General features: G+C 42.0%; 3 protein-coding genes across 7 annotated transcripts in view; all 3 read right to left on the bottom strand.

The window, feature by feature from the left end:
* LOC138597439 (cGMP-dependent 3',5'-cyclic phosphodiesterase) overlaps window positions 1–14895 on the bottom strand; it is a 127161-nt gene extending 112266 nt beyond the window's left edge. The window contains exon 1 of the mRNA XM_069669039.1: window positions 14757–14895. Coding sequence (XP_069525140.1) covers window positions 14757–14895 — 139 coding nt within the window. The remainder of the gene's footprint in view (window positions 1–14756) is intronic.
* A 56409-nt stretch (window positions 14896–71304) lies between these two features.
* On the bottom strand, window positions 71305–118366 carry LOC138596793 (arf-GAP with Rho-GAP domain, ANK repeat and PH domain-containing protein 1). 5 transcript variants are annotated; one of them, XM_069668153.1, is made up of 34 exons: window positions 118281–118366; window positions 107994–109124; window positions 103576–103751; window positions 100957–101045; window positions 100791–100873; window positions 99090–99242; window positions 98755–98824; window positions 98063–98183; window positions 97722–97906; window positions 97208–97314; window positions 96212–96411; window positions 95809–95894; window positions 95494–95676; window positions 87097–87271; window positions 86571–86705; window positions 86288–86423; window positions 86038–86140; window positions 84836–85028; window positions 84597–84642; window positions 84315–84478; window positions 82335–82547; window positions 81990–82095; window positions 81753–81900; window positions 81371–81454; window positions 81036–81113; window positions 80786–80903; window positions 79292–79405; window positions 79054–79199; window positions 78881–78963; window positions 77668–77727; window positions 75641–75704; window positions 75195–75359; window positions 73600–73637; window positions 71305–72241 (listed from the first exon to the last, which is right to left on the bottom strand). In XM_069668153.1, the coding sequence occupies exons 2-33, from the start codon at window positions 109046–109048 to the stop codon at window positions 73617–73619; spliced, it is 4860 nt and encodes a 1619-aa protein (XP_069524254.1). In that variant the 5' UTR covers window positions 109049–109124; window positions 118281–118366; the 3' UTR covers window positions 71305–72241; window positions 73600–73616. The 5 variants fall into 5 exon arrangements, 3 of the variants coding, with proteins under 3 accessions (XP_069524254.1, XP_069524255.1, XP_069524253.1); XM_069668154.1 differs by having other exon boundaries at window positions 75278–75359; XR_011308586.1 differs by having other exon boundaries at window positions 73600–75359.
* Window positions 118367–121467: 3101 nt separating this feature from the next.
* Window positions 121468–134831, bottom strand: stard10 (StAR related lipid transfer domain containing 10). The gene is made up of 6 exons (XM_069668447.1): window positions 134029–134831; window positions 127098–127245; window positions 126862–126965; window positions 123532–123649; window positions 122922–122974; window positions 121468–122508 (listed from the first exon to the last, which is right to left on the bottom strand). The coding sequence occupies exons 1-6, from the start codon at window positions 134185–134187 to the stop codon at window positions 122302–122304; spliced, it is 789 nt and encodes a 262-aa protein (XP_069524548.1). The 5' UTR covers window positions 134188–134831; the 3' UTR covers window positions 121468–122301.
* Window positions 134832–137538: the final 2707 nt, after the last annotated feature.

Below are 137538 nucleotides of genomic sequence, written 5' to 3'. Positions count from 1 at the left end.
TCCATCTATCTATCTATCCATCAATTCATCCATCCATCCATCCATTCATCCACCCATCCATTCCATCAATCTATTCATTCATCTGCCCATCCATCCATCCATCCATCAATCCATCATCCATCCATCCATCCATCCATCTATCTATCTATCTATCTATCTATCTATCTATCTATCCATCCATCCATCTATCCATCCATCTAGCTATCTATCTATCTATCTATCTATCTATCTATCTACCCATCCATCCATCCATCCATCATCCATCCATCCATCCATCCATCCATCTTCCATCCATCCAACCATCCATCCAACCATCCATCCATCCATCCATCTAGCTATCTAGCTATCTAGCTATCTATCTATCTATCTATCTATCTATCCATCCATCCATCAATCATACAGATCAGTGTATTTCTGTGTGGAGATTTCATCTGTCATTAAATCAATCTGTGTTTCTGAACTTGTATTCAACAGGTCTGCATGGAGCTGCCAAAAACACAGTGTGCGTCTCCTGCTGAGGCCGGTAATGCAAGAATCGTTAAAAATCTTTGCACTCACAAACGTGTAAAGTGTCTTTGATAAGAGCGTTCACCACATGGTGTATGACTAACATCTAAGGGAGAAGTGTGTGTGCACAAATATTACTTCACCTTATTGTTACTCATAACTGAATTTCCTTAAACAACTTGAGCTGTAAAACAACAGCAGGAAAGCGACAATGACACGCCCTACTTTGAAGAGTCACGCAGACATACGCAATCACACACACACACACTTAACAGCAGGCTGCACTGTTTGTATTGATAACCTGTTTCAACAGTGCAATGTGTTGGCTAAGCTGACTCCACTCTGTGAGGGAGAGCACTGTGAAACAATGTGTCTGAATGCAACACGCATCAATAACACAGCCGACGGGAGGCAGAAAAAAAGAGACAGTGTGTAGCAGGCAAGATAGAAGCCATTTAAAAGCCATTTTTACCCACTTAAAAAAACCTCACATACTCGCACTGTTTTTACAGTATATATTGGCAACTTCATATAGTAAAGTAACACACCATGCAGTTATACCTCACTGAAAATTGAAACTTTTTTCTTTGTGTTGGGAAAACGGTTTGAACACACTGAAGGACACTGCAGCCCGGACCTTAGTGCTGTGTATTTGCTCCGACAACTTAAGGCGTTTAGTCTGAAGTGGCAGCAATCTACTTAGTGTTTGGAAATTCATCAGTTGATCAAATGATCTGAAAAGCATAAATGTTTCATAAGCAAAGGTCTCAAGATGACTCATAACTTTTCATGCGCTGCAAAATGTGCCTCATTTCCATACCAGGAAATTTCAAGGTAGGTGCGTGGGCTTCGTTTCATTCAGTTCGTCGGTATGTCACCTTAACGCATCCATTCCTCTCTGTACAAATCCATAACCTTCTGCACTCCACTGCTACAGCAGCCATATAGTGGGTCATCATGACGAGCTGAATATCCACATACCAGATATAATGAACCTTTCTGCCTTCTATTCATCAGGAAATCACAAAACTGCTGCACATCAACACTTTGAGAGGCTGGTTGGTGGTTGCTATGTGAGTGAGGACGTTGGCAACCTGAACAGTTTATAAGCCAGTTTCCATACCAACATGCACCGTCTCCGAACAAGAGTCCATCTCGGAAGAGTTGACAATTGAGTAGAGGCAGATGAGAGGATGAGGACCATGACCCCATGCTCTATAAACATCTCTACACTGTATGGTCTTCTGCTATATAGAAAGCTCTATTTGTTCTACTGTTATATAGACATCTCTACGTAGTCTACTGCCATATAGAACTATCCATATGGTCTACACTATATTGATCTTCATATAGTGTACTGCTACATAGAAATCTATGGTCTACTGCTTTATAGAAACCTTTATATAGAAATCTAAATACGGTCCACTGCTCTGTCCACTGCTAAAAATGTATTTGTCCACATTTTTGTTGCTCAAGTGACACACACACACACACATATTTATCTGGGAACCAGCATAATTTCTTTCATTTTAGTGATTTTCTTATTAGTGCTTCAGCGCTGATTGGAGGCTGTCTGAAAGTCCATTTACCCTTTTAAAGTATTAAGTGAGCAAAGTGGAAAAACTGCTTTTGCTATGTAAGTAAGTGCTTAAACACTCACAAGAAGGTACAAAATGTGGAGTGGATCTGTGTTGCTACAGAAAACTGCCAGGGAGCCTCAGAGAGATTATGTGTTTCTTGAAGAAAGGGGACATGGTGAGTCTTCTTGCTGGCTTTGTTCTTTGATCAGTATTATGACTTGAGGGACCTCTGTGTTAGTGCATGAGTGACCCTGGACTGGGTGAGGTCCGACTCTGAAACTGTAATTGTTTGTAAGGACATCGTAACTGATCCTTTGATCCATGTGAGGGTCACTGTCACTCAGTGCTAATGCGGGGAGGCTCTGAATGGATTTACAGCAACAGCTCTGAACTGAACTTAGTAGAAAAACACTGTCCTGTGTATCTGTCTTTGTCTTTGGCCTCATGACAGGTTCATGTCGGCTTTCAAGATCTCTTACTGTTGCATATAGTGAGTGGGTGCTGAATATATTACACTGTTGGTTTAGGCCTTATGGTTATACTTTAAACCTGTATCGCCGAACATTCCTCGGTCATACCTTCAGCGTTCGGTGAAACAACCCCACACCAGCTGCTGAGAACAGCAGTCAAATGTCTGTAGTTAATGAGGACTCACGAAGGTTACACAGTCTGTATCCAAATCTATCTGGTTCTCATCCATTGGTTATAAGTGGTTCTGGTGTGGTTTGCACTTATGGTACCACTTTGTAAAAGGGCACATACAACAAGGGTACACACCCCTCAGCCATATTAGGACAGGTCGAGTGAATAACATTGATTATCTCATTACAACCGGATATGTTAGGCAGCATCTTTTGTCCTCCAAGTTGATGTGTTGGATACAGAAAAAATTCACAAGCGCAAGGATGTGATTGACTTTGACAAGGGCCAAATTGTGATGACTAGACTACTGGGTCAGAGCATCTCCAAAACTGTAACTCTTGTGGGGTGTTCCCGGTCTGCAGAGGTCAGTACCGACCAAAAGTTGTCCAAGGAAGGAAAACCGGTGAACTGATGACAGGGTTATGGGCTCATTGATGTGCGTGGAGAGTGAAGGCGGCCCAGCAGAAGAGCTACTGTAGGTCAGATTACTGAAACAGTTCATGCTGGTTCTGATATAAAGGTGTCAGAACACACAGCACATCGTAGTTTGTATGGGGCTGCGTAGCCGCAGACCGGTCAGGGTGCCCATGCTGACCCCTGTCCACCGCCGAAAGTGCCTACAATGGGTACGTGAGCATCAGAACTGGACCACGAAGCAAAGGAAGAGGGTGACCTGGTCTGATGAATCACATTTTCTTTTACATCGCCCTGCCACAAAAATGGTTCAGGAATGGTTTGAGGAACACAACAACGAGTTCAAGGTGTTCCCCAGATCTCAATCCAACCGAGCATCTGTGGGATCTGCTGCTAACGTCTTGATGCCAGACACCACAGCACGCCTTCAGAGGTCCGGTGGAGTCTATGTGTCAATGGGTCAGTGCTGTAAATGTAATGTAACTTTTAGTTATAGCTACTCTAAAAAGCCTTTTTTGTCACTGGGCACAAAACTCTATGGGCAATGGGTGTAACAAAAGTTAGACCCATTGCCAATTACACGACTAAATAGGTTTCTTTCTATCTATAAAGCAGTCGTGTCCAGAGTAATACATGTTACTAGTTCATTAATAAAATGTTTTGTTTATAAAGTGGCCATGGGAGTTGTTGGTCAGTTGTTAATAAATGGAATTTTCCTCTGCACATTTTATCAGGAGGTAAGACTAATAAACCAAATAAGAGCCAAAGACAAAGAGCGTCTTTTTACAACCTGGCAACCCAAGACTTGTTCATACTAATGGCTTTAAGAGTCTATAAAGCATTAGTAAATGATTTATCAGCCCTAATAATGTCATATACTGTATTTACACCCTGCAAACACTTCATGAGAAGCATCTACCTAATGAAGAAAGTGGAAACACCCAGTTTAGGGGTACCTCCGGGAAAAAGAGCCAAACTACGTGCAAGTCCCTAACTGCACTCTAACCAGTCTGACCTCCCAAAAAACATTGTAATCATGAACGCAGGTATTATTATCAAATGTGTGTATGCGTACGTGTTTACGTGTTAAGGAAAGCTCTTCTCTTGTCATAGTCTGCCGCTTCCTTCCTCATGTGCTGCTACACAATGTCCAGGCACACACACAGGCGCACTGACTCACACACACATTTCCTTCCTTTAGCGTTTGGTTCAGTGCTGTTCATGTCAGAGGTGATTGGGAAACAGTGGGCAGCCTGCGGAGGAACGGGGGGAGAGGGAGAGAGATAGTGAGATGAAGAAGGAGACAGGGAGATGGGAGGAAGGCGGCTAATGGAAAGTTGAAGGTTGAGGGGGAGGAACCTGACCCTGTCAATCATCGTCAGCGTGGCAAAGCTGAAAAGCTTAAAGGTGTCAAAGCTAGCATGTATGCACATGCAAAGAGTAAAAAACCAAACAGAGGTCAGATGGAAAGTGAGTGAGTGATGCAGAAAACCTCGAAACAGAGAAGAAGTTGGAGCAAAGTTTAAAGACGGAGAGGCAGAAAACAGAGAGAGAGAGAGCAGTAGAAAACGAAACGCTGCAGCAACAACAGCAGCCGAAGAGAAAAATAGATTAATAGACGGAGAGAAGTCATTTAGGGGCAGCGAGAGAAAAAGATGAAGGAACACAGCAAAACTTCCTCTCCCTCCCTCTCTCACTTCTGTTTCTCTCTATTTTACCAAACAGCTAATGATGTGTGGGCGCCAGAGCCCAGCAGTGCCCCCTGCGCTGCGACTGTGTGTTGGGGAATGCAAACGTAACATTTGTGTAACATTTGTGTGTTTGCATGTGTTTGCATGTGTTTGCATGTGTTTGCTGGTAGTAAGCAGTCAGATCAGAGGGAGGCTGTCTGGCTTTATTATTACCTCCGCGCTCTCTTTATCTCTTCATTTCTCTAATCTAATTGGTTCCTCGCTCCGACCAATCTGCGCGCACCAGTGAGGCGATCTGCTGCGAGCCAGCGTTGAGCAGGCTGAATAGATGCTACAAGTGGTAATGACGATGACAGAGTGCGTGTGTGTGTGTGTGAGTGTGTGCGCATGAAATAACCACACTGACTCCGATTTGTTGCTATGGCACCCCATCTTCCTGAGGTGCAAAAATCACAGAACAATTTATACCCACAATTTCCTCTCTATAATGAAGCAGTGAATGCACTGACCCTGGCGTGCACACACACACACGCACACACTTGTGCAGCTTTATCCTCTCAAAGCGCAGCCTCGACCCTCTGCTACAGATGGTGGATCTGAACTAACGTCAGGGACTAAATGGAGTTATAAAAGAGAATAATGTTTTTCCAGAAGGGAGATATTTCTCAGCTATGGGCGATATAAAAAAACACACACTACAGCGCAGCTTTCATTATAAAAAGAGTCACTTTTGCACTCTCCAAACTCTGTCGCCCTTTGTTTTTGTTAGAGAGCAGAAGTCAGATTTTATTCTCTCTAACAGGAGAATTATTCACATCCGCAAATCTGAGAGTTTCGTGCAAGACTGCAGCAACATCAGACGGTGAATTCTGTCTCGCTGCATGTAAAATAATGATGCAAGAGGTTTAACAGCACAGACAGAAGCAGAGGAAAGTGAAGACAGAGACCAGGATGTTGTTAGAGTGTGTAAGTAACAGTTTATGGCAGCTCATGATAAAACAGATCTATAGCAAACAGTCGAAGTGTTAGGAAATGTCCTGGAGCTTTTGATCTTCCTCGGCTCATAGAAATTGCTCAGCTTTTGTTGCGTACAGTGATGTTTGGTTTCAGGGCAGTTAATTGGCTTTCATTTTTAGTCCTTAAATGACAAATACAATTAAAGTTTCGTAATGACAAACAAAAGTGTTACTCACGCAGGTATGACCTCGTCATCATTTGTGTTTATTCACATGAGTAAAACACCACCCACTAAATTTTCACCCTTCCAGATATTTCAGAAAAACAAACGCCGTGTCACTGTTCCTATCATCACCCGCAGGCGACCACATCTAGGTTTATTTAAAAAGCTTCTCAAGGGACTGTGTCTGCGTTAACTTAACTCATGCTTGGCATTCAGTTTCAGCTGCAGATTGCCTGTTTTTTCTCTGCTGAGCGGCAGTTTCACTCTGTCAAGCAAGTCAGCTGCCATTTGGCTTAGTACAGCGGTATGAATCCAATGTAAGCAGATTTTGCTGTTATTTAATTGCAATAAATGGACTGCAATGATGCGGAATTAACTAGAACATGATTTTGGATTTGTTAAAAGTAAGAATGAATGCTTTGTCAGGTCTGTGCGCAAGACGACAATAAAACAACTTTTAAAAAGAGTTTTTTTTAATAGAGTGCAGATGGGCAGTTTATGATGCATCCAAGGACGACACGGAAATCTCTGTGGTTTTAATGACTGAGTGTTACCCGAATTGATTTAATTTGTTCTAATGTTTTGTTCTCTTTATATGCGTCAAGTGATTCCAGATTTGTTTTCATCAAATAAGGAGTCCTGTATGGTGATATGACATTAAAAATACATGCTCCATGTAATCGAAGCATTTTGGCGATTACCAGAAAGCGTTTTGAGATTTTGCCACTTAATAACTGACAAACAGAACCGGTTGATTTATGCCTGAATGTTAAATACATCGATTAGTCAATCCCATAGACTGTATAAAAGGATGAACGACATGACAGCTCCCTAAAAGTGAAGCCAAAACATACCGGACGCCCCCTGCTGACTGGCTGCAGTATAGGTCATAAAGCCCGCCTCCTCCATGTTGACAGATGGGACATGGGTCAAACTATAAAATCAAAATACACGCCCGATACATTTTTCTCAAACATGTTTTCTGTCATTATAGTTAGTTATTATCATGCTGATTCACATCCAAGTGTTCATTATTCTGACAAGTGTAGTTTTAATTAGTTATTTGATGCTGTCAAAAGGATGATTGACAGCTCTGTTGACAAATTCGGCTCCTGCAGCCAATCAGTTCCGGGTGAGCAGAGTTGAGGACGATCCGCGAGTGGAAACGTAACTAAAACAATCACTACAGTCATTGAAGTTTCCATACCTGTGAACGTTAACCTCAGACCAACACAGAGAAGCTGTTCTGCTGTTAAACAGGCCGGTGTGCGGGATCCTTGCTGTTTCTTTCGGTAAGTTAAGTGTGTGTTTGGGTTAGCGGAAGTGGCTATGGCCGCTTCACTCACCGATCTCTACTGCTCAGTCTCTGGCTCCATATGACTTCACCATCGCAAGATGGCAGCGCCTATCACAGGGGCTATTTTGGCATCAATTACCTACAAGGGGAGCACATAGAGACGCGTTGTCCATCTATATATATATATCTATATATACAGTCACTGGTCAATCCCACAAAGTTTTTCATTGTTTAATTTTTCTTAGTCTTTTATGATGCTCCTTCAGTTTTCATCCGTCCCGTTGCGTTCTGGGAAATGGTAAATTTAGATTTAGAAAATGAAAACGAAGTGTATTTTAATCATCAGAATTATGATCAATTCGTCTTCTGTTGGTTATGTAACCATTTGCTCCGGCGCAGATGGGTGCCCTGGCTGCGGAGCAAAGACAGCAGAGTGAGGCGGACAGTGACGACAGCAACATATAGGCGGTCTCTGACAGAGAAAGACGACTTCATTAGTTTGAGTGTCACAGAAGTGGAACAGGTTCTCTGAAGCTGTGACGCAGACAGACAGTCAACAGGTCAACACAAAGACACACTGAATACACAACACACACATTCTGCCTCGACATGTCATGTTATGAACAGGTATTACGACACACATCCACGCCTAAGCAAACACACCTCAGTCACACATGTTTGACCTTGACCCTCTCTGGCCTCTTCCTTCCTCCTGCCTCAGAGTTTCCCACTTTCCCTCTTCCTTCCTTCCTTCCTTCACTTGCTTTTCCCCCCTTTTTTTTCTTGCTGCAGGTTTGCCATGTCAAACAAATCAGTGCTGCTGCCAGAGTGCCCCCCAGTGTACAAATACTTAAACTACACACAGCATACAGAGTAGTTGGACCTCCTGCGGCAAATCCAATCTGTTGCACAGCTGACTTACAACATTCTGGGTACTTTGAGCAGCATTTAAATTTAATGTTAAACAGCTTTAAACACTCTAATATGCAAGAAAAACTATCTAGTGTAAGCTCAAATTCCCACTGCACCTGAACACATCATGCATTAGTGGTCTTATTCGCATTTGGATTTTTGTTGGTTCTGTAATCATACAGCAGCAACTTCAGCACTGACTTCCTCTGAATGCCCCACATCAATTACAACATCAGTCCACTTTCCAACACACACATTTCAAAGCGTTTCAATCCTTCTCTCCTACACGCACGCTTACACGTCTCTGTAAGGAATACCAATCAGCTCATTGTTTATATTTCAAAGGAAAGCGGCGGCCTAAAGAGAGTAACAATCAAACATCACGTCTGTCCCCCAAAAAAACAGGATAAATAAGACAAAGAAAGGAAAACAAGAAAAGTGAGGAGGAAGTGTGATCCATTGAGAGGCTGCACAGCCAAGTAGGGCAGGTTTACAGTACAGTATGTTGGCACTGCCAGTATGTGTGTGTGTGTGTGTGTGTGTGTGTGTGTGTGCAGACTTTCTGTCTTTCTTTCTAATCTCATCTTCTTCAATCTTCCTCTCCGTTCATGTTACAGTCGATCACAGTGGCATTTTCTCTCGGGTGATTCTGATTGACTATGACATAAGTAGTCTAGCGTAACATCTTGTGTATGTGCAGCAAGTGTGTACGGGAACGACTAACACATACAATTGTGAATGTATTTATGCTATGTGTGTGTGTGTGTGTGTGTGTTACAAAGGATCAGCAGTCTCTCAGCAGGGACTCGCTCCAGCAGGGAATCTGCTGAGGCTGGTATCAAGGCCGAAAGATAGGCCGCGCTGTGTGTAATGCATGTGTGTATATGTGTACACCCCTGGGTTTAAGTCAGGGCTGGATAATACAGGCCCTCCAGGATTCTTTTCTTTTGTCGATGAATGTGACAGGATGCTAAATAAAATGTGTAAAAGGTAAATGAAAAGTAAATTGCTATGAAATATCCATTCCTCACTGCTCAGCCCCATTACAATGCTATAAACGGCCAAAAGGAGATTCTACGTGTTATTAACATTTAAACAACAGTTGGTTCCCACCAAGAAATCTGATCGGATAAGAGGCATTGAGTGCTGATATAGAGAACAACATCACTGTGTATTTTTACTCTGTGTATCACTCTGCCTCAGCCAGATGTTCTGAACATTGTGAATTAACATTACAGCAGACCGCGTACGTCTACATTGATCAAGCTGGCGCGTCCGAATCACACAGCAGACTCTTATTGCACTGGTTGATGATAAATGTACGTGATAAAAAACAGCTGATCTGTGGTAACCCGTAGACACAGAGTGCAGGAGAATGTTTGGGTTGCTTGGCAACAACAGTCCAGTTTCAGTTAAAGGAGCAATTCGCCCCTGGAAAAAGCCACTGTCAGTCAAAGCTGTTGTTCTCTGTAATCGATAGAAGCAATTATATTTGAAATTGGCGGCATAGCCGTGGAGAAAGTTGTACAAACAGCTCGTGGTTTCGACCATTCTACATTCCTACAACATCCAGCGTGCATTGCGCCCCTCCCTCTGAAAGGAACGGCCCAGCAAGAGATGCTGGAGTCAAATACTACCGTTTTCCAGTCAAGGACATTGATCGCTGCAGGCCATGGGTCAGAGCAGTACAGAATCCAAAATACGACGAGAATATACCTGTGGATCGTCTAAAAAATCTTAAGGTCTGCAGTCTACATTTCAAATCTGACGATTTTGAACGAGACACAACATCAGAGGCGGGCGTCCTAGATTGAGGAAGTGTAGTTTAGCTAGCTCCCTGGCCTCCTGGTCTGGTGGAGTTTTTCCAGGGCCCATTGGAAGCAGAAGCAGATAGCGTCCTCCAAAGGCACAGAGCGAAATTGCATTTTTTTTTTTCCATAATGGCATTAGCTCCCCATAGTAGCATGATATGAATGAGGTTGAAAGTTGGCGAACTGGCCCTTTAAGTTGTGGAACTAATTGATTTGGTGGAAAAAATTAATAAAAATAATAATAAAAATAATATGTTGTTGATTATTAGTTCACTACTATTTGCTGCTGGTGTAACTATTGTATAAATACTGTTGTATTATCTGCAGCACGAGGCCGTACGACCGAATCACAGCCGTGATGATATTCAGTTTATGGGTAAAGTGTAAATGACATGCCTATAAAGTACTCTGATATGAATGCAAGACATTTTCCATCATTGATTTGCAACACTGTCCTGAACCGTTTGAAGGCTAAATTATTTTGTAACTTCCATGATGAAAGTAAAAAGAAGTGTTTGAACAGATCATGCTTGAACTGGTCCTCAGGAGTCACAAGATTAGATTTTGAGAATACGCGTCCCGATCCGGCACATCACAGAGATTAAAGGATGAGAGAAGTGATTCTGCTCCACGATTAAAACACTTTATCTGTTGATTACTGCAGCCGGGCCGCGCTCATGGCACTCAACAACATTAAAGTACTGACAAAGTGCGGGAGTGAGAGCGGATGAGCGCGTGTGCGTGAGTGTGTGTGCGCGGCACTCCATCCAAGCAGCTGTCCAATCTCATCACCGCTGCTCAGGAAATCAGAAATCATTTTCTCTCCAATTTTCCTCACCTGTCATCCTCCTCTCTCTCCTCTCTGCACCTCTCGCTCGTACTCTCTCTCTCTTTCCTCCTCACCTTTTAAGATGTTACCGGAGCCAAATCTATTTTCTGTTGTTAACATTTTCCACGTTAATGCCTTTTTCCGTCCTTGATGGGATTGTTTGGGAAAATGATTTGTCTCTGCCTTTTGTCGCCCTCCTCAATACCTCCCTCCTACCACACCTGTTTTTCAGGGGGAGACAATTGCTCAATTACACACACACACACACACACACACACACACACACATAAATGCACATATATAACAAACCACACAGGTCCTATGCACTTGCACACACTGCCATTATCAGGCCAGCAAACGTGCATTTAAAGTGACAGTATGATTGAACATACGGACACACAAATGCAAACACCTTCTTCTTTATCACAGTCGGTGATCAAGGCGATGAGGAAAGCTGTGCTAGAAACCTGCTGTCGCCATGGTAACCTGATCATAACAACCTCCCTGGGTCCTCCCGGTAAAAACAGACCTGATTCTCCCCTGATTTCTCCCCTTTACCTCCCCTCTCTACTTCCTCCCATCTTACCCATCTCTCTCCCTGCTTCTCTGCACTTCTGTCACAGCTCTGCGCTGTTCCAACTTTCCCACTTAGCACCTTTTCCGCCTGCCTTTCTCTTGTTCTTTTTCCCCTTACTTCTTCTTCTAAAGGACTTTCAAGTCAAGATGTGGAAACAAACACAACACTGAGGCAAACAAAAAGGCAGCTGGGAGGACTGAGATCGGAGACGATGCAAGGAAACAATCGGGGAAGGACAGAATCAGAAGTCGAAAGGAGGTTTTTAGAGCGCTCAGTTTAAAATCCGCTTTCACTGTGATGCATTTAAAGCACGTCCTGCCAAAATGCAATACAATTCAGTGTGATACAACACTATGCAATACACTATGATGCAATATTTTGACCATTTTCTCTCTATGATACATCACTGCTTTTAAGATTGAATCAGAATAAGAATGTGAGAGAAGGAAGGTTTAAATGTTCCTCATTAAAACATGAAAATAAGTCAGAAACATTTTATCAAAATTTTGCAGCTCTGAAAGGATTAGCCTTCATAAAAGAGGGCAAACTGATAGACATGACTCCACTTGTGCTACTGTACTCTACATGAAGATAGCGCACAGGGCTGTAAATAGAGATATGACTGTGTTGAAACAGTTCCAGCCGCTCTCAGTCTGCTACTCAGAGGTAAAGTCGGTCTGCTCTTTGATTTGGGGCCAGAGACGCGTGAGACGTACGAGCCTTTGTTCTCCTGAAGGAGGTCTGACAGGTAGAGAGGAAAAACACGAGAGAGAAAAAGAGGGGCAAAGGCATCGCTCAGATGAAAGTTACACGCGTCTAACACGCTGAGGTCTGCATGTTTAGTCCTGTGATAGAAGTCAACGTGGCCGTTTACTGAACACGTCTGCTCGCGGGTGAGGATCAGTGTAACACCCAGTGACAGAAGTAGCCTGACAGGAGGCAGCGTACACAGGATGACATTTTGAGGCATGTCAAATCCAATGGATTTTGCTCGGCTCTCAGTTTGATTTGCATACAACTGATTAGAGCGTCACATTTGAGGCTGTGCGACTTTGCAGACAGAAAGACAGGAAGCTGCTCACTCACAGTTCACAGGTTCAAACCGTCACAGTTCTGGGACAGACTGTAGGTTCGTCACAAAACTGGTTGTTTTCGAGATAATTTTTGTTGTGATTTGGCTTTTTTTTGCTTTAAGCCAAGTTTCCCTGTTTACCATATTTTTTCTGAATGAAACTCTTGTTTATATTATAGGTACTGACTTCCACAGTCTCAAGGGAGGGAAAATCTTGGTATTGTTGCCTACGTAAAGGCTTCAGCAAGAAGGAATTTCAACCGCAAGATGAACTCTTCAGAGGGTCAAATTTAGGTACTCCTCACTCAAAACATAGGGGAGTATTTTTTTGCTTTACCAAAGTTGCATCTGCGCCATCAAACGCTCAACTCGCCTCTTATAAAGTAGCAAAGTTTTCCCACACTTTAAGTAGTCACAAGTTAATGTGATGAAGGTAAAACAGCAACACTTTCCTCAGGTGAGCTAAGAAGCCTGGTTGAACTATTTGAGCACCTTCAAATGCAAACCAAACTCTACATGAAGGTTATTAATTTAACTTTGCATTACCTCCATAACACTTTTGGCAATTTTTGCAGGTTGAATATTAAAAAAAAAGTGGGTGACAGACGGCCGTTTGACGCCTCTGAGCTCTCGGGGCCTTTTCAATTAACTTGGTGAGAGGAGGGAAACGCGGAGCGGCAGACACGAGAGGGTGACGGGGAGGAATGATTGAACTGTCACTCTGCTAAAAACTCAGTTGTGGATGCAAATGAGTTGAAATCAGTCTTGAAAGGGGAGTCTATGTGTTAAATGTGCAAATGTGACTGTATGTTTGTTTGTGTGTGAGTGAGTGTGAACGGGCTGATAAACTCCCTCTCAAAGATACTTCCTCTCTTTCTTTCCCTCTGTGCTTATCTTCCCTCCTTTTCTACCCCCTTTTCCTCACCCGCCTCTCTCTCGTATGTATATTGACTGTTTAATTATTTAGCTGACAGTCTTATTGAGAGCAACGTACACTCATGCAAACAGTGAAAAAAAGTGAGAGCTCATCTGCAAACATCTGGCGGCAGCTTCGACACGCTCCTGTACACATTGCTCACTTCAGTACAGTTACATGAAGGCTCAAACACAGAACGTGGCTGGACTCTAAATGTTTAACCTTCACTGTATAGACACCTCTTAATTAGGATGAATTACCATTTTCGTCAATACATTAATAATGACTTCATGCTGGGCTTAATGCCAAGCGGCAGCTCACGTCCTCATGTGGACAACAGAGAGGGCCTAAAATTTAGCTCTAGGCCATGCATGGACAGCTGTATGTATGTGTGAGCCATGTCAGTGTCAGCTGTAGTATATGATGTCTGCCACCGCTCCAAAAGTGACTCATGAATATTTTTCCCTCTTAGTGAATACTTTGGGTGACTAAAAGTATTTGGTTAAGGCTGAGGAAAGGTCATGGTCATTAGGAAAAGATCATCATTGCTACATTGTCTCTGCTGTGTGCTGAAGTCACACACTTTGTATGCACAACAGTCCATCTAGCCCTCCTCTATGGAGGTTTTTTTTATGCTCTCTGTCTTTAAGAGGAATATATGATATCACCAAAATACATGTATTAATAATAATAAGTAAAAAGCTGTAAGTAGTCCCTGACAAGGGCACCATAACTGCCAGGAGAGTGAAGGAGCCGTCAGTCAGCACAGTCTCTACATAAACTTTAGAGTGCACTACATTTTATTTGAGGGTCTGATTTACTATAAGGGCTCTCAAAGAATCCCAGAATGGGTTGAAAAAGTAAAGTATAGTGTGTAGTAGTGTATGTATGACATCATCTGTTCACTATCCTGCAAATCAATATAATTGTTGATGCTGACTGGACTCCATCCATCCATCCGGTATCTTCCGCTTATCGCGGTGGCAGCAGGCTAAGCAAGGTGACTTAGACGTCCCTCTTCCCAGTAACGTTTCCCAGCTCCTCCTGGGGGATTCCAAGTCAGAGGATGTAATTCCTCCAGGGAGCTCTGGGTCTACCCTGGGGTTTCCTCCCAGTTGGACATGCCCGGAAAAACCTCCAAAGGGAGGCTCCCAGGAGGCATCATAATCAGATGCCCGAACCACCTCAACTGGCTCCTTTCGATGCGAAGGAGAAGCGTCTCTACTCTGAGCTTCCTCCCCGGATATCTGAGCTCCTTAGCCTGTCTCTAAGGCTGAGCCCTCGCATCCGCGATCTCATTCTTTCGGTCACTACCCAAAGCTCATGACTATAGGTGAGGGTTGGAACGTAGATGGACTTGTAAATCTTTGCCTTCAGGCTCAGCTCCCTCTTCATCACCACGGTCCGGTGCAACACCCGCATTACTGCGGATGCTGCACCGATCCGTCCGTCAATCTCATGGTCCATGTTCACCTCACTCGTGACCAAGACCCCGAGATACTTGAACTCCTTCAATTGAGGCAAAGACTTACTCTCCACCCAGAGGGGCCAATCCACCGTTTTCCAGCAGAGAACCACGGCCTCAGACTCTCATCCCAACCGCTTCCCACTCAAACTGCAAACCGCCCCAGCGCCTGCTGGAGGTCCCAGTTTGATGAAGCCAACAGGAAAACATCATCTGCAAAAAGCAACTTCATTTACTTTATTAACGCAGGATTCACCTGTGGGACTGCAGGTCAACAAAAGGCCCAGTGTAGCTGTGCACTTACATTTATCTTTGTAATGTTGCACAAACATCCATAACTTCTGTATGTTGATTCAAAGTCACAGTGGTACACTTAACACACATGTTTTTTGTACTGATGATTCATATGTTTAAGTCTTATTTAGTCACTTCCTGGTAGCTCACTATGTTGAACAGCAGCCTGGCAATGTTTGTTTTAGCTGCAGGCAGATTGTAAACACATCTTTAATACTTTAAATCCCCTCCACCCTCAGAGACATCATGTTTCTGCTGTTTATAACTATGGTGAAAAACATTAACACGATTAGTATCAGTGACTGGGCAATCTGTCTCTGAGATAACAACGCAATCTTATATGACCCAGACTGTCTGCCTTCACCTGAGAAAGCTGAGAAACAGCTGCAACATAGACGTAACATCATGACCTACTGCAGCATTTTATTAGACTTGTTCAGGTACTTAAGCCAGTATTGGAAATATGTCCAGGTGTCAGCGAGTATGCCCTTCTATGCACCTATCCGAAACTACAAATTAATAGCCCCATATTTCACCGCTCTAAAGCAGTTGCACGACACAGCAAGTTGTGCAATGGTGCTACCATTAATATGGCTACTGCTCGGACCACTGGCAACTGCTGCTTTAGATCCAGGAAGAAGTGATTTTAGGTATTCTATCTAGATATTAGACTAGAAAAGAAACTTCTATGGCATTTATTCCATATTGTATTTTTTAAAGGGTTTAACTTGAGTCATACATCAATGATAGCAATCATATCAGATTCATGTAGAATATCTTTTATTGCACTACATTTGGATTGGTACTCGGTATTTTCTGATTAGGAAGATCACGAATCGGACTCAATAGTGGAAAGACAGACCACCTCTCTATGTTGTGAGCTACATTCACCATAAGATGCTTCTGTGGATGTGTGCATCACAGGTCAGATAATATCAGTGTTAAACCAGGCTAATGCACAGCAATGGAAAGGGTCTCACAGACAGTATCATCCACCAACAGGCTACAGACTTCACAGTAATGCTTCAGTATGTCACTGCAAAGAAGGTGGCTACAGGGCACATGAAAAGAGCGTACATAGAAATAATGGGAAATTGTCTGCTCACTGAAATTTGCAATGTTCTGAATGTTTAGGGATTTTATTTTGCTTGCAACGCTTATTTTTGTCAAAGCTGCAGATTTGCAGCAAAGTGATTCTGTGTTTTTCTATTATAGCAAATACATTCAGTACTTTCCATTTTCACTGACGTTGCTCTGTATCAGTGGTTCCCAACCTTTTTGGGCTTTTTGTCTTGTGTACCCCCTGAGCCTTTTTGTCAAACCATGAGTACCCCCTCACTCATACGTGTCGATGATTCTTCAAAAGTAGAATGTGACACAACTGATTATTAAATGAAAATCATTTTATTTTATCACCTTAAATTGAACATTTAATTCTCAGGCATTTTCTTCTTTTTAACTCAAATTAAACATAACAATAAATAATATGTTGCCTTGAAAATAAATGAGTAATATAAATAAATAAATACGAAATCAAAATGATCAACCTGCCTTTGTTATATATAACTCTTGTAACATTTACCACAAAAAAAACCTGGAGCAGGCATTTCAACTTTAAAAATCAGGAACAAAACACTTAACACTTCAACAATTGAGTGAGGCTTTTTAGATTTATCCACAAGCAGAGAAATGGGGTAAGACGCCTCCAGTGCTTTGCTTGACACACTCGTGGCTTTCATCATTTCAGTCTGACCGGACTTAAATTCCGAGTGTTTGGTGCTCTGGTGTCGCTGTAAATGGGCTGGCTTCATTGAGTTATTAATATAGTTTTCACTGTACTGCCTTTGTTTAGGTTTGGCCTCTTTCTTGCGTGTCTCGGCGGACTCCTCTGAACCCTCTCCTGAATCCAGAGCAACTGGACGTTTCAGCCATTTATGCATATTTGCCTGGCTGCAGGTGAGCAGCTGTTTTGATTTTTTGTGCCACGGGTTATTGTCTCCCCTGGGAAACTAGTTGTAGCGGACACGTACCATTTTATTGACGGGCTTATCTCAGTACTTCCAAGTAGGAAATAAATTATTAAATGTTTCCACGTACGCCCTGCAATGTGCTCGCATACCCCCCTGGTTTGGAATCACTGCTCTATATCATTTTTGCACAACTTCTATAAGCAGAAATTAAGCCCATCAGATATTTATTCATATGTAAACACACGCGCCGCCCATGTAATCTCGCTCAAAGCTGCAATTACGTCTTCACACATTGAATCTGACCTTAAACCAATTACATGCATGATTTACCCTCATACACTATACTGCACTATTATTACTAAGCCTGTGTCACATCGTTGACAATACAGGCACATAAACCCATGCATACACACGCAAACACACACGTACACATCATACAGTAAACACCGCTTTTCCTCTTATATGCAGAATGAATACACCAGAGAAGAAAGTCAAGGTGTGTGCATGTGTGTGCGTGTGTGTGTGTGTGTGTGTCCGTGCTCGTTTGAGTAAACAGTGTGCTGGTGTTGGGAGCGATAAGGCTTCCGGTCGTCTGTTGGTTCAGTTCCTGTGTGACGCTGGAGATAAGAGAGCGACACCTGTGTGCCAACAAACATACATAAATTTACACACATGATGTATCACGCTCACAGGCATCAACACACAAACCCACATAAACAAAACACAGTGTAAAACCTAAACCTGTGTGTAGCTTGCATCGCTCTCTGACACACACACACACACACACACACACAAACAAGGGATAACGCTGTATCCTCTGATGTTCACACACTAACATTCACACATGAGTGAATGTGTGTGTGTTTTATCCCGACGGGAAGCTGCTCAGGACACAAATCCAGTATGTCGGAAGAGAAGAGACAAAAAGACTCCATGTAACATTAAATGATACATATAACACTTTAACTCAAGATCTAGCATGATATTAATACTCTACAACACTTATATTAGTCTGTAGCATCTTTTAAGTCTTACTACATGATTTAATCAAAGTCTGAGCTTCAGGCTAAAAGCTTCACTACTTTCATGCTACTTCTGCTACAAGGAGGTTAATACTCGGATACCATTTTTACACCTGATTGAAATGATGAAAGTGTAAAAGGTCAAAAGGTCCTGGTAAAATTCACTGATGGGTCATGATGTTTTGTTTCCTTCGTTAACATATCAGCCTAACTTAACATCTAAACCTTACACTATATGCTTTTAATGCTGAGAAATGCAATCAAACATTAAATTGCTAATCAGCTCATAGCTGGAATATACATTCTTATTATTTGATTGCTTCCGAAATCATGCTGCATCTTTACAAATTATAATAATGTGTATTTATCTTTTAGTTAATCTATTGGATATTCTGGGCTGCACAGTGGCACAGTGGTTAGCGCTGTCGCCTCACAGCTGGAAGGCTCCTGGTTTGATTCTCGGTTCAGATGTGGGGGGCCTTTCTGTGTGATGTTTGCATGTTCTCCCCATGGCAAATGGTAAATGGACTGCACGTATATAGCGCTTTTCTAGTCTTCTGACCACTCAAAGCGCTTTTACACCACTTTACATCTCTGATTGGAGATTGGCACATCAGTGTGTTTAAATGGGTGAACATGACATGTAGTGTAGAAGCGCTTTGAGTGGTCACAAGACTAGTGTATACAAGTACAGTCCATTTACCATTTGATGGCAAAGGTTTCTATCCAAACAGGAAACATACTCGGTGTATGAATGTTGTTAGTTCCTGATTGGAGATTGGCACCTCTGGGGTTCAGTGTCTTGCCCAAGGACACTTCGACATGTAGACTGTAGCAGTCAGGGATCGAACCGCCAACTTTCCAACTGACTGACTCTACCACTGAGCCACAGCCACCTCGTGCACGCGTGGGTTCTCTCCAGGTAACCAGGCTTCCTCCCACAGTCCAAAGAAATGCTCGTTATGTTCATTGGCGACTCTAAACTGCCCGTAGGTGTGAGTGTGAGCGTGAAAGGTTGTCTGTTTCTATGTGTCAGCCCTGTGATTGACTTGGCGTACCCTGCCTGTCGCCCAATGACAACTGGGATAGACTCCAGCCCCCCCACGACCCTGAACAGGATACATGGTATACATAGTGGATGGGGACAAAATAAAGTTGCTGTGGCTTTAACATCCTTACATGAAGTTTTCAGATTCAATTCTTTTCAGCCTTTTGGAAATCTTGTTGATGGAACATCTGAGACCAGCCTTTTTTGCTTCATAAGAAAACAGCTGACTGGAATCAGGTCACTTATAATAATCCGTATTGTACATTAGAACATCATGACCTCCAATTTAATAGAGAGGAATTATGCAATGTTTGCTAATGAGTCAGACAGAGCCAGACAAAGAGGGGCAGACAGGGACACGGAAAATATGATGAACGAGAGAGTTGATGAACAAGACAGGATTATAAGGAAGAGACAAAGAGATGCTGCAGCCGGACAAATTAAAGAAAGAAATGAGAAAGAAAAGGGAGGTGAGGAGGAGAGAGGAAGAGGAGGGGAGGAGGAGGAGACGAAACAAACAGAAGGAGACCATCAGGGGAGGGAGGGGAAGAAAGAAGAGGTCACAAGAAGGTTTAATAAGCAACTGCAGAACGATAAAGCACGGCAGATAACACCCACACAATGATCTAACACACACACACACACACACACACACACACAAACACATACACACACGATACAGCGTAGTGAAGTAAATGGAGCAGTGAGGAGGACTCCCAAAGAGACAGGAGGAGAGGAGAGGAGAGTGTGAGATGATGGCTACCGGAATTGACAGAGTGCATCCATAAAATCGCACACAAACTTTACAACACACGCACACACACGCACACAAAAGATACACCTCAGTGTTTACACACACACCTTTATTCGCACACACACACACACATGTGCTGTGCGGATATGCTGACATTTAATCTGGCACCTCTTACAGTGCTAACATGATTTTCCATGGCAAGGTAATTAAGCTGCTCAGCGACCTGTAATCTCTCTCTCTCTCTCTCTCATACACACACTCACACGCAGTCTCTCTCTCTCACACACACACACTCACACACAGTCTCTCTCTCTCACACACACACTCACACACTCACGCACTCAGATAAAACACACTCTTGAACACACAGGCACGATTTAATGAGTCCAGTTTAGCTTTATCTCTTTAACACTGTACTATTCATTAACAATGACAAAAGACTAAACCTGCCTGAGGGCACCATTTGTATGTGTGTGCGTGTGTGTGTGTGTGTGTGTGTGTGTGTGTGTGTGTGCATTTTGGTGTGTGTATGTGTAATAAAATATCTAGTTAAGCAGCCAATTAGATCCCTCGTCCTTAGACAGAGAGCAGCCGCTTACTCCTCTTATCTTTCAGTTTAACTCAATGCACAGAAACATATGGGAGCGTGTGTGTGCGTGTGTGTGTGTGTGTGTGTTTGTGTGTGAGCCACAGCATCTGACATTATCGCACTGATATGTGACGGCATTTGAAGAAAAAGCCACTAAAATGACAAGACAGAAATATAATGAAGGTCAATGAAGGTTCATGGCGCCGCACAAAGCCCCTAATAACGTTAAAGACAGACAGGCACACACTCTTTGTTCAATGCACGCTCGCAGACACACACACACACACATGCGAAATGTCCGTGCTCACGCACACAAACACAATGACATTTCAGAGGTTAATAGTGTGTTCAAATGCCGTATGCTCCCAGTCATTTGTCAACATTAGCTTTCTAAACGGGGCAGTTCACTGATATGCAAAAGGACTGACATTTTACACAGTCACTGCCATTCATTATTAATAGCTGTCATGGACGGAGAGGGGGGGAGTAAAGGGAGGAGGAGGAGGGAGACAGGGAGAGTCATAAATCAGTGATGGCATCAGGAAAAAACTCAAACCTGTCATTAAATTAAAATTCACTTATCAGTAGTATTCAATGCAATATTCATGATGACGTCCATGAAGCTTATTTCATGTTTTCCGCCATCAGGAGGCGCTGTGGAAACAAAGCAGCAACCTGCTGGTCGAGGGTCAGTTATTTAGACTGATCTTTATTAAGCTGTATGCCACTCATTGTAGTCAGGGCACACAGATCCAGCTTTGTATTTAACATATTTACCAAGGACTTCCTGGGAAGCAGACTTATATACTGAGTGGATTATGAGTTGATGATGCTGTCTGCATTTGAATTTTGCGGTGTGGCTCCGCACATGTGATGCTCTACACAATCCCATCTTGAGGTCAGTATAGGAGCCGTTCTGGAGCTGTTAATCTCTGTCACAGAATTGTCCTAGTTTTCATGAAGCTACGTCTGGGCAAAACTGGGCAAATATAGAGTTGAATTTCTGTATTTTCTTAAGTCGTCAATTAATAACTGCTTTATGAAGCCACAGGACATACTGAGAAATGACTTCCCAAGGTGACATTTCCAAGTTCCAGCTGAAATGACAGTCCAGCCAAGTAGTTTCACTATGATGAAGGACAAGAACAAGACACAAGTCTTTTGAAAGCTTTAAATGCGGCGACGCCTGCGAGCTAGTTCAGGCAGGCAACATGGCATGCATCACTCTGTCGCCACAGTCACCTGACAAACACTTCCTCCCAATTTGGCGGTCTATTTAAGCTGCAAGATTTCATTGCCATCGCTGCCCTGCACCCGTACTGCGCTCATACTTTCAGCCCAAACCACCACCCCAGCATCCACCTGCAGGCTCCGGCTGGGGGGGGGTTTAAGATATTACCTCATCACTCCTCAAATGTCTGCATGTGAAATAAATCTGTGCGGAGTTATGAGGTCGGAGCCGAGACGCCAAACACAAGCTGTGTTCTGCTGCTGCAAAAGACACTTCAAACGATCACAAACGTAACTTGCCTGACTGATGTGTTTTTCATTTTTGCTTTGAAATTGATTAAAAAGGTAATTTGTCAAAACAAAAGAGAAAAATCTAAGTCAAAAGTGATTTCAATAATGATGCTGGAGTAGGCTGGGGAAGTGGAGGGAGTTAATTGCAAAGCAGCAGGTGGTGCAGGAGCAGTTTGGGCTTTGCAGAATAAATGAGCATGAACCTAGTAATGAGGTAAGAGGGGTTGTATATATGACTGGAACATGTCACAATAAAACCGTCCATGCCTGAACTACTGCAGCGGTCCATATCAAGTCATCTATGTTGACAAAGATCATCTATATAACAGCAGTGCAGGATGGACAGGTGACTGATCGAGGGTGGAAACAACTGTGTGTCCACTCTGATGTCCTGCTGTTGGTCAATTAGGTTTCTCCCCCCTCCTCTCTAATGGCTCCGTGCATCCTTCCTGTTGGGAAGCTGATGGAAGACACACCTCGCAGATGCACACACACGCACCCACACACACACTGACAGGAAACAATTTGGCAGCTCTCCGGGCAAAATGGGGGTTATTGGACAATATACTGTAATGGTCATCTAACAATGCCATCAGCTACTACAAACACCAGCCTTTCACATCACATCTACTGCAACCATTAAGGAACAATGAAGCATGACCGCAGAAGATAGCGCTGTCTGATTGGCTGCCAATTGAATCACTTCACACACAGTGGTGGTGAGCAGTTTGACCATGATTGAAAATCACTTTCACAATAGCAACAACTGCTTTGTGCTACGGCAGCTAACTGGAGCGAAGCATGAGCCAAAATAACCACAAACAAACTCTTTTCATTAAGCTGGGTTTCAACAAAAATACGTCCTCATTCTTTTAATATGCATCTTAAAGAACGCATAAATGGGTCAGTGCTACATTTCACAGCATTTATAGCCTTGGTGAGTTTATAAGACCCGTCCCTCAGTGGGCTTATATAAAGGAATACAGCAATTCAATAAACATGCCATAAAAACTTAATGACTAGATACATAACTACAGCTCGATCGCTCAGAGGAGCGCCACATATTGATGCCCTGAGAAGAGAAAAAACAGTCTTTCCAAACAAGGTTTTACAAAAGGGCACCTCACAACTCCCCATAAATGCCCCCCCAGGTTAGAGGTTTGTTTATATTTTGACCTTTAAACACAGAGTACAAATATTCATTATCCTCCAGTGTCCTTTCCCCCCAGCCAGCGATTCCTTATCGCAGGTAAAAATAACTTATTAGGGTTTATTGCAAGCTCTCCATCACCTGGTCACATCTGACCAATAGCCCTCATTGTTAGCCTCTCACATTGTTGCTGTCATTTTAAATATGGCTTTTCTCTGCCTCCAGTTCATTCAGGCCGTCCTTATGCCCATCGCCCAGTCTTCGCAGTTTCATCAGCTTCATCAGCTTCATCAGCTTCATCATCTTCGTCTTCTCATCAGCCAACACCTCCACCACCAGTGTCTGGACTCCATGGGGGGGATATATCTTGCAGCTGCTCAGCGCTGACACCCTTCGATCACCACATCTCCCTGTAGAGTCCAAGTGCCAAAGACTTTTGCCCATGATTCATGACCACATCGTCATAATAGATAAATGTTCTTCCTCACTTTATTTACTTGTCTCTCCTGATTGAAATGCATCTATGTGTCTCCTACAGAATAAGAGTGTGACTGTGGCGAGGACAGGGTTTGTATTGTACTTACAGTGTATTGCATATTGATGGCATCTTTCCATTGGATGAATAAAACAATAATAATGCAAGGGCTGTGATAAAATTACCTCGGCGCCTCTGAGATATGCCGCACAGGAGAATAAGAGCAGTGCGAAGTCAGAGTGACCTTGAAATTTGACCTTTGACCACCAAAATCTGGACAATTCATCCTCAAAGTGAACAATATGTGAAATATTTCTTCCAGGGTTTATTGAGTTAGTAGTTTCTCAAGAATGGGATTGATTGATAGGCAGAAAAATGTTTTTCCAAGGACATTATGATGTCACAGTGAAGTTGACCTTTGACCTTCTGGGTTAGAATTGTAATCACTTCATCATTCTATCCATCCATCCATTATCTATACCACTTATCCTGTTAAGGGTCGTGGGGAGGCTGGAGCCTATCCCAGCTGTCATTGGACCAGAGGCGGGGGACTGATCGGCAGCCAATCACATGGCTGACAGACAACCTTTCATGGTCGCACTCACAGGCAATTTAAGAGTCACCAATGAACCTAGGATGCCTAGGATGAGGATGTCTTTGGACTGTTGGAGGACGCCAGAGTACCCTGAGAGAGAACATGCAAACTCCACACAGAAAGGCCCCCTACGGACCTAATGGACTTTCAGGCCAGGGTTGATGTGAGCCGATGAACCCAAACCTGCACAGTGAACTTCGATCATCCAAGAGAGACAACAACAAGAAAAACACATCATTGAGTAGAGGGTAACTTTAAACAAAAAGGGCACCAAGGACACGAATATATCACATAAAAAAGAGAAGCTATAATGCAAAATTAATGATACAAAAATGTCTCCCAGAACAAAAGTCACAGTGGCTACATCTGATATTAATAAATGACCACTAAAGTGAATGTGTTATTTAATATTTAACTGTGGAGCAAAGCCAGAATACATCATCCCCAAACTCTCATCTCTCAGACAGTTTGGTTTTATGTCTTAGCACTTTCCAGCGACTGACAATTGAACAAACATGTGACTTTGTAGACACTTCCTCTGAGGTTAGCGCAAACAACATTCATTAAAAGGTGTGATCTCTTTTCGTTCACAGCCTCAGACCTCAGAGGATCAAATCCGACGTGTCCGTCATCCATCACATCCCTCGCCATAACTTAATGTTTTCTCACAACTGTTGCCTGCTCCCTGTCGGCCACCATCCCTCCTTCCATTTTAAGAAAGGACAGCCACTGTTCCTCTATGAATAAATTAGGGCTCGGACCTAAGAATAAAAGACAAACACATAACAAGCTGGAGAGAGATGATGAGGGACATAGGATGGAGGGGGGAGGAGAGAGGACAAGATCATTGCTGGGACTAAAAGTAGGTGAGGAGGGAGAAAGTGGGATGAAGAGAAAGACAGAGAGAGAGAGAGAGAGAGAGGAAGCCCACTCGGTCTCTGTTGTAATGTATTATGTATCAAAATGGGCAGACCAGCAGGAGAAAACATATGAAGTGTATTCTCACAAGCTCCAGTGTGTGTGCATACGTGTGTGTTTTTATGTTACATGAACAAAGGATGCTATAAAAAGCATCCAACAGGCCTTTGCATAATTATTATTGGAGCTTATTATTTCAGTTTTAATCAGTCAATCACTCAATGTTTATCTAATCAATGTTGACTTTATGTTACCCATCTCTCTCTTTATGTTTTCTCCCAAATAATATGTTAATATTCTTATCCAGAAACAGATTCTGATCTATGGATGTCGAAGCTATGGCCCCGCAGACAATGTGCGGCCCTTAACCTGCCCTGAGAAGGATTTAGGATTAACCTAAGCTCAAGCCCTGTCTGTGGATGTTAAAGGACTGAGGGAGGACGTAAAGTGGGAGCTTATAGTAATTCAAAGTGATAAAACTCTCTCAAGGCTCAACCCAGAGCTCACACTGTTGGAATCAAGGGATTTGGAATAGTCCAGATTTACCTGATGAGGCCCCATGCACAAGGATATTCAGTATATTTGTCTCCTTATACATAGGAGAGGATATTTTTTATATTACAATACAGAATAGAGAGCAGACAGAGGAAGATCTTTAGTATAGTAATAACCTGTGTGATGTACTTTCAATCTTTACTAGAAGACTTACACCTGACCTGAAAGCACTTCCTCAGTCCAAGCCTGAGCATCACTGTGGCCATTACGAGTGATATTAACAGGGGAATGAAATTTAACAAAACCTCTTAGAGGACATTTGCAACGAGGGACGATTGTGAGTCTCATTCCTACGATCATAAATAGAGATGGCAGTCATGCTGCACATGCTCAGCTTGACCTTCAGTCACCAGGAAGACAGAAGACACATTGGACATTTTTCATGTGTTAAAGACTATAGAGCAGATCTTCATGTTACATACGTACCACCTAATCGCTATTCTCAAGCGAGGGTTAGCATCACAGTGAAGCAAGTTTAACAGTTTTCACTAACTTCCCAACCCAGTCTTGCTGCAATGCACTTTTTCTTTCCTTTCCACCCTAGACTTCTGATTAGGTTCTGCCACAGCATCTATGCAGCATCGTTCCCTTCCACATAAAACCTTTAATTACACTTTAGAGTCAAACACAACACTCAGACTTGTCTCTTTTCACTGCAACTCTGCGTGATTCAGCGGCAGTAAAATGTTTCTTTAACAACGTACTGTTAAACTCGGTCATGCGTGCGGATCATAGATCACTTGTTGCACCTCGAGAAAAACGGGTTGAAAGTTACGTTTTATGAGCTGTATTTTGGTCCTAAACTTTGTATGAATTTATCAAACCTTACTTTGTTTGTTGTCTTGTTTTGTCAGTGCCATTGTAAGCATGGGTCAAAGTCAGTGTGTGTCAGATGATGTTTCGTCATGCCTGATAGGATGGGCACAGTTGCAACAAGGGTTTTGTCTGTCCCTAACATACAGTTATTGAATAGATACATGTTTACAAGATTGTTGAATTGCAATCTTCCTATCTCACACTGAAATACAGAGTAGTTAAACAGCATCTGCGACATCTGGACATTGACTTTAGGTAGGCCTTTATCCTATGCATAAACAACTTTGTTGCAACTGTCCCCCGGGGTTGGGGTCAGTGGCAACATTTGACTTCTAATCCCTGTCGTCATCTACAGTATAACCCAATCTTTGATGGTGTAGTTTTTTAGCAGACAAAAGTTTAATAGAAATAATCTGCTCCATTTAGTCCAAGTAATTTTAGAGAAATGGAAAAAGTATTGCAACTGTCCCCGGTCTCCCCTAAAACAGATTTAAGTTTACAAAGTGCTTAAAACCCGCTCATTAAGATCTTTTGGATCAAAAGGCTCGAGGCCCAGAACTAAATAATATTTTCTCCATGTGGCCCGCGGCATGAAAAGTTTAGACATCCTGTTTGAAGCTCCTCTCTTCATGTTCTGTAAACTGCAGTAAATTGTGTCTTCTGGCAGCAGAAAAACAACAAATTTGGATTTAGGGAGAGAAAATCTGGGTGAAGGTCTGCTTAGCTGCTTTTAAATAACAATCCAGGTCATGGTTAAAATAAAAAGTGATAACTTTCATCCCCCGCAATCATAAAAGTGAAGTTATGACTAAAAGAGGAGGCGTAAAGAACAAAGAAACAGGAGGTGAAAGAAGAGAGAGAGAAAATAGCAGGAGACAGAGATACTATAGAGATGGAGGAGTGCGGAACACAGAAGGAAAACGCACTTCATTTTTGCGTTCCTTATGGTTGTATTTATCATCAAACAACAGAAAAAGAATTAAAAAAAGGAGCCTTAAATATAACCTGCCACCACTACCCTTGTCTCCCACTCGACAAAGACGCAGCAGCAAATTCAGCAAAACAGCATCTTGACCAGAAACAGAAAGAGAGAGATGCAGAATGACATACAGCAACAGACAAATATAAGTGTTTTTGACAGGATGGAAAAGAAAAGGAAGTTGACAGAGTTTTCTTGACCATCCTTTTCTTCTTTCTGCTTGTTGTGCTCCTTTCACAGTAAAAGCACAAACAGCTATAAGATATCATTAGAGCCTTTTTAAGTCTGAGATCAACAGTAACAGTAAACGGTCACTTACACATCAGAGCTATTCTGAGTCACTCTTAGTTTTGCAGTGAACACCCACAACTTATTTATTGAACTCTTGGTTTCAAATGTTTTCATTACTGTACAACAGCAATTACAGTGATTTGTTTTTTTAATTTACTGCCTAATTAATTGGGTATTGTAGTAAATATCGTTTGATAAATGTGTCAATGTTCCAACGGACCAAGAAGTCAACCATTAATTATGTCTTGCTCTCACTGAGGGCGGAGTCTGATTGTACTTTAACTGTCTGCATTAGGGCAGCACACTTAATCGAACATTAGTCCCGATCATGATTTTGGCTTACCCACGATCAAAAAATTGTTTGATAGCGATATTGATGTTTACAAAACTCTGCTGCGCATCAAATCAAGCGCCTCCTAAAGTAACAGCCGCTCCCCCAGGGGGCGATCGAGAGGTTTTGGCCTCACTTTTGAGGGATTTGGCATGTTATGTCATGAGTTGCCTACCTTGCAGCGGCAGTTTAGAGTGGAAGAGTAAACAACAGAAACCGGTGTTTCGGTTCAACGAGCGACCATGTTAACTGGCGACTTTCAGCCGAATGCGTCTGTGGTTGTCATAGTTACAGCAGCTGATGAAAACGGGAAGAATGTAGCTGTCCTTATGAATGCCTTTTTGTCTCAAAATATACTCATCTGTTACGTCTTTGAAGTGTTGTTTGTGCAGATATGTCATGTAGGCTACTAATGCTGCTTGTTGTTACGCTTAAACAGGAAGAGAGCAACAAAATGGCTCGTCATCGGTTGTTTGGAGGTATTATGGGTTTAGGGCAAGTGCATATGCATGAAACCTGTGACTGCGCCACAAAGCAACACAACTAACTTGTTCAACCCCCTGAAAAAACAGTACAAAGTGTAGTATGATGAGAGTTTGAAGGCCAAGAGGAATAGCGGTGCTACTCCCGTCCTTGTCAAGTCAGACATCCATAAGAGCGACGCTGTACAGCTCGACACCCTATACACCCAACTCCCAAAAGACACACTGAAATTACCAATGCAATTTGCATTGCATTTTGCCTCTGAAAGCTTTACCAGGTAAATAACCGAGTCTCAGTTTGGTGCAAACTGTACATGAGCCAGAACGTAGCACAAAATAACTTTAAAGTGTTGCTTTGTTTATTTAAATGTGAAGCCACATGAAAATAAATAGTCTCAATAATTAATAAATAATCGTGATTAATAATCGTGATCTCAATATTGATCAAAATAATCGTGATTATAATTTTGGACACAATCGTGCAGCCCTAGTCTGCATACAGATGTGCATGAGGTAAGAGCATCGTACGGTGTGCTCCCTTTTTAGATTTGTTGAAGTGCAGCTGTTCTTAAAATGTTCCCAGAAACACAGGAGAGGAAAAGGTTTTATACATGCAACTGTCTTGTGTCTTACTTCCCCTACAGAGAAGAAAGGCAACCTCTCTGACAACCAGCATGTCAGCCATCCTAAGCAGGTTGTATGATTAACTGGGCAGGAGAAAATAAGAAGACATCGCACAAGCACAATCAACAAACATGAGGCTGAACTATAATTCAAAGAAGGCCGGCTCCAATCAGAACTAAATCCACCTCCTCATTAGTGGCCTCAAATAGTTGGTGACATCAAAGTAGCTTCCCAGGCTGCCTAGTTAGCTGTGCCCCGATGCAATCTCACTAAAACAGGCGGCGGTACGGCACACAACCTCTCTCCCGTATCCAGCAGGCAAAAGACGAGGATGAAAGAGGGAGGCAGTCAAGAAGAGAGAGGGAGAGCGATGAGGGATACACAGACTGATGCAGATGCAAAATAAAAAACAGATTACGGCAGAGGCAGTTTTAAAAGAGATGGAAAAAGACAAAAGAGATGAAAGCAAGTGTGCCCCCTATTAGACATCAATCCACTCGAGCATGAGGCAGCTTCTCAAAGAAGACTTTAAAAAGGTGCAATGGGCCCATCAAAGACTTAAACTCTCCCTCCTCTCCTGAGAACACAGAGGTTAGACCTTTCAAAGATCCACAAACTCTCTCCATATTGACTTTGATGTTGCGAGGGAGGCTGTACCTGAAGCCATCAGAAAAGCTATGACACACGTGTACACCCGTAAGCTGCATGCAGATGAAAACAAACGAGAGCTAGCAGCACACGCCTGGAGACGCACAGCGTCCCCCAGTAGTAACACAAACACAACAAAGAGAGCAGCAGGCAATCTTCTGCAATGACTGGTATTTGTTTTAATGTGCTCATGTACAGCTGTGTGCACATGGATGTACATTTACAGAGGGTTTGTGCAGCCACGCATAAACACATGCATGAAAAACTGCACATACATCCCTGCTAGACACACTAATGGCGGTAAAAATTGTTCATTTTTTGCTCGAGTTGACTTGAAAGGGAAATTTCTCAAAAGAAAATAGAGGAGAGAGAGATACAAGCTTGAACAAAATGAAAGAGAAAAAGTACTCCCTCTGGGCAATTATGAGCGTGCATGTGTTTGTATGTGTGTGGGGGGGTAGACTTGATGGGACAAGTGTGAAAGGTGACTAGTCGGGGTCATGGATGACAAAGGAAATGAGGAGAGAAACAGTGACAGGTGCATCTACCTTAAAAAAAAAGTATGTAGCAGAAAGACAGCTCTACACACGAACATGAACTGAGAATAAACACACACACACAGTGTTATTGGTCGTGACAGAAGGGCAACAAAATGAGAATAAAGTCTAATTAAGAACTTCAGATTCCCTCTGCAGAGCAGTGTTTGTCTGTGTATGTGTGTGTGGGTGTGTGTTTACTGTCTGTCTTATCATTTAGAGGTTAGCAGAGCTTCCCAGACAGAGCTGGTTGGTGGGTTTGCTCCTCAGCATGCTATTAGCATATCACAGGGCTGCTCCGCTAACAGCCAATCAAAGCGAGGAAATACTGTCTGAATGCAAATGAATCACCGGCCCGTCATTCCACACTGCTACAGAGCACTTCTGAAAGACTTTCGAACAGTCTCAAACAATTAGAGCCTGTGTGAGTTTGCGTGTGTGTGTGTGTGTGTGTGTGTGTGTGTGTGATTTCACACATATGTGGCCCAGGGCAGAGTGTGTTCCCTTTGGAAAACAAGCAAGCATGGGTCAAGGACAGCCTTTGTGTGTTTGTCTGGGAGCAGTTCATGGTCCACTGTATTACATGCCTGTGTACTTAAATGTGACACAATAGGTCAAAAAAGCAAGGCACTGTCCAAACCTAAAAGAGCATTTTTACCATCAATATTTGAGAGTTAACAAACTTCAAAACACAACAGATGAAGCACTGATGTGGTAAAAAAAAAAAAATTGTAAAAATGAAGGTCAACAAATATAGAATGTCTTGTATGTCTAAAATGTGCTGGTTACCTGAGGGGCTGTGATGAAGGTAGGATGGAAAATACTTGGTATCTATTATTAGTTATAACCAAGGCTGGATTGCCTGTGGGGAAATGCAGACCAACAGGCCTCAGAACGTCAGGGGACCCAAAAGCCCTGGCAATCTGACAATTAGTTTGGGGTGGTTTAATTTTAATATGCACTTTAAAGCACAACATCTACTGATGATGATGGCGGCCTTAGGTTGCCTTTGTTACATAATCTTGAAGCCCTTTCTTCAAATAAGAGTCTCTGTGTAAAGATGTAGTTCGAACACCCTCATTACTGCAGCTGAAACAGCTTATATGGATCATTTTCGTAAATTAATTTGTGTCAAAGCGATAGGGTCTAGATTCACTCTAGAGCTTCAACGATTAGTCGATGGATGAGTCAATGGTCAGTAAAATATTCTAATAATTTAATAACACAAGTATTTTTCAGGCGGAACATTTGACATGTACAGGTTCTTAAAGGAATAGGACGCACTCAGTGAAATCCACTTTGTTTTTAATCGACGTACATGTCTGTCATGGATTTGTTTGAGTGCATAATTAGACATTTGATGACATCAATCTGGGCTCTTCTTCATGTTCTCTGCTTTTTATGGACCCAGTCATGAACCAATTAATTTAGAAAAGAACCATCAGATTTATTGATGATGAAAAGATTTATTGATGATCAAACTAACTGTTGATTGCAGCTAATCTCATTCAGAGACAGTGGGAGGGAGGGAGGTTATTAGGAGCTCAGCAGCTCATTTCGGTCCTGGGGTCTCCAAAGCAAATTAAACCAGCTCTGGGTGTAACCTTGTGGGAAATTGTCATTACTGAATATTGAAAGCATTCATTGGGCCTTTAGAATTATCTTCCACCACATACTGTGTGTGGTGGAACATGTTTGATGTTTTCTTTCCTCCATACAAAATACTTTTTAATTATTCATTTTAAAACAGAGGCCCACTGTTGCTCAGAGTAGAAGATCACCATCTATTGCTGGCATCTGTATACAGACGTTCTGTTGTTAAGTGTTGATTTCAGGCTGCTTAGAAAGTACATTTTTCACAAGTCTTGTGCTGTAAGTAAATGCAACCAGACCTCTGCCCCAGTTCAATTCATGTGACTTGATTTATACTATTCTATTACACATTTTAAAAGCCTCTGGTACAAGCACTTAACTGTTCCGCCATCTGTATGTGGGTCTTGTTGAGTAAAGGACTACAGTAAACAGCACTTAGTGATAGTGTGGTAAACAACGTTGGGTTAGAGTGTGTATCGTGTCCATTTAATGTTTTTCAACCCACTAGTTTTCTCTTGAGAGGACTCTGACGTCTACAACCATTGTGATACTCACTCATGTGCGGACTGTGTTTATATTTATCTTAAAGGGGTTGGATCACACCTAACCAAAGCACTTGATCTACTTGTGGTGTTCCTCAGGGATCAATACTGGGCCTCATAATCTTTTTAGTTGTAGTTGTTGATGATATGGACTTAAGACTGATCAAGATATAAACTTCACATATACCTCAAAAACTCAATAAAATCAGCTCCTAAAGCTGCATCCTAGCCTTGGAAACTCGCACTCCACCTCTACCATCAAGAGCATTCTGGGATACCTCACTGCAATAACTAGGGCCACTTTTAAGAAAAATTTTGTGACACACATTTCTCCTATTTTTTGACCTTAACAAGGCTATTCACATTTCTTTATGTCTTGATTGTTGCAATTGCTTGTATTCTCACACCAATCAAAAGGCTGAAACCCATCTGCCATCTTCAACTTGTTCAAACACTGCTGTCAGGCTGCAAGAGCACACCAGCTTCCCTACACCGGTTGAATGTAAAGTTCAGCTCAGATTTAAAGAGCTGACTGCTTAAATTCAAAGCCTTACATGGATATGTTAACTCCATTTGAGCCAGAGCTGTGGATCTCCATGCTTCATGAGCTCAGGTGTGCTTAGTCTGCTTCTTATTTTAAAGGTATTTTTACAAATGTATGGGTTCACATTTTGTTATCCTCCAAACCAGGGGTTGTCAACCTGGGCCACATGCCACCATTGGCAATCTTCTTGAACGCATGAAAGCTAAAGTACAGGTTCGGGCATTCCAGCCCTTGTGGATAGAAAAGTTGGGGTTTGTGTTTCAGAAGGAACGTGCTGTGAAGTTGTAGGACGTGATGGTGCTGCATCGGCCACTGCCACTTTGTTGTTTACCTGTCGCTTCCAGGTCGCTGTCTTGCATGCGCAACTCTCAGCAGATACAGTAAAGATGCAAGATGGCTCAGCAATTCAGCTCCGGAAAACTATGTTATGACCGCCCACAGCATGAAGACCAAGCACGGCGGTCTTCAGGTCAACATCTCTGTGAGCAGATATTCTCACACATGAAGAGCGAGCTCAGCCCCTTCGCAGTCGTTTGACAAGTGACCACTCCAAAGCTTGCGTGCAACTTAAAGTGACTAAGTACGGCCCGCAGATAATGGAGCTCAGCAAGAACATCTCAGGTGTGGATGTTTTCATGAGGACGGCAGCATTGTTGTATTGTGCTTTTATTTCCATTTGCTTCACCGAATTCTCCCTTTTTGACATTTGCTGCCATTGCAACACTTTGTAAAACTTTAAGTCTGAAGTGGTGATTTGAATTTTGTTGTGGTGTCATAATTCAACTTGATGTTAACCTTAATGCTGATATGGCACACCGAGTAACTGGAAAATGTAAAAAAGAAATGGCACTTTATATCAAAAAGATTGCCGACCCCAGCTCTACATTGTTTATTATTTGATCGTCTCTCGGTTGACTTTTCTTTGTTTTATCTTTTGTCCCAAAGTTAAACTGTATTTAGAGTGCTGTCTGAAATAACCCAGTTGTAAAGTACGTTGTACTTCTTTAAAGGGATCATAAAAAGGAAAACAAATATCAGTGGTACAAGTATTAAAAGTATACAGTATATATATTCTAATTAGTAACAACACAGTCAAACAAGACTTGATGGTAAGATTGTTTCATGTTGTTTCATGATTTAATTGCGAAATTGACTGCAGACTGGTTCTGCTCTCTAATGTACCTGCCATGTCCTTTGGCAGCAGTAGAAAGCAGCAGGGTGCACAATGGTCCTGCTGACTTTCTATTCAAGCAGCAGTCGAAAGCAATCACCTGGTGTCCAGGTGAAAATGAGTCTGCATTAAAGAGTGAGAATGAAAAGCAGCATGACTCCGGGGGAGCTGAGAAGCAGCACAGACAACCACTAGTCTAGACGGTAATAGTAGGAAGGGCTTTGGAACTCAGAAATCATCACTATTACATTTTTTGTTCAGTGATTGATGAAAGTGAATTTTGTCATTTCATGTTTCTGATTATTACATTTATTTTTTGCATATCGTGGCTTTAAAAAAACATGAGTAAAACAATTGATCCCAAAATGTGACATCTGTTTGGGTTGGTTTGGTTGACGCCTAAAGCTGTTGTTGGTTCGATGTGCGACGGTGTTCCTTGAAAAACCTGCAGAAAAATGTGCCAATGCAGTCTCACCTAGGCCACCAAATGTCACAAAAACCAACACACACATTCACACGCTCAGTCATGTAAACTGAAGTACAGATGAAAACGTGCTAGACTGTAAAAAAAGCAAATACTCGGACAGATTAAAGAGGAAAATACGACATCCAGGGCTGACTGAATATAATACCCCTATATGTTGGGTAACCTGTGACACCATTAGTTGCCAGGCAACCCAGCCCACTCTTTGGATGAAACACCTGCCCTTCCTCTATCAAACCATCTTGACAGCCTCTTCCTCACTCTGTCACACCTGTCTCCCTCTCTCAGTCTCTGTCCGGCGGGTGAGATTACAGGGGTGGAGAGGTGGAAAGTCGGGGCAGAGGAGTGAAGAAATGGAAAAAGAAGGAAAGATGGAGACGATGACACGCAAATCTGGTGAAAATAAATAATAACAACCACCAACAGAGAGGCAGCGAGCATGGGTGGATGCACAAACAGTCAATAGTTTATCGTCCATGTGATCAGATAATCATCACCATGTTTCCATTTGGCAATCAGCATAAAAATAGCCGCTGAGTGCTAATGCAGTTTATGTCAAAATAGTGGCTGCACAGTCCTGCCGACAGAAACACAATCAGCCTTTTGTAAGAATTATTAGTCTTTTAGAAACAGAGTGTGCATGTGTGTCCACCGTAGTGTCTGTGCATGTGTGTGTCTGCTTTTGCATACATAGCGTATGTTTCTACAGTCTGTGTGTAACGAGCCGTTTCATTGGGCCCTACAAGCATCACAAAACCCCTGAATGTCTCAAATGCCACACTTATAGCCTGTCAGTGGCTTTATCTCTGTGTGAGTCAATCAATAGAGCCGATCGATACGAAAAAGGCCTGCAGCTCAGGGCAAGAGGAGCAGGAGCATGGGAACACATTATGCTACTCTACTGTAGACACGGAGCATGACAATGCCGAATATAATGACTAGTGTACAACACTCATGTAGCTTTGGCCGACAAGCTGCTACATCTGTGGCACAAACAATGACGCACACATCTGCAGCGACCAACAGCTTAAACACCTGCAAAATCAACAGCAGCAACACATGATGAATGTCAGCAATAAAAACTATAAAAAAGATAATAAATACAGCAAAACAAAAGACACGCTGCAAACGAAATCAGTTCAGCTAAAAGGAGTCTGGGGATTCACTGACCAAAATGAACAGAGAAGCCACAGAAGGGAAAAAGAAACAGGATGTATGAGGAGTAATCTCTCTCCGCTTACTGTGAACTGAGTGTGAGAGGGGTTTTTTGTGTCTGTGAATTTGGGATTCATAAATAATTCACTTCACTCATCTTGTGTCATTTTTTATCTCCCACTTCTTTTCATCACTGGCTTCCAATTGTCACTTTTATTTCGCATACAGTATGCATGCCACTGGAGAAGTACCATTTTGGTATGTGTGAAAGATTTTACAAGAGAGCAGATGTTCAGCTTAACCTCAACCCCACATATACAGCCTGAAATACCTATTATACAGTACATGTATATAACTAACTCCAAGATCCTTTAACCCTCTCTTCTTTTCATATTTAAACAATGACCCTGAGTCATCACATATGCACTGTCACATGTTACACTGTCACATGCAATGTCACTACATTGCCCAGGTGAGCTACATGTGTGAACGCAGACAGCTGAATTTTTCATCCCAACTTTATGCAGACTTTTTTTTCCTGACAGCCTCCGAAATAAGTCAGGAGGCTTTGAGGGCCGATGCCAAAATTGTTCACCAGTAGCAGGGTACAGCAATGCACTCGATAGTGTATGACCAAATGACTACGCTGCTGCTACTCGGCATACCATCCTCCCGCTGTGAGGGACAGGGCTGTAACCACTGCAAGGTGGTCCCTGTTGGAGAAGCCATCAGGGACGTAGCTAAGCACTGCTGCAGAAGGGGTCAGGAGTATCACGTACTTTAGCCACTTGAAAGAGTGCTTATGAACAAACATTTCAGTTTAAGTGTACGCTGTATTTTATTCTTTTGTCACTACATTGACGTCAGACAGCCCTTTCCCTCTACCTGTCTTGCTACCTATGCATACAGCGCACAATATCAGATCAGCTGTTTGGGTGAGCGGTTTGTTATCTACCGTACGTAGCACACTTACTATTGATAAGTGCCTCATACAACCCCGCTTAAAAAAATCCGAACTATCCCTTTAAGAGACAGGCGCACAGGTTACCTGCAAAAACAAATTAAACTGATCAAAGCTCAAATAGATGAAACTGTTCACACTGAAATAGAAATAACCTTCAAACTAAAGAAGTCAATGGTGTCACATGGGATAAACAAGCTTAAATACAATCTTCACCGCGACTGCAGTTGCTGAAGCCGGATGTCAAACTAAATATGCTGTATGGTATCTCTTCAGCAGATTACAGCAGGTTTATTTAACATTATTTACTCCTCAGGCTCAGAGTGAAGAGTTATCACACACACACCTCGGCTGCCTATCAATTATGGTCTGGTCACGCACATGGAGGTACCTGATACTGTTTTATAATTAAACCGAAGCTCTGTGTCCCAAACACAGCTGTCTCACCTTCCACCTTAATCTGTCCAGGGAGGACACACGCGCACACGCACGCACACACACACACACACTAGCTGAAAAAAGACCATCAAAAAAGCTGTCCATTGGCTTACTGACAGCAACACGACTTATACACATGAACTCATACATACATACACACACACACTTCCACTTGTATACGCAGACACACTTGTAAACACAGTCACACTATTATACACGCCTGCACAAACACACATACACACAGAAACACCTGTCTGTGGCAACAGTCCATAGAGATAAGAAGGCTGACAGGAGCTGCTGGAGCTGAAGCTGGGAACCATGGGAGCTGTCAGGCTCATTTCCCCGTGACACCTCCAGGCTCTCTCACACACACACACACACACACACACACAAACACGCACGCACACACACACATCGGATGACATTGTATCGACTTAAATTCACCACCTGGAGCCATACTCGGAGCACTACTGTCATAAACTGAATCCAAACTTTAAATTAGCCTCAACCCGACTCTTAACTCTTTTTAACTCTTAAACCTGCAACATATGAAACCTAAAGCTCGACGTGACTAATTCTAGCCTCCGTCTCTAAAATAACACCTCCTAATAAGGTGTGAGAGACCAGTCATAACAAGACTCCAGCTGGTCAGGTTTTCTATTCTTGTAGAACCCACAATAGAAACAGCAGAGACGACATGCCAACTTACAAACACAATCACACTTTACGTGCCGTGGACATAAGCAGAAAGATAAGGTGCTATAAACAAATGAGGAGAGAAAAAAAGAGAAATACTCTGTTAGAATTGACCAGTATGGGGATGTATTAACAACTTACTCTTCATTATATTTTTGCACTAAGGTTGTTCATGAACAGGGCGCTGGTTTAGCTCTGGGGTTAAATCGAGCATCCCATATTAGGGGTTGGAATCACAGGGTAACTCATGATACACGAAACGCGACCACCGATAACGATAATATCACGACACAGCGATTCTGCGATAATTGATATATTGCAACACGATCATATAATGATACATCACGATTTCTAATTAACTTCTTCGTTCAGTTAATTTCCGTTCACATTTTGTCATGTCATAAGCGCCACCGCAAGGAGTCATTAGTGATGCAGGGAGGAGGATATATTGCCATGTCGATATATTGTCTCACCTCTTTCCCATGTAGAGAGGCTACAGTCCTGGATGTGGCAGTCCTAGGTTCGTCTCCCACCCCATGTTTCGGACACTATCCACTGTCGTCTCTCTCAAAAAAGGCATAAAGCCCCAATAATAAAATGTAAAAAGGATTAGATATAGTAAATTTCAACCACGGCTGCAGATATGCAATTTATAAAAGGATCCAGGTTTCAGATATTATTGTTTCCGATTTCTTCACCTTGCTTCAGTTTGTCAGAGTTGAAATGATTCAATTCTTTTTAATGATGCCAAAGATGCACCACTTTGTACCGACTATATGTCCACATTAGTGAATCTGGAAAAGGACTTGCATAATTTGCCAGAAGCTGCTTCTTAGTAGACACATTTAAAAATGTTTGGAGGCTGCCAATAGCGACATATCTTCATGCAAATGATCAGATTATCAGCTTTGGTCTCATTTCTTAATTATTCTGACTCTCAGTTAAACACATTTTTCTCAATGTTGATTCAGATTATCTCATTTATATGTAAAATCCAACAGCCTACACACCCTGTCAACAATCTGACTGAGTCTCTGTTGTGTCTGAAGTCGTTCCAGGGTAACAACTCTTTCCCTCTGCACAGCGTCTCCTTCACTCGACCTTGAAGACTTGGTGCCGTTTACGTCTCAATTAGGTTGCACTGAGTATGCATGGCGATATGCACAGATCCCATTTTTCACTATAAACAGCTATTAGTGTTGTGATTCAATTAGGATAAAAGGAAATTGCTTGTAGATAACAAGACAAATCAGGGAGAACCAAACGACAATTAACTCAAACTAATGATGGAAAAGGGATTCCACTCTGTCACTGATAGGGACGGCTGTATTACATCTAATTACATAGATAACCCTTGGTTTAAGATTAATGTTTAACAGCTTGTTTGCATTTCTAAATTCATGCATCCATCTTCTTCTCTCTCCATTAAATCCACACGAGTCAAAGACAGGCCTTGGTATGGTTGTAAATGAGTGCAGACGGGAATCATTTTGGTGCTGTGATGTAGCTGAAGTCCACTTTTTTGATACTGTATAACCATTTAATAATAAAATTGCATAAGAGTATTTTTGAGGTACTCTGACTTACTCCTGCAGTCTGAAGACATGCAGCTTAGACTTATTTATGTATCAGTCTAGATTGTAATTTAAGTACCACTTTACAAATGCTGCTTAGACTTCATTCTATGCAGGGGAACAAATAGATAAGTGCGCATGAAACTGAAACTAACTTGGCCTCGCAATAAATTTGCACTTATAGCAAAGAAAACGTTTACACATTTTACTGCACTGTGTCTGTGTATCTTTTTATTGCACATCTTCAAATGTTGGTGTTTAAGTGTGTGTTGTATGTACGCCTGCGTGCATGTGACCTCCACAACTGTCTATACTGGTTCTGTTTAAGCTGAAGTGCACGGAGCAGGGTTGCAGATATCTGAAAGCAGTGTTCTCCACTCTATATTTGCATTAAAGGTTATCTTTCACTGATAACCTCAGCACTATTCAGAGCCAGGAAAGACTCCTGTATTATACAGTGATAGCAGCTTTCTCCTTTAGTGGGTGGTTGTCATCTTTTTAGCTCCTTCTCTGAGCAATAGCGATTATTCCCTTAGTTTGTTATGGTCAGAGGAAAAAGCCATTATAAGACAGAACACAGTCAAGTAATATGATCAGTCGAGGAATCTGACAACTTTGAAACAAAATACATTGAAACTGCTTTATGTGACTGGATGTTTGTTAACTCAAAAGACCTTTGGAGCCTTAGTTAACTTCTCTTTTCTCCAATTGTCCTGACCTTTGACCTTTTATTTCTTTTACAATTGCTGTCGGCCACAAGTGATTTGCATGCTACAGAGACATCACAGTAAACCGAAACCTTCCACTTATTAAATAAAAACAAACACAGCATGAGACACTGAACAAAAAATAACAACCAACTTGAAATAAACAACAGCAGAAGAATGCAAGTCCAACTAGAAAGCAGAGGAAGAAACAACAGACATTTCATTAGTACAAGAAACGACTGACCAAACACTCAATACCAAAACTGGCAACACTCTCTTAGTTCAATTATGGACCTACTTTTCCTTCCACCAGTGTTTCAGAAAATAATCTACATCCCAGCTGCTTTAACTCAGTCCCCTGCAGAGGAAGCTGTGTTACCCCTGAGCTAGCTCTGCATGTTGTCACAAACTGTTTGAGAGGTTGTTGCACAAGACTGAGAAGGCTCTTATATAATAAAGCAACATTGGCCATAAACAGAATATTTTTTAAATGTCAAAAGATTAACAATGAGAGGTTAGTGTTTAATCTTTGATTTTCAAGGCCTGCTAATAGAGACAATATCTGTGCATTATGTATTCAAATAGGAGATTAATTTGAGCATGCAACTGGAAGACAAGATTTTTTTGCTAGTGATGTGAAGGGCTCCCATTTGTTAGGGCTCAATTCTCTTTACTTTGTGCAGAGATTTATTTGACTGTGATCTCTATTTACAGATTCTGAATCTGTAGGCAAGGATGTGGATTTCCAGGATGGCAAGTGTTCTGGTTTCCATTTGTAGTAAACTTGTAGTCCGAGTAGTACTGACCAATCACTTATCAGCAGGCTGTGGGGTATGCAGGAAAAATAGTCCGTGTGGAGAGCTTGAGATAAATTCCCTGACGCCGTGTCACGAAAGCGTTTAGATTTCCTGACTTCCTCGAATGCATCAGAAATGATCGATCAACAAACGAGCATTGTAAAAGTAGTTTTCTTGACCTGACAAAGCTTCACTTTTACTTTTTACTAATCTGCATCAGGATGTTGAAATTTCAGCAAAGGTAAGACTCGTTCAAAGTCAATCACAAGAAAAACGTTTTCTTTTTCTGTAAACAATGCAGCACGCGGGAAAGGAAGTCGTAGTCGTATATATCACTAACCGCCGGCTACATGCCCCGGCATGTTCACCGTTGACCCCAGAGGCTATGTCGTCGTAAGACTATAGCCAATGGGATCCCGAGATTGATTTTATTGTAAAACTGTTAATGATCTTAAACGCTGTACATATCAATACTTCTGGATTTCAAAATAAAACATCAATCAGCAGTTTACATAAAATTCTGGACTCAGAAACACGTGATTAAATTAGTAAACTTAGTCTAATTTAACTATGTTTTGCTGATGCACACACATCCTTTAGCTGTACTAACACATATGATCACTGCAAAAGCATGCAAACTCACAACCCACAATGCTTTCCCTCTGCTTTCCCTCCCTCACTGTCTCTATCCCTCCCTCTGAATATTTTAGTATTGATGAGCCCATTACTGATGATAACACAATGCATCGTCAGCATCCTCTCGCCCTCACACACACATATATGCACACACACACACACACATCCTCACTCATCAGGAGTCGAGTTACAACTGTGCTGCTGCTGTGTACTTCTGCGCGTTTGTGTGTTTGAGTGTGTGTGTTCAGCAGGAGGCTGCGGGGATCTGACTTCCTGGCGTCAGTCCAGTAAATTGCTATATTTTTCAGGCTGAAGACTTCTCACGTGCACGCCCAGTGGCACACAAACACACAAAAACAGACTACATGGGTGATGCAACTTAAATGATGCAGGAACAGCAGACACATTGAAAATGAACGCGTCCACTTTTTTAAAATGCACATGCAGCAACATAAATACACAACATTGGAAACACGTATGTGGCTCCTGAAACTGTAGAGCCATGCAGGTCAATACTTCTGATGATGAATTACTGGCTCTCAAAGCGGCAGTCCAGGGATGTAAGACTCAAGGAAACGATCCCAAAGACAATAATAGGAAAGGTTGTGATTGTTCCTGTTGCTCATTTTTCAGCCTTAATGGTTTCATGTGATAACAATGCTCAATCACAAAAGGGGTCATATCCCGATGGGTACAGGCATCCCATCTGCTCTTGTGTATTTTCTGACAGCATCACACTTCATGACCTAAACTTGTGACTTGCGATGCTCAGCCTCTGAGTCAGGCCGACTCCAGCTCAGGGCAAGCAAGTGAGAGCGGCTACTGAGACTAATTGTGTGTCAGAGATCACCGACGTCCACCTGGCAGATTCATTATTCCTCCACAAGTCGGGGTTATTTTCTCCTGCACTGGCCGAGAAATGTAAGGATGTAAGGAGCTTATTCTTCTCCGACAAGCTCTGGTGAGGTGAACCAAAGCTATTATTTATCCATTGATTTTTTCCTTATTGGATTTAAACGAGTAATGAAGGAGGAGGTAGAGACAATCAGGAGCATTAGATGAGGATTTCGAGAAGAAAAGAGGATGAAAATTGAGGGAATGATGTCTCTGATATTGTACAATCAGAATATAATAGCACCACAATGTTACAATACACAAAAGCTAAGAGAGAGAGGGAGGGGAACTAACAGCATTAAAAAAAACACAGTTAAGGCCAAGATGTGTCCCAAGGGAAGCTATCACCATATTTACTGTATGTGCATGCTGTTTGATCAGACACGCAATTACATCACAAACCTGCAACCATCAGCAGCAGATGTGTCACATATTTTGCTATCAGCATCATGAGGCAAACTTTAGGAGGAACCTGGTTAAATATCAGGACTGCTCTATTTTACTAACTAACATTTTCAGTGTGGCCCTGACATTTAAAAGGTTTTTTTTCCCCTGCTGAGATAAGTCCTGACACCAGCATAGCTAATCGTGCTAGAGTCTAATAAACACCTCTATGAGACACTCTCAACTCAATATTAAACACTGTATAAAGACAGGATGAAGCACTGGGCTGCTTTAGGCTATTATATTAAAGGAGCAATTCACCCCTGGAAAAAGCCACTGTCAGTCAAAGTTGGTGTTCTCTGTAATCGATAGAAGCAATAATATTCGAAATTGGCGCCATAGCTGTGGAGAAAGTTGTACAAACAGCTCGTGGTTGCGCCCATTCTATATTTCTACAACAGCCAGCGTGCATTGCGCCAATCCCTCTGACATGAACGGCCCAGCGAGAGACGCTGAAGTGAAATACTACTGTTTCCCAGCCAAAGACATTGATCGGCTCAGAGCGGTATAGAATCCGAAATATGGCGAGAATACACCGGTGGATTATCTAAAAAAACTTCAGGTCTGCAGTCTACATTTCAAACCTGACGATTTTGAACAAGAAATGACAGAAGAGGCGGGTGTCCTAGACTGAGGAAGTGTAGTTTAGCAAGCTCCCTGGCCTCCGCCAGATGACACGTTTTATGTAGTATGGCAGAGGTTTTCCAGCGCTCATTGGAGAAGTGGATAGCGTCCTCCAAAGGCACAGAGCGAAAGTGCATTTTTTTTCCCGACCATAATAGGGTTAGGGTTAGGTTAGTAGCATGATAAGACTGAGGTTGAAAATCGGCCCTTTAAATTTGTTAAAATGATCGAGTCTCAGCCTCCTTTGATCCATGCTGATTTCTTTGCTGTCCAGTAAACACCACAAAATGTCAACCTTTCATGAACGAGGCTTCAGGGTCTAGAATGAACAGGCTGGATTTAAGCTCTGTGACGATGTATTTTTGTTTTGTTATTTAAAGAAAACACGAAACAGAATTAATTCTCGATAAAGTCAAAGTCTTGATAAGATAAAGTTTATCCTAAAAATCACAAAATGATATTAAGTTATAATAAGTTGTAGCTTATAGCTTTGAAAAAAGTGAATACATCTCGTAATAATCTTTTATAGATCAGTCATAAATAATTAATAATACATTTGGGGTTACCAGATTGTGAACTATCTCTAAGGCTATTTACTTTATATCAGGCAGTCGTGTTTGTTGGTTCCTGTGTGCAGCCTTGTTACATAAGGTAAGTCTTCTACAACCTGGCAACCCTAAATTTGATCTGATATAGGCCTAAGGCTAATAACTGATCTATAAAGCACTAATTCACGATTGATTTAACATTAATACAGGTAATATTTGCACCTCTAATCAACTCTTTTAAAGGGTGCAATATAAGAAAGAAGTTCAATACAAGGTCTGTGCTTGACAGTGAGGCTACAACACAGCAGACCAAACAGTGATAAGGAGGTTTGCTCAAAGTCAGCCCTTTAGAATCATTTTAGCATAACTTCTGTCATGGAAAGAATCGAATTAGCATGGCTATCACAACAAATGTATCTGTCTCAGTAGGAATAAATGTATGAGCAGCCTATCAGAGTGCTGTTATGATTCCCTGGAAGATACAAAGGCATGATAAGGTCACTAAACTGTCTGTGGAGCAGACTAGACTCACTGTGGGAACATTTTAGTGATAGAGTGTGATGGAGGTGAGCTCGAGCACAGGGCTTTTAACCGCCGCTTTAAAGCCCAACTGACAGCCGCGTGCACAGCTCACATGGGGTGTTCAGTGTCAGGGGGAATAATGACAGCCAGCAGGTCACACTCACACTACTACCACTCTGTGTTTGGCTCAATAGGCGCCATGTGTCTCAGAACCGCTCAGTTTGTACAAGAGACAAGAAGCTTGAAGGTAAAAACACAACATACATAGTTAATTAGACACACTTACATCTCGGAGGACGGCGGTTGGCTACGGCAGAGGAGCGCGTGTCCGCACGCTTGTCCCATCGCGCATCCTGCCTCGCGCCTCTCCGGTTGACCCAAACAGCTGCAGTCAGGAGGACCTGGCGGGTGAGGGGAGGAGAAGAGGAGGGAGGGAGTTGTTGCCTGTGTGCTGGGAGGGGAGTGACGGAGGATAGACGATGGATGGAGAGTTAGAGAGACGGTTGGGTGTGTGCTCCTCTCGCTTTCTCCCCCCTCTGTCTGCCTCTCTCCACTCTGCTCTCCGCTGCTGTCTCCTCTCGAGCTCTGACAGCGCGCGGGGATTGGTCGAGACCCGGTAACTGATACTAGAGCCGTGGCGCGCGAGGATATAACAGCTGAGCTGGGGAGAAAGAGATAGAGAGAGAAGGAGAGAGAGAGAGCGCGAGCTCAGCCGGTGTTTTCACGTTCAACGCCACATGGACCCATCAACAGTCAAAGAAGCGTCTGTCAGACTGGAGCAGAGATGAAGTACGTCACTCCGTCGCGTGCGCTGTTAAACAATCTTCCCTCAGGTCATGCCCGGTCTTCCATGAGCACCGGCTAATCCATCCGTGAAAATGAAAGTTGTGCTGTCGTGAAAATCCAACTTTCACGGTGTGTCTTCACACCTCAGCTGCGCATTTTCACACAACTCCCACCATGCTCACTCCTCTTCTCCACCATGAATCCTGCTCACTGAAGATCTCCTCACACGACTCAGTTCCTCTACCATGTGAAACAGAGGAGATATTATCTTCTCCTTCTACTGTAAACTGTTGCACTCCTCTGTGTCTAGCACGGGACACAGGTCTCAAGGTCCAGCACAGATCTCCTGCCATATATGGCCTTTCCAGTACATACAAGGAAGCAGCATGGATTCACTACAAGAGCAACACATAGTGAAACAGGATCCTTTGAAATGTTTGTTGACATTCAAGGCCTTAAAATATCCTCCAATTGGCTTCAGATGTCAGGTGTTTTACATTCTGAAGACCTACTACAGATTTGTAGACAATATTCACACAAGACTAATAGAAAATCAGTAGCTTAATTTATGTAAACAAATCTTAGTCGGCATCCAAAAGTATGAAACTTCCCTTTAGCCTACAGACATTTTCACCCACACAGGTGTTTTCAATTATTTTGTCTGATTAGTCCTCTACTCAAAGCTGTGTGAGCATGCACAGGCTGTGATTGATTGACACCTTTGACAGTTGCCTAACATTAATCTGATTAGTTGCACCTGTTCATTATCACCATCATCATCATTATCATCTCTATCATTATGATCGGTTAATGAGTTTGGTGACCTCAGGAAATTTCTAACATAGTTTGACGCAACTCAAATTTAACTGGAGGACTAATCAGCCATAACTGCAAACACCTGTGGGAATGAGCAGCTAAAGGTTAATCCATGGAGTACTGTAAAACAATAAGACTTTTTTTCAGAGTGGCTTATACACTTGCTTTCAGTTTTGGTGGTAGGATTACTCTTGTGTTAACATTTAGATTACAGATTGCACCTTTATATTTTCCTCCAACCTTTTGACACGGAGTAACATATCCCTGTGTCTGTGTCTACACTGCTACTCTTTCATGATCTCTTTAGTGATGAGACCAGGGTTGAAAAATGGATGACTGTAGTAACTTTCATTTCAAACATGATTCCTTGTCAGTGCAAGAAAAACACTTGTGTATCGATTGACAATAATAGTGTGTCAATTACATTACATTTGGCAATCTATTAGGGGAGCTAAGCACAACAGCAGGACCCTTGAACTGGCACACCGTACTGAAAATCACTCACACCTTTCTGCTGTGACATGTTAATCTGTCTGCAATGCAAAAGGCCCATTTATAACACAAATGTTGTGCTGCACAGCTAACAGTCAAGGGCAGCAGATCATCTGACATCATCATCATAAACAACATTTACATGCAAGCAGGCTTGTAAGTAAGAAGCTCTAGCACCAACCGCTTGGTGGAAGGATGGTATCAGATATACTGTCTGTTATTCACTGTGTTAAATTCCCAATATCTAAAGATTTAAGGGCATTCTGTTGTAGTGTGCTATTATAGGCAAGGCAAGTTTATTTATAAAGCACCATTCAAACATAGGGCAATTCAGAGTGCTTTACACAGTTAAAAACGGAGCATTATGACAGCATTATGTAGTCTTCCATTATATTCTGAAAATGTTTAAAAGGAAATAGATTAAAATCTAAGGTCAATTAAAAATAATTAAACATTGATTATAAAGGTAATATATTATAATATCAGGTCAGTTAAAAAAAAAAAAGAAAAAAGAAAAAGTGCAGACAAGGGGTGCATACTTCAAGAAATAATTCAGCCATTAGAAAGTAAAGTAGGCAGTGTGAAAAAGGAACGTTTTTAGCTTTGACTTAAATGTGGTCAGAGTCAGGGCTTGTCTAACATCATCTGGGAGATTATTCCAGGTCTGTGCTGCTGCTTGATAACAAAACGCTGCTTAACCATGTTTTGTTCCAACTCTTGGGACGGCCAAAACTTTGCAAGTTTTGGGACCGTGGTGATTCATTTAAAATTTTAAATCTTTGTCGCCTTTGCTGTAGCTGTGTTCCTGAGGCTCGTCGGCGTCACTGATCTTCTGAATCCTGCTTTTACAAAGATAGAAACCCCAGAGGAAACGCTATCTCTATCAAAAATTTCAGTCCGAGTGATTTGTAAATGTCCATTACTTGTAGTCAAAAACGAAGAAGGATATCTGTAAAAGACTGTAAGCAATGTGGAGAGCAAGCAGCAAAGTGTCTGCACTGTAGAAAACCAGGAAGCCAAAAAAAATTATCGATGAAAAGTTTAATGGCAACAGAGATTACTTACTGTACGACATTTCAAAAGGCGCAAAAACTTAAAGGGCCAGTTCGCCAATTTTCAACCTCAGTCCTATCATGCTATTATGGGGAGCTATTGCCATTATGGTAGAAAAAAAAATGCAATTTCGCTCTGTACCTTTGGAGGTCGTTATCTGCTTTTCCAATGGGCCCTGGAAAACCTGTGGCAGACTACGCAAAATGTGTCATCTGGAGGAGGCCAGGGAGCTCGCTAAACTACACTTGCTCAATCTAGGACGCCCGCCTCCGATGTCTCGTTCAAAATTGTCAGGTTCGAAATGTAGACTGCAGACCCCAAGATCGGATTCTGTATCACTCTGAGCCATTGCCTGCAGCAAAAACGGTAGTATTTCACTCCAGCGTCTCTCGCTGGGCCGTTCCTTTCAGAGGGAGGGGTGCAATGCACGCTGGGTGCTGTAGGAATGTAGAATGGGCGAAACCACAAGCTGTTTTTACAACTTTCTCCACAGCTATGGCGCCAATTTCAAATATTGCTTCTACTGATTACAGAGAACAACAGCTTTAACTAACAGTGACTTTTTCCAGTAAAAAATAAATAAATAAATACAATTTGACAATCAGAACTATGTTTTACTTCTCTCTTTTTTCTCCATCACGTTAATCACCTGCCGTGGCCCTGACAGCCATGCTGGGAATCACTAAGTTTAAATATACAACACAACTGGTGCAGGTTTAAACTGAGGTATTCTTTATATCCTGTAATATGGGTATTAAATGATGTTGTCTTACATCCTGTAGGCCTCTACTTAGGGGTTATATTCAAACACAATCATTTTATAAATGGTGTCCTTTGTGGTACATACAAACACATTACCTCCATATTCATCCTCCTCTAGTTACTGGCCAGCTTTGGCTTTGGCCTCTAACAGTTTATATATAATTTGTTGCATGTGGATGATCTCCATATCGCTGTCTAAAGAGATAAAGTCTGATTTAAACCAGACGATGTCACTGTAATAGAGGAAGACCAGAGGGAGTCCAAAATAAGGTTTGTTGTGCCTGCTAAAATATATGCTAGAATCACAGTCCATCCTTATTGTTCTTTAGGTAACTAGCAACGTAGTTAATGAAGATTCAAACATCCTATTCAAACATGTATAAAAAAAAAGGAAATGTAGGACAATAAATTCTTTATTTTCTATTCTGTTGTTTTCTTGTCACACAGGAAGCCACCAGCCAGAGGCATGTGTCAACTTAATCTATTAAACACTAAATGAAAAAACACAAAGGGACAAGGCAATGTGTCTGAGGAGTTATTTCAACAGAGGTATCTGAGGTCACATAGTGCGAGCTGTCAATCACAAGGAAGGACAAGACAAAGGGACAAAGATGCATCGAGGGAAGAAGACAGAGAACAAGAGAGGGTGAAGGACCGGTGTGAAGAAGGATTATGCAGAAGTGTGAGCAAAGGGTCAGGAGAGGAGAGCTGCAGCAGGATGAAGAAGACTGTGAACCATATTACTGACATGTCAAGTTTGCCAGTGTGTGTGTATGTGACTGAATGGATGTGTGCGTACATGTCACATCTGGTGTGTTGGCAAACAGATCTGTGGTGCTCAGCTGTGTCTCAACATGTATTTGTGTGTGTGTTTGTCCAGCAGAACTCGTGCGCCTGAGGCTTCCTGGTTTCACATCAGTCAGTGTGGGCACTAACAGATCCTCCGCCGGGACCCGGGTCAAAGAAATGTCTGCAATGGACACTCAACACCAGCTGGAGAAAGTATTTACAGTGTTTTTCAAAAGTGCCCCTCTTAGCATCAATAAATGACGGGCAGCAGCTGTTTGAATTTTTGAATTGACTCTGGAGAAAAGGATATGACCCCAACTTTATTTAACTTCAACTTCAACTTTTCTCATACCTTAATGCAGCAAAAATCCATCAATCATCTAAACTGCTTACCCTGTAGAGGGGCTGGAGCGGACCTCACTTGGTACACCATGGACTGATCGCCAGTCAATCACAGGGCTTACACAAAGAGACAGACAACTATACAAACTCAAACGCACACTTAAGGGCAATTTAGAGTCTTTGGACTGTGAGAGGAAACTGGAGACATGGAGAACATGCAGCTCCTGCCGGCTGAACTGGCATTTGAACCAGGAATCTTCTTGCTGTAAAGCGATAATCACCACAATACCACTTGTAGTAAAAACTAATATTAATATAAAATAATATTATCCAATTTGGGATCTTCAACACATGATAAAAATACTTAGGTTTACATTTTTATTTGCATGTGTTTCAAGCTTAAAGTTATACTCTCAAAGATCTCAGTTTCATTGTCTTTAGCGGGTAATTGCAGGAGCACACTTTACAGACACAGTCGCTTTCCTTTTTAGACTGCTCAGCCTTCATCTGAGCATTGAATTTGTTTCTTTTTCTTTGGATTTTCACTTATTTTTGAAGTTGTATCTGTAGTCATCGATCATTTCTGTGCTTGTTCAGCCACAGTAGATTACTGTTTACTTGCAATGCTTACAGAAACCGGAAAAACAGAGGCTTTACACACAAGTGTGTCTGTTCGTTAGCTCCGCCTACCCTCTCTGGCAGACCAACCACTGCTGGCTGATGGAAAACGCGTCACTAACTGGGCGCCACTTGAGATTTTTATCAGCGAAAGTTACCACTGACACCCAGTCTGTAATTCTGCAAATGCAAAGGCTCATCAGTGGGCCATAGGCTCAATCAACATTGTGTTACCTCATTGGCGATAACAGATATTTATTTAAAGGAAAATCTTTGAGATTATTACCTAAAGTGTGTACTGCCAGCCATGCCTTGTAAGACTGTTAGCTAAATGTTATCATGCTAACATGCTCACAATGACAATGCTAGCATGCTAACATTAAGCATGTTTAAGTGTACTGTGCACATTTGAGCTCTTAGTTTGGAGTGTTAGCATGCTTTTGTATTTATATATAGCAAGTATTTGGCTAAAAATGAAAAGTTAATGTGGTCAGAGTTATTAGAATGAATTCGCTAGCCTTGGATGTCAGCTGAAGAGTTTGTGGCAGTCCATCTGTTAACAGTTCAAATGGACATTGTCGTCCATAGAGCTATGCAGTTGCAAATGTTGTCATTTTGTAAGTAAGATATTTAATTGAACCTGCACTTTAAAATGTCAGTACTCAGAAAAAGAAAAGTAGGCGACAGTACAGAGAGTGCTAGTAAGAGGCAGCAGCTGTAATGTGACAGCGTCTGACCCGTGCTCTACAATAAAGTGCAGTGAAGCTTATTTTTATTAGAGGGGAAGTTCCCGTTGTTCCAGTCTGTACTCAAACACACCGAGCAGAGCTGCTGCTGTAAATAGGATGAGGCTGATGAGCGCAGCAGCAGCCACAGCTCCGTTTGTATTAAAATTCTCATGTCACTGAAACCAAAGGGACACAGCATTGTGACCCTAAACAGTCTTCCCCTCATTAAAAACTGATTTATTTGTTGCATAAGATGTAAATTAGAGATGTTTCATCTTCACTGCGACCCAATGAAATGTGTTTATAGCGCAAAGCTGTGAAATATAATGTGTGTAATCTGGCAATAAAAAGCCAGACGGAGTGTGAGATGTGCTTCAGTTTATGGCCCAGCAGGATCAATATCACTACCAGACTGTATGCTCGTCTTCAGCGTTCCTTGGCAAGGTCTGTGAGTGAGATAAGAGAGCGGCAAGACACGACAGCTCCCCTGGCATCAGTATGAAAGGTTAGGGACCATGAAGCTAAAATCCTCTTGTTGTGATCCGACAAAGCAAGAGAAGAAACCGTGTCACGCTTCGGCTGATTGAGCTCCCCAGAGTGCCGCACACCCATATCAGCTCCTTGAGTTGATTACAGCAGAACCTGATTAGACCTTCAGTCCTCAAACGTGGAGTGTTTACTGACATTTATGGGCCGCCATATCTACTGTTCCAATCGTTAATACTTCCTGGAATTTCAAAGTGCCGACTGAAGGCACACTTAATTATTTATGGTCCTCTCTGTGTCCGTGGCCTGATTGGTAAATAGCTCTCTGTCGAGCCATAATATCAGCGATAATGTTATCTTCCAACAGGCTGTGATACATGGTGTTTGGAGACGTTGCTTTGAGCTATAGTGCCTGCAGCAGACATATGGAGTGACAGTATGGTTGTAAATAACAATAAGGACAACAAGGAGAGGGCTAATTAAAGAGTCTTGAAAGATGATGGTGTAATGCAGCCTGGTTATCTCCTGTCCTTACCTGTCCTTCACACTACAAGATTTATCTGCTCTCTCTGTTGGAGTGGGTTTAAATCACACACTGTGGGTCAGACTGGGCAAGGCTGCAGCTGGGGTTGTTTTTTTCACTGTATTTATTGCTTGAATCACTTCTGCTGGATTCTGTCTGCTTTCCTTACTAAACAAATACACACAGATATCTCCCTCTCTGTAACTTTGACAGGTTTACTGCTTGATTTTGGCAAGACAACAAGCCTACCGCAGCTGCTTTACTTTAGCCAAACAGCTTTAACTTGTTCTCCACCTTGTTCTGTAAAACAGTGTCAGGTCGGTAACAAGCGAACAGGTTCAGCGATGTAGAGCAGACACAATTCTCAACATGCAAAATATGCTTGCAAAAATGCAAGCAAAAAACGACAAGTAGTGTAACATTTTTATTCTGTACAATAGACTGTATAAAAAGATGGACGACATGACAGCTCCCTAAAAGTGAAGCCAAAACTTTTCAAGCACCCATTGCTGACTGGCTGCAGTATAGCTCATAAAGCCCGCCTCCTCCATGCTAACAGATGGGACATGAGTCAAACTCTAAAATCAAAATACACACTAAATAAATGTTTCTCAAACATGGTTTTTGTCATTATATGTGTTTCTTATCATGCTGATTGGGAATTTTAGTTTTAAGTTATTTGATGCTGCAAAAAGGTCTGTAGCGCCATGATTGACAGCTCTATTGACAAATACGGCTCCTGCAGCCGATCTGCTCTGGAGTAAATAAGGAGCAGCGAGAGGAAACGTAACTGAATCAATCACAACAGTGGTCCATAACCTTTAATATCTGCTTTAGACCAACACGAGAAGCTGTTCCGCTGTTAAATACGCCATCTTTGCTGTTTGCTCCTAAAGTTAAATGTTTTTGTTAGCAGGAGGGGCGGGAGGTCAATACTGAGGCTCCAGCAGCCAATCTCTTCTGCACAGTCTCTAGCTCCAAATGTGCAAGTAACAGTACCTGCTGCAGGGTTATTTCTTTATATACAGTCATTGTTCTGTACAAGGAGTTATTGAGTTATTGAGTAGGTTGATGGTTGGGCAGACAAAGTCTGTATTTTAGTCTGGAGAATGCAGTTTGCGTCCCTTCTTCTAGGGTGTTTGTTTCTTTTAACCATAAAGGCAATCTTTTCCATTGCTTGATGCTGCATTTACTTGTTTCTGGGGGGCAGTGAACAAATCCTGTTAACATAACACTGACAAATGATTACCTTTCTGTATGGCACACAATCTACCTGTTGGCTGTCCTTTACAGCTGTCAGACCTACCTAGTTGCACGACCAGTATTGTGAACTGTGAGTGCCGTCACGGAGAAACAGACAGTTTCCTCCTTTTTTTCCTTTGTTACCGAGTTTTGTTCCAAGTTGGTTTCCACATCCAGTATGTTATAAATTAACCATCAATGGAGCCCGAGAGCAAAGAAGTGTCGGTGCAGAGAGAGAGCTGGCCTGGTGAAGAGCTTCGAAGAGGCGCCGTGCAACGAGTCAACAACAGGTAGGCCCATCCACCTTACCTTTAGCCAGGCCGCCCAATGCTTAACCCAAGGGATACATATGCACGGGCAGCAGGCCCCTGGAAGCCCTACATGAGAACTGTACATATTTTCCCATGGTTGTGTTTGCTGTGACATGGCGAACATGTTGACAAGCGGTAAAACACTAAAATGTCCCGGTTTTAAACATTCATTACCAAATTGTCCCAGTTTTCCCCACAATTAAAATAATAATAATATCCTTGTTTTCAGCGCTTACATAGGCGTTTATCATGTTCTGTTCCACTCATTATTACCTAACCCAATCAAAAAACACCCTTCGTCTGAATTCAACACGGATTTGTCTGTAGGCCTATGTGTGTCAATCAATCACTGATACACTGTTGTTGTCAGGTTGTCAGTTGCTATGATGCTTGTGGCTGGATGTTTGCGTGGGAGTGTGAGATGAGATGATGACAGTGTGTGCATACAGTTGATCGGGCAGCGAATGTGTGTACAATTTAGGTTATTTGTCAGATGATTTAAATTGTTTACAAGAACACAAAGTTCTTTAAAATATCTAGGCTCTGAATTTTGCTCTCAAAGTGCACCAGATTGATGCATTTAACACGGCAACCGCTCCCAGAAAATAGTTCCGACATCCCTGATGTCTACCCTCCTTCTGTTCTGGGTCTCCACCAACTCCTCTGGGAAATATCTGACTCTTCAAGTGCTTAATGCTTCAGTATAGACTTTCTGTCTACCTGGGTTTATCATCACCGATTCATTAAAAACGGCTGCCTACTGCGTTTGTGAACCACTCGGAATAGAGCCGTGAACCAAGACAACGCAGTGTGATAGCTGTAAAAAAAAAAGCACCAATAATGAGCTGATTTATATGTTTTTGCGGGGTCATCGCCGATAGCAACCCTTGTCATGTATGAGTGCATTTATATGCATATAGATGTTAATAATAGCTGTTATAATCAAGTAGTTTCAGTTGTTTAAACCTCAAGACCAGGAAACTTGAATAAAGTGTTTTGGGTAACAGTCACTGGAGTCGTTTCTGAGGCCCTGACAAACCGTTCAGTTGTGAGGAATTGTGGGAAGTAAATCGACTGCTAGCATGAAAAACACTTCATGTTGAGCTAACATGCTTTTCAGACATTTCTCACTCCTCCTATCTATCCTCTATCTTAATCCCCTCCTTTCTCCGCCTGCGCTCCCCTCCCTCTTCCCCTCCCTCCCTCTATCCCTGCTGTGCCAACTTTAATACCGTCCTGTATCCCACAATCCCTGCTTCTTCTTTCCCTCTCCTTCCTCCTTTACTTCCTTCCACTCGCTTCTTCTTTCCATCCTGCCATTTCCCACACATAAGCTTCTTCTCACAGCATTAAACCCTCTGGGCGCTGCCATCTTCAATTGATCTTGAGCGGTTATATCGCTGCGAGTTCTTGCCCTGTGTTATCCTCGGCCCAGGGCTGAGTTTTCCCAAAACTAATTAAACCCCTTTTTAAAGTGTTCATCCGCCACATTTGGACTCCGTTTCTCAAGTTCAAGGCCGGCCAGCTCAGGGCTAGAAGCAGAGTTAGTCCACTTAAACGTGAAAGTAGTCAAAAGAAGTGTGCTAAGTCGCTTTCACATTACATTAAAGTTAAGCTAATTTCTTTAGCTTTAACGACTTTTATTCTAATGTGTACAGTATGTTTATACTCACATAACCAGTGCAAATGCTTACAGTATGTTCTGCATACAGTAACCCTGCATGTTTCACTATGATCTTAAGCACTGCTGACATTACTATGCCCCCTCTAACTACGCCAGAGAACATCCAGTTAATTACATTAAATCAGCAGAAAGAGAAAAAAAAATACTCTGTGAAAAGTGATGCTGGGCGAATATTATACAGCTCCACTCTGAGAAGCGTTTTCTGTGTGCATATTTTAATATTTCCAACAGCCAGGCCTCTTTTGATGCATAACTTATCATAGGAGCATAAGTGCTTACAGAGTTTCATAGCAAATCAAGCCTCAGAGCCTGTAAAGTGTGCTAAATTTAAGCACAAAGCGGGTCACTGGGACTGCAGACTGTAGCTGCTGACTGGTTGCTTTTTGCACAAAGGAGTTGGAGTGTTTTTTTTTTTTCAAACAGCTAACCTAAAATCTGAAGTAACAGGTCACACATTCATCGAATAGCGACACTCCTACCTGGTCAGGATCATTTCTCACTCTGGACTTAAGAGTCCCCTTTAATGTAAACTGTTGACTGACTTGGTTTGTGTTGGAGCCGGGGACCTCAGGCAACATAAACCGATGCAGTGTCACGCAGTACTCTGTTTGAAATGGAAACTTTTCTGAGGCTGTGTTGTGGAAAATCCGCCAACATTATTCAACAAAAAGCTCCACTGTTTGAGTTTCATGTCAGCGCAGAGCCGGCTGACCACAGTCGGTCATGTGTCAGGCCTGTCATTTCCACACTTTCTTATTTTCGCCTCATCCTTCTCATATCCTCTTCACTTGTGTCACATGAGCAGCTTGAACTGCATTTATTTGGGTCTCAGCCAGAGGCGCAACACTACCACATATAGTGCAGGGCTTCAGCATATTATCAGTGAGATCTTTTGAACCCTGCAGGGGGGAAACACAACAGCCCAGCTATTACCAGAAACACGCAGTCCTGCTTCTCAGTTGATTTGATTGTGCCTCTAAAGTACATCGTCCTCGATTTACAGAGCAGGTTTAGTAGACTCGCTGCCCCTGAGAGCCAATCAGGAGCTCCGAATGGTTTCAAAAAACAATGATAAACAGGGAGAGAGAGAGAGAGGGTATGAACTGTCTGAATGCCGCATAAGCCGGGAGTTATGGTCACTCTGGCCTGTCATAATATCCTCTCTCTGGCTGCATGCCCTCGATTGTCATTCCCGCTGAGTTTAGTGTGTGTGTGTGTGTGTGTATGCGTGTGTGCGTGTGTGTGTGTGTGTTTCAGGGGGAGCCAGATGGCTGCTGGCTGACTTGGAATTAAAGGAAATCATATGAGACAGTTGTGCTTATTTTTCCATTAATACACTTCAAAAAGAGTGCCTGATACACACACCGCCCCTCTTTATTCACACACACACGTTGTTGGCTGCATGTTTGGGTGTTTTTTCCACTCAACATGTCAATACTCAGGTTCCTTAAAGGATTGTAACACCGTACCATAGAGACACAGCGTATAGTGTCTCTCTCTAAGACCCATGGCCACAGGGGAGGAAAACAATCATTTTAGCCCTGGTTATGATGAAAAAGGAAATGTGTTAATAAAGTAACCTGGACACTTGTTGTCCAGAAATAAACATCTATCGTCTCCGTGTTACTGCTGCAGCCTCTCTGCTCTGCTTCTCGTCAAGGCCAGCCACACTTGGAAGGTCTCCATCTTCAGTCAGCACCTCCTCTACCTCTTTGGCCGCCACCGTGACAGGCACGGACCACCTTCTGGCTGCAAATTGTTGCAGCTGCTTCCTTGATAGAGGTTTTGAAAAGGGTCCATTCAGGCTCCATGTCATGAAGTTTACCGAGAGATGAAAGACACAGTCCTCTAGGTGTTCCAGCTAAACCCACAATATGTTTGGGCCTTCTGGGCCTGTCAGACCGCCACCCCAAAATCTGATCCAAACAATCTATTGACAGCCCAGCTGTTTGACCTGAATGTCCAGAGCAATCAGTGAGGCTCTTTCTGATCAAACTAAGGTATTCATGGAGCTTTGCCTCAGTCTAGCCTGGTACATGAAAGTGTGAAAGCAGTCTTGGTTTTCCAGCCTGTTAAACTGAGAGACCTCGCTGCTTCAAACCTGTTAACCCTGCAGAAACACTTTCAAAGAACAGGTCGACATTATTACAATCACACTTGATTCACCTTCTTTCAACAGTTACATGAAAGGATCAATACCACTCTTGTATGTGCACAGTAAGTTTGGAGAGGGAGGTGATTAGCTGATTCGCTTAGCATTTTACTGAAGGCAGGGAGAATCAGGGAGTTTCATGAATGCTGCAACTATTTCTTGGACAACTGGACGTGTTAACCCTGAAAAATGGGACATAAACTGGTATATCTTTAATACATTATAAGGGGATGATCATGTTTTTAAAGAAATATTAAAACTTTTTACAAATAAGAACATATAAAGGGACCAAGTGGTTTTGTGGAGAGGACATAGCCAATTTAAGTTGCAAAAAAACAGATTTTTCCTGCGATTCACTTTCGAAACTAAAACTGTGAAACACAAAACAGCCTTAATTCAAACAATTTTCACATTTCTCTATCGGGACACTGCTGACATATAAGCTTTTTTTCCTCAAATTAATATTATATATTAAAGTAATGATCTTGAAGATTTTCATTCAAATAAATGTCTGTTAAGTCACTATCTCCGAATGAGGTAACACAATGTGTTAAGTAAGTGACGCGTTTTCCATCACCCAACAGTGGTTGGTCTGACAGAGAGGGTAGGCGGAGTTAAACGGCTGCTTTTCTGGTCTCAGCAAGTGTTGCTAGTAAACAGTAATCTACTATGGCTGAACAATGAAAGAAAAGATCGATGACTACAGATACAACTTCAAAAATAAGTGAAAATCCAAAGAAAAGAAACAAATTCGACACTCAGATGAAGGCAAACAGTGTAAAAAGGAAAGCGACCGTCAGCAGGGAAAATTAAGAGTTACAGCCGGAGCCAACCGTGGACGTCACACACGCGACACTGTCTGGATATCTGGGAAGTATGCTCCCAAAATGATCATTTATTGTCATAGGTGCTGCCAAAGACAATGAAACTGAGATCTTCAAGATTACCACTTTAACTTATCAATGTAGCTACTTTCTCAGACAAAGAGTTTAGAGATAGTCACCCTCTGCATTTATGCTGCTATTGTAGTCATAGCAGTAATCATAATAATCAGCTTCAGAAAGTACAGCACTGGTCATGAAATATAACAAACCTTTCAATTATGGTCAAAACTAACAGACTAATACAAAATGACATTAAACTTATTACACTTATTACCAACAGTACATGTTAATGTTAACATTAACATGTTCAACGCACATACAAAAACTAAACAAACTAGACATTCAGTCCAGCACAAGCATGATGGGAAACGAGGCATGATGTGTCATCCATTGTGGCGCGTTCCCCTACTGTGGATAATTGGAGACAGACGCAATCAATCCCAGATGTCAGATTAAAAGGCACTTTGCACTTTAAATTAAACAGCACAGAATCACGACAACAGCTTCTTATTATTCCAACCATTTATAAACATGATGGATTCTAACTGTGTGTAATGATTTTAGTCACTCTTTCTGAATTGATACTCGTTTTAAAACGTTTTTTGAACTTGGAACTAAGGGATTTATATCACACAACTCAGGCTTCTTTAGGCCTGGGCCTACCATCAAATCTTTTGACGTTTACACTTGTGACTATACTTTGAAACTACAATTTATTCTCTGCTATATTTTACACTTGTCTTAATCCCATGTATCATCTGTATCAAATAATAAAAGAGGGGATAATCCCTTAAGTGCAAAGCGACATGCATGAGTACACAACTCTCAGTCCCAAACAGATGGTGGCATTTGCTGGGTAAAAAAAAAGCTGATGTGTTTCTTCAGCTTAGCAGCAGCCTGGTGCGTCACACAGGGGCATACTGTACAGCACTGTATGTGTGCGCATGCAGCCGAGACACGCACAGTGAAAGCAATAATGAAGTTGGAAGTGAGAGGGAGCAGGACGGTGATTTTGCAGAAAAGAGAGAACTGAAGAGAGAAGAGGATTATGCTATGTCGTCAAAAGTTCTGCACACATTAAGAAAACTGGCGGAGGAGTTTGAGGAATCATAATGGGATTAGAGTGAGGAATTACTGCAGCTTGTATGTGTGTGTGTAATTTAGGATGCAATCTGGGTTATTTCCAGCCAATGTAAATTGTATTTTTGATACCATTCCCCCATCCCATCATTTTACTGTGTGCAGAGTTTAGCCCTTTTCCCAAACAGCTTACATAACACACTGAGCATAACGGAGGAGTACATGCACACACACACAAACACACACGCGCGGGCGCGCACAGGAGAAGGCCCTGTGGCTACATCATCTGCACAGTCTCTCTATTTTCTCTCCCGTTCCCTGAACAGCTCCCATGCTGCTTTGTGCTGGGAGGGCTGATCCTAACTGCAGACATATGATGCAAGAGGGCCTCCCGTGTCTGCATGCTGTCCATCTTCATGTCTTATTTTTCAGCTGAATCAGTGTTACACTATTGTCACTGGCAGGTCCACACAGATGCTGAAGAGCATTCAAATCATGATAGATGCCGACAGATGAGGCCACTACTCGCTCACAATCTTTGAGAGTCTTTATTAAAGCAGGAATTATAGAAATATAAAAAGATTTGTAAATACTCAACGCACTTGAATTGTTTTGTCATCATATTTTTGACCCACAGGTGATGAGAAATTCCTGTCTTTTTCTTTACCATCAGACCCCCAATCACCATTTTCTTGCACCGCTACTGGTTTCATTTAACCCACATGTTAGAAAGGACAAAACAGAACTGGATATAGAATTAAAATGCAAGTTGCTAAATGTACAACTGAGCCCCGTTAACTCTCATTATGAATGAAGAAATCAAATGCATCCATAAAGTAAACAACAACAACCACAAACAATCAAAATCCAAGTCATAGCCACCACAAAAAACGGTGGATATATAAAATATTTTGGTTGACACTTATATAGTAAAGCAGATTCATCTAACCAACGCTCTATAGAAACAGTAACACACATCTACTGCTAGCTAGCAGCTGCCTGCTTGCTGTAGCCTAGCGTTAGCCTAAGTCACACAGCACACAACAGAAGTAGCTTACTTTTAGCTAACAATGCTACAGTATTGACGCAGCTGATGAAAAAAGTCCTGTCTTTCACCCTCCTCTTTGTCACCATATCTTCAGTGTTTGGCATTACTATGTCCTCTGTTAGCAATTAGCATCCTCATGCTTGAGTCAGCAGTCTATGACTGTGCAGCTAACATCATCCATTCCCATTGTCTCTTATTGATAACAAAAGTAACATGGTCCGTAATCAGGTGATTAGCACAAACGTAGTGTATTTCAGCAATATTTAACATTTCTATCTCTCAGATTACAAACCTTGTAGAGTAACATACGCCGACCAGCCATAACATTATGACCACTGACAGGTGACGTGAAAAACATTGATTATCTCGTTACAACGGCACCTATCCGTGGGGGGGATATGTTAGGTAGCAAGTGATAGGATGTGAGCGACTTTGACAAGAGCCAAATTGTGATGACTAGATGACTGGGTCAGAGCATCTCCAAAGCTGCAGCTCTTGTCAGCTACTGTGGCTCAAACTGCTGAAAAAGTTGATGCTGGTTCTGATAGAAAGGTGTCAGAACACAGCGCATCACAGTTTTTCACACATGGGGCTGCGTACCCACAGACCGGTCAGGGTGCCCACGCTGACCCCTGTCCACCGCTGAAAGCACTAAAAATGAGCACATGAGCATCAGAACTGGACCACGGAGCGATGGAAGAAGGAGGCCTGCTCTGATGAATCATGTTTTCTCTAATTCATGTGGATGGCCGGGTGCATGTGCATTGCTTACCTGGGGAAGACATGGCACCAGGACCACCTACCTAATATTGTTGCTGACCAAGTACATACCTTCATGGAAACGGTATTCCCTAATGACAGTGGCCTCTTTCAGCAGGATAATGCGCCCTGCCACACTGCAAGAAGGGTTCAGGAATGGTTTGAGGAACATGACAACAAGTTCAAGGTGTTGACTTGGCCTCTAAAATCCCCAGATCTCGATTCAATCGAGCATCTGTGGGATGTGTTGGACAAACAAGTCCGATCCATGGAGGCCCCACCTCGCAACTTACAGATCTTAAAGGATCTGCTGCTAATGTCTTGGTGCCAGATACCACAGCACACCTTCAGAGGTCTAGTGGAGTCCATGTGTTGAAGGGTAAGGGATGTTTTTCACAGCAAAAGGGGACCTTAGGCAGGTGGTGATGTTCCACACATTCAATCAGACAATACAAGCCCACTAATCAAATTGCACAACAAACAGCAAAGGTCAAAGGTCGTCAACACTGGCATTACTGGAACATCAATACGTAAATTAAAATGTGGTAATATATATTTTTAGAGATGATATAAGCAAGACTATGAATGATCTATTTACTGAGGCAGCACCATCACTCCAGAGTGAAATATTCTAGATGCTTCCTATAATACACATTGCTGGAAAAATTCTGCCTGATGTGGTGAGTATCTTAAACCTGTGTGCACACAACAAGAGTTTGTAATGACAGTCGCTGTCCTGGCGTGTGGACAGCCACAGAGGGGATGCAGACATCAGTGAAATACACAAACACAGCACTGTAACGTGTCGCCTGTGCACCCAAGGGAGAGACAACGAGGAAAAAGAGGAAGGAGATAAAACAGACGAGAAAAAAGATTCACTGTCAAGATGTTGAAATAGATACGCTTTATTTATGCCACTGTGTCAGGGGAGGGATGTGTTCTCCGGCATACAGATGACGCCACTACTGCTCCGGCTGCCTTCACAATGTAGTACTGTGACATCATCTAGCCCGCGGCGCTCTGTCTGTGTGTGTGTGTGTGTGTGTGTGTGTGTGTGTGTGTGCTCTTTAATCAAGTCAATCAGATTTAATTAAACAGTACAATGATAAAGGGGAAAATTCCTCAGTCTGTCAGCATGTGCACATCCTGTTTCAGCCTCACTCGTAAATTCACACACGCGCGCACACACACACACACACACACACACCCTCTGACTAGTGGTGCACTCGCCCAGAGCATCTTTAGAGTGACTAATCTACTATTAGCACTTGTCTCCCAGGCCCTCCCCTCCTCCTCCTCCTCCTCCTCCCTCCATCCTTCTCAGCGCTCCCCGACTCTTCCTCTGCTCCGTCTCCTCCTTCATCGATTTCAGCTCTGGGGGGTTCCTGATTGGTTTAGCATCTCTAAAAAAATTTAATGAAAACATTCATTTTAAAGGTTTTACCAATTTTACAATGTCTTCTCTTTATTAACTCCTCACTGTTTCCTCTTTCTCTGCCTCTCTTCTTATCAACATGTATTTTGTTCCATCCTCCTCTCTCACCTGTGCCATCTCTCCTCCATAGTGATGGTATCAGTGAGATAAGCTGGGTGTCAGACCCAAAATGTTCTCTAATTTCTCTTAGTCTGCAGGTGAGGAATGGGCAGAATGAAAGATGAAGTCACAAAAAGACGACGAGGGTCAGAGGGGTGGGAAGCAGTAAAGACACAGGGAGACGGGCTTCGGGAGGAAACAGACAGAAAGGCATTCATATTTAATGAATTTGCACCGTCATCCAGATCTGCTTGTGATCGAAGGTAAAGCTGGAAATTTCATGTGTAGACAACCGATACCACGACCACGTCTATAAGGTTCATCTCTATTGTCGGTTAGCTTAGCTTTGCATAAGGCCGAGAAATATTCTTACGTATTACTCCTCATGAAAAAAATCATTCAGTCATTTTTACATATTGGTTTTGGTACAGATTTGAAAAAGGAGATTGAGGGCCCTATCGTACACTTGCGCTTCAGTGGCTTCAACATCAATCCATGCACCGTTATGTAGCCTATGTCGTACAGTGACCTGTGTGTGTTCTGCGTGTACAGGGGCACAGAGGAAAGTGAAAAATGCCGTCCAGAGTTCAGTTTTTATAAGAAGAATGACTGAAATCCGTCGTGTAACTAGCAACACACCTGCCTGGCTCTTAAAGGGAATAAGAGCTGACACTCTGATTGGTTTAATTCATGTTATGCCGAAAACACGCCTTTAAAAAATCCAGGGATTTAAACCAACCTCTTTGCGCCTTGCGCCTCACCTTGCGCCCAGATTGTGCGCTTTAGATTAGTGGTTCTCAACTGGTCTCGCCTCAGGACCCACCACCACCTCCTTAATGACATATCATGATCCAAATTTCTTTCAATTCGTAATTTTTCAACCACTTACATTTTTTTATTGATAGATAGCGCAGTTTGGATCTGAGATGGACGAAACATCACAGTATGTCAACTTCACAAAACACAACAGTATAATAGTCAAGCAAAATGCAAGTAAAATATTTGCTCTACAATTAATTCAATTAGCAGCCATTTTTCGACATAAATTAACTAAAAAAGTGCAAAAAAAAAATGCAACTACTGTAGGGCTCATCAAGTTTCAAGATTGTAACTGTAGCTGGGATTACCCAATCAGTGCACGGAGTGTGAAGACCCACTTTTGGGTCCCGACCCACCAGTTGAGAACCACGGCTTTAACAAATTAGATTTAGAGTCAGGAGTCGGAGCCAGGCTAGCTGTTTCCAGTCTCTGTGCTAAGCTAAGCTAACTGGCTGCTGGCTGAAATTGGCTGTAGGACTCAGAGAGCGGTCAATCTTTTCATCTAATTCTCAGCAGGAAGTAAATTATTTATCATTTTCTAAAATGTCGAAACCACCTCTTAAATTTTTAATAGTGCAAGATGCAACAGTCAAAACACGAGTACGCAGTAGGGGTAAGTGAATATCTCTGAATATTCACATCTCATTGGGAGGAGAGAAAAAAGTATAAGCATTGAAGTCTTGTTTTGGTCTGTGTAGAACATGTTCAGGATGTGTAAATGCAGCGAAGGAACAACAAAAAAGAAAGAAAGCATACGAAGGAAAAGATGGACACGCAGAGACACTGGGGCTGAAAGGGACCAACAATAGTGCACAAACAAAACCTCTGCAAGTGATATCTGAATCTGTTACCTCTCCTCTTTAACCAGGCCGGGGCAGGACAGCCACAGAGTCGATGTCTGATTGATTGGGAGAGAGAGGAGAAAGGTTGCCATGGGGACCAGGAGAGGGAACTTTTGAGGGCCAGTAATTGGTGATAAACTTGAAGGGAGGGCGACAATCAGACGCAGTGGAGCACGGCAGCTTTTGCAGAAATGAGGAAGTGCTGCAGGACTCAAGAAGCGTACGTGTGCGTGTGGCATAAAAGTCAGCTTGTGTTGTTAAAGGTGAAGAGAAAGTGGGAGAGAATAATGTGTAAGAGTTTATGTGTTCTCCAGTCAGCTCGAGGTAATTGGAGATGAGGTGTTAATGTAATGTATGGAAGAAAACAGACCATCGAACCGTCTTAAGATCACACTCCAACTCCATTATCATTTGCATTCACAGTCTGCAAGATGGGCTTCAGGGAAAACACACACATTCACACACACTTATGGACTGGTAAAGGATGAAGAGTGGAATTAAGAGAACAGCATTTATTTACGTTATTTGCTGTCAGAAGTAGAACATATCTGCTGCATAGAAGATATAACTGCAGGCCTCAAGTCTGCGTGTTGTTTTAAAGGTTTTGTTGCCCTCAGAGAAGCTGAACACGGAAGGTCAGAGAGCAGATACACCCAGCAGTGTGTGTCTTTATTGTATTCAGGGGTTCAGTGTTGTTGCTATGAAAGACTGCACAATACTTTGGTGTCTCTGAGACTTTAAATGGTCCTGTAAGCAGTGTTGGGCAGTAACAGCACTACAAACAGCAACAAAAGTAGCTTAACTATATTTCGACGTAGCTTGGTGGTAGCGTTGCTTTTTTCCGAAGCGAATAGCTTTACAGGAGCTTCACCCTTTCATTGATCAAGTAGAGCAGTAGCGTCCGCAAAAGCTAACTTTTTCCCACAACAAAATTCCAGTGAAGTGGAGATAACTGCTTCCAGGGTGCTGTGGGGTACAGTGAGCCAGTTGTTCAACACACACTATCACACGGCAACAAAGTTACGACTATTTCTTTGGCCAGAATTATTTGCTTGAATTAAATGTAGCTATAGCTGCTAATTAGCTAATTTTAGCTAATTTTAGCTAATTTTAGCTAATTAGCTAATTTTAGCTAATTAGTATAGAGCAGCAGTAATGATAATACCATAATAACAGCAGTGACTTGGAATAACATGGTTCACTGTATAAGAAAGAAGCCTTAAAGTAACAAGCTACTTTTGCGCTGTTGCTGTAGCTTAGCTTGCTACATTTCTCTGAGGGGTAGCTTCAGTGTACTGAAGCTAAATGTAATGTAGAGTAGCTTAGCTCACTACATTTTACAAGTAGCTTGGCCAACACTGCCTGCAAGACACCAAAACATTAGATGCTGTAAACCTTCAGTCAGAGTCACTCACAGGTCATTCTTGTTGATGCAGTTTACAGTTTGAACAAAACAATCTCGCCTCATGGTCGATGTAGTAGCTGTTTTGGAACTTTTGATCATTTCATAAGCAAGTGACATGGAAGTGTAAATTTTAAAATTCCCATTCTTCACGACACATCATATTCTAGGTCATGTCCTTTTTAAAAAAAATGGAAACAGTGATGTTTTTCTGTTTAATTATTGACAAAACACAGGCGTCAAAATCCTGGTATTTGCAATATTCCTTTGTCATTTTTAATTCAATTAAGGTCAAGCCGGGGGCCCTGGTGGCCTGGTCTCTATACTGAACACCAGTTACTGCAATGTCCCTGTTTCACTTCCAAATTAGGAAGTTTAGCTGCATTTTCCTGTCTGTATCTCTAGTCTTTAACTATCCAAATGCATTTCTTTGAAGTAAACTCAAATTGTTTTGATATTGTAGCGTCACAGGTCACCCTGAACAGGATAAGCAGTATAGGTAATGGATGGGTTAATAGTATTTTGTGTTGACATTTTGAAATACAGTGTAACCATTGTTCCTCCAATTCACCAGTTCAATTCATTTTGTGTTAGGCCTCTTTACACTGTTAGCATTGTGGTGTGTAGAGTACGTTTGGAGACACATTCAGTAGTTGAGTACTTTGATGGCCTGTTTCTACTCTGTTGCTGTGCTCTGAAAGTGGAACCACATAGTTTTATTTTCAAAGGAAAACCCTAAATTACAACAGTGTCATTCAATTGGGAGCACCTTACATGTAACAAATCACTTTTGCTGCTGAAGTTTTGATGGCAACATTCATCCTGAGTCTTAGCTCTAACAGTGCAGTCCAGATTGGCTGCAGGCCCGCTGTATGTCCGACATGTTAAATTCAGATTGCGCATCTGGCAGCAGACCTGAAGGAGCCGATGAATGATCTACTGCATTAATTAACGGAGGTCTTATGTAAACATGAATTGGCATCATTATTTGGCGTGCGAGCTACAAAGTCTCCTGGGATGAACTCCCTCCTCTCTCATCCCTCACATCTCTCCTTGTAAAGACGTTCTCTTCGGTACTGACAGCGATGGTGACATGAAAGCTGCTCCAACTTTTGTTTTAGATCTGAAAAATGCTTTTAGTGAGGTGAAAGTGATGTTCAGCTCAATCCCACTATAAAGAACAAAAGGCTTGGCAGAAGGTTGATGTATGTTCCCTCTCACCTAAATACGTCTCTTCCAGCGAACAGATGATTCACACCAGTTTTGCTACTGAAACCAGAGTAGAAAGAAAAGAAACATAACTCATACCTTCAGATCAAGAGTATAACATTGAATAAAAATACAGTATGACCTCTTCCTGTTTGGCTTTTTATAGTGAAAATGCTACAAGACTCAGCCTTTGATGTGATTCATGCATGCTCACCCGTTTTCCTTGACAACAAAGGTTTTTGAGGCTGAAATGTTTTTGTCTCGGACCAGAAAGGAGAAACTGTGTAACTGAACAAACAGATCCAATCGATCCTATCTGCAGAACTTGTTTAAAGCTCATCAGTGGTGGATTAGAAAGTTGTACATTGGGGGGGACAGCGGGTTCTGGCAGAGCGCAGAGTAATTATCCAAACCTGGACTGACGCCTCATGCAGCTTAACACTGCAGGTGGATGCAGAAGGTGCAATGAAGGACATACGGTGTGACATATAAATGTGGTTTATAGATTAAGATCTGTGCGAGGCCATGATTAATGATGATGTTAGACAAACCGTTAAAGTCGTAGAGCAGGTCAGGGTTTTATTTGCTTTAAAAGGCCTCTTCAGTGAACTACTGCAGGCGTATAGCCAGTACTGCTATCAGTCTATCAGTCAAAACAGACCATTTCTCACAGCCGACTCTCCTCTTAGAACGTCCTGTAGTTTCATCTAAATAAATCTTAAATGACTTGTTGAACCCGAAGACTGTTTTCAAATAGCTTAAGATCAGCTGTGTGGGTTTGATATCAACAATGGGGAGGGTGGCACATGTAACGCAGGTGTATTATGCTGTTTCACATTTTAAGACATAATGTTACAATGTTAGATGTTCATACTAAAGGTGGGTGAAGTTTCATATCTGTAGGTAAAAGTATGTCGGAGTAATCCCCAGGCTTCTCTGCTCAGTCTGCAGGCTGCTGTGATCGCCAGGTTTCACACAGTTTTTTTTACACACTACACTTTGAGACGTCACCGCAGGCTTCAGAGAGCTGGCCAATCAGAAGAAGGTTGGGCTTGTAAGGGGCGGGGTTTCTTAAAGAGACAGAGCTGACTGAGTCGTTTCAAGCAGAGGCTGTATGAGGGCCTGCACAGAGCACCAGTGTGAGAAAAATTCAATGTGTCGTGCCCTAGCAGTTTGTCAAACTAAAAGCCCCCTGTTGTAAATATGGAGGGGTACATGTCCCCTGTACAGCCTGGGAAATCTACATTTATGCTTTTTATAAATAAACCACTATCTAATGAAACAAGTCCTCCACTGTAACAAAGATTTGCACCCTGATTCAATGAATGCAACAGAAGTGCAGACCCCTCAAGTTCACACCTAAATACTGTTTTAAAAAGGAACACATTACACTGCCGAGTTTTCAAACACAAAGACTGTATCTGATGCTCTACAGTCCAGTTTGAATTCTAATCTTTAGTGAAATAAGAAAAATATTTAAAACTTTAAAATGTATTACAATGCCTTAGTATAGAACAGGAATAAATCCTCATTAATGTCCAGTCCTTGTGAACAGTCCTGCATTGACTAAGTCATGTAAAAAAAGGTCGTTTTTTCCCCACCTGGTAAGATTCCAAACCCCAGTAATAAAATGCTATAGAATTTATCTGACTCTGTAAATAATCATTAAATATGTATGTGAAGGGTTTTCCGCATTCTTTATGACACCCTTGCAGAGAGTGACAGGGGCGGAATAGGTTGGTGTATCTCGAGTGTAGATAAAAGGTGACGATCAGGTCTTTATGGTGAACTAAATCAGGTGAAGTGTACCTCTGAGCAAACAACAACAGCAGTCTGTCATTACGCTCTCAAACCCACACAGGCTTTTTGTTGTTGTCTCGGTTCAGGAGGTACAGAAGCGTCCTCGTCTGCTGATGCGCCGCAGCATGCACAGAAAGCCAATTTAAGTGTCACTCACTCACGCTGCTCTCGCTGCCGTGTGCTCCGAGTGGAAATGAAGGAAATTGGCTCTCACAGGTGGATGTCCAGATTTCTGCGGGAGGCGGGTGGGTGGGTGGCTGTGTCTGTCCTTCCTATTGTGTTCTGTTTCAGGAGCTGTGACACACCGAGCTCCAGGAGAATTTACATTTTGTTTTTGTGAGCCGGCAGGTTGGCCGGCAGTTCCTGGCGGTCGGCCCGCTCTGCCCACCTGTAGGTCCGCCCCTGAAGCTCCTCTCCCTCCGTCTTAACTTTATCTTCCTCTTCCATTCGTGGCCTTTCTCTGAACCGCACTCGCTCATCTCCATCCTTCTGCTTTATGGAACTGCTTCTGTGACCTATGTCGTAAAGGCCATATTAGCACGTGCGTGTAGGTTCTTCCCCGATGGGTCTCCTGTGCGTGTGTGTGGGAATCTTATTGTGGAGGCCTCCTGTGTGAGTCCCTCGCGGGGCTCTCCTGTGTGTGTCTCGAGGTACAGAGTGACCCCGATGTGTCAAATCTGCTTAGAAGAATGAACAGAGAGCTGGTGGACCACTATGACTCATACACACACACACAGAGGAAATCTCCGCAGGGCTCTCCCTATGATCACTGTACCCCACCCACACACACACTCCTGACATTTTTCCTCGAAGCACGTCTATAGGCTTCCACATCATGGCTGTAGCATGACATTGTCAGGAAACCCACAGGCCCCCAAAACTTACTGTCTCTATACATTTGTATTTACTGTACACATATGTAGTGTATGCGTTAGCCAAGCTAAGTCACCCTGTAGGGCAGGTTAGTGTTGTGCAAGTGTGTTTGTACATTAACATAAACCGAGGAAGAACAAGTGGATTACCATGCGGACAAAGCAGAGCTGGAGGGCAGCAACCTTTTGGAAAATCACTTCTTTTTCAGAGAGTAACAGGAGTTGTGTGACTTCATATGTATGTTCACAAAGAGACAACACACACATCTAGCGGAGTGTGTTTATTAGAGTTTCAGAGATGAAAAATCAGTAAAAGACAGAAAAACAAAAAAGAGGCTGCATATAAAAAGGGTTCACTGCCCCCTGTTGGCTCTTTATACTTTATTGTTTACCAATATGAAATCATAGATGTATGTAAGGGGGTAATCTTTGAGTAATGCAGGTGTGAAAAGTAAATTTAAAATACCTGTATTTGAAACATCTCAATTTCCTAAAAAAGAATACAAACAAAAGTCTGAAAACAAATCTGTGGGGCAAGACTTAAAAAAACTAAAGAACCCTTAAGAGTGCAGTATATTCCATGATAAAAGCGCACAATTGGAAATCTGCCTAGAATAACCGTGTCTCTTAGGAGGCTACCAGGACGCCTCTGCATGCTGCATGATGGGAGGCATAGTCGGCAGAACTGCTGCACTGAGCTTCCCCAGCCGCTGCTTTATGGCTGTCCGCAGAACTCCTGCTTTGAATATGTTTGCCAGAAGACACATAAGAGACCCCAAAACAAGGATTATGATGCTTCTGCTTATAGATCTGACATGGGTTCATATCTACACAATTATTTTGTTTCGAATGTGCTTCCTGATGATCAGTGTCTTGAGAAATCTTGTTACATCCTCCGTAAGTCAGTGGTGGAAACAATAAAACGAGAATAAAAAGCACTTGGAGGAAATAAAAACTGTCCAGAGTGTAATTATGATCCTACACAGAGTCTTCTCTCCGCTCCTGCTGAGGTCGGGGCTGGAGGGCAGCTAATAACACACACACACACACTCGTACACACACTGCATGTACACATTATTCACAAAAACTTGTTTAACTAAAGTAACATTAAGCTGAAAATAAGGATGTCTCAGCAGCAGAGGTGGAGCTACATCGTAGCAGCTAGCGTCCTCTGCTGTCTGAATAAATAAGGAAACTTTACAACATGTAACACCTCGAGGTGGCACGTCGGCAACACGGTTGTGAGGATGGGCAGATCAATGCAGCACGCAAGGCAGCTGTTGACAGGTTTTTACAGTTCATATAGATTGTTTCACGGCTTCAAGGAACTTTTGTGAACTTTTGTGGGTTTTGATGAACAAAATACAACAATGAACTGCGGGCGGACAGGGGTCAGGCTGGGGCAAAAATATATATTTTTAAATATGTGATAATGGTTTGAAATGTGACCTATTTATGTATTAGGTTTATTTCATTCAGAAAGAGGGACAATAGTAACTTATTTTATCACATATTAGAACAAATGTGGCCCTCAACTGTGACTTCTTTCCTTCTAAAGAAAAATTATTCTGCACATACCTCCCCTTCCTTCACTCCCCTATAGAGACAATATCACAATAAGACTTTTCATACAATTATCCATTCACTAACAAACAAACACACATACTGGCGCACATATGCAGACAAATTAAAACAAGGAACACATAGAAGGAAAGAAAGAGGTTTTGCAGAGTTCTGGTCAATGTCCTGCAGAGTAACAAGGATCCGTCACTTCTCAGTTTCTCTCGTTCGTCCTGTTCTTGGTCCGTGTGAAAAAATCTGGGCAAAATCAGGTCGCAGTCTTCTACGACATCAGCTTCTTCCAAGAGAAATTCGGCAGGATTATCCAGAGAAACAGTATGCAAAGTGTGCTAAAAAGAATGACATTATAATAACTGCAAAACTTCTATTAAAAAACATCACTCAGCACTAAACACTCGTGCCTAGAATAAGAAGTCTTGAAACAAATACATTAAAGAAATAAACGTTTCTCTCAGCATGTCCTTCATGCCTGTGTCCCATGATGCAATGCAGTGATTGAGTCAAATGCCACTGACTGATGATCTGTACTTTCTGAGCACCATGCCAGTCAGGAAATGTTCAGCGTGATTCCATCAAACCGTTGAGTTCTGTACATAAAGTCAAGTTAAATTCTTCTGTGCAGGGAAACCAGAGGAGGTTATATATTACATGTGATCCTGCTGTCTGTTTGCTGCTGGTCCAGTTCATGTTCAGAGGATCAGACAGCTGTGAGGCCCTGATCCATATACAGTAAGAGTGTCTGCCATTCTGGTCCTGACAGTCGCAGAATGATGATGTCACTGGAATGTTGAGGTCGCCCGTCAGCCCTTAAAAGAGACAAGAAATGAAATTAAACTTCTTATTAATTCATATTTGTATGTTTTTTTAAATCCATATCAGCAGACTTAAATATGCAGCTTTCATGCCTAAAACTTGAAGCCAGTTCCACAGCAAATAACCGGAGAGGTCAAGCTAAAAATTTCACCCAGACTATGAGTGTCTGGGAGCCATGGCAACCAGATATGAGACGGCTGAGAAGAAATGGATTCAATAAGCAGGGGTCAGGACAGCAAATAAATGCAGATACACAACCTGACAGACGAATCAACAAAACTCGTCAAACTGAGAGATGGAGTTTTATCTCTCACACAAACTTTCTGCTGCGTCAATCTGAAGTGGAACAATCTGTCGTACAATCTTTGCAATAAATTTTTTTAATTTATCCATTATTATTTGTCTGTATATATTTAAAAATATGTCTGTTAATTCACTATCTATCGCCGAATGAGGTAACACAATGGTGATTGAGCCTATGGCCCGTTGAGGAAAGCCTTTACATTTTCATTATATAGTATTGTTATGGACTGGCTGTCTGTGGCGACATTTGCAGAATCACAAGAATCACAAGTGGCGCCCAGTTAGTGACGCGTTTTCCATCAGTCAGCAGTGGTTGGTCTGTGAGAGAGGCTAGGCGGAGCTAAGCGGCTGCTTTTCTGGTCTCTGCAAGTGTTACGAGTAAACAGTAATCTACTATGGCTGAACAAACAAAGAAAAGATGGATGACTACAGATATGACTTCAAAAAATAAAAATCCAATAAAATCCAAAGAAAAAGAAACAAATTTGACGCTCAGATGAAGGCAAACAGTCTAAAAAGGTATGCGACCGTCAGCGAGGAAAATCAAGAGTTACAACCGGAGCCAACCGTGGACGTCTGGATCTGGGACGTATGCGTCCATAGTTGCCTTTTATCGCCATAAGGTGCCGCCAAAGAGAACGAAACTGAGAACTTTGAGATAAGTACTTTAAAGTTTAAACGATAGATTAATTACCAAAAATGGTAGTTTTTCTGATGATCGACTTATTCCCTTCAGATTTTAGCAAAATATCCTGTTCACACTGTCACTCATGAAGAGCTACGATACAATGCACATGACTGATAGCATGAGAACTTCTGTTCTATAAAGAAATAAGCTTCCAATATACTGACTTAATTTTGTCACTAATCATTATAATAATGTCATCATTATTATGATTTTAGAGAGGCAGTTTTTGGATGAAATATACTAATATCACCAGTATATTACTCTTACACTGCTGATATACAAAAACAGTTAAATTTGAAACAGCAAATCTAGAACGTGTTTGTTATTCACCTTGAAAACTAGAATGTGAAATCATCTTACCTTTGTTTTTGCGACCATTACCGAACATCTCTAAAGAGCTGAAAGATAAACAACAGAGGGGGTTATGGCAGGGAGGGAGATGTACACATGGAGAGGGTGTGGGATGAGTAAAAATAGAGGGAGGTGAAGACAGTGATGGTCTGAAGACGGGGGGATGTAGGGAGAAAGACATAAGAGGAGTGTGAAGAAAACTTGTTTGAGTATGAGAGAAAAAGGAAAGAGATGTAGTAAACATCGGGACATTAAGATTCTACAGTCGTAGCAAACATCATTGGATTCACCTTGAGATAAAAACTGGAGTTATACACCATCCTCCCTCTCATGCACACATAAATCTCAGACACACTAACACACATGGTCAGCATCCAACATCTTTCTCCTCCACCCTCACATACAAAAACGTCCTGCAAAAGAACCAAGCTTCTGCTGCTGCCCCGTCACCAAAGCAATCACACCTCCTCTCTCTACCACTAAAATTGCTCCAATCGATACACTTAAAAGACGAGGATCAATGGAAAATTATCTGGAAGGCAACAACGGGCTTCGTGTTAGCGCCAACGAAAGTAACGTCAGGCTGAGTTGAATTCTTATGTGCTGCTGGAGTGTGCAGCAAAGTAATGAGAGGCATGTGATGGCTGAAACAGTAGGAGGAGACAAGTGCATCATCAGGTTGTGGACATTTGGTCCCATTTGGGCAGAGTGAGTATTTTGCATGGCTGACAACAGACACTGATGCTGCTGAACAGGTCTGGTTTAATGTCAGTGCACTTGAAATATCATCCAGAAAAACCAACGGTGATGTTTGTCAAATTCTTGCTAACTACACAAGTGTGTGAGCCGATAAGGCAGCAGTGCTGTGAAACGCAGTGTTAACCAAAGTTTGCCTACAGGCATGAGTTCACTTCAGATGTGTTAGACTTTGTTTATGCTGCCTCCTCAGTGTTTTACAGCGAGATTTGGCAGAGCCTAGCCAGAATATCTCTTCTTCTAATTCAGTTTTGTTGGTGCTCGGTCCAAACCTCCTACAAAATGAAGATGCAGCTGTCTCCTCCTCTTCGATCGTCTGGATTCTTAAACATCTTTAGACCAAGACATAAATTAGTTATTTCTTCTCTTGTGCTGGAATCCGGGCTCATGAAAACACACTCCAGCTTCCAGTGAAGAGCCTCTATTTTTGGTCAAGACCCCTCAGTTTAAGAACCCAGATCCTGTCATGATAATCAAATCGAAGATGAATCATGGAACAGAGATGATTGATTCTGCTCAGGTGCAACCCTCAGCCCCTCTCCTCTATTTGTGGGGAGTAAATTCTAAAAGAAAAGGAGCAATGAACGTGCGTGTTTTGACACGTTTTTCATGCACAATCGTACATCTCAAATATTTAAACTAAGTAGAATTCTGAATGAGAGTTCTGTGCTACAAATATAAAGTACATATTGCACAACCAGTGCAAATTTGTTCTCCTCTTCAGGGAGGATTAAGGTTGAGGGTCTGGACCACCTGAACAGCATGAATGTCTCTGATTAGCCAGGAGCGTTCAATTGAGCTTCCTGGTTTGTCTGAGATTAGTCCCAGTGATTGGTAGGTTCACTCACAGCAAGCGGGTCTTGGCTGAAAGCTGCTACGCTGTTCCGCATCTCATTCTCACTGCCACGCAGCGGAATCAGTGACACGTTACCATGACGCGTGTCCGTCGGCGCAACCGCCCGGCTCGCTCGTGTCTGCTTGAGTCCGTCCTGAGGCCACACGTCTCCGTCGTACTTTAATGAGGAGTGGGTATGGACAGGGGGAGAGATGGAGAGAGGTAGCAGGGAGAGATTTTATAAAAGTGCAATACTGTAGGCAGGTTTAGGGAAAGATTTTAAAGCATGTATGGTTAAAGGTTGTTGATCACTGGAAACATGCAGCAAAATATCAAGATTCATCATTTTGAACACTTTCAAATAACAGTTACTGCAAGTTTGTGAATCATTTGTTAGAGCCTGTCAACTGCTGCTTTTTATGTGTGTGTGTGTGTGCGTGAGAGGCAGTGAGATCACACCTGGATGCTGAGAAAAGTAGCATACCACTCCCTCATCTCTGACTGCGTGTCACAGCAGAGATACCTGCAAACAAAAAGAGGGTGACAAAGTGAGGCAGACAGCGTGATAAAAATCAGGAGTTGGTGTGTGCGCGCGCGTGTGAATACAGTGTGTGCGTGTTTGTGGACTTGAGAGATAAGACGCAGAGGCTTTCTGAGACTGTATGAAGTACCAGAAGAAGCACACATCCTCTCTTATGACGCCCGCTGGTAGCGCTACAAGCGTAAACACAGAGTCTGATTCCTTATTTAAACTCCTACAAAGAGACACACTGATTAGCACCTGCAGCGTTCAAGCGTGTGCGCCTGTGTCCAGGGAAAGGTTATGTGTCTCTGTAATGTCTGTGTGTGCATATTTTATGCCACTCAGGTTGCTGTCACGTAGCCCTGTGAGCCATCAGCCACGTGTGGTGCTGAATAAATAGGTTTGATTTATACAATTATTGTATAACAGCACTTAGACTGCAACAGTTATTCCAGTTCTCTCCACTGAGATGCAACAAAACTCAGAGAGCTAAACAGAGTACAGTACAGTGTACACAACAGACATAAATTTAGCTACAGCCAAGAGATTTGGCACACATGCTAACACACCTCACACACAAACACACACACACAGCTCCTCCTTTCCCCAGTTTACATCATTAAGGCCAACAGAGCTCATTAGTGCTTGTTGGGATACCACAGGACAGGACAGTGACTCTATTCTAGCGTGCAAACCTACAGCTCAGTATTCTGTAATGTTCTACAACACATTTACTTTTTATGCAATTAACTGGGTCGCTAATCTCGAACATTATCAGCTGCGGAGGAGAAAATGGTGCTCATTAATCACTGCAGATTTTCATAAAGACATTGAAAGAAATTAACATAATATTCTGGAGATGTAACAGCGTCTGCGTGAGCTTAAGGACCGTGAGTGAGAGCGTGTGCTGATAAAAAATGTGCTACAAAGGAGGGAAAATGAACAAGTGTTAATAAGTTGAAGCAGTAACAGGATGAAACTGAGAGACATTTAGTGCAGGTGGGTAAGATTGGAAGAGAAAGGTTCAGTCAGTTCTTATCTCTCACCACTCTTTTCCTTTTAATGCTTCATTTCTTGCTTAGTCTACATTTCCTCCCCTTCAACATGACATTTTGCCTCTCTACTCTCCTTTGCATGCCTTTCTTTATCTTTCTTCCACATCCCTCCCCTCTCTCCGTTTCTCCCTCTCAGGTGTGTTTTTTTTGTTTGCTGTGAGCGATACGGCGATGGAGCGTAACCGCGAGACGATGCTGCCTACAGCGTGACGGAAACAGCGCTCCCATTACGACGGCGCTGATGTCTACTGCTGCTGACAGCGTAGAGCCCGCCGCAACATGAACACACGGACACACACAGAGCATGCACATGGATGTACACACATATGCAACTAATGTACACACACACATATACAGAAGGGTGTTTATGTGAAGAGACCCCCGGTTAGAACAGAGGCATGGTTACAGGTGTACTCATGTGTGTTTCCCTCCTGGGTGGAGACGACCTTTCATATGCCTCCTCTTCCAAACTCACACGCAGGGATCTGACCCGTTTTCTCTGCCTACAGAGAAACAGCCAGCTATTTCTAACATTGGTCATGTTTACATGAGCATTAAGAATGTGATTACGCTGCCACTAAGGGAAAATAAGACAGCCTTAACAGCAGACGTGTAAGGAGGACTGAATACCTGTGCAGAGAGGGCTTTAGTTGTAGGATTAGGATGGGAATGTAGACAACAATGGTGCCTGACTGTATGTAACTATAAGGCTCATATCAACGCATCAACACTGTCTTGGGTTGGGGTGAAACACAGATAATTGAAAAGCTTGGAATAAACTGTGTCTGCTTGTCAAAACTGACAAAATGAGCAGGACAGGCCCGAGCTGTGGGCGCTCTGCTCTGACAGGTATGTATTATATATAAAAGGTCTACATGCTGCACGTGTCGCACTGGACAGCTACTCACCACTGCTGCTTCTCTGGCTTCTCTGGCTTCTTACTCTCATACACCACTGTGAGCCCCCAACTGGAAGCACAGAAACAGACAGAAAGATTCATTTTACAGCAGCACAGATCTGAATGTGTAAACACTCGTGTCATTCTTAGGCTCAGTGTGCCCCCTAGTGGTAAAGCTGTTCTCAAGTCTCCATGAGCGAATTAAGATAAAGCAAATAATTCAATCTAAAATTGGAAAATGAATTATTGAAGACAATTATTCATTATTCCTTAAGATTATTATGCTGAGGAGCATCTGGGGTTACAGAATTTTCTCGTCTATGAACATTTTAAAACGATTCATTTTAAAGTCAGCTCAGGGCACTAACACATTTGGGTCAAATACACAACAGTTGAATGAAAATGTGCAAGTACATTAAATATACATCAAGTTTTCTAAAAGTTCTGAAAATATTGTCTTTAAAAATGTTCTTCAGAGCCTTTCTGTCATTTGATTCATTATTTTTTCTGTGCTTGATTAATGCATGTGTCAGCAGAGGTTTTATTTTGTACATACACAGACAAACTAGTCAAACAGCTAAAGGCTTCAGATTGCACAGAGGCTAATTATCTCATTTTAAATTAATGATGTTGCATTTTGCTTAGTGGTGTATTAATACTCCCTCATAGCAGTGGTACGGAGGTGCAAAGTTGTTGCACTCTTGCATACAAAAGCCATAGTGTGGTCTACACTTAGCATCCGCTGTCAAATAATAAGGGGGGCACTTGGCCCTTGAAAAAAGCCACTGTCAGTCAAAGCTGGTGTTCTCTGTAATTTATAGTAGCAACAATATTTGAAATTGGCCCCATAGCTAGGCGCTAGGAGAAAAGAGAATGTTGTACAAACAGCTCGTGGTTTCGCCCATCCTACATTCCTACAACACCCAGCGTGCATTGCGCCCCTCCGTCTGAAAGGAACGGCCCAGTGAGAGACGCTGGAGTGAAATACTACTGTTTTCCAGTCAAGGACATTGATTGCTGCAGACAATGGCCCAGAGCGGTATAGGATCTGAAATTCACTGAGAATATATCCGTGGATGGTCTAAAAAATCTTCAGATCTGCGGTCTACATTTCAAACCTGACGGTTTTGAACGAGACAGGACATCGAAGGCGGTCGTCCTAGTTTGAGGAAGCCTTTCCATCTGTGGGTATGACATGAGGTGACATCAATGCAGGAGCTCACCATGTGGGAGGACGTAGTTTCTTCTTCATACCCAGGTAGACCTTTAGGTTTTTCACCGGCCATTCACGCTCTGCACGGTTACTCTGACAGACAGAAGGAAAGAAATACAGTGAATGAGTCTCAAAAGGAAGAGAAAAGGGGGAATTTGTACAGATTAACTCTGTGAATCTTACTCTTATTTCCTTGTACATTCTGAGAGAGTTCGAATTGAGGATAAAATATCGGTCGTGGAAACTTCCAGAGGACAGTCCCAATCCCAAGATGCTTCGCTCCTCTCTGAATTTCATATTCCCATGTTTGGATGCGTCCATTTTACTGGCTGAAGAGTAGAATGAGAGATTATTAAGAATAAAGTGATGTTGAAGACCTTTAATTCAGCGATCTTTTTGTTGTTATTCTGTCTGTGTTTACCCAGGTAGACGACCATCATATCCATGGCGAGGTGCTTCTTGATGAGCAGATGGGAGTCTGTGCCAAAGGAGTGAAGGATGGGTAAGACTCGCTCCTGATAGTGCAGAGGACGCTCTGAGGGAAGAACAGTGACACACAACACAGTGATATAAACAATGTGAGAGACATTCTCAGACAAGACGGCTGAGCTCTTGACACCATGATTGACACTTTATATTTAAGAGCTATGAAATAACTTATTGTGTTTCTATTCGAGCAAACAATTGACACTTTATGTCCCTGCAATTTGTGATTTCCCTCCTACCTACCAAACTCAAAAATAGCTTTTGTTTTTGCAAATCTTAAACAAGTGACTGGCAGAATTCCCTCCAGCACTCATCCTCTTTCTAATTCTCCCCTTCTTTCCTCGGTATCATTCCTCCGTCTCCTCCTCCTACCAGCAGGAAGAGTTTTCTGGGCAGTGATGGGAAATCTGCCAGATGAGTTGAGCGTTTTTGGCATATGATAAGCCACCTACAGGCTTCCCGGTAGGGAACCAGATGGCCCACATACCAGGCTCAAAACAAACCACGATGCACCGTCAGATTGCTGAGAATGATCTCTTTGCCTGTGGAGATTGTGTGTCACTTTGGGTAGGTCAGGCTACAGGATGAGTGGAGAGCTACATAAGCTTTGAGCCATTGCTTTTGTTTCGCTTTTGGCCTGGTCATCTCTCCTGTTAATTTTACATGCGAGCTCATATTGCTTTCGAAATAAAGAGTTGTACTCTGAGGAGAAAATGCAAGATTTAAAGGGCCATATATTTTAAATATATATCCACATATGTTGCATGGGTTTCACATTTTTGAGTGTTTATTGTTCACAGTGAAAAAGTGAAAACTGCATAACTCCGTGTTTTTCCAGAATCTTATGTTTAAAAAGGTCGCCTCTGAAATGGGCTGTTCAGAACAGCTGCAGGTTTCTACATAGAACCTTGCTTTTGCTGAAACCGACCAATCGTCATCCACCTCAGGCTGCCTTCTTGCACAAGCTTGTAGTCAAGATTTTCGCTTACCATTCCAATACCTCCTGGCGATTAACATAAATATAAGGCCGAATAACCGATCCTAGAGCAGCCATGTTTTCTACAACTTTGGAGTGACAGTGCAGTGCGGCCGCTCTCCCACAGGGGATCGCACATGTAGGGGAGGGGCTACGCGGTCACTCCAAATACTGTCAGCCAATCGTGGCTGAGGTCAGACCTTTGAATGGCAAAACAGCTTGTTTGTTTCAGGAAGGAGAGGCTCAGAAAAATTATGAATTTAAAATATGTATACAATTTTTAAAACGAAACAAACTTAGAATACACACTTAGAACCCTTTAAGACAATGATTGAAGGATATAACAGAAAAATTAAGACATGTTTATAATAAAAAACAATCTGCATCAACAATATGATCGGTAAGGTAGTGTCAACTATGTCGCATCTCCCTGAGTCTTTCCATCCTTCTCACCCATTTCCTCTTTGTCGCTGACCTCCCAGCAGCTCCAGTACTCTTTGTCTTTAACCGGGATATTACGCCTGTCCAAAACTTCACAGCTCAGCTCTGCTGCTGTCATTGACCCGGGGATCTGAAACAGGAAGTCACACAGTTTTTTTCAAAAAAAGGGGCGAAAGTGTGGCTGCATCGCAGAATGAAACTGGGTGCAAAAAAATTTAAAACGTAAAGTAATATTGTGTCAATGTGGTGAAGTCCAGATCACCTTGACATGTTGCTCTGCTGTGTCCTTCTTCTCCTCCAGGTACACTGTACAGATAAAGTGCCCTCCAGGTTCAGTACTCTGAAGTCCGTCGCATACAAACAAACAAAAATTACACACTGTGCTTCATATTGGAAATGCATTCATATGTATTAAACTGATGAAATTAACAATGATTTTAAATGCTGAACACTGTCATGTCACGCTAATGCATAAGTTGAAACACTGAACAAACATGATTATCTACTAAGACCAATGTTATCTAAACATTCTTTATCTTAAGTAAATCAGATTGCTTGAGTGATTTGAGTGTGTGTGTGTGTTTGTGTGCGACTCACAGGAAACTTCGTGTTGAGTTTCTCTCGCACTTGGATGATAACAGTAATCTCCTCTAGCTGCTTCTTTAGCTGCTGCTCATCCACCTGCACACAATGAATCAATCCTCAACATGCATAATGCTTTAATTACCCATCATGCCGATCTTTAGATTCCTGGCAGAAATACCCAGCGGCATTTAAACCTCATTATTCGCTCCTTGTTGCTGCTGAACCAGCAGGGACGAGAGATTTATAATTGATGTTGTTTGAGTTAATGCCGCTATTATGACACTGCATTTTAATCTCATCAACACAAAATAGTGTGGTGACAATAAGGCTTTCTGTGCGAGTGGTTTTCTTTCATGATAAGTCACTCAACAACGCAGTGAGCAGTGAGTCTGACCTCAAAGATAAGCGTGTAGTGCTGTATGAGGTCCTCTATGGCGCGGCCGGCAGTGAAGTCCTTCCCGTCGGCCTGGAACAGTGTGGGACCGAATACTATGGCCAAGTTATGGAGGTTCATCTGGTTCAGCTCAGAGAAGCGCTGCACGCTGCAGGAATGACACACATGGGCATGAACAGACATGACGCAGACTTACAAGAAGATTTCAATGCGTGATGATGTGTGTTTGTGTCTCACCAATAGAGGTGGTTGATAAGGGCTTGTAGTGTGGCCTTGTTGACACGAGGAAGTTTCTTTAACAGCAGCTGGTACTGGGAGATCTTCATACTTTCATCATGAATCCCTGGAGAAGGAGATAGAGAGAGAGGAAGGAAAATTGTGAATACAGAGAAAGAAGGGACAGAGAGGCAGACAGTGACAAATCCAGCATCTCCAAACCTCATAAAATAAATATAAATGTCGGGGGACCGCGAGGTGTAAGTGGAAAAATGTGTTTTACGTTGTGATGTGGATGAACTGACCTGTCCTAAAATCACAGTTTGACTGCACTTAAGAGAACAAGGACATTGTGGTGAGTCTTACCGGCAGCACTGAGCCAGGCTTTGCCGTCCTCTGACGTGAACAGTCCCTCCTCCAACTCCCTGAAGAAGCGTTTGAGCGTATTGGAGACGTCGTCCACCTGGTGCTCTCCTTCCCTCAGACGGACGCTGCGAGCATCCTGACGGAATTTCTCGCACAGAGCGGCTACGCGGGAGTTCACGCCGCTCTTACGATAGATCCCCTCTGATGTCAAGCCTTGATAGAAACATATAATGTTACAAACAGAGGCAATGTGGGAGGAAATGCATTACTGAGATGGGGTTTTAAAATGACCTTTGATGTACATTATTGCAACATGAAAGGTTATAGGGACATAATATGTGGATTTACAATTTTGGGTGACAAATTCTATAATTATGTTCTTATAGATATAGAAAGAAATAGATATGTAAGTAGGGCTGGGTTAAAAAAAAAAAAAGATTTTTCCGATTCGAATCCATTCTCATGTCAATGACCCAATATTGACTAATAAATCCAGAGATTAATCTTTAAAAATATGTGTAGAAACCAATGACTGTATATATGGTAGAAATGTGTCTGATCACTTCCTGAGCGCACCTGAACGCATCACAGTGCATCCCCCCCGAAACATGGCAGTAAGGGAGAAATGCTCGGACTTGCTTACTGCACCTACTACTGAGACTTCAGTGATTGCCGACGGACTCTTTTTATCGCGTGTGCGCTGATGTTTACGTCGCTCTCTTTTAGCGTCAGCTTAGCCGCGAGTGTATTTGCGGCATGTTGTTATACGGTATGCCTTTCCCCACATCTCTTAGTCTTGTGTGGTTTTTATTCTTCGCGCTATGAGATCTCGTGGCCAAATCTCGCACAAGTTGAAGCCCAGTTTATTTAATGAAAACCATGAGCCAGATGTACAGACTAAAAATCTGAAACTGGAAAAAGCTGTCTAATGACTGCTGTGTGTCTGTCATGTTAAATGAAAAGTACATGATGTAACTAACTGATATTGTAACTGAAATACCCCTAACAAAAATCGATATTGAATTCGATCGGAAAGCGAATCGAATCGGGAACTTGTGAGTTGGAATCAAATTGAGAAATCCTTATCGATACCCAGCCCTATATGTCAGTGTTAAGCACATGAAAAACTGCTGAAATGACTCATTGCAAATGATGTCCACTAGAGGGCTTCTGCTCATTAAAAAAGTCATTTGTAGGGACAAGAAACTCCAGGTCAATGCCCTGCAGTGCCTCATATGACTCCAGACTTTAGAAGTCCAGAAGACATTCCTATAGTATTAGTATCACAACATAAAGAATGATTACATCAGTTGTTGTGTCATGGTAAATGACCACTAACAGTACATTAAGGCAAACAGAAGGGCAGTTCCGCCCTGGTTTCCCAGAACGCTGACAAGATAGATTAACATTCCTGACAGGAAATGGAGAAAACAACATAATAAGGCCTCCCACAAACAGAGAGACATGCACACTTCTGCACTGATGGAAACACAAGTGCATACAGAAAACACAGGGAAATGTAGGAGGGTGAGGAGGAAAAGATCAGAGTGAAGGAGACAACGACTCAGAGTGAAAGAAGTCAGGTCAGCTGTCGGAGGTGGGAGGATGAGGAACGGGGGATAAAGAAAAGAAAACAAAAGAGAGGGAAAGAAAAGCAGCAAGGAGGTGGAACAGAGTTGTTTTGTTGTCTTGCAGTCTGCTGGTCTCTGGCAGAGCCAGGAATCCTGCCATTAAAGTCACACAAGGACACACACACAAACGCAGAAAGTGCCAAGTGTGCACACACACAGCTACAGCAAGAAAGCAAATGTAGCGTTTGTAGACACCTGGGATGTAAATGCGGGCGTATATGAGTGGCAGAGATAAGGAGAATGGCTTTAAGCATGTTTGTGTGTGTAAATCCACAGTGTGTGTGTGTGTGATGAAGGAAATGCTCTGTAAATGCATTGGTGTCGCTGTTGGTGTACATCGCTCTCTCACCGCACTGTGTGATGTAGCCGATGCAGCTGTGTACTATGACAGGGATGTCTGTCTCTGTCAGCTGCTGCTGGCTCAGTGTGTCTCCTCCACTCCCCGCGGCCGCCTGGATGGCTGTGCACCAGCCGGCAAAGTCCAACTTCCTCTCCCCCTCGATGTACAGAGTTCTAAATAAAGAAGGATGGAGACAGAGAAGGGACGGGGTTAAAGGGACGATAACATTCAACAAGTGAAGAAGAGACGGAGGAAGAGATTATAGATAAGAAATATCATCTCCCCTCTCACCTGCCTCTCTCCACCAGCACCAGCACCTCATTGTCTTGTTGAATCGCTGTAAAACACAAAAACAGAGTGAGATCCATTGTATGTCTGGGCTTCAAACTCATACGTCTATATCTGGTTTGTTTCCAAATGACTGTCAACCATTAATGTGAGCACTACCACTCTGTCACAATGTGTGTACAGATGAGCGTGTGACTCTTTGACTTTGTATCCATGCGTTTGTGTTTATGTGTCCCACTCACAGAGTTCATTCAGCTTGCGGAGGTGGATCTCCTCTCCCTGGTTGTCTGCCAGGTAGGCGTGAAGCGTGGAGCCCACCAAAGCGAACCAGCCGACCTTGGATGTTTGTAGGTTCAAGCCGTCTTTACACTTTAGGCGCCCGATCCGCTCGAAGCCCAACCTCAGCAAAGGCTCTGCAGTGGCTGGAATGAAGCTCTACAAATAAAAGGAGGACATTGTGGCTTTGTAATTTATATGTTATTGTTTTTCTGCTCTTCTGTTGAGGATTTAACCAAATATTGTTTGTTACTTGAGCCCTGTGAAACAAATACAAATTCAGTTGTTAGAAGAAAAGTTAAAGGGGGAAGCTCATTTCAAGCTTGATATCTGTAGAGTAGCTTAGCATAATTTCCACTTTTAAAAAAAACCTCACATTTTTCTCACACTGGTGCTCTGTGCAGGCCCTCATACAGCCTCTGCCTGAAAAGACTCAGCTCTGTCTCTTTAAGAAACCCCGCCCCTTACAAGCCTACCTTCTTCTGATTGGCCAGCTCTCTGAAGCCTGCTGAGGCTGCACTATGTGACGTCACAAATTGCAGCTTGTAGAAAAAACTGTGTGAAACCTGGCGTTCACAGAGCGGCTGAGAAGCCTGGGGATTACTCCAACATACTTTTACCTACAGATTTGAAACTTCACTGACGTTTAGTCTGGACATCCAACATTGTAAAATTACATATATAAAATGTGAAACAGCATTATACCCCCACTTTAAAGCTTCTGTATAATAAGTCAACGACGAGGGGAATTTACTTCCATCATCGTCCAAACTGAAGGTGCTGCATGAATTTGAGCGTATTTCTGACACATCCAATTGTTTCACAGAAAGATACAGAATTTTGAGAACACACACGTCAAGCATAAACTGGCTTTCAACAGTTGTGAGCAGAAGATCAAAGTAACTGTTTATTTTACACAATCATGCAGCTGCCAGCTATCTTAACTGCTAGTTACACAGGAAACAAGTCAGCATTAGCCAGCACTGTCTGACCACTGAGCAGCATTTCCTGCCTCATCATAGCCGGAACTGCAAACCGTCCACTTATCAGAGCTGTCCTATTTAACATAACATTTATTGTGTCAAATCTTCTTTGTAAAAATAAGGATCCTCTGGAGGAGAAAGTGGAATAATTTGTCTTGTATGCTTGTATAATATTTGGCTGTTACCTTGGCAATAGACTTGACCCATTCCTTGTGGCTGTCTGGGTCATCGGTGCCAAACAGATAGAGACGCTCCGACTCGGAGTACAGTTCAAATGTGTGGTCATACCTGAGGGTTAGAGAGAGAGAGGTCAGGAGGAGGTGAGGCAGACGGCGATGTAAAAAACAGCTCTGTTCAAGAGTCCAGATGCATTTGCAAGTGTTGGCGGAATAAATCAGGTTGTGTGTGTGTGTGTGTGTGTGTGTGTGTGTGTACCCATGTTTCTCAGGGGCATCAACAGCCAAACAAACGATCTCTGAAGCCTTCAGGGCTCCGTTAGGGTTCGAGTTCTTGTCACTCTCGTAGTAGCTGAAAGTGCCGTCATTAAGTGTGCACCAGCGACGACTGAACTCTACAGAAAGGGACAAATAAAGATTTAACAAGCATAAGAATGCAAATGGCAACAACGTGACTTTGGTACTAAAATTGCTTTACAAATACACAATCCATTCATTGTTGGTGCTCTTTGTGTATGTAAGAGTGCAGGTCATGTGGCTACCTTCTCTGGACTTGCGCTCTGTGATGGCCCGAGCCATAGATGCAGTCTTGAACAGGAAGCCATTGTGAGAAACGCAAGGTTGTGGTAAGTAATGTAGCGCCTCCATGTCTCCGCCCACCTCTGACCGTGGCAGCTCTGCAGGAGAAAAACAACCAAAGTAAAATCATCTTCTTTGTACCTATGATATGGACTGTCTACTGTTGAGAGTCTATTTGAAATAGTTCATCTGGCAAAGTTAAGGGGAAATAGTGAACACCCAAAACACTCCTCAGTATGGCAGGAATGTGTGTGTGGTTATGTAACATTTAGAAATATCATTACTGCTGGAAAATAAATGTCACTGATGCACATTCAAGACACACTTAGAAATATGTCTTCAACTGCCCACACAATTGCTGACACAAAGCTTAAGTGTGTCTTCTTTATGTAAAGTTTACATGATGCAGCCCTGATAACAATCTAGATCTGTCACACACCACTGCCCATCCCAGTAAGCGTATGCCTGCTGCACATAGTTTGACCGTACCTGTGTTGAGATTGTGGCTAATTAACTCAGCCTGTAGAAGTTGTGAGTGTGCGTTGGCCAGGGAGAGAGGGGAGGGCCAACTTGCCATACCAGTCGAACAATTTACATCTGCACCGCAGAAAATCAGGCTCAACGTCTCCAGGACATCACTGCACTGCACATTTATACAAAGAGCCTGGGGAGTAGGAGAGAGGAAAGTAGATACATGAGTAAATTGTTATGTACAACTACATTGATGTGTTAAGCAACTTTCAGTGTACAGAAAGCTGAAACTTAATTTGGGGTGTGCTGACCCAATGATCTCAGCATGTGTATATCGAATACGTTTTGTGGGGACTGATGCAATAGCAGTTGTAATACTATTGTATTTAGATTAAACCCTGGGCTGGGATCAATTAGAGAAGTAGTTTGTGCAAGGGAGGAATGGGGAGACACTGACTCAGAGAAAGACAGAGATTAAAATGAGTGGGAATGATACTAAACTGATAATAAACCTGATGACTTTTGTACTATGGTCCTGCAGCTGCTGACCTGGCTTTAACCGTGTCATGTGATCCTCTGTCAGCTTTGCTTAGAAGGAAACAGCCGAGGTCAAACTCGGTGCGCCGGTGCAGGCAGGCTTTAAAAGCTGATCCAGACCTACCAACAGCGTAATGAGCTTTCTGATGCCAATGCCCGTCAACACGGCTCAGCGTTATGAATAAATGCAATGTCCTCTCTGTTATTGTAGAAAAACAAATACTGTCAATAAAAAAAAGACTATAGCAATTATTTTTGGATTTACGGGACCTGTGGAGGTTATTATGATGATAAAACTAGCAACAGAGTTTCCTCAAGCGTGTGCCAGTGGTTGAGCCGCCTAAAATCCACTGTATGCACATTTAATAAGAAAGCAACCTGGAGCCATTTTAAAGTGATTAAACTGTAAGACCCAATGAAATTTTGCTTCATTTCAGAGGCACACTGGAGAATTAACACTAAACTTAGAGCAACTGGCCTGAGAAACTTTTGCTACTTTGTAGGGCTACACAAACACTTCCAGAAAAATCATTTAGATTATTTTCATGATTGAAGTGTTAAATCAGAATCAGAAATACTTTATTTATCCCCAGGGGGAAATTCGGGCCTTTAAGAAAAATGTCAAATATGTGTAGTATCTAAACAATAAAATAAGAAAAAAAATGTACTTGTTTTTCCCCTCTATTTTACTGAATCTAGACATAATCAATATATCCATTACATTCAAGCAGACTGGTTACAGTTTTTGAATGTGCAAGAAGCCATATGAACAAAAGTGAGGATGGAAATACATGTAGGTCTGGTGGTAAAGGAAAACGCAAACATATCTTTGTAAACAGAAACTGAAACACTATCATCAGTTGAATGCTAATGAAGAAAATCTAACCACACAACAGACAGGAAACCATTGTTTCCGTTTCTAGAAGTGGATTATATCTTCATTTGGAGATAATTTAGTTTTAAACCCAACCAAGAGATTTAAATACCTCACAACAATCTCAATGATGAAACTACAGTGTTGTCTTTAAACCTTAACTGAAAGCCATGAAGTAACATTTTGGCCACATACTGTCAATCCAAATCTAAAGAAAGAGGAAGAAGGAGGAGGAGGAGGAGGAGGAGGAGGAAAGATGTTATGACTGAGAAAAGGAGGATGGAGTGTTTTTACAGCTGAGGAACGCAATTCAGACTCATGCAATCACACACACACACACACACACACACACACACACACACACAAGTCTGTCTTCTGTTAAAACCAATAAGCTCTTCTGGATCTGACTGAGAAATTCCACAGCACGCTGTCACACATACAGACAGAGCCCCTCCTCTATTTAAGCACTGCTGAGCCTATACGCACACACATACACACACAAACAAAGCAATTAACAAAGATTAAAATTGCACAAGAGACCCTGACAAAAACACACACACAAACACATGCACAAAAGACATAGAGACAAACTGCCTTTCTCTTTCTCAGACAACAGTGAAGACATCTCATTAAAAAGCACATGCACATGGTGGACACTCAGATATAATACACATTATGTGCGTTACAGTATACAGGTGAAAAAGCCATCGTACTCGGAAAGCTGAGGTTTTGTGCCAAAACAAACTAAACATGTAGAAAAATTCACAAGATGCGCAAATGATCATTTTTATAGCGAGGCAAATTAAACTGTCACACCAGTGGAAAGACGATGGTAAATGGACTGCACTTTTAAAGCGCTTTTCTAGTCTTCCAACCACTCAGATTGCTTTACCACTACATGTCACATTCACCCATTCACACACACACTCACACACTGATGGCAGAGGCTAATACTAACTACATCCATACAACAAAGGCCCAAGGACACTCCGGCGTGTAGACTGTAAAAGTCAAGAATCGAACCACCAACCTTCTGATTGGGAGATGACAGACTCTACCACTGGGCCACATACGCCCAAAAATCTCCAAAATATCTCTTTAAAAATATGTCCAAGGAGCATATTTTGGTTTTCTGCTCACTAAAGTTTTTAATTTTTATTAATGTATTAACAATTGTCTTTTTGGTCAGATCTAAACTTTAAGTAACGTCAGATATCAACATCAAATCAAACTAAAACAGCTGATAAATAGTGTCCTGCTTTGGCTATCTCAGTGAACCCTTATTTTCCTCTGAATACAGCTGATCACATTATATTGTAGCCCAAAGGAAAGTGTTTCCCTTTAAACCTTTGTAGTAGGAGTACAAAAAGGGTTAAAGGGGGATACAAGTCCAACTAGAGTAAAAACGCAGAGGTAAGAGAGTTCAAAAGACTTCAGATTAAAAGAGTCTGAATACCTACAACATGAAAGAACAGTCGGAAAAGTACACTACACTGCCAGGATGTTGGCACACGGTCTTGGAAAAGTGGATCAATGGGAAACCATGTGTGAGACAGAGAGTATCTTCACCTTCTTCTGCTTGGATTCGGCACAGCACTGGGAAACAACTTACTGCATGTCTCCTGCATTTGTCGACAAACTTTTTTATCGTTTCTTTTGCTTCTGTTTGTCATTGAAGTCACTTTCCATTAAACTGTTTTTCCATCGACCTGCTGTGCTCATATTTTTTACTGTGCTTTTCTAGAACGATTCAAGTGAGACAGATTTAATGCAGCCTGGAATTTGGGAAAACTATACACAAAGGTACACTGCTAATAAAATACATGGTTTTAGCCTGATCTGTGCGATTGCAGCTAGCAGAGAAAATGAGTGCCAATTTGCTGGCTCCTATTTTATCCACTTTAACAATCACACTGTCCTAACCATATAGTTTAGCTTACTGGCTGATGCTACAAGCCTGAAAAGTCAATATTTAAGATAACACCCTGCAGTCTAACTTTAACCACCATGCTAGAAGCAAAGCAAATCACAATATACCACAATCACAAGACAGATCAGAAACAGTTCCTCGCTGCAAACAGGTTCAGATAAACCTGAACGCTGCTTTTGTGTGTTACAGTAAAAACCAACCCTGACCGAGAAGTGAACCAATCAGGAGAGAGCGCAATCAGGAAACAGAGTGTTTGAGGACCTCACGCCCTCCAACATCTGCTGCCTATGAAAGAGTCATGTAATAACACATACACAGAGAGTGAGAGGGTGAGAGGGGAATTCAAGAATCTTTCCCAATGTTCCCCAGAGAAGAAGAGGGAGAGACAGAGAGATTGTATCTGGGTGTGTCTAAAATCACAGCTCTCCATCTGGCCTCTGCTGTTACACGGGGCAGAATTGGAGGAAAAGAAAGAGATGAGAGGCGCAGAAGAAAGAAAAATATTGTGAAAGGAGGATGAAAGCATTTCAGTGAGGCCAATTAATCACGGACTGATTGTACTTGGCTACAAACTCATTATACACTCAGGCCACCTATGTACAGGCACACAGACCCAAACACAGGCAGCCAAGTCTGCTTTGTCCATTTTAGCAAAAAACAAAGGTCCAAGGAAGGACACACCCTATTTTATATATGTGTGCATGTTCGCCCATATATCAAATCCAGATGAGAAAGAGCAGTTATCCACATATGTTCCATCATTACCTCACCAGAGAGGGTACACGGAGAGCGAGGGAGATGGAGGTGAAAATCCAGACACATGAAGACGTTGAGGAGCATGAATGTGACATAAAGGGAAAAAGAGAGACGGCTAAAGAGCCTTGGGAAATAAACAAGAAACCAGATCCCATCTTTATGTAGGACTGAAAAAGAATTATGACCTAAAATCCGACAGTGCGAAAGAGGAGTTGGAAACGGGACAAGAAGAGGAGGAACAGCAGAGACTGGACAAAAAGAAAGAAGTGTGTGAGAGAGAGATGGAGCTTTTCTTATATGGACGCCACTTTCCAAAACTATAAAAGCACAAAAACAGGCCCATAAAGAGTTTTTACTACAGCCTCTGCGTTATGTCAGTGTGCTATAATAAGCAGCAATAGCATGCAGTCAACACAGACACTAACACAAGCTCAATAAGACTTGGATTAGTTGTGGTCCAGTTGGGAAGATAGTAACTTGTCGTGACGTGTAATCTAACCTAGAATCATAACAGTGAGCTGGTTATACAATCAAAGATGTAGGATAACAAGAGTTTATTTAGGATGTCCCGGCCAGAAAATGTGCCGTGTCATTTAACTTAAGTGCCATATTTTTCTCCCTCGGCTGGTTGGCTTTGCTTTCTCACACACAAACAAAGGGAGCAACAAAAAAAACAAAGCATGACTAGCATTCTGACACGTCAATCAAAAGACTCTGAGACAAAAAAGGTGCAAGTATCAGTGATATATAATAACACACCTTGGAAGAAGTCGAACACAGTTCATGTGATCGAAAAAAGATATTTTTATTTAGCGCTTTAACCACTCAAGGCGCTTTAACACCACATGTCACACTCACCCTTTCACCCACACATTCACACACTGACCAAGTGCCATGCAAGGTCACCAAACAGTAAATCATTCACACTCCACAAACTACGCCTCCAGGAGAAATTCGGGGTGCAGTGTCTTGCCCAAGGACACTTCTCCATGTAGACTGGAGGAGCTGGTGACAAGACTCTACCTCTGAGGCAGACATGTTTAATTTTTATAAGTTTCCATTAAATCCTGAACTCTATGTTGTTGCGAGAGAATATGAAACCCTAATAAAAGACTGCTGAACGCATCAATAGCCGTCTACCTAGTGAAAAAGAGGGAAGAAAGAGAGCAAAAGGCAAAGAGAGAGGGGGAACAAAGAAGGAAGGGGATAGAGTGAGAGAGACAATGATGTCCATTGACAGAGGTGAGCCTATCGTCTCATCTACTGACTACACAGAGACACATGGACACACACACACACATACAAGCACAGACAGACAGAGCAGCACAGCCCAAAATGCAAAAGAGGGCTCGCAAACATGCCTCCACACACATAAATATGCATGTTAATGTATCTCAGCCCACTTCAGTGACAGGCATACGCACAATAACTCTAATGTGCTCACTATAGAGCGTCAGCACAGCACAGCTTATAGACTGTGGGAGGGCAAAACACTGGCCCACAAACAGTCAAATGTAGGTGACTGCACTGAGATCACATACTGTGAGAGAGCCAAAGTCCACTGACACACATTCCCACTGTGTACTCACCGAAATTAAAACACACAGTCACTCACATTCTTTAGAGAAATAATCAACAAAAACACACCTACACTCCCTTCCCTCTCCTACAGCTCACCAGCACACACAAACTCACCTGTAAGTTCAGTTCCTTTCAGTCACTCCTCAGTGTGATTGAAGCTGGCACAGACACACATTAAAAGTCGCAAAAGCAAAGAAACACCAAAGTTGTGAGGTTTTGTTCTGGTTGAAAGTTAAGGGAACACTAGCCACTTACAGACAAGAAAGAGAGCCAGGAGTGAAGAGATCAACTTTCTTCGGCAGTCCCGGCCAAACAATGAAGAGGAGAAGAGAGGGAGAGGCGGAGTTTCAGCACATTCCAGCTAAAGCAGTGAGTAGTGATGTCACATTGAGGGGAAAAAAAGGAAAAACAAAGAAGAGGGGAAGCAGAGAAGTGGGGGTAAAAAGCCAGGGCTGAATATTGTACTCACACAGTGCATTAACTTAGATTTCTCTCTTGCTTTCACACTCACACACACTGCTTTAAAGCCAAGGTTGTTCACCTACTTAGACTTCATAAAGGAAACACATAGCAGAGTCTATTAATTCTTAAGACACACCCAAGTGGAAACAGAGGCAATGCATAACCCAAAAATGTCAAGTATTTCATTAAGGTCAGAGAGGAACAGGTAGATCAGCTATCATCAAATGTCTGTTTAAAGATATAAGTAGATCCAGAGAGATCTCGATCTCAGGAGTAGCAACAGAAAAGAGAGATAACATCACGGAGGACTGAAGTGGCTGAAAAAAGACAGTTTCAAACCAATGTAGTGATGTGTGTGTGACAATAAGAAAACTTCACTTATCTGCTTCTGCACACCCCAAACACAGTGATTCACAAACATACACACACAGACACACACAGAGACAAGGTTGAACGCATGAGGGAGGAAAAATAGTACTCACAGTCAGGTGCCTAATGTGACTCACTCACACACTCAGTATGTCTGTGAGCAGTCCACATTGTTCGCAGTAAGTGGGTTAAGCGGCTAATGAGTGACCAAACGGGGAACCCAGCGACATTTACCGCACACAGTGCGGGCACAATGCAAAGCAAAGGCACAACATGTAAAACCCAAGACTCTGGTTCCCATATGTCCTACTTCTGACTGCCAAACTTAATCACATTAAGAGGGCACAGGTATAGGTATCCAGAGTTTCCACTGACAAGGACGCAAGGGCAGACACACTGGATTTCCATCCTGAGAGGGCTGATGTCTAAAGGTACAGTAATTCCTGAACTTCATTGTTATGTCTGCATTAACCACACTCCGGCTGTGACCCTAACTGTCCGTTATTAAGATTAATGCACTTGGCACACTGTGCATTATAAATGCCTAATTAGGAATTCAGCCAGTTTTTGCAATCAGGCACCTGGGTTTCACTTTAACTGAAGCAAGTTCAAATCAGTTCCTTGAACGCCCAACCATTTGGAGGCACTTTAAAATAACAATCATACAACAGTTAGTGGCAACCAAGTAATCTGATTGGAAAAGAGGCATTCCACAAGTGCCACTATAGAGTATAACGTCATTGGGACTTTTCACTATGGGTATCACTCCGCCTGAAAGGTAATCTGGATCTTAATTTAACGTTTCAGCAAAGGTTTTCTGCTTAGATTGAATCACACAGGCCACCAAAGCAACTTTCAACAGACTCTTATCTACTGGTTGCATGAAAACATACAGATATAGGTACATGCTGGGCTGCAGTAACATGTAGACACACAGAGTAGCAAGAGTGCAGGAAAGTGTTGTTCTTCCAGTTCCAGTTGCAGACCTAGTGGTGTTAAGCCAAATTAATTATTCATTGAAATGAAGAATAATAATCTGTTGTTGCTTATTATTGTTTTCTACTATGTGCTGCTTGAAGACCTGTTGTATAAAAGTTATATCACACTTGAGATCGTCAGCATGCTATAATTATCTTCAGCGCTCAGGTCGGCCTTGGGCTATGACCGAATCACAGCCGATACAACTGATATTTACTACAACGCACTTACTCTCGTGTGATATTGCTAAAATGTAGCTTGCCTGAATCCACCAGTTGAAAAAGAAGCAAAACTTTTCACTGGCCACTTCATTGCCACTGAAAGGAGGCAAGTGAGACAACACACTCAGTTCAGATGATTGAGGTGGGCGAGCTGAGTGTTTTTACATTTGATGAACAAAAGATTAAATGTAATATTTAGCTCTTAAAGTTGTATGTAAACCAAGAAACTTAATTTTGTTTTGTTTATTTTTAACTGTTTTCAATTAAAAAGCCTGTTGTTGTTGTTCTGTCTGGCAGTCATACTAGAGGTCAGTCCAGGAATGAATGGTCACCTCTCCATTCTTGGAATCTGAGTCATTATGGCCTGAGCGGTAGTGAGCGTGCAGATGTACAGCGTATGGTGTGTGTACATGCAAAATCCAGTCATAACTAAGCCTGTGACCCACAATGAGACATATGCAGACAGCATGTCTGAATGAAGACGAATGAATAAAGATACCATGATGCCTCGAGAAGACAACTGAGTCATGTTGGATTGCAAAACCAACAATCTCAATTCCTTTTAAGTCCTCCCAACATACCAAAGCCTTTCCCAACGTCTGTTGACTAACTCTAAAGGAATTCACAATGTACAGTGTGTAGATTGAAATCCAAACATGAGGGTAACACAGACAAAAGCAAACAATCAGTTGGTGATATTCACTTACATTGTTGAGCTCTCTCTGGTTTCCGTACAGAGGGTGGTACTTCCTGTATTTGCCCTGGCGGTACTTGTTGGTGATGAAGCGCCGTCTCTCGTCGCTGCAGCTAGACGGTGTCAAAGCTTCACTTGGGGGGATGTTAGCTGCCCAGAAACTGTTTACTCGCTCGTTGCCGAGCAATATGAACACCTGCAACACAGGTAGGGTATAGAAGAAGTAGTTCCACATTTAGATGGGTTGGAAGCATGTGTGTGAAGGCTCTACGAGTTGACAATTTTAGTATTATTATATCTAGAGTATGTGTGTTTTGTGTGTGTGTACCTGTATAAGCTCCTCTGTCCAGACTTTCCTGTCCATCTTCAGACTACGTACTTTGGAGATGCTTGGACCCAGACCTCTGTGCTCTCCTAAAACATGCCCACACACACACATACACACACACACACACACACCCACAAACACACACCCACAAACACACACACACACACACACAACACAACAAATTACATCCTGACCAACAGTGCTGTGAAATTCTGCAACATGTTGGCCATAACCACTGTCATAACACTCAAACAACAATAATACATCTTTGTCACTGTCATTGCAACAGACAGCAATAAAAATGAATATGTCCCGTTGAATATTTGAAGACATATGAAAAACTCAGAAACACATTACTAACAGATGCACATGCCACAAAGACATGAAAACAAAGCACACAAACCTGCGCATCGTTTGCAGACCACCACACACAAGTTGATGGCGGCCCATTCCGGCTTAGGAGCCCCGCAGTCGGCACAGAAACTGTTGCTAGGCTCCTCCCAGATCCTATCTGCCACCTCGCTATTCGACAAGGCCTCACCTATCGCGTCCCGCATGGCTTCCACCCACTGCTCTCGCAGCTGCTCAGACTCTGCGATGAAACTGCGGAGAGAGACGTACACACGGCCGAGCGTTAATGCCGACATGATGGTGTCGATAACAACTAGGAAGTCAGAAATGAGAAAGCCTGTGTTTGTCCTGTGATTGTGTCCTTATGCTCGTGATCCACTCTGCTAAATATATTTGAGTCAAAGACTGGAAACTGTACAAGAACACTTCTTCCTCTTCTCATCCGTCTAACAACATGTTGCTTCTCTCTTTCCCTAAAATACACATGCACACACTTCCCACAGACTAGAGTCAGAAAAATACACACTTAGACACACAGTCCAACTCTTATACAAATACACAAGCCTTTTCACATTTCCCCATCCTGTCAAGCTGAGCTCTTTGCACTGCAGGCTGGACCCTGTCAGCCAAGAGACCACACACACCACATCAGCACATACGCATTTCCCCCACTCTATACCACACACACAAACACACTCACACACTCATACAAAGGGCTTTTCAAATTCTCGAAAGACGTCCAGCTGAGGACTCTGAGGATAGCTGGATGGTTGGAGTTCTCAGTAAAATAACATGATCTAATTTCCCGTTAGTATCCAAACACCAAGACCGAGTCAGCGTGACTTTGACTAGCAATGAAGAACGATCCATTGCTGAGATATAAAAAGACAAAGTACAGTAGCATTACTACAAATATGTCCATGCACAGTCTACTTAAAGAATATACATACACTAATCACACATCCAGGTCAAGGGTTTAAGTCTACAGTTTACACTTGCAAAGACTGCCTGTAAGTGTGTGTGTTGCCAATTTGTGTGCGTGTTGCACCTGAATATGCGGTAAGGTGTGGTGAGATCAAAGGTGCGACGATCTGTGTCTTTGACGTTTCCTACATTCATCTCAATGGATGTGATACCCACTCCTATACGATAGTCCTGCAAAGGGGAAAAAAGGAAAGGGGGGGTTAGTAACTCGGTTTGTTTAAGTATTATTTGTAATTGCTTTATTGTATTAACTTTCTCATGATCTCAAGCAGGCTGAAGAAACGGTTTATCTACAAATTTTAACTTGTCAGTTGATGTTAGGTTTGATAAACTTGTATAAAACTGTAAAACATCATCTGTGTGAGGGAAAATATACGGTACATACTTTAACAATGATTTGGTCTTTTAATCACTTCATATAAAACTACGAAATAATGGAAGCTGCACCAAAAATATTATTGTATATAGACTATTTTGCTGAATAAAGACTGCAAAATACACATGAAACTGAAATTGATTAATTGTAAGTGATTTTTAAACAGAGCTCATCTCTGCAACCACACACAGAGGCTCCTTACCTCGATGTTTTTGTAAAGGAAGACTTTATCTGAGGCGACAACAGTATAAAGTTTGGAGCGTAACCCCCTTAACTCCAGATAGCCCTGATGATCTGGGGTCAAAGGTGAGGCAGGGCACATTGTACTGCGCCGCTGGCGCCCCCTGGTGCAGTCCTGCAGTACAGTCACCCAGTCGTTTCTCTCAACTGGATGGATGTGCAACATATTTACGGATTAGAACGTGGTTAATATGTAAGATACATGCATATTAATGAATGCAAAATATATATTTATATGATCTACATGCATTCTGTGTGTCAGGCTCAAACACCATAGATTAATACCAGATTAAACAGTCTGACCTTCATTTTCCGCCCTGAAGATGAATGTTCGGTTGTTAGTGACGACCTCAAACTTCAGCTCTCCCACACTGCTCACATTAGTGATGAAGGCAGTAGATATTATCCCCTTCGAATACACCTCCTACAACACACCACAAACAGCAATGTAACATACAGTCTGCAGGAAATGCGTTTGTGTGTGTGAGTGTTTTATTGAGTTGGAAAGTCTGTCTTAATGCATCAATGTATCTAATAAGCAACTGCACAGAAAGGACTTATGACATTTATCACACCTGTCTCACAGGAGAGATACGCCGAAAGAAATCTACACTGACTAGGAAACGCGTGTGTTAACCATGTCACCACAGGACCCCCATCTTTCTTATTATTCGTGCGTACTTCTGGAATAAATAATTATGGCCCCAAGTTTCGCTTTGAGTCTCCTCAGGCGTACTTTCCAGCTTTCTTTTTTTCCTGTTAGTGTTTAACCCACATGTAATCTATTCTTGTACAGAGATTTCTGCTTTAAGTCATCGTGTTGGCAGTGTGTCTGGCTGACGACATTGATGGCCTTAAAACATGGGTCAGAGTTGGTGTGGAGTGAGCGGACTGGATAATTAAGTGGCCCCTTTGTGCTACTTTTGTCTGGCATTTGATGCTAACTGATGCTGAGGGACTAATGTGTCGACATGATGAAAGACGTTTGTTGTTACCTTGTCATTGTCAAAATATCTCAGGTAGTCAACATCCAGCTTTACCCATCGTCTCTGATAATAAAGGGCCCTGTGTAGGAGAACACATACACAAACATTTATTCAAAACATATCAAAAAGCACATTTTCCTTTTACTGTAAAACAAGAGGAACAAGGACAGAGGATTTGGTTCAGGTGAGAAAAATTCCTCTATAAAACAATACATTGATCTTCTGTATTGATCCCAAGTTTAAAGTGCTACAGTCAAATACACAAAATATATCTGTGTAGAGTGTTGATGATGCCCTTTAGCAGCAGAAACCCAGATTTGTGTGTTACATGTTGTTATTCGTACCCCTGAGGTGGATTCTTGTCCAGCCAGCCCATCTTGATGACCGCAGCGAGCTGAGAGCTGTCCTCTTTAGCGGCCGGAGCCAGTCTGCCAGAGCTGGGCAGGTAGAAGCTGCCTTGCAGGTTGCTGAGGACCTCATCCTGCCACAGTGTGGGCCTTTGGATATACAGAAATACACAAATAAACACTTAGTAAGCAATGTTAACAGAAAGAAAACTGACATTTACATTTGTTTAATCATTTTTTATTTAACTTAACAAATTAACAAGCAGTTATCATAATATATTGAAAAGTAGCCACAAAGTCCTGCATGAAGCTTAACTTAGTCCAGGGTTGAAGCTCTGGTCAGTGCTTTAAAATCAGCTCCCTAAACCTCTTACACACTTGCCTCTTGTTATTGTAGTCGTTTTGTTTTAAGATTGATTGGCATGAAGCCTGTCGAAACGTGTCAGTCGTTTTGTAATCAAGGCATTCTTGTTCAATGCTGACAAGACACATAAAACTGGTATGGATGTGCTGAATAAAAAGGCCATTCCTCTTCATACAGAGGTTCATCTGAGGTGAAATTTAAGCTGTGCGTACGTACGAGTACAAAGCTCAGAAAGCCGAGTAGGCCAACCATTAACTGTGATCAATTATAAAAAGTCAATAAACAGGTATATTCCCCTCTGAACTCCACATGCACAGCACTTGCAGGAGCACAACAGATGGGTTTAATCTAGCAAGATAAAGAGTTGGAATTCAAATTCATTTTGATCATTTATTAGAGAAAATAACGCTGGTTATGGGTCAGGAAGGTCTAAGCAACAATGGCTTAATTCGACTCCAAAATCAGAAAGTGCTTTAGGGATAAATTTGTGCTCCTTTTAACTTCAGGTAATGTACCTCAGTGCTAAACTTCAAAGAGTAGTATCATGCCCTTATGCAAAGAGATTTAATCATGTGTGGATGAGGTAGATTTTGGCAACCCAATAGAGACGTCAGCACTGTGTGTTGTGATAACGGTTGTCACGATTCACCTTTTACCACCATTTGAAGCCCTCCAACAGGGCATACATTACATTTTAGACTGAACAACACTCTAGTGAAAACCTCTGAATCTTTAAAGGAGGAGGGTATTGTGCTAATTTCAAGCTTCATATTTCCCTCTGTGATACCTGTGGAGTAGATCAGCATAATTTACAGTAAAAAAAACTCCTCATTTTTCTCAAACTGGTGCTCTGTGCAGGTCCTCATACAGTCTCTGCCTGAAACGACTCAGTGAGCTCTTTCCCTTTAAGAAACCCCGCCCCTACAAGCCCACGTATAATCTGGACATCCACCATTGTAACATTGTATATATGTCTTAAATGTGAAAAAGCATAATACCCCCTCTTTAAGTCAAACGTCTACACTAAACTGCAGATAATTATTGTTATTCATATTTGAATAAAACTTTTAGACAACTCAAGCTTAAGTAGTGTATTTTAAAATGAATTGAAGCACACATAACACATTGCATACTGTGTAGAATCGTGAGAACATCTCTCATACATAAACAAAAATATCTAATTACTGATCACTACTCAAAACCACATCCTTACACTTAGGCTATATGTCCGGAGTACATAGGTAACATCTGTCACAGTGGTTGACAGTTGGCTTCTTTCTATTGCGTTTTTGGTTTGGGTTAATGGTGTGTTTGTGTGTTGACGCATGACTCACTCGTCATCCTCCAGCAGCTCATCTTCACTGCACAAAGAACTGTACCGTCCCTTTGTCATGCTGGGCACTTGCAGGGACATATCCTACAGGAGGAAAAAAAGAACACGTCATTCCCATTGTGCAGGAGAGGAAGAGGAGCATAAAAGAAGGAAACATTCACACTTACCCTGTCTGGTGTGTTCATGCGATGAACACTGGGGCAAAACAAGTCTGGATCCTCGTAGTCATCAGAATCATCATCGAGTGAATCCAACCCTGAAGGAGGGAGCAGAAGATGAACAGCTGCGGTTAGCTTTAGCTCTGGTATGTAGGGTAATTCAAGCATTGACTTTGTTTACACAATGAACACACACAATATGTAACGCTATGTTTTTAGTGCTACTTAGAGTACATATCTGATTTTGGAAGACCTGGCAGATTGTATTTGTCTATTTAAATGTCATGAACACAGACTGATAATAAGAGGTAAGAAAAATATAAAAAGAAACAGATAAATGTAATGAATGCTGAACATACTTGTTGAAGCTTACTCAACTTACTTGAGTGACATGCATAAACAAATAACTGTACACGCTTACATTCCTTCTATCTGGGTCACCTAAGGCCAATCTGGGAAACGCAGTGAAATACTGGTTGGATGAGAGCAAGAATAGGGAAATTGGATACAATAAAAAAGTAACCGCAATGATTACACTAGTCGCTCCAGTTATCTGGTTTTGAATCACAGTGTTAGCTTTTAAACTATGAATGTCAACAGAAACTTAATCGCCTGGGACGTACAGCTAGAAGTGTAACTGGGCATCTGTCAGCGTTTCGCCTAAGAACTAGTTTTTCAAGTTGAACGACAAATAATAAAATAACAAATATAAGTCAGTCATATTATCTCTGGCACTCAGGACACAGTTTATAATATCAAGCTGAAACATGCTGCACTTTAGTTAACAGTTAAAAGAAATGCAGTGTTCCACTAAAGCACGGACAACATCTGCATCTATACTGTTCTTGTGATATTACTGGGGTTCAACTGTGTTGGGCCTCTTGAAACAACAGGATCAACTTAGCCAAAAAGCTGGGCCACCTGTTCTATAATACCAACTCAGAGCTTACTTGATCACACGAATTTAGACCTGGTTTGCTCAATGCACACTCGCAGCTTTAAATAAGAAATGTAAGACATCAGGCATACTGTAGATCACATCAACTCGCAACGATGGAGAGAGGGATGTCAAGAGAAAGATGTGGTGTTCACAGCCACAGTGTTTATTTTCAGCCAAGGTTTCATTTCTTTCTTCTCGTTTAATGATGATAATCTTTTTATAGTAATTGTATTACAAATACCTGCACTACAGTAAATAGTATATAGAGTATATAGAACTATATATATATAGTATAAATAGCCAAAAGCATTTTAGCATCTAAATTCAACATATTAGTTCAACAATTCCTGCAAATGTCAAATAGTGTTAAATCTGGCACATGCTGCAGTTTGACAGTAATCCATTCTAAAAAAAACAGGACTGCAAAGAGGGAACTTTGAAAAGAACGCAGAGTTTCGATGTGGCACACTGTAACACTGGCTGAGCCTTTAAGTGGAGCTCTGCCTGAAAACTAGCCTGATTTAAAGCAGGTCAGTCTGGAGTTTCCATGGTAGCCATGCCTCATCTAAAGATGCTTTTAAAGACCCCTCCAGTGAAAACCAGTGTTTAACCTTGTAAACATCTCCATGTGGTGTTGTTGGTACAAGACATATCAGGGACAACATAAGCAGTCATCTCCATGGCTGGGCCTGTCTGTTTTTAAACTGCAGTGTACCAAGGACAGGCTGAACAACACGTTTTCAGATTGGCAGGTTTGAGACGTCACAAACCTAAGGAGCCAATCCCGTTAATGGACGGGGTGACGCTATGCATATCATTACGTGTAACCTATGGCAACCACTTCCGCGATGTGTGAGCGAGCTGTAACCACCATCGTAATTTTTGCAAACTCACGACTGACTACTAACCTTAACGTTACTACTACTAATTATTACATTTCAAGCTAGCTAAGTTTCAACAAGTTGCCACTAAATGATGGCAGAGACGTGTTTTGTTTTCAGAGCATTTTATATGTCTTAAGACTTGACTGGAGGTGGTCTTTCAGAAATTAATTGTGTGATTGATTTACTTCAATAAACTAGCATCAACTGATGCGTCATAAAATGCCCCCCATTAGCTGTATAAAACAGTGCAGGCTATATAAATCATTTAAATGTTTTTACTAGACGGACATGCCATATCTGGAATTAAAAAATGGATTGGCTTTATGGGCATGCAAATGTGTGTTCAGACAAACAATGTATGAAAATGCACAAGTGGATTATACAGCAATCACTGCTGCAGGTACTTCTCCTGCACTGTTGCATCCTGTGCTGAACTGTCACAGTATACAGTACATTTCTAGATATTTAAGCACAAATGATGCAGAAGTTTGCAGGAGTTGAGTTCCTTTTTTGTACCATTCTTTGATGCATGACATTTCCAATTCCACTGCTTACATATTCAGTTCTTGGTTTAATATAACTCCATCTACAGCCATTTAAAAACAAAACCAGTTTAAGGAAGGATTATATGTGTGGGCGCTCATGTGGCTTAAGGACTAAGGTGCTGATCCTGAACCATTAAAACCCTGTGGAGCTTTGTGGCGTGTTGTTTGCCATCTCAGACCCTCATTTCATGTCATTGCCGCACTATGTTATCAAATCCTGCAAAAAAAAAAGCTATTTTATACCGATTAGATTACTTACTGGACTCACGTGGCGAGGGGGAGACCTTATCAGGCAGACTTTTTGGAGGGTCAGCTTGAGTTGACCGCTTTGTGTTTTCTGGAGTGTGCGTTGTCCTGATGCGTGGCGGGACCAGTGGCGTTGGGTCTTTCTGCAACTCCTCAGCAGCGGTCTTGGTGGGGTGAGGAGGAGAGGGGCTGGGGAATAAAGGGGTACATGACAGATCACCAGAGGTTTGGAGAGCAGGAGATGAGTCCTCAGACTCCAATGTACTCTGAGGTCGGGTGAAAATCCCCCACAGCCGGCTGATTCTATACATGCTCTGATGGGAAGAAAGCCCTTCTTGGGTTCCTCCCTCTGGTCTTCTCTTTTCTCATTCCAGTGTAAAAACTAAAAGTAAAGCATTTGAGATTTTACTCCAGGCATGGAATGCCAAAAAAAAGTGTGGTAACAGGCAGGCAACAAGATGCCAGGAACATCATGGAGGAAAAGAAACACTGAATATCTCTGAGAGCTCCTCTGATAACTGAGTCAATCCACTTCATTGACGGCTGCTCTGAAGTCTTCTTCACTGTCACAAGAATGAGTCCCAGAACTGTGGCAAACCGGCGTCCCTCTGCTCTACTTCTGACTGTCTAGTTTTCCCTCTCTCTCTGTCACTTCTGTCTTAGGCTGCATGTCTGAACCTGCCTCGCCTTGTAAGGTCTCCATGTAAACACTGCATACCTCTGGATCCATCCTAAACACACGCACACACAAGCACAGTATGTGTGCACAAGAGATGTAGTGGTATGGACAATATACCATGGTGTAACATCTTAATGGTTACAGTACTGCTGATGCTAGCAGTTTCAATTTGATTATGCACAACCTATTGAGTCGTCAAAACAGTGACACAAGCACCAGGAAACCAGACTCCTTATATCCCTATCAACTCTGGCCATCACTTGCTATGCTAACACAGTAGCTAGTCAACTCATTAAAAAGCAGTAGTAGCTTGCAGGTGCTCTATCATGTTACAGGTGATCCGTCACTATGACAGTGCAATTTGTTAATAGCAATGCAAGTTCAATCTGCCTTTTAACATCTTATTAACAACTGAATTCACGATGCTAGCTCGTTCAACAAAGCTGCATACACAAATCCACAATGTACCCGAAATAACAGCATCCTTTGATGTTAAACTATCATAATAGAAAAAAAATATGAAGCCATACAATGCAATATGTGTACTACTTTTACATTCACTGCATTTGCAAGCCACATTTACTACTTTATTTTTTTTAGGCCTTATGGTTAGTCATCAAGATGCAAAACTCCAAAATTGTGAAATGAATTTGCACAAATGTAGCAGCCTTCAAACACTATTTCCATACTGACGGGAAAGTCAAGAGTGAGCACACAGGCCTGGGGTTTCTATCCCTCCAGTGTTGTGTAACATCCTCTGGTTTTTGTGAATTTCCTTCTCTTTAAATTTACAATAGTCAGCTTTTATACTTGTTCCAGCAGAAGGGATTTTAATCCCTTATAAAAGCAATTATGAATAGATGTAACTTTATTCCCAAACGAATGTGTAGTTTAAAACTTTACAGAAATAATCAGCACGATGCCACGGTCAAATAATAGCAGAAAACAGTTAGTGATTTCTTTTATGTCAAAAGGGGAAACTGACTCAAGACTGCATAGCTCTAACATGTTGATGGCTAAGTGTCAACAATTCAAAAACAGTTTAGTCAGATTGTCTGATATTTACACACAATTAAAGTGCTTTGCTGTGTTAGCTTTATTTTAATAGGCCTTTTAATGAGGTACTAATATCACATGTCTGATTCATCTGTCAAGACAAAACACCTACACAGTCTGAACCATGATGAGGCAGTCAACACATCTCTGACAAATTACCAAGCTATTTCTTACACTTGGGGTTTCAGCACAGAAACAAATTAATGAGTGGGTTAACTATAAACACAACACTATAAATATATGTTCTATGCATTAACCCTGCTTAATAATAAACCATAAAAGGATAAACAAGACCAACAATGACGGGAAACTGACCTGTTGACACAGTTCCTCCTTTTTCTCAGAGGAAGAGTGTTGAGAGGGGGGGGCTGCTAGCTTGATGCTATATTTAACCATGTCTATGCTAGTACACAGATCACTGTATGCTGAAGGAACAATGAACAACCTGTTCTCCAAATGCCCAATGTGTGTGAACTTATTCTGAGCAAAGTTATAAACTTTACAACAAACGGGACCTATATGAGTTGTGTTGACAGATTAGAGATAGCATTTCAAGCTAGCATGTTATTGCTGGGTTTTTACTGTGTTAAAAACAAGCAAACCGCAGCACTTTAGCACACAAGACTAGCAGCAAGCTGTTATATTGTGTGACACAGTTAGAGCTCTCTCTCCTCTCTGTTTGAAGAGAGAGCTAAAAAAAGAGCTAACAGTTTATCTCTTAGAAAAAACACCTTGAACAACAGCTAAACACAAGGGGTGTCTTTGCAAAGTCCCATCTCACTGGTTTTATCACACATAACAATATTTCACCTATATAAATATCTGTCTTCTGACAGGGAAGAATATCTGGTCTCACGCAGGGTCATTATCTATCGTACTCTGGGTAAGGTAAAACAAACTCTTCTGAGCAGGTTTAAATTAGCACCACTGTGTTTTCTATACACCTAAAAAAGATCTAACACTGCGGTAACAAAGCAGAGAACATGTACAAAGTTAGACAGAAAGGCTTCGTTGTTCGAAACACTAACACATAACAGAATGAGGAGGGGGATAGGAAGGAGAGAGCGCATGTTTAAGACAAGTACAGACTGAGAGGAGACAGTAGAGATAAGATTAGCATCAACACTACCTGTTGTGGCATGTTCAAAGGGAGTCCTCATCCATGATAATACACAAGTCGTGAGCACACACATACACACATCGCAGGACAGAAAAAAAGGAGAGGAGGAGGAAATGACCAGTTAACGAGAAAATGGGAGGAGGCAACAAAGCACGCTGACAAGGAAACAAGAGAGAGCGTATGAACGTGTGCTGGTACAGCCTACTGCTAGTTCCTGGTAACAAGTCACTTTTGTTTTTCTTTCTGTCTTTCTGTGTCACTTTTTGTCTATGTCTGTCACAGAGCCTAATGACTTTTTAACTGCTCTGTGTTGTCTTCCATTGTTACTTCCTCCATCTTTCTACAGCTAGCTTCCCTTTAAAACACAGACCGAGAACATGCGTGTTACTCATTAAAGAACTACCACAAATCCTGAGGTTTGAAGTTTCTTTTCCCTTACCAGTGTTAAAGAAAAGAAAATAGATACTAACCTTGTATGCTGTAACAAGGAACTACACACACACAGACAGTCTCATTGGTTAAACCAGCTGAAGTTTATAGTCTGTTGTTAAAGGATAAAAGGGGAAGCCTCTTAAAAACACACCAAGAGCTTTATACAAGTGGAAAACAGAATTAACTACCAGTGCAAACCCTGCACAAAGCTTCTCATAAACAATGTAGGAAAGAGAATGGTTATGAAAAGGTCAACACAGAGCCTTTCATGCATTTCACACACTCCAGTGGTCAGGTATGAGCAACCACAACAACAGACCGCAGCATCACAGATAGGCTCACAACGGTCACAGATGAACACTCAACAGGTCATGTTCACATATTAAGTATTCAACAGGTCCACGCGGTCAGTCTGCATGCTTCAGACTTTCAGTTTCAGGAAGTGTCTAATTTTAATTTTAGGAAGTTTAAAAAAGCCACAAATAACATCTTTAGTGCCTAAGTGCGACTTAAGTTGACAGAGATGCATTTTCTCTTTTTGTCCAATAGATGGCAGTGCAATACTCTTAGAGTAGGGGAGATAGGTGACCACTTCCCAGTTATATTTTCTCTTAACAGACAAAGTGGAAAATTACTTAAACAATTCTGTGTTATTTTGCCTTCAATATTGCAGCCTCACAAATTAGGGACACTTAAGCAGTTTATAATGTCTGATTCTCTCACTAAGTTACCGTGCGTGCAGTGCACAGTGTAAAGAACAGGCACTTTTAGGGTGTTGAAAAGCAAAGGTTCCTTATCTAGAGGGGGAAGAGAGGTCCAGGGAGGGGCACATTTAAAACAAGGTAGAGAGGGGAGTTACTGACCAGAACGATGCGATATAAAGTCATGCATTTTTCTCTAAAATGCTCTAATTTGACAAATTATGGACATGTCCTGAGAGAAGAAATGTAAGGTTGTGGAGAACAAAAAAAAAAAAACAGACATAGAGCGCTCCTTTACTGTGCTCTTGTTGACACTGTCACAAGTTCATTGGGCAAAACGCTCTACCAGTAATAAACTGACAGACAAACATTTTTAAAGACAGCAAGAAAGTAAACTGCAACACATTTAAAAGATGCATTAGTTAATGAAAGAATAGCCTTACCTGTTCTTTCTGGGAGGCTTAGCAGGAAAGCGCTGTGGGATCAGTGGAGGACCTTTCTGTCCCACCCCTACTTTGGGAGGCAGAGGTGGAGCGTTTCTATCATCCCTCGGGGAAGCCATCGGGGAGACGGGTGAGGTTTTTCTTCCTCCATCACTGCCCAAATGCTGTGCTGGGAGCTGAATGGCTAACGTCTGAGGCCGAGATGGGGCAGGCGTGAAGCTGGGAGGATGGAGAGGGGCATGTGTCGGGGTGTGGGTAGGGATGCTGGTTGGCGTGGATGCAGATCTGCTCAGTACGGGTGGGGCTTCGACCTCAAGTCGGTCCCGTTTGGGTGATACAGGGGAACGAGCAAGAGGTGAGGGGCTCAGGGGGGAGGTGAAGCGCTGCGGCGGGCAGTTAGGTGTGCTTCGTGGAGGGACGGGGGGTAGAGAGGGGTCAGAGGTGGGAGAGGCAAGGGGGAAAGGCTGACAATCTACTGGAGCACCAGAGCGAAATTTAGTCCTCTCTTTCGGCACAGGCCTCTCCTTCTCTCGCTCACTCTCTTCTACTCCTCCCCTGGGTGTTGTTTGTCTTTGTCCAGGAACTGGTGCCTTCTCTGCTCCCTCTCCACTTACCTCTCTCATCCTGGACGCTTGTCTCTCCCTGGGGACTGGTTTCTTTCTTTCTCCGAGTGTAGGGATTGATGATTCTCCATCTCCTGTCTCCCTTTCCTTGAGGACAGGTTTTTCTTCTCCTGGGATAGGCACAGGCCGCTCTCTCTGCAATATTTTCGGAGGTCCTGTTTCCTCTGATCTCTGATCCCTTTCAGACTGTCCATGGTTAGAGTTTGTGTCAGACTGTATGCCACTATTACCATGCGTTTTGTTCAGGCTAGCCAGGATGCGTCTCCGGTGACCCGGCAGAGTGATGCCCATCCGCTCCAGCTGATCAGGTGTAAGGTTGCGACATTGTTGTAGCGTTGCGAGCCCAGCGCTCCGAAATGCCTCCGAATACTGCTCCAGACGAAGCACGCATAACCAGTCATGCACAGTCGCACAGGATTCAGCCTGAGACATGACTGATGTTTGAGGGGAAGTCTGTGTCCACAGAGGAAAGGCTGACTTCAACACCTCAGATCATGGCTTACACAACCTGTGAGAGAGACAGAAAGCATGAGCATTATAACAGAAAATACTGCAGTCAGTCAAGGAAGCAGCTGTTGTAATACTGTTTTTTTTTAAAGAGGAACGAGTAAAAAAAAGCACCATTAGCTCATAATATTCTGTTTCTAACCATGTTCTAATATAACCACTTCCTACAGATTAAACTATTTTGAGAAATCCTGCATTGAGCAATCTGTTGCAAAAGTTATGATTAATCAAGATGGAAACAGTATAAATCCATAAGATGGACATTTTTATAGACAACAAACAGCAGTTTAAAATCTGTATAAGATAAACTGATGCCACAGTGGATGACTATCGTCGCGGTAAAGAGGAAGTTCTGTTAATGACAGCAGTTTAGTCATTTTGATAAGCACTGTCATTTCAACTGCACTTCTGCTCCCTTGAGTGTCCATACTCAAATCTTTGGCATGTGTACTCAGAAACTTTGTTGGTCAGATAATATTTGATCTTAGTTTGAGTTGCAAGGAAACTGCTGTTACTCTACTCCTAATGTGCTGTACATGTTAGGCAAACACATCTAGCCTTTACCTGAGTGGGGTTTAGAGTTACTAAACGTAAAGATTATTCCTTCAGAGCAGCTAGTTCTGCCACACATCAGACCAGGGGAGGAAGTGTTATTGACACAACAAGTATTGGCACACACAGCACGTTCACACAGACTGGCTCAATTCTCTCTCACACGCACTTGAAAGCTGCGCAAGTGGATTCAAGATTCGCCTCACACAAAGCGTCCCCCATCCCTCTCCATCAGCACTTTCAAAACATCCCATTCACTTTGGGTTCTGCTTGTCTGAGGCTTTATGTCCCAAGCATATAAATAATGTACATCACGCCAGCGTTAAAAACTGTCCAAGTGTGAGCATTCCTCTTTTAAGTTTTCAGTTTGCGGATCAGTCACAATGTCAGGCCTTGATTTGCAAACAGCAGGCAGTGCCAGCTCCCTGCATACACATGATGCAAACCTGCCTGACTGTGAGCAATATACCACAACAAGGACTGTTGGGATGCTTAAACTGGAGCTACCCACAAAATCATCAGCAAAAATAAATTCTGAATTCTTAGACTAAAGTATTTCCAAATGCCATTTTGTTGCTGTCAAAAACATTAAACCAAACACCCACTGCATTTAAAGGGTTTTCTGCCTCACACTATGACCACAAGGGAAGCTGCTGGTTTCCCGAGCAGAGCCACAAACAGTATTTCCTCAACACACACACACAGCTTCCTAAGAGACCCTGAACATCACTTGTGCCAAGGCACCTGATATGTGTCTAAGTGATGATTATAAGTGTACATTTGATTGCTCAACTAATATACTTATCAACCTGCAGGTGAACTGAGAACTAAATATTTGATCACTTTAATTAACATATTAAATATATTATGACAAATAATCTCAAATATATGATATTTAAAATTTTCACACTGTCACATTTGTTCTTTGTGAAGACAGAATACCACATAAAATTACAATAGTATTTTCAAGCATGAGTATGTGTGGAATAGTATTAATAATCTAGAGCTTGACTGCAAAAGCAACATTTACATAGAAGTTAGTTCATGCTTGGCATCTTTAAAGAAGCTAAACTAGACAATTAACTTCACAATTAATGACACTTATAATTTGCATAGTGCAGACTTAAATGATTACATTTAAAAGATTTTATAGTAGTATAGTTATCTATTTTGTAGTACAGAGACACATTGGCTGCCTGATTGGCGACAGATTACGCAAAGCAGTGATGAATTAAAAACATAACATGGACATTTTTCATAAGGTGACTGGAAGTGAACACTGATGAGGCTGAATGAGCACGCACTCACCCACACTATCCAATCCACAAGGGTGTGAGTGTGTCGAAATGAGCGCATTTCATTTCCTGTCAAATGTTTCCTCTGACGGGGGCTGAGCGCGCAGGGCACAGGGACGCTGCTGTCAGTCTTCTCTCAGATCAAACACAGTTCCTATTTTTACATTGAGGAACTCAGAAACACTTCATGCGGTGGTGGTGTACAGTCCGCTAGGTTTTCAGCAGTCACTGGGGTGTTACTCATAAACCAAACACACACACACACACAGTCAGAAATGTACACATGAGCACACACGCTTATATATTTAACTAGCAGGTCTCAGCATCTTTAACCAGAGGAAAATTTTCACCTCAGCACTTTGGACAAGAAAAGTCCTTAATCAGCCTTTTGTGCTCTGTGGGTTTGTGAGTGTGTGTTTTTTAAGGAACGACATCAAGAAGCTGCTAAATGCCAATGAAGAGGGTGAGAAAAATGAATGAAAACACACAGTTACACCCTTTGCTATGTTTAAACGCCCTGATAACAGCGCTCTCTGTTCCTGAGGAGGCTGTCACAATGATCAACGGCTGACGACATAAAAGCTTCTCTGACAATTTAAGCGTCTTTAAACCTAATGTTTCTATGATGATTTGTTGCATATTTTCTAATCAAACAAGAAATCCTTAGTTAAAATAAGCTAGTTTAACTGGAAGGTAAAACTGTGTGTCATCTGCGTAACAGTTGAGCAGATGTCTTGTTTATAAATGAAGTGACCTAGGAGATGTTGCTGGAAATATGAGCCATGTGTCCCAATCCAGAGGCTGCAGCCTTCAAAGGCCGTATTTGAAGGCCGATTGCGTCGCAGCGGCGGGTCGGAGGCTGTCCCAATTCGAAGGCTCCTTCAAGATGCAGCCGACAAATGCGTCCTCCTTTTCACGGGCCACGAAGGATCCATCGGGTGCATCCTTTGCAGCCCAACGTATCCAGAGATTCGTTGCGCGCTACTTCAAACAGAATGGCCGACTCTAACGCAGCCGAGGAATCAGCTTTTAATTGTAAAAGTTTTTGGTTTCAACTCAATCGAATAGTTAGCATTACACAAAACAAATTATCCGGGGTTTCATAAAACAACACCTCAGCTCCTAAGTAAACCACACACCTCAAGCTTTAGTCTCTGTGAGGCTAGACTATATCATTTGAAATAAAGTGCAAGTTCACCCTCCGTCATGGCCAACATCATGAGTTAATCCAGCTGCTTCTGCATCTCAAGATGATGAGCTTTAGTTGCCAGCAGTCCTAAGTCTAAAGAAAACCAGGCTGACTCTTAGATGTACCAATTATTAGTTTGCAAACTAGGATTTATCTTGTAGTTAAAAAATGTTTAACTGGTTGCAAAGATATTTTTTCCCTTTTCATAGAGGCTACCTGCTTCCTGTGTGTGTGCTTTGGTAGTTCTCTGCATAAGCGGAAATAAAGAAAAAATTGATAGTAATCGTTTCATCTGACAGTTAGCTAGATGGCAGACAAGCACATTCTCAAAAATGTTGACGTCTCTTAAACCGCTGAAATCAACAAAGTTTTTCACTTGAACTCACATGAAACTGCGATAAACTGCAGACGCTTTAAACATTTTGCACACCAACTGCTTTCCCATATGCTTTTATTTCATTTTCTACATTGTCCAACCAGCATTTTCTTCTCTGGACACTTCAATTCATTAATCTAGCCATCTCTCCCTCCCTCCATCTTTCTCGCGCTCTGCCTCCCTCCCACTCAGAAAGCAGCCAATAACAGGGTCTCTGTGCGGCTCACAATGGGGCATTCTGTTGCCTCGGCAAGTACACACACAAACACACACACACACACACACACACACAGACAAGTAGGAGGGAAACGGTTGGTGGGGGCCTACTGTTCGAATCTGGCCAATCTCTGTAAAACAAGTGCTCACCTAATAATGTCTCACATCCCCCTTAAATTCAACCCACAAACAGACAGCCAGGATGTTACATTATCTCTCAGTGTGCATTCATCACTGACGTCAGGCTGAACTCTTCTTACTGAGAGCTCAGTTCATAGCGTTCGTCTACCTCTTGAACTCAGTTTAAGTGAAGCAATTTCTAAGACAAGGCAACAAAACATCGATAAACATGTCTAACTTGTTGTTTACCACACGGTCACACTGACACAGCGAATGACACTTCAAGTTTAGCAACAACTTAACGCATCACCGTCTGCAACACCTCTACGGTGACGAGGATGTCACTAACAGCATACTGAGGCGGTATGGATCTGAAGCCTTCACATGATGAGGCTCTTTGTCTCGATGCGTCTCTTTAGAAATACACTCAAAAATCCATTTAGAAGTGTTTTTACTTCTTATCTGCAGACAAATAAGCTGTCAACAGCATTTACAGACATTGAATGTTTAATGAACACATGTAGCTGTAGGTTGGTTTAGACAAGACTATTTAGATTCATATAGGCGTCTTATGTATCTTATATACAGTCTTTTGACTCTATAAGCACATAATTCGTCTTTGCATTGCCTGTCATTATAAAGCAATGCACCACAAGCATGCATGCAATGTGTCTGTTGCGTTAATCTAATAAAGTTACAAACCCCCGTCCCTATTAAAGGTCACCCCTATACATTCAAACCAAGTCTAACATATTCATCTTTGAATGCACTGATACTGTATAACCTGCATGTTGCAGACAGCAAACACACTTAACCTTGCCTGAAAACATTACATAACAAAAAACGATGTAATAAACCTGATACGAAAATAAGTACAAGCAACTGCAGCACTGCAACTGCATTGAAATTGATGAAAATGTGGACTTTTCTGGATAATTTCGTGTTTTTAGTGGTTTTGACAGTAGATGTATTTTAGGAATCTACTGTATTTGATGGCATACCTGCATGTTACACACACAGCTTCCTGTCCTCTGAGCGGGTAACACCAAGAATTTCGCTGCGTCATACATTTGACGGGCTTTAATTTAGTATAGAACAGAAATGTGTCACTTCAGATTGTGCAGAACAAACAGCCCTATTGATACGTTCTAATAAAGATATTAAGGCAGTGCAGGCCATAATACTTGAATTGTATGTGTTCACATTCGACTGAAATTCTACTGAAATTATCATTACTATTGCAATCTCAAAACTAACAGCAGGCAAAAAATTTTGGGTCCTATAAGTTTTGTATAGGAATGAGGTCATCATTTAGCCTAGTTTATGGAATGCCGTTTTAAAACATTTAGGTTTGGTATTTAGGCCGGGGCTATTTGGCTGAAGTGATCAAGACGAGAGGGTGGAGCTACAGAGGAAGGAGCATAGTTCATTAGCTGGCTGATCAGCAAGTAAACAACAGTGTTTCACCATTAAGGCCTGTGCTTTCTCTGCAGGGAAAGGCCAACCACGTTCTTGATTCCCATGCATGAAACACTGAACGCGCTAACAACTCAGTTGTAGTGAGCTCACACACCGATACCTGAGGCTGCCGCTATGTCTTAACATTTGTCAAGATTCTGCAATTTGTCAGCAATTACCTTTCCAAATCTACAATTTCCCTGGTAGCCTCAATGGAATCATTTTCCTCAGACCCTCACATTTCTATCAAGGTGTTGTCCTTATAAGGATTAATGAAAGACACACGCACACACACATGGGACGTGACTCATAAACCCACCACCAGACACACTGCTGCTTTCAGCCCACTTTCAATTAGGACTGACTAGTGACTCAGTGCTGCCAGTAAAGAAATGCATCTGAACAATGTCCGCTGGAGAACGAGCCTGTGAGTGCGCCTCTGAGTCTTCAGGGTGCAACATTTCACAGGAGGACGTTTCCCATGGTAACACACCACTCAGGACCGACCACATTTAGCCTAAAAGTCCATTCATGGGACCAAAGTCTCCTGACAAAAAACATTGCGACTTTAGTGAGTGTGAGGTTCAGGTGCCTACCATGGTGGACGGCAGCTGATATGACTGCAAGAACAAACTGTACCACAAATGTACAAGTTATTTTCTCCTCCTTATCACTTCACCTAAGTTTTCGCTTTCTGACAGCTTATTTGAAGTGATTTGAACTAACCCCCAAATACCATATACTGGAATCACTCACACATACCATTAAAGACAGCTTTAACAGCATCTAAACGCTCTCACAACCAACTTTGTTTAACACAAAATAATCTTACATAATGATACTTAAACACAAACTTCCACTAGAGCTGTTTTGAATGTTTTGTATGGGGCTGGGCTATATGACAATCGTTAAAACAATATGAGTATTTTTCTATATCATCTCTATCCTGAGGTCACAAAACCAGCGGATTAACTGCTTTACGACGCTTTACATTCTAATCCTTGCACTGGGAGTGAAAGTGGAACGAACCATGGAGGGAGGCGCTAAAAGAAAGTAGTTCCGGTGAAATGCCAGGGTCAAGAAATCAAAAAGTTTGACCCTACAAAAACAACACGCAGGCAGTGTTGATCCATTTACAACACCAAATCATCGCCCTAGGATTTCATATACTGCGTCGTTTTCTCTCTTGACAAATCCAGTATCACTACGCCTGCGGCAGGCTGGTTTCTCAGCTGACGTGATCCATCAGCTGTTTCTAAGAGAACTCACTGGAATTGGTAACTTGTGAGCCGACGTTTGTTTTCACAGAGGAAAATACATGTCTAAACGGTGCGAATTTGTGATTTTCCTTACTGTAGTAAAATAAAATTCCCCTGCAAATCTTCCTCACCACTTTCATAGTCAGACTTACTTCAACAATGACGCGAATCAGTCAGAATCAACATGAAACAGTTACTAGGTTGGCTTACCTGATAAACTGGCCTGCTGCAGGCGTAGTGATACTGGATTTGTGAAAAGAGAAAATAGTGCAAAAATACGGCGTAGTATATGAAATCCTAGAACGATGATTTTGTGTTGAAAATGGATCACCATTGCCTGCGTTTTTGTAGGGTCAAAACTTTGGTTTCATGGCCCTGGCATCTCGCCGGAACTACAACCACGGGACTCAGTGAGTGAGCTCTACTAGCAAGTATTTCATACAACCTGGTGTCCAAAAATCCAAACTATCCCTTTAACGTGCAGAAAGGGACTCAAGCAAAAACTCAGTATTTAATTCGCACAGGATTATCGTAAAACAGGCTATACTGTGTTGTTATTTCATATAGACTAATTATTTATTTTTTAAAATACCAGAAAACATGATATATAGTGATATACATATCACTATCGAGATATTAAAAAACCTAGGATGATGTAGGATTGTGGCCATGTCGCCAAGCCCTAATTATGTACGTGTCATAGTCATTTTAGAAAGGCACCTATCAGACATAGTGCAGCACAATTCAACAGTACCACAGACTACATCCTCATAATAACCATAAAGTTTAATTAACACCTCGCTGAACACAATATAACTCAATATATAGGCTATAAATGTCATGCAGGTAGAACATATTGCAGAACTGTTTTATGAGACTGCATCAGTTTCAGCTTCTTGTTTTCCTCCCTTGTGAAAATGTACAGTCTCAAAGCAGAACGTATGACCCAAGCTTAAACCTACTGTGAGGAGTTTTTCTGTCTCATGATTACAAAATAAAAGCCCGTGCTAGCCAGGTCAACATCTTTACAACACTAGGAGTACCATATTCATCTACAGGAGCCACAAATGATCCAGAATAAAGAAGTTCCTCAGTTGCTTTGAGGTCATTTTAGTCTGTTATCATTTCCTGCACAACTTCATTTTACCCTGCGTAATTCAACAGTCCTCTGAACCAGTGAGGTAATCCCCTCCTCACCTCATCATGGAGTGATTCAGAAGTAAGTAATCATGTGAGTGTATGAGACAGACAGAGAGGGAATAGGAAAAAATGTGGAAAAGTGTGAGACACAAGAAAGATACAGAAAGACAGGGACAGACGGACGGAGCTTTCACCTGCAACTTGATGTGGAAGACCAATAAATAATTCAGAGCTTGCATCCTCAGCAGAAGAACAAGCCAGTCAAATCAAGGCTGTGAATGGGGGATGGCTCAACTTATAGCACAGCGTCCGTCTTTCACAAGCAGACATTGGAATGAGGGGTAGAATAATATCTTTGCCTTGATGAACAACATCCTGTCATTGTGCACTCAGAGACATTCACAGGCGTACTCATTACCGACTACGAGACAAAACAAGGTCAGCAGGGCCATGATTCAGTTCATAGAGTTTTATATACAATGGTATAGTGCAAAGGCTTGTATCTGTGGGTAAAATGCAGCAGAATAACATCTGCTTAACCACAGTAGGCATCATTTCATGGTCCAAGAGCTCAGCTTCTAAGATAGCATTGAACTGTCCACAAATGAACCGTTTTAAAAGGTCTGTTGAGCAAGGCAGTCAGGCAAAGCGGACTCCATTTTAAGGCTTAAGCCCATATGCAAAATGTTTACAGTGCACAGTAGCACAAAAAGGGATAAGTATGTCATAGTTTCCATCTAACTTTACATCTGATAGCATATTCAAACAGTGTCACTATTAATCACACCTCATCAACTCTTTGAATGACCACAAAAAAATCATGTAGGAGTCATGCCAAAATGTGTTTAAAAGCATATTTAAGTAACCTACAACAGAAGTTAAGTGGGTTTAGCTGTAGGTTGGGCTGTGGTGCTATGCGAGGCTCCTTATTATGAAAGAGTGAAAAAACCCATGCACCACATCTTAACCGGATACCCACCTGTCGCAAGTCCACCTGCTAACAGGCAGTTCTAACATCACTATGCGGGAGACAAGCATAGGGTCAACCCTTTCCCAAAAGGCGTAGCTGTATGTGTGGTTCAAAACCTCGATTTAACAGTCAATTCGTCCCTGCGACCAGCTTAAAAATAATGAATTCCACTGGGGATAAACAACCGCGTCATGGGCAGCCAATTTCCTCTAGGCAATTCCCACAGACAGAAACGAGCTGACAAACACTACACAAAGTAATCCACTCGAAGGTGAAGACTTATTTCCCCTTCTTCTTTTAGAAGTAACTAAAAGAAGAAGTTACTTTTAGAAGTAACTTCTTAAAGCAGAACTGGACGCGACTCACGGTATATTCACGAAAATGTTTTCTGTGTTATAAGTTGAATTCATTTAGCCTGTGTAACGTTTCTTTCGCCGCAAGCTGACGGTCAGTGCATAATTCTGACGTATTCCGAGTTTGTTTGTGAGAGTTTTGATGCTGTTAAGTTGGTGTAATCTTATCTTCTGTTCTGGGAAAGTTTCTCTAAGAAAAAAAACTTAGAACTTCTTGTCATTCACTTACCTCTTAAAGTCTTTGCACGAGTCCCACTCACTGAAATAGACTGACGTTTTGTTTTTCGGGTTTAAATTAGCGGCCACAACTCCGACGCGAAATAGCGGATAACATTTTTCACACGGATGATAAGCAGTTCTAACAACCCACAGGCAGGCGGTGTGAAGTTCAAGGAAAAGAGGTGTACTATTTCCGGCTATGTTTTTCAAAATAAAATCTCAACATGACATTTTACATATAATGTAACGTTTTATTTTTAAGGCTAAAAACTACATCTTTCCGGTGTTCTGCGGTTAGTTCTGGCTAACTTCGATATCTCAAAATTGCAAAAACTTCCGTACGGCCGTCATGTGACCATGTGAGAAAGACTGGACAGCCCAGTGTGTTTTCATATAAAAGCCTTTTAACTAGATGTTATCCGACTTACTTAAAGCTAACAAGAATTTCGGCTCACACAAGGCTATATTAATAAATTAGACCATTTGTAGGGTTAAATACACCGCTTTTATAAAATATTAAAGGACTTTCATAGCCTATAAGATATTGATACAGAAAATTAAAATGTCGTGAATAACTCACTATTGACGACGAAACCCATACAATAAATTCAAGATATAGGCCTACTTACCTCATTTTCCTTGGGTATAGTGAGAACTAAATTAAAATAATATTATATTGATATTTTCTGATGAATTCAGCATTATTTGAGCACAAATAAAAACAAAACAAAACAAACAAACGTAGTACATAAGTCAGATGTAAAGTAGAAATTTAATTGCATAGGCTCGAGTCAAGTCTGTGGTCCATGAGCCCACCAAAAGGTGTAAACAGGAAGGCTCCTATCTTAAATCTAAATCTTCAGCGCTGTTACCATGAACATTTTTAATATGTTTTGATGAAGGTGGCGCTGAAGTGACACTCAGATCAGTGTTAAATCAGACAGGTTGCTAACTTGCTGGTTGTAAGCTCCCATAGGAACCAGAAGAGGGCAACCACTCACCATCAAGATACAGAGCCGCGTGGATGGAGAGGGAATTTTCACAAACATCAAGCTAAAAAACTGACTGGGCAATAAAGGGGAAACTGGGCTGGCATTAAAAGTAGAAAGGGAATTGTGCAAGTAAATAGACTTTAAATTATTAAAGAAGATGCCTTTGATCGCATTTCAGCCACTGTGAAAAGAGTCCACAAGATGAAAGTGAATGACAAAGAGAGGGAGGCTGGCATGAAGTTATAAGCAAGACCAAATTTGAACCCATAACTCCTGTACCAGGAGACTCCGGACATATAACATTTATGAACTAGATATATCTAAATTGTAAGTGTACATGAAAAAAATCACGTTTGTGGCCATGCTGCACCTGTTTTTTGTGGAGAGCTGAAGGGGAAATATGGCTGTTATTATGGCTTTTCCATGTGTGTCACATGTGATTCAATGTTCCATCCCTCAGGTCGCAGTCAGGGGCCCTGTCGCCTAAAGACCTAATGAGTAGTAGGGTAATATTTGAGCCTTAAGGAGCCTGGATGTACAATACCCTGACTGTGACAAGTCGGTGACATTGCAGTGTGTTACTCATTTTTCTTCTGACCTGCGAGGTTGAGATCAGCGGGCCGGGGCAGAAAGATTATCTTTGGAAAAGGGGACGGAAGAAGAAGCATGACACTTGAGGAATGGAGGACATAGGTTGTAAAAGGTGAGGAGCGGCAGGGCAAGAACAAGGAGTAAAGGTTGAGTAGTAATGACAACAGAAAAGGGAAAGCAAAAGGAGCAATTTATGAACAAGCTGGAGACTGTAGAGAAGTCTAAATGGGACAGGGTTGGAATAAATTGAGGGGAACAAATGGTTTGGATTAAGAAAATGGAAAAGGAGGAGAGGAAATGGGAAGAGTGGAATAAGGGAAGAGATGGAGAAGAGGATCAAAGGATAAAAGAAGCCTGGACGAGAAGCATATGAATGGATTGATGAGAGTAGAGAAGAAGAAATTGAGAAAAGGATAAGTTGCAGACAATAAGGGGGCAGCGAAAGAGTAGGGGGAGAAAACAAGAGATGGAGGAAGATGGAGAGGAGAGGAGGAGGTGGGGTGGTGATGAGTCATCACCAGGATACCAGCCCTGGTGGGCCGGGTTGCTGTGGGGGTGGCAGTGTGACACATATGCAGACACACACACACAGAGGGAAGCCGGCCGACACGCTGCTTATATGTCTCCTCCTGCTGTGGAGGAGGATGGAAGACAATAGAGGGATGCCACTGGGACACACAGTTCACACACACACTTCAGTGCATGCAGCCCTTTGACACAAACACACACACGCACACGTAAGGGTGATGGCTGAGCGAGAGGCCTCATTAAGAGAATGGATAGATGGTTTTATACAAGGACAGAGGGATAAACAGGCAAACGGCTGTAGGGAAGAAAAAAGGGTTGGATACACCTCATGCAACTCTAACATACTATGTGCTTTATTTTTCACGTTTCATTGGGTGGTGAATATGTGGCGGATGTGGTAAAAAAGCAACAGAAAGGATGACATGCAAGTAGAGTGGTATGTTCCTCTTATTTAGAAACAGATTGCTTCATAGACTTTAATCGAATAATTTTCTGATCTTATGTACAATATGTTTAATTAGATCTTTAAAGATACTGTAACCATGTGTGTTTGTGGTATGAAAGTCAAGTGTCCGGCTGTCCAATTAACCGATTGCAGGCAGCCATTGCACAATAGTGCTTTAACAGCACACATGCTTTTCAGGGTATTCTACATAGTGAAAAAGGGGCAGACCGGCAATAAGTCACTTCCCGTGACATGAAAGTGCTCGTCTTCCTGTGTCTCCCTTTGTCGCTGAGTCGATCTCAGAGTTGCCATGCCAACAGATTGGGGGATTCCTAATTCTGATCTAGGCCACTGTGCACACACAAACACGTATGGATGCACACACACACAAACATGTATGGGTGAGTGAAAAATGGTTGATCAATACGTTGTTTTTCCCTGCTGTAATCATGGCCGTGCAGCTTCAGAATCAATTGTGGGTGTGTGTGTGTCACTGAAAGAATGTGTGAATGGCAGATCAACCAGTTAATCAGGTCAGTGATTCTTTAAACTTATGCCACACGCGTCAACCAAGCAAAGGCATCGACTTGTAAAAAACACAGCACACACAGAGGAAAGAAAAAAAAGACTCGGATCACAGGTGAAATTTGAAAACCTTTGTAGGAATCTGTATTTAATTTTTAAACTCTACATACATTCATACATCTCTCAAATAGAGGAGCAGACAGTACGTGTGAGTGTAAAATCTGTGTGTTTGTGTATGAGAGCGTTGCAGGTTGGGTTTGGGGGCTCCAGCTGCCTTCTGCACACGTGTGTATTTATAGTGTGCTTACAAAATGTGATGGAGACACATTATGAGTGACAGAGAGACAACATGGGAAGACAGACACGAACTGAGAGTGTTTACAAGTCTAGTGCACAACTGTGGAACGAACGAATGGTGCATGAAAATCAGGGGTTGCACTAGTTAGAGCGTAAAAGTAAAAGGAGCGTATAATTCTGAAATTGTTCTTGTTTTGAATGACATCAGGTTAGGTAAGTGTGTAAACATTTTGACAGTAAACCTCACTGAAAATATATTCTGCTACAATAATCTGCATACGTCCAGATTAGAAAACTTTGATATTCCTTGAACTGGGATGAAAAATCTCATTTAAAGCCCCTTTTTCTGTTTAAAATGAATGTATAAACTTAGAGTGGGTGTGTATCTGTGAGTGCATCTATGTTTCATGTTATATGTGTTCATACATTATGTATGCAAGTATGAGATGGAGTTGGTCTGTATGCATGAACGCTTACATACATGTATGCGACTTTATATGCATGTACAGTATGTGTGCATCTACTGTACATACACACACGATTCCTTATTGAATCACATATACCTAGATGTCATTTTGGATGTGTATCAGGCATGCATGTAACCCTGCAGTACTGTTTGTGTGTATGAATGCATGACTGTGTGTGTATGTGTGTTAGTCGCTGTCCTCTGTCTCATGGGTGTCAGCGAGGGAGCTCTCATCAATATTCTCCAGGCTTTCTGCATGCTGGATGCTGAGCTCGGAGAGCGGGATGCTGGGTAATGCATTCTGTTCGGGGTAGAGCCAGGGCTTGAAGCCAGGGTTGTGTCTCTGCTTCCAGTCTGAGTACTTCAAACAGGCTTTGTTGATCTTCCTCATCGCCTAAAAGAGAGATAAATATATACATGTATACATGAAGAACAAGAAAGACAACACACCTGATAATTTTATAGATTTATGTGTAGTCATCAGCATGGTTATTTTCAGTGGGATTTGTGTGTCTCCCTGAGCTTCTATTTTTACAACTATCATCAAGGGAATCCTTCAACCAAGAGTGCTCTCCAGAGAATATTTGCTCTATTTCATCCCCTATGCACACACCATCAAACAGGCAAACAAATACAGTCAACAAAACGTTTTGAAATGTATAGAGGATTTTTTTTAAGCATATACAATTTGCATATTCCTCATCTTGACAATCACTGTGCTGTGGATAACCTCAATGCACTTTGCCTGTGGATTAACGCATCGACAAACACACTCGCAGAATCCATGTTAATCTGAAAACTACTTACACGAGGAGCAACGAGTTGGGAGGACTTGTTGACAACCCACTTGGGTAATGAACCTGCAAGTAAAAAGATTTAACAGTTAACAGAGGAAGACGGAGAAAAGAGTGACAAAGAATGAAGAGAAGCAGAGTATAGGAGGAAGATGTAAAAGAGGGATCTAGAGTTCGCTTTATTACGTGTCATGTCATCAAGGATCAAAGGGAAGCTTTGCAACTTGCTACTCACTGCAACCAGGGTCCTCTCTCTCTCTCTCACACACACACAAAAATTACAAAAGAGTGATTAGAGATTAGGACAATCAGTACTTGCATGCAAGAGAGTGGCAGGAGAGCGGTGGATTAAAGGGCGAAAAAGAGAAAAAGATTGATGAATAGAAAAAGAAAGAAAAGGAAGAAGGAGAGAGCGAAAGAGAGGCGGCAGATTGAAATAGACTCTGTCCTTCATATGGTTTCTATGGCGACACATTTTGACATAAAGGCAGGGGAATTAATCATTCATTAGAACTTTAAGCACCTGGGAGTGTGTGTTTGTGCCTTTGTGCTTCAGTGTTTTTTTCTTTTGCCTTTGTGTGTGTGTGTGTGTGTGTGTGTGTGTGTGTGTGTGAGATAGTTACCTCTTGGATCTACCTGTGCCAGGTAAGTGAGAGTACAGCTTTTGGGTCCCTGGCACTGGACTATGTAGCCTGTCTGAATGGACACGGCTCGCACCATGTCCTTTTTAGGGGGGTATTTCTGTAGAGACAGAACACACACGCGCAGAAACAAACACACACACACACACACTCAGATTCTTATTCTGTTTCACCGCATATACAGTATGCCTTGAACGGTACAAGAAGCCTGGTAAAATCTTCCTTCATGTTAAAACACTGGCTCCAGATAATGTAGAGAGAGAAGAGATACTCTGGTATCTGCTAGAAAAATAAAAAAGGGTGTTTTTCTGCTGCCTCTCAATCTGACTTTTTGGCTTCATGGTCATCTTTCTAATGCAAATCCAGCCCGCACTACCCCCTGAATAACACAGCAGTAAAGGCCAGCTCCAGCCCACTATCCCACTGCTGGCTCCTTTGACTATATATCTAAACATAATTATTCATGATGATAAAGTACTGTGCTGGTTAGCCCCTGCTAACTGGGACAGGCTCACTGCAGCGCACTACAGAAGCACACAGAGCAGCAGTCTGCGTAAGAAGCTTTAAACAGGGGGAACTTCAGATAACTGCTTTATCTTTTCCCTAATGTTCGGTGTCAGCACCTCTCTACCACCACGTTACAGTGGAGGAATTTCTGCTGCTTGCTGCTGTACGAGCAAAGCTTTCATTAATCATTACACAGTATGTGAAGGCTTCTGGGGAATCACGGATTACTAATTGATTTTTTTTGTAGGAGGGACTACAGGACCCAGCAGCTACATCCAACATAATAGGAAACTTTGTATGTTATAATTTGGGTTAGTGAGGATCACTAAATTAGTTGATTTACATAGCATAAACTTTCCTTGTGTTTTGGGCTTTTTATCTGAAAAGTCAAGCTATTTTCAGTAATCACTGTGGGCTCTGGTAACTTGCTAATGACATCAGTTATTTTAGACTTTCTATATATTCAATGACTAATCTAGAAGACTAAAAGTCTACAGCCATGCTAGTAGGTCTGCGATGGCTTTACTGAGACAAAGAAGTGCTGTGAGCTAAATGCTAATGTCCCCATGCTAACATACTCACAATGTGAAGCAAACATTTTTTTAAGATTATATTTTGACATTTTATTTCAGGGAGAGGACAGTTGATAGTGTCGGGGAGGAGAGAATGGGACAAAGGGCCGAGGGTGGGAGTCAAACCCAGGGCTGCTGCATCGAGTAAAAATCCTCCTTACATCGCACCATTTAATCCATGAGCTAATCCAGCGCCCCTTAAGCAAACATGTGATAACTACTGTAACACAAAACAGAGCTGAGGGTGAGGGCAACATGATTTGTTTTGTAGTTATTCGGTCAAAAATCAGTTTGAGAAACAAAAATGTTGACTTTAAGGTGGTGCTATGTGAAAATAAAGGGCTCGCCAAAGTCATTAGGATTCATCCTGTGGCCTTCAATGGATTTCTGAACTTCATTTCATGGCTTTCTATAGTTGTTTTGTCATTTCACAAATACAAAATCTTCAAACCAATGGCATAATCAGAGTATAAATTAAATCCCTTCTCAGGGGGGCATTAATGTCCCCAGAAGATGAAAATCTCATTCAACCAATATTTGTTGAAATACTACAGCCAACTGTCCAACTAAAGTGGTGAACAGGCCAATAGACCTGCGCTGCCATCCCTTGAGTCAGGGCGCCATTGTGGCCAAAAAAGTATTCAATAGAATCAACTTTTAGATTAGTCATTAGTAGCCATTACTTGTAGCCCTGTTATAAACATGTAATTAAACATTATTAAACACAAGTGCAAATGAGACTTTATAACCAACCACTGTTACTACCAGGAAGTAGTACATGAATGTCACAGGTTACCGGAAACCTTTTCAAAAGCACAGCTGAAAATAACAGTTATTATCCACGGGAAAGAGCGCAATTGAATTAAGTGTCAAAGTGACTCCTGCCAGTACACATGAACTCAGCTCTCCACTACATATCCCCCCTAAGCTGCCGTCCACAGGTCAGGCTGCCAAATTCTGCTGATTATCAAGAGTGACTAATCACACGCAGAGTCACGCACGCACACGTGGAACACAAACACACACACATACCCGCAAACTGTCCATTATGTTGGTAACCACTAATTGATGCAGGAATGCGGAAGGGGAGGCGGAAGTCAACAGCTAAAAGTCACATGAGAGGTCTTATCCTTCTGTAAACATTATTGCAGCGAGAGAAACAAGAGAGGGAGGAAGAAACTGGGGGACAGACAGAAAATAAGGAAAGACAGAAGGAGGGGAAAATGAGACATGAAAAGAGAGGAGAGGGAAAGACAGGCAGACAGAGGGCAGATTGAGAGGGATGCAGCGGGTGCAATAACGCAGTTAGCTGAATTAATGTATCTAAATAATGGGTTTATCAAGTAAGATCTTTTAAACCAAAAGTGCAAAACACTCTCTGGTTCCAGCTTTTTGCTTGTGAAGATGCTGCTTCTCTTTTTCTAATGTGAGAGTAAAGTGAACATCCTTTGGTTTTATATTATTAACAAGATTTTTTTTTAAAAAGCAGTTATTGCATTATTAACTGCATTTTCTTACATTTTATGAAGCAGAAAATTAATGAATCATAAAAAAACGGCAGAATGTTCTATAATAAAAAGAATCTATCGTTGCAGCCCCACAGAGAGGTGATGATTACAACAGTTCTTAATCTCTTCCTCCAGTTGGACGAGAAACACAGAAAGAAAGCCAAACTTAAGGCTGAGGATTTGGGACTAATTCCAAACTGAAAGTCACTCACACGGTCTCGGGTTCTCTAATCAGGCTATTTGTTTTGCTGGCATTTGGCATTCAGATCACTCGAGATCTTACAAAGCATGAGGGGAAACACAATGAAGTCAACTGAATCAGATTAACTGTCTCACACTTCAAGTGAAGCAGTTCCAGCGCACAGTGCATCTATCATTCCCACAGGTAAAAGCTTCAAGACGTGCTCTCTCTTTGGAGAGGTGCCAGACTCTCTGTACTTCCTGGACGCAGTGGTTCCTTAAGAGATGAGAAGATGTTTTAATGACTGACGCAAACACACACAAAGCTTTGTGCTGAAGCCTTTCCGCAAATATTTAAGGGTTTCTTCTCATACAACACCCTGAAGCCTGCTAAACTGGATCAGCGTTCATGTCAGCCAACCCAATGTGCACTCAATGTGTTTCACATTGCACCTTTGAACACATCGCAGTTACATAGGGGTGAATAAGCAGAGTCCTAGCTGACCATGTGTAAGTCCTGTGTGTGCATGTGTGCGTATACTCACGGCATGTTTGACCGAGTAGTTCATGATGATGTAATCTTTGTCTATCGGCAGCCAGGAGCGAAGTGTGATGACGTCGCGGTTCCGAAGAGGCCCCGGACAATTCCCTGCAGACGAGACAAATCTGGTGAACTAAACATTGTAGATAAATGTGCACTTTAGCCCCGAATCATATTAATTACAAATGACTGCTCTCTGTAAACAGCACAGCACAGTTATCATGTGAGCGTGTGACATACATGAGTAGTAACCAACATCCGTATTGGCCGTAAGTTTCCCGATATCAAAGGTCTCGATGACGTTTGTGTCCCATTTCCTTCTGTATTCGATGTCATGGAGAACGTCGTACATGGTCTCAGCTGACACGTCCTTACACACCATCCGACACTGAGAGAGACACAGACAGAAAATCAGACAAGAGTTAATTTTTAGGCAATAACAAAAATATACACACATTTAACAACTCTGAATTATAGACTAAACCAGATTTACTGAGCTTATATATACCATAAATAACTCATAAATGCTCCTTTTTCAGAGCTATGTTCAATGCAACCTATGAAGCAGTAAAAACCATTACACTTTAATGAAGCTGCCTCCTATAAATACACCGTAAAGAAGTCGGCCATTGTTGAGGAACAAAATCTGATATGTGCGCGTGTGTAAATACGAGTGTTGAGATATCTTGCACACACAAAGTTTAAAGGAAACGTGCACACACACAGACAGACAGATATGGTAACTGACATGTAAATGATCAGACATCAGATGGTCAGAGAGTTTAAGTGTCACAGAGCAGAGCCTGTGTGCATGTGTGTGTGTGACAGAGAGAGTATTGTGAGAGCATCAAGAGACAGGCCTCAGACCACAGATGAGTCATTACTAGAACTGAGCTGTTAAATGGGAAACAACACAATCAGTACAATGCACGTAGAGACAGACGCGCACACACAGTCACAGTCTGTCAAATAGTCCTTGAGAGTGACGGGGCAGCAGGGGATCTGGGTGCTAGATTTTAATAGGGCCATGCACGTCCACAAATCTCCTGAAGTTTGGACAAAACCAGAAATGAGCTCAATGATTTCATGCTGAAACCAAGATTCAATAACACATTACACAAAGAGACAAAATAGGCCGGATTCAAAAATCTACTTTGAAAAAAACGAGTCTAAAAGGAATCCATGTTTCACAAATTCATACTTGTTGATTTGGAACAACTAGATCTGTGTCACAGCTTATTAATAAACCCACGGGGACTCCTGTCTATGTCAGGTTTGCAGCCGTTGACTCTTTACATACACAGCCTGTAAAGACAGGTCTGCAGGCAGCCCCGGAGAGAAGCTGTTACTACAGTTACAATGCCAGGGGGGATTAGTCTTAATAATAACAACAAGGAGAACGAGAAGAGAGAGTCACACAAAGAAGAAAAGACAGATAATGACAAAGGAGGAGGATGAGTGACACAAAGAAACACTAAGAGCAAGTGAGAAGCCTAAAGAGACAAAGAAAAACAGAACAGGAGAAGAAGAGTGAAGGAGACAGACATGGACCGAGGGTGTTTGTCTGTCCCAGATGATTTCAGCTCCCATTACGAATCAGTCCAGAGGGTTTATAGCTCAATCTGCTCCGTCTTCTCTCCCCTGTTCCCCCGAGGGCTTCGTTTAAAGAAAATGATCACAAACTTCACTCTACATTTATCTGAACAGCTGTTTAAACGGGAGATCTTCTCTCAGTCTATAATAATAATAGCTTGGGAAATAGCACAGAGTATGTGCTTGCCATTTAAAGTGAAGTGCCCATTCAGACATGGATCTGCAAAATGCTTTGCTAAAAATCACCCACTAACTACAGCCGTGCTAGCAGCTCTCTCAGGCTGTATTCAGGCACAGGGGTGCTAGCATCAGTATGCTAACATGCTTTGACAAGGCTATAACATGCCGACATTAGGCGATACTATGTTTACTGTGTTTTATATCTTAGTTTAGCATGTTAGTGTGCTAGACTTTTCCAACATGAGAGGAGGATACACATATATGAGAGGATAGCATTTAACTTTACAAAAATGTCACTATCAAATACTCTTCAAACAAAGAGATCATGAGGAGTATTTCCTATTTATTTGAATTCATTTTCACGAAGGAGGAAATGAAAGATGATGCTTGTAAAAGCACCACAAAAGCAACACCAGACACTGTTCCCCAAACACAACCCTCACTGAGAACAAGGAAATGAAGAATGGTTGTAGAGCAGGTAAATGCACCTGGATGCATAACATGTCTGTTCTATGTCGGTCACAACATTTTTAAAGGTGATTGCAACACCGCTAAATTGCCGCTAAAACAGCCAAAACCCGTCGAGGCATGGACTCCACTAGACCCCTGAAGGTGTGCTGAGGTATCTGGCACCAATACGTAAGCAGCAGATCATTTAAGTCCTGTAAGTTGCGAGGTGGGGCCTCCATGGATCAACACATCCAGCACATCCCACAGATGCTTGATTGGATTGAGATCTGGGGAATTTGGAGGCCAAGTCAGAACCTTGAACTCGTTGTCGTGTTCCTCAATTCATTCCATTTTGCATTGTAGCAGGGCGCATTATCCTGCTGAAAGAGGCCATTACCATTAGAGACTGCCGTTTCCATGAAGGGGTGTACTTGGTCTGCAGCAATGTTTAGGTAGGTGTCAAAGTAACATCCACATGAATGGCAACCCAAGGTTTCCCAGCAGAACATTGACCAAATCATCACACTGCCTCTGCCGGCTTGCCTTCTTCCCATAGTGCATCCTGGTGCCATGTCTTCCCCAGGTAAGTGACACACTCGAACCTGGCTATTCACATGATGTAAAAGAAAACATGATTAATTCCAAGGCCTCCTTCTTCCATTGCTCTGTGGTCCAGTTCTGATGCTAACGTGCCCATTGTAGGTACTTTCGGCGGTAGACAGGGGTAAAGTCATCTGATACTGCTCACTAAACCGGTCTGTTTAATATAACTGTAAAAGCCTTTACCAATATTCTGTTCAGTATACAGTGTCATGGGATTTCCAAATAAATTGTACATTTAGCCCTATTTGAGATACTGTTAATGTTAAACGTGTTATATCTTCAGAAGGCTACCGTAGGCAAACAATGACTGCACACAAGTATCAGTATCTGTGTGTGTGTGGACAGATTGGTCGAGGTCTTGTAGGTCAGAAAAGAAGCTGGAGAATAATGGATGTGTTGTATCCACAGGCAAACTGAAACAAGAGTAGGAGGAAGAAGGAGAAGCAAATGAAAAGGCGAAAGAAGAGAACAGCGGGGAGCTAGAGACGTCCAGTACAGGATGAAGACGTACAGCCAGCGAAGTACACGTGTGCGTAATTCTATTACACACTAATTCAGTGAAGTCAACAAGATGAAGTAAGGAGATGCAGACAGAGCGAGGGAGAGGTGGGTGAAGGAGAGTTCAGGAAGGTAAAAAAAAACAGAGGGAGACAGACAATAGGTGTGTGTTTGGTGTTTATTTCTTCATGCCTTGTCCGAGTCTAAGCTGTGCCCGTTGCCCACGCAGAGTACCCACTGAACTCTGACCCCTGCACATCAAACCCTATCCACCCTACACTCAGTCTCTCCCTTAGTCCCTGTCCAACCTGCTTTGTTCTCTCCCTGCCACTCTCTTCCTCCCACTGTCCCTCCAACCTGTCACCTCTCATCGTTTGCTCCTCTGGGTGCTGGTGCATGATTGTGGAAGACAATTAGGACACACAAAAAAAACAATAGAGAGGCGTGTGTGTGTGTGTGTGTGCAGAGGCAGGATTATCTGCGGATCAGCTGGGGAGAAGGCAAATCAAGGAGTATCCACGTATAAATATGTGTGTGTGTGTTTTGTGTGTGTGATCTGACAGCTTCTCAAACTATTTAATCAAACAAAACCAACTTTAACACACACCCACACATGTACACTGTGTGGTGGAGTCATGTGCAGACAAATGATATCATGATGATGATGATGATGATGATGGTCGGTGTGAGTGATTACAGCTGTGATATGGAAGTCATTATTGATGAATATGGCATGGGGGAATGATCACGATGATAATGAGGCTGCTGATAATTACACAGCTAATGATAATGATGATTGCCCGTCTGTTCTCTGTCTCACACTCTGATATGGATACATGACACTTTTTCTTTACCGCAATTAATGCTATAGCAAGGAGGGTATTGGGAAGAGAGGAAGAAAGTCTCAAACCTCACATTAATCATTCGACACGCATCAGCAAAGATGCATGCTTTTATTTCGGCTATAAATAGAGGAGCTGTATCTGAGGCAATGCCTTTACCCTTACCCACACATATTAATGAGCATGATACCTACAGCTACTGTTTTTTGGGGAATAAATAAAAGCGTGTAACATGTCAAGGTTTGTTTAAAAATGAGCGGCAGATCGACGTTGTGCAAAAGAAAGTGATGCAAAATAACTCCTGTAACTGTCATATTTACATAATGATAAAGTGGCAGTTGTAGAGCAATACCCCGCCCTACCTCTAAATATATGGATGTGTGTGTGTGTGTGTGTGTGTGTGTGTGTGTGTGTGTGTGTGTGTGTGTGCACTTTCAACTTGTCTCTGTTTGCAGAGCTGCTGTGAGGAAACACACCTGTCCTGCATGAAAAAGCATGAATAAGCAGAACATTATCCTCTGCACACACACACACTTGCTTTTTTCCCTGCTGATGCAGACACGATACACCTCTCCTTCAGCACACACAGGACCGACCCGGAGGAATCACATGGGTCAAGTTACGTCATCCTGATTGGCCAATTTAGTAGACCACACACACACAAAGAACCTGTGTCACAGGTAAAATGATAGGGATTTATGATAGAGGGAGCTGGGAAAAGCCCTCTGCTGCTGTGGGTTCCGTGCACACAGACACACACCCACACACACCACAATATTTAACAAAGTAAACATGCTCCTCAGACCCGGATACACCAGCAGGAAAGTACACACACCAGTTTATACAGAGGAGAGATTCTATCTCTTTATACAGGAGGAAAGTAAGTAACAGTAATCAGACTTTTGCTTCAGGTTAAAGCTCGAAGTGTTCGAGTAACCTTCCTCAAAATGTCAGCTGTGCAGCCAAATCTGTTGTAAAGTGAAAGTGACACGTCAAGAGGTTTTGAGCAACTGCCTGTCAGTCAGGTTTACAGACCACATTTAAGTCTAAGTTAAGACTAAGTGTCCATCTGATAACAATGAGAGCACAATAGATTTGTTTATTTTTACATTTTTATTTAAACTTCTTGATTATGTTCTTAGCTGTATAACTAAAAAAGGAAAGTGGAAGTTGTAGTGAACTCTCACTTTCTATCTTAATCTGCACAAATTCAAGCTGCCTCTACAATCATCTATTCAAGGGCTAACTATGTTTTCCTCTAATGTGCTGTGTAGGCAGAGTGTGAATGTGTTTTTCCTCTGGGTCTTAAGACACTAACAAAGCATAATTAATGACTGCTGTCAAACATAATGTGTTAGAAGGTACACAGCAGTTTTTTTCCAAGGCTTTAAGTGACATCGCTGTCCTGATGACGCCTACACACCAACTCCCAAGACAAACATTCACAATTGAAACAAACTGCCATGACTGCTATTTGGCTAGATAACAAAGTTTGCTCATCACATGCCAGTCTAATTATAACCCTACATCAACAGTGATCAGGGACGGCTACATTTTTATGCAGCAACTGCACCTTATGTTATTGTCAAACTGTAAAAGTATGCAGTTCTGGATATATGAACACATTCAATTAGCATACAACGACCATCACACCCTGCATATTTGGTAGTTTTTCCAAAACCAGAATAGGAAATGCATCTGATACAGCCTAAAATTTGACACCACCACCAGAAATTAAATCTTCTTCCCCCTAGCCTATACAGCAGATTGTGCTAATCTGCAACAGTGAATGTATTATTGGCTGCCGGTAAAGCTACTGTTTCAGACTTCTAAAAAAGACCTGATTGCAGCTTATTTAACACTGCAACAACTTCAGTGCAACTGCCGCTAACGTTAGCTCAGCCCACTCTAGGTGCTCTGCTTACTTTTAGGCTACGGTTCCTGTGTTGTTCACAAGCTCTAAAAGGGAAACTAAATATTTCGAAGGTCTCCTTCTCTTAAAACTAAAACGACAAGAGCTTCTCCGTACAGAAATGGTGCTTATTCCATGATACATACAGCATATCTGTAATTTTTCAGTTTTGACTCAATGTCAAGCTAGATATAACAAAGCTCTACAGCTTTCATTCTCTGTTTGTATTTGTTCACATCATACAAAAGGTTAAACCTGAGATGGCCCTACAGCAGTGATCAAATTGGTGCATTGCATTGGCACTCTGTATTGGCCAATCAAAGGTTCAGGTATCAGTATCAGTAGGGGTAAGGAAAAAATGGTGACGGACCATCTGTAATATTTTGTCATTAATTTCCTGACTGTTACCATAAAAGCTATTTGACGATTCCTATCAGTCCCATCAGTCCCATTGTCTACTGTGCGTCCGTTTGTTCACTTCCCTGTGTGTTACTTACCTGACAAACAGTAGGAACTCTGCACAAAGTGAGCTGACATGTTCTACTCAACACTACCTAATATGCTTTTGGATAGAGACTTGAAAATCGTTTCACTGGCAGACAGGATAATGGTGTTAAAGCTCCCCCTGAGGCTGACTCGTGCTCCCACTTCTCTTTAACACAGTCTTATAGTGTGTATCAGACACGTATTCTCAACCCTAACACTATACACACACTTATAAATAGATGGTTGAATTTAACACAGGATGCTTTCACAAAACAATTGTGAAGTACTGCTACTGTCATTTTTAACCCATTTGTTTGTGTGCTTCCACACTGTATGCTGTGTCAACAAGCTGTTAGTGGGTTGGAGAAGCTTCTGCAACTACCATGCAGCGGTTAAGGCATGTCAGCAGTTTGAATCATATGGGAATTAGCCAACTGGATTATACAGCAGTGGCTCTGCCATTCCCTTTGTGTTGCAAATTACAACTGGCTCACTTTTATCTTTTATCAATGGGGAGTTTTTATGCAGCACTCCATAGAAAGTGAGTATACAGATCAAATGAATACTGTGGTGTGTTTTATTGTTCTATGGGGATAAACTATCTCACCTTAAATTTGTGGACGGACTTCCCCTCCTCCAGACGCTGGGTCCACACCGTCAGGCCCTCCTTGTTGTATTTCATACTCCAGCCCTCCTCGCACAGACACTCCGCTCTGAACATGGCAAAAGCCCGGTCGTCCGGGATGGTCACAGTCTGACAAGACATGGCTACTCACCGAGGGGTGGAGGTGGGAGGAGAAGGAGGGGGTCGTAGGAGACTCCTGGTCGGCCCGGAGGAGATAAGTTCAGCAGGGAAAATGTAGGAAAACCGAGTGGCAGGCGCTCGTGTCCTCCTCTTCAGTGGGAATAACTTGTCTAATTCAATTTCCTCCTTGCAAGAAGCTTTTGTAGGCTGCACCGCGTCTTGTGATGATCACTGTGTACGCGCGTGCGCGTGTATGTGTATGTGTGTGTGTGCGCGCGCGTTCAGGGAGGTACAACAGCCGCAATCCACCTAGCACAAACTAATTAAACAGAGGTGGAAGCACCGTCGCACACAGGTAAGAGCACGCGGGGCAAAGAAGTGTCCAAAAATGAAAGAGACGAATCAAATGTGGCTTTTAGTTGAAAACGAAGGTTGAATAAGTTTCAGTCCGGTTCAGCAGTCCTCAGAAACAGCCGCTCTCCTAACAAACCATATGTTTCTGTTTCCGCTTCTCACTCTCCGTTCCTCTCTCTATCTCCCTGATTATCTCTCTTTTCTTACGCGTGTCTCTCTGTTTCTCTCTCTTAACAGTGGTCTTCAGTGGGCTTATATCAATTTGCAGCAGCTCTCCATCGCTGCGTCGCTGCTGTGGCAGGTGGTGGAGGAGATGCGGTGAGAAATAAGAGGAAGGGGAGGGGGAGAGGAGGAGAAATCAGGCTGAACGAACAGGCAGGAGACGCAGCGACTGCCACAACGGAAACGCCTCCCTATGCTGCGTTTACGTGCTCCCCGTAAAACTCTCAACTCTACCTTCATAACATCGTGCTCGTTATCTTCTTTTGGCTGGCTGGTTTTGGTTGGAAAAAAGCGATAGACGACCTTTGATGAAAAGCGTTGTCTGCTGGGTATTGCTTCTTTAAGATATAATGCACTGAACTGTAAAGTAAACTAAATCAAATATTAGTAATCAGCAGGCTATCTATCTATGCCAAGTTCAGTCGCTAAATTAAATTTTACCTGCAATTTTTTTTTTATATGTAGATACATAGGCCTACATTAGTTATATGTAACACGTTTAGGCCTATAGGCTATCAGTCTCCTACTGCTGCCTTGGCTTTCATTTTAAACCAAGGTCATAACAGTTTTTTTTTTAAACCACTGTCTTTTGCTTGTTTCACTTCCAGTTGAAAATGTTTAACAGTATTGTTGGTCGAGCTGTCTTCAGCACCTTTGTGAAAGCCTACTAATTAAGGTAATATTATGTTAACATGATTATATGTGAAAGCATGGATCAATTATTACTTTAATCTGTAACGTAGACTTCCAAAACTTTGGCCAGTTGGCTTATAAAAGTATGCTTTCTTTCTTTAAAAAAAAAAAAGAATGTTTTTTTTATTTTTATTTTTTACTTACTTACTTACTTCCATTACTGTTGAATACTAGCCTACACACAGACAGCCAATAATTGAAGATGTAGATGTAGCAAAACTTTGAAAGAAATGCAGATCTGTTCAGCACCAGGCTTGTTTTTTAACATTTATGAATGTCAAAAAAGGGCTACCATTTGATCCAGTTTTGCTGATTAACTATGGTGAAAGGTGTCTCATGTAGCAAAAAGTGTGTAATGTAAAATTATGTAGGCTAGGCCTAATGTAAAATCGGCAAGTAGTGTGAATAAGTATTAAAAGTCCTATGAAGAAACTATTGCTTACAGTAGGCCTAAGGACCTGCAAATGATGGCTAGTTTTTCTAAAGTTTAAACATGCATTCAACTCCGGTATGGTTACTCTATTTGTAGTTTTCCTATTCCCGACAGCATTTCAATGCAACGCGCGCTATCAAACCATACACGCGCACTTTTTTGTAAATTAGTTAGCTGCGGGAACGCGCCTGGCTCCTGTTGGCTGACGTGTATAAAATTTGGTAGTCTTCACCAAAAGTTTCCTAATGAGCTGTTCATTATTGAAGTTTCTGCAAAGACTACTAATGCTATAAAGTTACTATACCAATAACAACAAACTTCCTATAGATGTCCCTTTGGCCTAATTATTAAATAATAAATATTTAACAAGTGTCACTGTGATCTGCTGCAGTCTACATCTATTTTTTGCTCAGTCCTGTCATTTTCTGTTTCATGGCTCTCCCTTGGAGTGTGTAAGCCCATTATTGGCCTCCTTCACTCAATTTTATCTGTGGGTGTTCTCACGACATCTTGAGGTCCAAATAATCTAAAGTGCCCCTCATATTTTCTCTAGGCTATATAATCACATATGTAGTTGTGTTAATCTAAAAAACAAGCACAGGTGTTGCATTTTGTTTCTCTTTGCCATAATGGGTCATTTTGTGACCTTTGACCTCCGAATATGGGAGAGTGATGGGAGACTTTCCTCACCAGAGTGAATAGAGCATATAAAAATACCAAATACCAATCTATTCAGTATTTTCAGAACAGTGGTTCCAAAATTGCAGGGCCATTGCAAACTGCAAAGTGAGGAGTGTAACTAAAGCTGAATTGACTAATAGGCCACCCTGCACAGTTTTACTGTCAAACACAGGTGTAATCAATAACATAATTAATTCCTGCAGTACACTGAAATGATTGCCAGAACAGAGGCATCATTAATGTAATTGGTTCCACCTGTGAGTTTGTTACTCTGATGATTCAAATGTCTGCTTCGAGAGAGGTCAGTGAATCTGATTTATTTAGCGTTGATTAAAAAAAGTATATTTCTCTGATGGTTGTCAAGCTAGCAAGATTTATTACTCTTCAAGTCAAAATTGATACATTTATGAAGTAGGAAAAGAAAAACTGGTGGTGTTCATCAAGAAAAAAGGCCTCAAATCCAAATCCAATCCATTTTGCTGTCAATAAAGCACGAGACAGCTGTTTGCGCTGTAATTTTAATAAAATAAAATTACAGCACTTCTGTGATTAGATCTCCTAGTATTTTTACAGTTTGGTTAAAAAAACGGTAGCCTAACCATATTGACAGGCTAGTGTGGGTGACGGTATTTGTGGGTGAGAATGAAAGTATTTTCAGGTGTCACCCACACTAACACCCCTGTAGCATAAAGATGGGATTTGCTGGTAAAGGTGGAATTGGATTTCTGATGGCGGAGCATGATGTCCTCTCATGATTCATGTCTGGTGAGACGCAGCAAACCTGCTGCCAGCACACCACATTCCCACCTAATAATTTACAGCTCTACTCCACTGTGAGAGGCACACTCTTGTGTATGTCACCGGCTCTGTTTAGATTGTTTTTCTGTCTCAAGAAATAGCACTCTGTTTCTTCCTTCCTCTAATATAGCCCCACTGTATAAGTGGCTACCTCATCATATATCATAATATCACCATTTCCATTGGCCTTT

This window comes from Semicossyphus pulcher, unplaced genomic scaffold (assembly GCF_022749685.1).
Source record: "Semicossyphus pulcher isolate SPU_LCO1_2020_fin unplaced genomic scaffold, fSemPul1.0.p SCAF_19, whole genome shotgun sequence".
In the NCBI taxonomy this organism is placed as follows: domain Eukaryota; kingdom Metazoa; phylum Chordata; class Actinopteri; order Labriformes; family Labridae; genus Semicossyphus; species Semicossyphus pulcher.
This window is presented reverse-complemented; position numbering and strand designations above follow the sequence as displayed.

Coding starts and splice junctions, on each gene's coding strand:
- LOC138596793 (XM_069668152.1), bottom strand. CDS start 109,048: ATGTCTCAGGCTGAATCCTGTGCGACTGTGCATGACTGGTTATGCGTG. Junction 103,752..107,993: donor AAGCCTCCCAGAAAGAACAG/GTAAGGCTATTC, acceptor TTTATTCCCCAG/CCCCTCTCCTCCTCACCCCA. Junction 75,360..75,640: donor CTACTTTTCTCAGCATCCAG/GTGTGATCTCAC, acceptor TCCTCATTAAAG/TACGACGGAGACGTGTGGCC.
- stard10 (XM_069668447.1), bottom strand. CDS start 134,187: ATGTCTTGTCAGACTGTGACCATCCCGGACGACCGGGCTTTTGCCATG. Junction 127,246..134,028: donor AGTCCGTCCACAAATTTAAG/GTGAGATAGTTT, acceptor TGTCTCTCTCAG/TGTCGGATGGTGTGTAAGGA. Junction 123,650..126,861: donor ACTACTCGGTCAAACATGCC/GTGAGTATACGC, acceptor CTGTCTCTACAG/AAATACCCCCCTAAAAAGGA.